Genomic DNA, 128523 nt, shown 5'->3' with positions numbered 1-128523 from the left:
AGCTCCGATTCTCAGACTCTGAGTAATTTGGGCCTCCACAGGTAATAGCATCTGGGCTTGTGATGCTGCACAAATAGTATCACAGAAAGTCAAAGAGTCTGGGGTCCTGAGGTTAGCCAGGCTTGAACTAGTATCCCAGCTCTAGAAACGATTCCCTAGGTGTCTTCACAAGAGTATGGCTCAATCATGTGATAGTCGTGGGGATTAAATGGCTGTAAAATTCCCAGCACATGCCTGGCGTATCATAAACTCTCTATAAATGGGAAATTATTACAGTTAGATGGTGTGCTTCCATAACTGACTAAAAATAATATTTTTGTTAGAAAGAAAGTGGAGCCTGTAGGGCAAAAGTATCTTGTTGATGGAAATGAACACATTCACTCCCTGTTCAAGGCGAGCTATCTCCAGACACATAGTTCAAGTTTGCCAACTTTATCATACACACATATAACTTATATACGTACTAACATAGGGAAATGCCAATGTCGCTTCTTTCCTGATCATAGGCTATTGGTTATTCATAATGTGTGAAATAGTTACTTTTCTGTTGTGGTGGTAAAACACCTTGACCAAGGCAACTTATAGAAAGAAGAGTTTATATTGGCTTATGCTCTCCAAGGGGTAAGAGTTGATCAAGGTGGGGAGGCATTGAGCAATCAGCAGGCATGGTGGAAGACATGACCTAAGAGACAGAGATTGTATCTTCATCTGCCAGCAGGAAGCAGAGAGCAAATAGGAAGTTCAAGAGATCATAAGCACTCAAAGCCCACCCTCAGTGACGTACTTCCTCCAGCCAGACTCCACCTCCTAAAGTTCCACAGCCTCCCTAAACAGTGCCACCAACTAGGGACCAAGTGTTCAAATATGTGAGTCTTACTCAAACACTACAATGTGTTCATTTTCAAATGTAGCCTTAGTCCCTCCATAAACACACATGAGCTTTGCAAATGGTCTTTTTGTTGTTCATGCGCAATTTAAATTGATTATGGTCATAGAAAATACTTCATATGCTTTCAATCCTTTTATTTATTGAGACCTAATGTGCAGCATGGTTGTAGTCTATAGAAATACTTCATGTGCTTTTAATGAGAACTGTGTTCTCTACCTAATCAGTGGGGTGTTCTATTTATGCTCAGTGGAGTGCCTTTCTGGATGGTCTGTTCAAATTTTGCTAACTTTATGACTAATAATTCTACTAACTATTTACACAAGGCCTTGAAACCTCCAACTACAGTTATTAAACTGTGTGTTTCTCCCTTTAACTGTCAATGTTGGTTGCATGACTATGAGGCTGTACTGTAAGGTGTATTTTAATTTATGGTTGCTACATCTTTCTGGTGTGTCGAACCTTTCCATCATTATGAAATTAACTATTTGGGCTCTAAAAGTAGTTTTGTAGTACAGTCTATTTTGTGTTATAATAACATAGATGTTAGATATCTTAGCAATAGCATAATAAATCAGAATAAATTGGATGACTTAAAACAAGAGAAATGGTCTCACAGTTCTGGCAGCTAGAAGCCTTAGAACAATGGTTTTTAACCTATGGGTTGTGACCACTTTGGGGGGTCAAATGACCTTTTCACAGAGTCCATCTAAGACCCTCAGAAAACACAGACATTTATACTTTGACTCATAACAGTAGCAAAATTGCAGTTATGAAGTAGCAATGAAGTAACTTTGTGGTTGGGGTCACCACAACCTGAGGAACTGTATTAAAGGGTCACAGCGTTAGGAAGGCTGAGAACACTGCCTTAGACTATGCCACCAGCCATTCTAAAGCTGTGCTTCCTCCCAAGCTGCTAGAAGAGAATCCTCTGCCTCTTCCAGCCCCTGGTGGCTCCCCTGGGGGTGAGCACATCACACTGACCTCTGCATCCATCATTTCTTCTGTGTCTCTGTGTCCAAATGTCCTTCTTCTTATGAGGTTATCAGTCACTGGACTGGGTTCACTCTGATAGGTCTGCCTCTTGACTTGCTTACATCATCAGAAATAGATAACCCAATTAATTGCTCATCTTCAAATAAGATTGTATGCTCAGGTTCCTAGTGGACAGGAGTTTGAGAGAAACATCATTCTGTCCAGTACAACACCCCACCATTATTACTTCTTGTGATGAATATCTTTTCTCATCACTTAACTTTCAGATATTACACCATGTGTCTGTGTTGTCTGTATGTGCTCACAGGAGGGATGCATGTGCATCATTCGAATATGGAGGGTAGAGGTCAGCATTGGGTGTTTTCAAACACTTGCCACCTAATTTTTTTGAGTCAGGGACTCTATTCAACCTAGAGCTCACTGATTTGGCTGGCCAGTGAACACCAAGAATCTGTCTAACTCCATCTTCCCAGTGCTAAGGTTACAAATGTACTACTGCATCCAGATTTTTCTATTTTTATTTTTTAGATTTATTTTATGTGTATGAGTGGTTTGTCTGCATGTGTGTGTAAGTGCACTACATGTATGCAGTGCCTATGGAGACCAGAAGAGGGCGTCAGATCCTCTAGAGCTAGAGTTAGGAAAGTTGGGAGCCATCATTTGGGTGCTGGGAACTTAGATCACCTACAAGAGCAACCAGTGCTCTTAACTACCGAGCTATCTGTCCAACCCCTGTATCTGACTTTTTATGAGTGTTGGGAATCCTAACCAGGGTCCCCTTGCTGGGACAGCAAGCACTTTACTAATTGGAGTTACAGGTGGTTGTGAGCTACCCTGTGGGTACTGGAAACTGAACTTAGGTCATCTACAAGAGCAACAGGTGTTCTTAACTGCTGAGCCAACTCTCCAGCCCCCTTATTGTATTTTTAGATCAAAGTCCTGTGTCTTAAAGACAAGAATGGAGGCCAGGTATGCATGCTTGTAATTCTAGTCCTGTGCCTAAGGACAACCTGGAACCCATAGTGAGACAGACAGAGAAAGAGATAGAGGGAGAGATTTAAAATCAGGAAATTGCTTTGTGAGGTGACGTATAGGACACACACATGCCTAACACACATTTCAATGTATTCTCTCTCCAATTTAAGCCTCCGCTTCTTTTTAGTTCTCAAGAACCAGCAGCCCGATGTCTGTTCACCAACCAAATTTATATGAAAATCTTCCTACAAAGGACTGGAAATAAGAAGCCACATAAAAACTGCTCAGCAATTCACTTTCTGACTTCCACAACTCTGGAGCATGATTTCTCTTCAGGTCCACACAACACTGTAGCTGAGCCCTATTCTGATTGGGTTGGTTCAGATAGCTGTCTTCTCAGGCTCTTATTATCAGTTCTTATGTCTGTGACAAAGCATTGGCCCCGCCACAAGGCCATGCATAAGTTATGTTGCTGCTGGTTCATGATACCGTCTGTGACGTCAGGGGTGGAGTCGGTTAACAGAGGCTGGAGAGCCTGTAGTTTGGAACTGTGCAAACCTAGGTGGGTTCCTGCGGCTGATAAAAACCACCTGTTTCTCAAGGGGGAGTGAAACGGATTGTCTTATTTGTGTAGAGTGGAGAGTCTTCCCACTAAGGTAAGGCCAAGTTCCTATTTTCTAGCCCCTGCTTGTTCTCCGTGGGTTGCTATGCTTGTGATGGCCAGTCAAAGATGGATTATAGGAATTTTTCAGTTTTTATGCAATAGTATCCCCCTTTTCTTGTCAAATTATTTGTTATCTGGGCTAGTTTATTTTATAGTACATTTTGATTTTTTTTTTTTTTTTTTTTTTTTTTTTTGGTTTTTCGAGACAGGGTTTCTCTGTGTAGCTTTGCGCCTTTCCTGGGACTCACTTGGTAGCCCAGGCTGGCCTTGAAACATTTTGATATTTTATTGTATTGTAGTATTTTATTGTAGTATTTCATTAATAGAGTTCATGCTGAAAATATAATGCGGGTTATCCAACACTTTAAAAATGAGGATGTCAGAGTTTCTAAAGTGAAAAAATTAAAAGCATAGTACTAGATACAGCCACCTCTCCTTTTGGGTCATTATGAGGGCATATCAAGATCCTGCGTGTCCTATCTCCATGTCTGTGAGTGGTCCATATTGTCCCTTGTAGCTGTTCAAAAGCAAGGCTCCCAGAGGGACAGGATACACAGATGTGCCTGCCAGTCCACCCTAACAAAATCAAAATGGTTTAAGACAAATAAACAAACAAAAATGTATGTGTACAGAATAAGGCTTTGCCTGAATCTTAGAGTTTAAGCAATGTCCTCAGGAGTTGGGCTCAGTCTTTAGACCCCATGGTGGCTACACTTTCAAAATGGCTTTGAACGCCTGCAGGCACATAGCATGACTTTGGGGTCAGGGACAAGCTGAATGACGTGCCCTCCCTGAACCATCCTGTGCAGTCTACAGGATCTCAGCAGCTGTAGTTTGAAGACGTGCGATGTTCTGCAGAGTACCCTTCAGGAAAGGCTGGTGGGGGAGGAAAGCCCATGGGAGAGGGATGGGGAAGGAGCCAGGCAGGATGTAGTGTTAGGTCTGTGCCAGGGTCTAATCTGGAAGATGTAGTCATGCAGCACAGACTGCATGGTAGATGTCTCCCAGAGACCAAGTGACTGGCCATTTGGATTCTTTCTCATGAAGTCACTGTCTTTTCCCCAAGGAAAGTAGCTCATTCATCAGGTCCATTCTCTGGAAAGCAGGGGATGTGTGAATTCAGCAACCAGTGTCATACAGCTAGGTCAGGAGCAAGTGCAGGGATCTGAATAGGAGCATGGCATCTTAGACTATGCTTCTGGGACCAGTCTCTCTGCCTCTTGGTGGATGTGTGTTTCTGTGGGACCCAGGGACTCTGCTTTATGTTTACTTATTTAATTATTTATTTATTTAATGGTCTTTAAATTATTGCATCCCTCACACACCCCTCCTACTTTCATATCATATGCATGTTTACACTTCGGTTTAAACCTGGATTCCAGTTATAGAAAATAGGCAACACTCCTTTGCACACTCTGAGTTTGACTTATTTGTCTTCATGTAGCGACCTCCAGTTCCTTCAATTTCCCTGCAGATGGCATTATTTCATGCTTCTGTATGGCTGAATAAAACTCTATTGTGCAGTGTCTGGACAGAGAGGGAGAGGGGAGAGGGGAGAGGGGAGGGGGAAGAGGGGAAAGGGGAGAGGGGAGGGGGGGAGGGGGAGAGGGGAGAGCACCTGTGCTCATGTGCTGTGCTGCATTGGAGACAGAACAACCTTTTGGATTTCAGCTCTCCACCTTGTACAAGGTCGCTCTTGTTATTTCTGCTTCCCTGCCTATTCCTGGCTTTCTGGTGATGCTCCTTCCTCTGCCTCACATCCCCCAGGAGTGCTGGTATTACAGATGCTGCTCCCGTCTGCCTTTTCTGTGGGTACCAGAGTTGGAACTCAGTGGTCAGGCTTGTGTGGCAAGAGCTTTTACCTTTGCTGGCCCTCCAATGCATATTTTTGACACATTTGTCAAAAGTTAGTGGCTGCAGCTCTGAGAGTTTTCCGTGTCTTTATTCTGTGGCATTGGCCTACGTGTCTGTTTTTGTGCTAGGGCCACGCTGTTTTCATTACCACGGCTCTATGGTATAATTTGAGATCGGGTCTTATGACAACTCCAGCATTGCTCTTTCTGCTTAGAATTGCTTTGGCTATTTGGGTGGTGCTTCCATATTGTCTTTCTGACCGCTTTTTTCTCATTCTGTGAAGAATGTCATTGGGATTTTGATGGTGGTTGTATTGAATTTTTAGGTTGCTTTTGGTAGGATAACCATTCTACAACATTAATTCTTCCAATCTAGGAACATGGAGGTCTTTTCTTCTTCCGGTGTATTCTTCAATTTCTTTCACCTCCCCCTCTGTCTCTCTCTCTCTGTCTCTCTGTGTATGTGCAGGTGTTTTCAGGTATGCATATGTGCAGGTGGTAGCCAAAGGATGATGTCTTCCTCAGTCATTCACCATCTTACTTTTTACAAAAGATTTCTGTATTTTCAAGACAGGGTTTCTCTGTGTAACAGCTTTAGCTGCCTAGAACTCACTTTGTAGACCAGCTGGCCTTGAACTCACTGAGATCCGCCTGGCTCTGCCTCCTGAGTGCTGGGATTAAAGGCGTGTGCCACCACCACCCCGCTAGATTTCTGTATTTTCATTTTATGTATGAGTGTTTACCCTGCATGTATGTAAGTGCAGAGCATGCATGGCTGCTGTCCACAGAGGCTAGAAGAGGGTGCCAGAGGTCCTGGAACTGGAGTTCCAGATGCTTGGAAGAACAGCCAGTGTGCTTAACCATTGAGCCATTTCTACAGACTCTGTCTTTTCCAGTCCAAACTGGCAGGCATAGATTCTTTTAATCATTATTTTACCACTGTGGGAGTTCTGCCTGCATGTATGTCTGTGTACCACGTTCATGCAGTGCCCACAGAGGCCCGAGCACGGGATCATGACAGGTGTGAGGCTCCATATGGGTTCTGGGATATGAACCCTGGTCCTCTGGGAGAGCAGCCAGTGCTCTTACCCACGGAGGCAGCTCTCCAGCTCCTTTTCTATTATTGTCTATTATCTCTATTACTTTCTCTCATTCCTGGGTAACAACGTTTTAGTTGCACATTCTTTCCTAGTGGTTCACCTAAGCGATTGTGTCCTTAACACAGATGTGTGAATTTTTTTCCCCTCTCAAATTTCTAATTGATGCTACAACCCTAAAACCTGTCAACGTTTCCTCCCTCCTGCCTCCTACGCTGTGGCCAACTGCGTTTTACTGCTGTACAAGATAAACTATTATTGGTGTTTTCCCACTCATTTTTTAAAATAAGCATCTGTCTTAGTTACTTTTCTAATGCTGTCACGAAACACCATGACCAAGGCAACTTACAAAAGAAAAACGTTTAATCTGGGGTCACAGTTATAGATGGACAGAGTCCATGACCATCATGGTGGGAAGCATGGCAGCAGACGGGCAGGCATGAAGCTTGAGCAGTAGTTGAAGCTTGTGTCCTTATCTACAAGAAAGATGCTGAGTCCAGCCCGACCTTCGGACAGTCCGTGGTATAGGGGAGTGTGGATTGAGAAATAACAGATAGGAAAAATAGAGAAGTGTGACGTAAAAGAAAAAGACAGAGACACAGAATAGCATCAGGAGGGCTCTGGGTTAATACCACAGTCGCCCGGAGTTTATTCCTCATGGGCTTTTTATACACCAGCAAGAGGAGAGGCAAAAGACCTCCCCTTCTCAAGGACACTATGGTTCAAGGTACAAAGTACAGACAAGCATAAACACTTCCTCAATTCTCAAAACATCTAGTAGCCACACTTTATGGCAAAATATCCTGTAATTAGGCCTTGAAGTATAAGAAACCTGGTAACCATGCCTTTGGCCAAAACATCTTGTTATGCAGCCTTGTGGGGTAAAACAGGCTCCAACTCTCTGACCTTGAGTCAAGATGGAATAAAGCCACACTATGGAGTCTCTGTGGGCCCCCACAGTAGGAGGCAGAGGGAGGCAGCTGTCTGGTAATGGCACAAACTTCTTAAATATCAAAGCCCACCCCCAGTGACACACCGCCTCCAACAAGACCACACCTTGTAATTCTTCCCAAACAGTTCCACCAACTGGAGACCAAGTATTCAAACATATGAGCCTATGGGTGTCATTCTTATTCAAACTGCCACAGCAACATTTTTTGTGTGTGTTTTACCTATGTATTATCCTAAGATTCTTTACATTTTTTATTTGTGTGTATGTGCTTGTATGTGCATGCCCACTTTTGCACACATGTGTGTACACATATGTATGTGCCTGCTGCTTGGAGAAGAGTGTGTCAGAACCCCTTAAACTAGAGTTATAAGTGATTGTGAGCTGCCTGATGTGGTTTCTGGGAGCTGAACTTAGGTCCTCTGTAAGAGCAAGTAGTGCTCTGAACCATTGAGCCATCTGGCTAACCTGAGTCTTCTCTTTTAATCATCATTTGGGGAAATATTTTGAACAAGAGAATAAGATTGAATAAGTTGTAGAATCCCCATAGCAAGCCTTTTCTTTTGGGCCACCAACCAGTTCCCAAATCATGACACGGAGACATTATTAGTTATGAATGCCTGGCCTTATCTTAGCTCTTATTTTAATCTGTTTCTCTTTATCTATGTTTTTGCCTCAGGCTTTTTAACCTCTCTTTCTGTATGTCCTGCTCTGTGTCTGCTGGCTGGTGGCTGCCTGGCTGACCCCAGGCATTTCCCTTGTTCTCTTCTCTCTTCTTCTTTTCTCATTCTTTCTTAGCCTAGATTTTTCTTCCTGTTTATTCTCTCTGCCTGCCAGCCCTGCCTATTCTCTCCTGCCTAGCTTTTGGCCATTCAGCTTTTTATTAGGCCAATCAGGTACCTTAGACAGGCAAAGAAAAACAAATGCAACACACCTTTACATAATTAAACAAATGCAGCATGACCAAATGTAACACATCTTTACATTATTAACAAAGACAGCAGAAACAAACATAACACACCTTCACATAGTTAAAGTAATATTCCACAGCAGAAACAAATGTAACACATTTTTGCCTGTAGCTAGAGTTATCTCCAGTCCCGCCCGGGAGGCCTGCAGCCACTCAGACCCAAATAAGCACACAGACACTTACATTATTTAAACTGTTTGGCCTACTGGCTCAGGCTTCTTGCTATCTAGTTCTTATATCTTAAATTAACCTATTTATATTAATCTGTAAGTTACCATGTGGCTCGTGGCTTACTAGTACTTTACATCTTGCTACTCATGGCAGCAGTGGCAGCATCTCCTGACTCAACCTTCCACTTCCCAGAATTCTCTTCTCTGCTTGTTCTGCCTATACTATACTTCCTGCCTGGCTACCAGCCAATCATTGTTTTATTTATCAATCAATCAGAGCAACACATTCACAGCATACAGAAAGACATCCCCAGCGTTTGCCTAGTTAAAACAATGTTCTACAACAAATCCCAGCATTGGATTGCCATTAACCACTTCTTAACTGTGTCTATTTTGTGGTTTGTGAGTCTACTTTTCATTCTGTTGCCTTCTTCAGGGCCTGACCTAATGTGTCTTTGCCCCACCCCACCCCCACCCCTTCTCATATGTTTCTGCTAAGCCACAACCTACTGTATATGTGTAAGGTCTTTAGTATAAATCTTAAGTATCCCTTTAATATTTTATAGATTTTTCCCTCTTATAGATATAGAATTAGGTGAACATTGAATCAAGAGAAATACTTTCATATTTCATATGTCAACAAGCCTGAGCTTATGGTGTCATCATTTCTGTTCACAGACTCATGAAGATGGAATCTTTCCTCTGGGATGACTTTAGTCCTATGATACAGAACAGGGCCATGGAGCAAATCATTACGCCAATGACTGTCCAGCTTTGTCATCTGCTCATCTCAGTGGAGAGGAAAGATGTACAGAATGAAGCACTTACCTCCTTGCAGAAGGTGGCAGAGGAACTGGCCAGTGCTAGTGAGGAGTTTGTGCATGTTGCCAGCAGGTAATATCTCCATGGAACTTAAGCCCATTACCCTGACAGATTGGCAGACAATAGAACATATAAGTACAATCTGATTATAGTCTTTAATGCTTTGGGAGCTGGTGGATGTAGCTCAGTCAATAGATGTCTTGCTAGCATAAAAGAAGCTCTGGGTGTCATCCCCAGCACTGCATAAACTGGATGTGGTGGTGTGTACCTATAATCCCAGAACTCAGGAGGTAGAGTGTGGAGGGCCAGAAGTTTAAGGTTTTCTTTGACTACTGTCTTAGCCACTATTCTATAGCTGTGAAAGAGACACCATGACCAAGATAACTCTTATAAAAGAATGCATTTAATTGTGGTCTTGCTTACAGTTTCAAAGGTTTAGTTCATTATCATTATGGTGAGAAGCATGGCAGCATGTAGGCAGACATGGTACTGGAGAAGTAGCTGAGAGTTCTGCATCCTGATCTATATGGAGAGAGAGAGAGAGAGAGAGAGAGAGAGAGAGAGAGAGAGAGAGAGAGAAAGTGGGCTTGCAATGGGCTGTTTGAAACCTCAGAGCCCACTCCTAGTGACACACTTTCTTCAACAAGCCCATTAACTCCTAATCCTTCTAATCCTTTCAAATAGTGCCACTCCCTGGTGACTAAACTTTCAAATGCATGAGCCTGTGGGGGCCATTTAAATTCAAACCACCACAGCTACGTGGCCAATTTGAACCCAGACTGAGCTACATGAGACCCTGACTCAAAAAAATAAATGCTTTCTGAAAAAAGATGTGTGAAAAATGAATTAGTATAAGAATGGATGTAGATGGTTTTGGTTTGCTTCTCTGTTGCTGTAGTAAAACACTAGCCAACAGCAACTTGGAGGAGGGAAGGGTTGACTTGGCTTAACAAATTGTAGTTCACCATCAAGGGAGAATCTCCAGGAAGGACCTTGGAGGCAGGAACTAGAGCAGAAACCGTGGAGTGACTGTTTATTGGGTTGCCCCCTTGGCTTGCTCAGCTATGTTCTTAGATAGCCCAGGCCCATCTGCCCATGAGTGGTACCACCTACAGTAGGCTGGGCCCAACTCTATCAATTATCAATAAAGAAATTGTTCCCATCGACATGTCTACAGGTCAGTCTGCTGGAGGCAATTCTTCAGTCCAGGTCCCTCTTCCCAGGTGTGTTAAGTTGACAACCCAGATTAGCCATCACAGCTATGGAGTTGGGGCAGGGCCTAAAGATCATGTGACTCTAGTTAGGTAAAAAGAAAAATTATAGTGAGAAATAATGTAAAATGTTTGTTATAAATTATGTATAGGAGCTGGAGAGATGCCATAGCACTTAAGAGTGCGTGGTGCTCAATCATGAACCTAAGTTCAGATCCCAGAACCTCTGTAAATAACACACACACATACATAAAATGAATTATATAGGAATTTGGTAACAGAGTGATTTTATATTGATTTAATACTTTCCTGTAGATTCTGAATTTATGACAATGCATTTTTTAATCACAAAAAGTACAGTAACTTTTGAGGGAGACTAAATGTTGTTTGTGTTCATAGCCGTAATAAATGCCTTTGCTGTATTGTCTGTTCCTGGCAAGATAAATTATTTATACAGAGAATTATCAGTGTTCATGGCCATGGGAAACAGTCCAGTCCTTGTTATCCTAGCAGAACCGTAATAATAAACACCTGGACTTGAGTTTGGCTCCACCATCCCTGAGTAGTCCCCAGGTTCCCAGAGAAGCCAAATGGAGGCAAGCAGCACACCGCACTAAGTGTTGTGCTGGCAAGTTCCTGCCTTCCTCTGCTGGGCAAGCTCTCAGGGAGCCGGAACCTGCCACATCAGCTGCTGTCTGTCAGCGTGTGCCAGTGAGAAGAGGCCAGCACAAGGATGTGTTTCCTCTTGCCACAAGCACATCTCATGATGAACATTTAGGAAATATGAATGAGCAAAAGAAAGAAAAAATATTACCCACAAACCTGCAACCTAGAGACAACCACACTCTGAGTATTCAAGTATATTCTTATTCCGAATATTTTCTTTCTTTTAATTTTTCCCTCCCATCACTCTACTTTCTGTTTTTTAAGAACGCATATAAAAATATCTCTGTAGAGTGCTGAAGAGATGGCTTCTGCTCTTGCAGAAGACTGAGTTTGGTTTCCAGCACCCATGGCAGGTGGCACACAACCGCTTAGTACTCAAGTTCCAAGGGATCCAACACCTTAGTCCCTAGAAGTACTATACTCACTCGCATGCAGATATACATACATACATACATACATACATACATACATATACACATACAATAAGTCTTTAAATAATATCTTATGATGAATGGGTGAAGGAAATATTATACATATGCATATGCATACAAGAAAATGTGATACATGTGGACAACAAAATTACATTTTATTCACCCATGGAGAAATTGTGGCATTTACATGACAATCAAAGATGCTAGTAATCATTATGTGAAAAGAAGTGAGACAGACTCAGAAAGATAAGCACCATGCTTTCCTTCACATGCAAACTTAGATCTAAAATTGTGTGTGTGTGTGTGTGTGTGTGTGTGTGTGTGTGCGCGCGTGCGCGTGCGTGTGCGCGCGCGCGCGCCTGTAAGTTGTGAAACTAGAAAGGGAATCATGAGAGGGGAGGAGGAGGAGAAAAAGAAGGAAGGTGGTGAAATCTGTCTGACATGAAAGCAGAATGGGGGAGTGTTTGGAGGGGTCAGAAGAAGAGGGAGGAGAAGGGAGCATGGTGGAGAGAAGAGATGAGTTAGAATCACACCAGTGTGTGGGGATGCCTTGATGAAATCCATTCCTTTGTACACTAGCTTCAATTAATGTAAGATTTAAAAAAAAACCTATGTGGATGTTCCTGTCCACATATATGGTATATGTGTGTAGACACACACATGTGTGTGCAGGTGGCTGTGTACAAAGCGGTCTACAGTGATGAGCCCCATTTACCCTGGGTCTCTGTGAACAGTACTCTGAGGCTGGACAGCACACAATGTCATATGCATCCTGGTAGCTTTATACATGTTTAACTCTTTAAGAAATTGCCAGGGGCGTGACTGGGGTGAATCTGGGAGGAGTAGGGTGAATATGACCCAAGCACATCATATGTATGTATGAAGTTCACAAAGAATTAATTAAAATACTATATATTTGAAATTGCCAGAATATGTCATACAGTGTACAGCAGTGTGAGAAACCCAGTTCTCACACACATTCCTCAGCACTTGAAATAATCAGAACTTTTTGTTTGTTTGTTTTTGTCTTTTGAGGCAGGATTTCTCTATGTAACCCTGGCTGCACTGGAACCTACTCTGTAGACCAGGCTGACCTTAAATTCACAGAGATCCACCTGCCTCTGCTGGAATTAAAGGTGTGTGCCACCCACCATCCAGCTAATAATCAGAATTTTTAATTTAGCTATTCTAGCAGATATTTTACTGTGATTTAAACTTTAATTCCCTTGAAATAATGCCATAAAACATTTTTAGTCATTCAAAGATTTTAATGTTTTTATTATTTTTAGTTATGTGTGAGGTTTGTGCATGTGAGTGCTAGTGTCCACAGAGGCCTGAAAAGGGTGTTGGATCCCCTGGAAATGGAGTTACAGTAGGTTGTGATCTTTTTGACATGTGTGCTGGAAACTGTAATTGAACTTGGGTTCTCTGCAAGCACAGTATATACAGCTAACCTGTTGAGAGATCTCTCCAACCCTTCAAGTTCTTTTTCTTCAATTATGTATATCTGTGTGTGGGTATGTGCATTTGAGGGTAGTTACCCTTAGAGCTCAGAAGAGGGTGTCAGAGACCCCATAGCTGGATTACAGATTGTCGTGAAATACCAGATGTGTGCTGGGAACCAAACTTGGGACCCATTCAAGAGCAGCTGAGCCATGGCTTTAGCCCCCTATCTGCTTATATATTCCAGCTATACAGCTTCCCATCTATGCTTGCTGATTTGTTAGGTTATTTGGTTTATCCAATATCTTCACAAATTTTCTCTTGGTCTGTACCTTGTCTCTTTACTAATTTAACAATGTCTTTCATACGACAGAAATTCTTGGTTTTGGTGAACCAACTTTACAATAACTTTTGTCTATGGAGTATGGTTTTTTTGGTATTGTATCTTTAAAAAAAAAGTTTGCCTAATTCACAACCATAAAACCTTTCTCTAGCCAGGCGTGGTGGTACATACCTTTGGTCCCAGCACTAGGGAGTCAGAGGCAGGGGCTCTCTGTGAGTTTGAGACCAGGCTGATCTACTTATCAAGTTCCAGGACAGTCAAAACAAAATAAAAAAACCAAAATTTCTCCCGTTTCCTCCCAGGAATTTTGTGGTTTCACACGCTTGCATTTTGATCTGGAATTTATTTTGAGTGCACATGCTACTGTGATGGAAGGTGCAGATGTTTTCACGTTTTAAGTGCGGATGCCCTGCATTCCAGAATCATCTTTTCTCCATTAAGTTGCCTCAGCGCCTTTGTCAAAATCAACAGACTATGTGCTCGGGTCTCTGTCTGAAGCTTTTTTGTTTGTTTTTGTTTTGAGACAGGATTTGTCTGTGTAGCCCTGGCTGTCCTGAAACTCGCTCTGTAGACCAGGCTGGCCTTGAACTCAGAGATCCACCTGCTTCTGCCTCCTGAGTGCTGGGATTGAAGGTGTGAGCCCCCACCACCTAGCTCTGTCTGGAGCATTTATTCCACACGTCTGTGTTAACATGAACAGCTGCTTCAACATGGTGGCTTTATGGTGAGTTCTTGAAATAACATCATGTACAACCTCCACATTTTTCCTCTTTTTTTTTTTTTTTTGGTTTTTCGAGACAGGGTTTCTCTGTGTAGCTTTGCGCCTTTCCTGGAACTCGCTTTGGAGACCAGGCTGGCCTCGAACTCACAGAGATCCGCCTGGCTCTGCCTCCCGAGTGCTGGGATTAAAGGCGTGCGCCACCACCGCCCGGCTTTTTTTTTTTTTTTTTTTTTTTTTGGTTTTCATTTTTCCTCTTTTTAAAAGATGTTTACTGTAGGGCCTTTGCATACACTTGTGAACTTGAGAATGTGCTTATAAATTTCCATTTGGAAAAAAAAAAAGCTTACTAGGATTTTAAATGGAATCATGTCAACTCATGGACCAAAACTGGGGTAAATATTGTTATTCTTCCAATCTAAGAACAGGGAATTTGTCTGGGGGGTGGTGGTGGTGGTGGGGTGCATGCCTTTAATCCCAGCACTTGGGAGGCAGAGCCAGGTGAATCTCTGTGAGTTTGAGGCCAGCCTGGGCTACAGAGTGAGTTCCAGGACAGGCTCCAAAGCTACACAGAGAAACCCTGTCTCGAAAAACAAAAAAAAAAAAAAGTAAATGTGGAACTGTATGAGAAGATCAATTCAAAATCCATCAAACGTCTAACTATAACTCTTAAGCTTGTAAATTATTTACAAAGAAACAGAGGGATCCAAGTCTTTGAGACTTCTCAGGTTAAGTATGGAGTTCCAGAAATAAAACTGGAAGCATGATTCAGGAAAGGACAAAACAAACTTCTCTTCAGAGGACTCTATTAAGTAGAGAAAGAGAAGAGCAGCCAGAGACTGGGAAATACTTTTTAATTGAGATGTGCTCACATCATCTCAAAAGCACATCAGAACTCACGGGAACTACAGAATCATAGCTCCTTTTGCATTTAACATCATGTGCCATATAAAATAAATACACTTCCACAAATGGACATTTACTGGAGCACACAGTATGGTACCCATTACAAAAATATACAGTTGGTTGTTTTATGAACATATCCACTGATACAGACATACTCTTATTGTTTGCTACTACTATTATTTGTCTTTTTGATTACTGGATTGTTATAAACATTTTATATTTTTTTGTACTTTGATGATCTCTACACATATTGCTACCATACAATTTTTTGCTCAGGCAGGTCAAAAGAGATGCTTTTGAGTCATTAAAATACAATCACCAACACCCATTTTTTCATCAATAAGAAATAGGGACTGGTCAGATGGCTTAGCAGGATGAAGTGCTTGTTGCTAAGCGTGACATCACAGTTAGTTCCCGTTGCTGTGGTAAAATGGTGAAACACCATAACCTAAAGCCACTTAGGGAGGGGAGGGTGTATTTGGCTCAAAGGATACAGCCTGCCATCAGGGAAAGCCAAGGCAGGGGCAGAGGCAGGACCCATGGAGAAGAGCTGCTTACATGCTTGCTTTCCATGGCTTGCTCAGCCTGTTTTCTTATACAGCCCCAGGACCATCTTCCCGGGGCTGGCACTGCCCACAGTGGGCTGTGTCCTCCCACAATCATTATTAATCCAGTCTTATGGGGCTTTTTCACAGCTCCAGATCCCTCTTCTTATTTGACTCTAGCTTGTGTCAAGTTGACATAAACTAGGCAGCACCCCCAATGGATGGCCTGAGTTCAATCCCCAGGGTGGGGGTGGGGTTCCCACACAGAAGGAGAGTTGACTTTCACACTTTTCACTTTCACTTGTCCTTTGACCTTCAAATGTGTGACATACAAAATAATTTAAAAGAAAATTAGCAGTTTTCATCTTTAAAATATCTTTCGTGCTATTGTTAATGTGTAAAATGGCAAAATAAATACAGCAATCTGCTCTGAATGAGACAAGTGTCATGGCAGAGAATCACAGCATCATGTTGCTTTGACTAACAATAAGCCAGTCTTAGTGTTCTATTCTGTGAAGAGACACCATGGCCAAGGCAACTCTTATAAAGGAAAGTATTTAATTGGGTCCTGGCTTACAGTTTCAGAGTTTAGTCCATTATCATCATGGCAGGGAGCATGGTAGCACACAGGCAGCATGGTGCTGGAGCAGTAACTGAGAGCTTTCCATCCTGATTCTCAGGCAGCAGGCAGAGAAAGAGCAAACAATGAACGCTCGGTCTGGCGTGGGCTTTAGAAACTTCAAAGCTCACACCCAGTGACACACTTTCTCCAACAATGCTGTATCTACTCCAAGAAGGCCACACCTCTTAATCTTTCCCATGCCCTGGTGATTAAGCATTCCAATATAGGAGAATGGCGGTCAATCTCATTCAAACCCCCCGCAAAACCTAAGAGAAGAAAACCCAAAATGTAAGTCATGTGTGAAACGCACACCTTGGACTCCTGTGAACACATCACATTAAGTAACACATCACATGGTCTTGCTTGCATTTCTCAATGGTGGTTCAGTCTTTACTGTAAGCCCACGCAGCAATTAGAGCTACACATTTTTATATTGTAATAAACAAACAAACAAACAAACAAACAAATAAATAAATGTTTTTCTGTTGTGAAATGCTTGTCCCCTGTCTTGCCAAGAGTCAGTTAAACTGAAAACTACACAGTGTGCTTTGTTTTCTAAGCAGTGTCCATCTCACATGGCCACGTGGTGGCTCTGATTTCTGAAACCTAAGTACTTTGGTGACAGTGAAAATAGTGTTTATATTTCTATATATAGTATAACTGAGTAGTAGCAACTTGCACTCTGTAAATTTTCTGGAAAATAATTCTTTTTAATTTTTTTAAACTTCTGAGACAGAGTGTTGCTATGTTGTCTGGTTAGCCTAGAACTCACTGTATAAACCAGGCTGGCCTGGAACTCTCAGAGGCCTGTCTGCCTTAGCCTCCCCAGTACAGGGATTAAAGATATGTGCCACCATGCTTGACCTGAAAATAATCTTTTTAAACATATGTAGATATAATCTTATAGAATAGGCGGGTTTTCCATTATTTTTAAAGGGTGTGACAATTTCTGAGCTCCTGTCATAGTCGTAAGTGTCCAGCCATTGACTGTCTGAATGGATTGCTAGTGAAGATTTGTCCAGAATTACACTGTTACGTCTCCACTGAGAACCATAATTCATATATTCCCACATAGGTAATAACAGATACACAGTGGACATTTTGTTTAAAGGACACAAAGTAGCAATAGTTGGGGAAGTGAATCCACATCAAAACCGTTTGCAACAACACAGAGTGAGTTAATGAGTGAAATCCTGTATTAGTTACTTTGTTGTAACTTAAGGGAGAAAGAGTTTATTTTGGCTGTGGTTCTAGAGGAAAAGCCCAAACGGCTGGACTGCGGAAGCATGACAGCAGGCAGCTGGAGCCGGAAGCTGAGTACTCACATCTTCAGCAACAAACACCAAGTAGAGATCAAACGGAGCTGGGATGAGACTATCTTCAGAGAATAATGAATTCTTTCTCTGGCTTCATGCTCTTGTATCTCATTATCAGCTGCAGGACAGCGTTCCTCAGGTGAAGAAGGATGCTAACCTGGATTGTTCTCCATCCACGATATCAATCATCCTCACACACAGGTTCATCCTCAAGGGAAAGGGATTGGTGTATGACACCAAGGATCGAAACTTGCATCCAAGCACTCTGCAGAAGACTCATTTGATGTTCAAGAGAAGTATGGAGTTGGTTTTTCCCATTCAATGATGACTACCAACCTTGGGGTGTTTAAAATGAAGCATCATTTCAAGTGCTGATGCGAAGATGTAGGATCTTGAGCTCTCTTATTGCTGATTAGAACACAGTATGTTGCAACTACTTCAGAAAACATTCTCTAAAAGTTAAACGTATACCTGTTGTTACTAGGCATTTATCCTAGAGGAATGGAATCCTGGGTCCAGTTGAATGTATACCTGTTGTTACTAGGCATTTACCCTAGAGGAATGGAATCCTGGGTCCAGTTGAATGTATACCTGTTGTTACTAGGCATTTATCCTAGAGGAATGGAATCCTGGGTCCAGTTGAATGTATACCTGTTGTTACTAGGCATTTATCCTAGAGGAATGGAATCCTGGGTCCAGTTGAATGTATACCTGTTGTTACTAGGCATTTACCCTAGAGGAATGGAATCCTGGGTCCAGTTGAATGTATACCTGTTGTTACTAGGCATTTATCCTAGAGGAATGGAATCCTGGGTCCAGTTGAATGTATACCTGTTGTTACTAGGTATTTATCCTAGAGGAATGGAATCCTGTGTCCACACAAAGAACAAGGCATGAATACTCACAGTAGCACTCTTTATCTTTAGTTTCATGCCCCCAGTACTGGGGATTGAACTGAGAACCTGGCACCTCTAGGCAAATGCTGCATTACTTACTGAGTTGTATCACCAGCCTTTTTTATTTCAACTTTGGAAACAAGTTCTCACTAAGTTGTCCACAAACTCACTATGTGGCCCACACATGCTGTGAATTTGTGATCCTCCTGCCTCTGCCTCCCAAATAGCTGGGATTATGGGTGTGCACCCCTATGCCAAGCACGGCGGCTTTATCTTATTTCCAGTAGCTAAGACAGTGGCCTCCGCCGATTTCTTACCTGAAGCTCTGAATGTGCTGGGATCAATTGTCTACAGGCTGCTGAGAGGAAAAGCCTGGGACTCAGAATTCTCTGCCTAGATGTCTGTCCTTAGCCTGTTTAACCTAACAGTGTGACATTTGTAAAGGCTGAGACATATATTGAGGGAACAACTCTAATTCACAAACTAAGACACTTGAAGAAAGGCTGAAGAGAGCTTTTTGTTTGTTTTTTAGCTCAGCGTTGTGTCTCTGGCCCCTAAGCACAGTCGTCAAGGTTCACTTTAATGGCCGCCTGGTGCTCTGTACCTTCTGTGTATCCTCGTTTCCATGTGGTTTTTTTGGTTCTGATGTGATAACATTATAAGTGCAATGTGTCTGTTCAGGCTGGCAGCTGACTCCGAGGAGGAGTGGTTTCAGGAGGAAATGCAGCCAGTGGCGGAGTCTCTAAGCCTCTCTGGGAGGAACATCCTGATGGTAACCGAGAAGCTCCCCCTGCAGCCCGAGAGTCAGCGTCACTGGGAGGAGCTAGTGGCCACCGCTCAGCAGATCCTGGTGGACACTACCAAGGTGAGGCTCTCTCAGAGCTCGCTGACTGGTCACTGCTGGAGAACACGCATGGCTATGCAGTTCCCACAGGAACTCCTGACTGTCCCTTGATTTGAAACCTGCCCAGGTGCTTGCCAAGATCCCCCTCCCCCACAGAATTCATTACCGATTTAATCAGAGCTAAATTGAAGCTGTAATGGGGCCGGTACAACCTCCCAGTTTCCAAATACTCCCAACTTTTCACCCTGACCCACATTCCTTGCTAAATACAACTTCAATTATTTTTTGGAGATTTTATTTATTTTTATTTTATGTGTATGAGTGTATGCCTGAATGTGTGTCTATGCACCACGTCTGTAAAATGCCTGAGGGAGGCAGAGGGGGACAGAGGAGTGCATAGGATACTCTAGAATTGGAGTCACAGAAAGTTGTGCGCCCCTTGTGGATGCTGGGGATCAAACCCAGGTCCGCTGGGAGAGCAGCCAGTATTCTTAACTGCTAAGCCGTCTCTCCAGCCCCAGTGCACAACTTTTAGATTGGAATATTGCTCCTGGTTCAAATACATATCCCTCAAAATATTTTGTTGTTGTGTGTTGTATAACTTGTGTAGTGTGGTTTATTGACAGGTGTTTGCACAGACCTTATTGGAGGGTAGTTGCAATGTGGTAGGAGAAGGTGAGGGGCAGAACCAGAGGGTTTGGGGCGCCTGCTGGTGGCGAATGAAAGAGAGAAAGGCTTTTGACTTGGGTACCAGCCCCAGGGGTAGGGAGTGGATGGAGCTGTCTGGGAGAGGTGGAGTCAGGCTAAAAAGCTGTCTCAGAGAAGAGCTCCAGCCCATCGTTTTTATCTAAATAATAATCCGTCTTTGAACAGTACAGGGAAGACCCCACAGTAAATATGGAGAGAAGGCAGCTACTTCAGACCTCTGGTTTACAAAGAAATGCGCACACACGCAAACCTTCAATTCTGGAGTGTGCATTCTCGGGTCCAGTCACCTAGGCGGTGCCTGTATTTGGTTACGCTCAGGTTAACTGACAATGTAGAGTCTCCTAGGCTTAAGCTACATGGCTCCAAGAATGTTCAGTCATCTTCCAGTCTCTTTCCTGTGACCGCCCCAGCAGATCTTGCTCCTCGAAGACGCAGCAATGTTGAGGAAGACTGTGCCAGCGGCTGGTTGGTGTCTGACATGCTTGGAGGCTCTGGAGGCGGCAGAGGACGCCACGTCGCTGCGCGCCTCGCTCGCTGACCTGGCGGCTGCGCTGCTGCAACTGGGCGGCCTGACCACGCGCTGGGCCCGGGACGAACGCCTGGGTCGAGTTCGCCACCAACTAGGGTGCTGCATCCCAGCGCTGCTCGCAGCCACCCGCGGCCACCTCCGGCACCCGTACGATCCACAGCTGGTGGCTTCACGGCGCCGTGTCTATGCTCTGACCAGGCAGAGCCTCAGAGAGCTTCTGGTTGTGCTGCAGCCCGGTGTCGCAGGACACGGTGCGCGCTCTCAGAATGGCGCATTGGCGCTTCGTCTGCAGAAGCTGCGGCAGGTCCTGGAGGAGCCCGGGCCGAGCCACCTGCGTGAAGGGCTGCTGGATGCGCCACTGGCCGCCGTGGTGTGGCACTGCCTGCGCCTAGCCGCCTGCTCCACTCCTCGGGAGAGGATGCACCTAGTGTCCCATTGCCACCAGCTGCTGCAGGTCCGCCCCGGGGTGCACCGACCTCACCAGCCCAGCTCAGGAGCAGAATGCGAAGCTCTGCGGGCCGCGACTGATGCGCTCTTTCAGGGAGTCCGAGCTGGGTTACTGCGCCAGATTCTGGACACGTTCACAGATACCTACAGTCCTCTAGAGAGGCTGGTCCAGGCCGCCTTGACGACCTCCACTATCAGGTCTCGGTGCAATAGCGAAGCCTTGGCAGAGACTCTCGGGCTTCTCCTTGATGCTTTCCACAACCAAGCGAAGCAGATGATCCGAGTGGCACACTTGGTTTGGGTCTGCTGCCCCCAGCAGCAAACTGGCAGAGACGTGGAGGCTGCCGTGGCAGGTCTTTGGGGGCTTGTGGTCAAAGCGAAGGAACTCTTTTCTCAAGGTCCCCAAACACGTGACCTGGACTGGAGCCCTGCCACCCTGCAGGCACTACTTGAGGCCTGGGCCAGGGAATCCGAACACCTCTTGGCATGCTTTGATGTCGTTCTCGATATTCCTGAATTCCTGAGTTTGTCCATCCAGGAAATGACTGAACACTTGAACCTGTACACAAGGGCTCTGAGGAGCGGAGCGTCCAGAGAGTTTTCCAGATCTGTGGCGTTCTTACGCGGAAGAGCCACACACATAGTTCAGGTGATGAGCAGGTATGTGGGTCAAGACCCAGACCCCATTTTCCGAAACGGGATGAGAGTCGTGGTTCAGCAGCTGGCACAGTCTTCCTTGACGCTGGCTGCAGCCACTGATGGCAGCACAGGTCGAGACAGCGCTCAGGACACAGGTGCCTTTTTAACGATGGCAAAACATCTCATCTATTCTGCTCAGCAAGTCCATGAGGGGCTGGATGGGACCAGCCACCCAGACATCCTCAGCCCGCTTCGATTCCAAGTCCAAAGGTTTGATATTGCCACGCGATGGCCTTATTTCATTCTCCCCAGCCTCCAGCATCCCACAGCTCCCGCAATGAAATACCAGCAGGTACCTGGGTTAGAGGAAAGTGGCACAAACAGCTCTTTCCTACCAGTAGAACAACTTTCCTACACAGTGGTCCCTGACCCCTGCAAACAGGGGTGGGGCTCCCCATTCCTTGCTGTCAACAAAGTCATCACTGCTATGGAGAACCAGGATCACCGGGTAGTGACCTCATCACGTACCAGCTTGCCAGAGCGGGAGTCATCTATGAATACAGCCCAAGAAATCCAGGCTGAGGAAGAACCCCTGGGGCCAGAAAGGACAGCAACAAAACTACACGAATTTTCTACAGTGGTACCTTTGGTTACTGACCTAGCCAAGGAGGAAGTCTATAGCACAAATACTAGAAGTGACAGGCTTCTGGGAGTGGCTTTTCAGCAATCTGGGAGGATCAGGGAAGCCAGGCAAGATCTGGTAGCCAGGGCTGGTGACTGGTACTGTCTGTGTCAACAACTATTTTTCCATAGCCTAGCGGCTGAATTACCAGGAAGCATGGCAGCGTTTATGGAGCTTCAGCAGAATTTGGCCTCAATGGTTCAACTAGCAGGCAAAAGTGGCCCGGTGAAGAGCCCTGACCCAATGGAGCACCCAGGAGTGCTTTTAGAGCTGCAAAGCAGATTGGAAAAAACAGAGATCCATGCTCAACAGCTGTTGGACCAAGTTCTGTCCTCTGATGGTCTCCAAGCCTCCAAGCTGAGGGAAGAGGACATTGACAGTGGGTGCCTTCTATGGGCAGCAGCTGTCCAGGACCTGATGCAGTGCATGGAGAGACTGAGCAGGAGACCAGGTCTGTTTCTACTGCCCCTGCAACAAGCCGTGAAGAACCAGAAAGGGTTGCAGGAAGGGTTAGATCAGGCAGCAGATGTTTCTCAAAGGTTACAGGAGGCTGCTGAGCTGTCTAGCATTCTGTGTGGGGATGAGCAGGTGAAGGGTGAGGTCTCCTTTCTGCGTGGGGAAGTTCATGTACTCACAGATGCATTGCTGGAGGTGGTACACATCTTGGTCTCCTCCCCCAAGCCATGTCCCAGTCTCTCCACACGCTTTGAGCTTCTCTGCTTGGAACTCAGCCTTCGAGTCAAGGCCCTGACTGACTACCTGAGTAGTATCAATGCTGTCTATGAGCATATGTTCCAAGATGCTGTCGGCAAGGGCTCCCAGACGAGGATGCTGTCTGTCATCCAAGCTGTGCAGGGAATCATAGCAGGAGGTCAAGAGTCTGGATCCTTCCAGGAAGATCTTCTTGTGTCTCTAGAGAGCATGCTCATGCTCACTAAGGAGGTAGCCAAGACGGTCCCTGTGCTCCAAGAACACCCGGAGGAGCTGGGGTTGCATATGCTGGACCGGCTTCGGTGGGAATGGGCAGCCAAGGCCCACCATGCAGTGACTCAGCTCCAGGCCTTGGAAGGCTGTCGCACTGAGGCCTGGAGACTCCTGGTCCAATGCTTGAAACCCAGGGAGGAGCCAGCAAAGGGCCTAGAAGAGGATCCCGTCCAGCTCCAGCAGCACTGTAAAGAGGGTGCACCAGGAACCACTGCAGGAGGCAGTGGGAATTCTCAGGATGCTGTTCCCAAAGGCACCCCAGAAAGTTCAATGGAGACCTGTGCAGAGGAGCTAGCCTCCGCCAGGACCACCACAGCGGACCTGAGCACGGTAGGTAGGCTATTTGGCATCTTTCATCTACCTCCACCTGGACCTGTTTCTAGTAACCAAAGACCCTAGCACGTCCCAGAAACTTGATGCCCACACCACATGTATAATTCACACAGGGCAGGCAGCATGAGCAGCCTCTAAAAACCTAGGCTTGGGGTTCAGATATCCTAGCCCGCAGCTACCTCTGCCATGCCTTTACCAAAATCACAGGGCAGTCTCAGCACCATTTAGACTCCAGCATTCTAGTCTCACAGAGGGCTAATGAATGAGTCCCTGCAAAAATAATTCCCTTCCATCAGCATCTAGTATGTGTTCTAGAACTAGTGCCTATGCTTTTCATTGGCTTTTGTGGAGTTTTTCCTTACCACTTTAACTGAACTTTTCTGACTGGCCGTACAGGCTGCTTCATCCACTTTGACCTCTACAGATGTCACCTCCCTGCTCCAAAGTGACAAAAATACAACTAGAATCACTGTAGTAGGGGGTGAGGGGGTTTATTAGAAAGATGGTAGCGCTGTTGAATACCTCTCCTACATATCTGCTTCCTTCTAGGGCAAGACAAGACACGTAGGCATTAAGGGTCTGAAAGATTTCATGTATTTCTACTGACCATAACCAAAGTCAGTGGGAGAGAGCAGAGCTTAGCAGGACTCTAGTAGTTTCTAAGTAGCTACACTTCATCCAGTGTTTTCCACTCTAGAGACGGTGGGACCTGGAGAGCAGAGCCTAAAAATGAGGCGTACTGGAGTCTCACACCATAGCCAACTTTATTCAGAGCATCAGACAGTTTATACTCTGAGGGTTAGGAAAGGTCACGTGAGTAAAGTTCTCATGAGTTCAAGCTGTATGCAATCACCAGGACAAGCTGCATGTGTCAAAAACATGTTTTTCCACAGAAATGTATAACCAACAACAACCAGTTGTAACACGTAATCTGAGGTAACTCACTCCTGTCTGCTACACCCAGGAGGAGCACAACAGGACATTCCAAAAACAAGTCTGTGTTTTTGAAGAAACTGAGGTCAGAAGACTCCTGTCTTGGAGTTTTCGCACGAGCACTCAGAATTCCCCTTGCAGGACTCCATTCTTGGGTCATGTTCTGACAATCCAGGATTTGGTAGTTCACTTGCCTCCTCGATCCCCATGATGACCTTGTGGATGGCTGAACAGAATCCCCCAAACCTCCAGAGGGCTTTTCCCAAGATAAAACCGACCACACCACACCACGCTTTTACCCCTGCCCTGATCAGCCTGACTTCTTTTTTCTCATCAAAACGTCACTTGCACAAAAGGGGACCCTGTGACCAAGGTACAACAGGGAGACTAACAGACACCATGCCCCTATGCTCTAGGCTCGCCTGCTTACCTCTCAGTCTTATAAATCCAGATAGCTTGCAGGCGCCCCCTCCTCCTTTCTGGATCTCCATAGTCGTTAGCGTGCCAGGCTCTCACTGACTTACCTTCTGTTTCTGTCAGCGCACCAGAAGCATCTCCCAGAGCTGCAAGGCAGGGTGGCAGGGCAGGGGGACGCTGGCCACCCAGGTCAGAAGGCTCTGATAACAAGACAACTACACAGTCTTTAAGTCCCACCCGCACTCTTGTCCGTGAAAGGACACCCTCGGGAGGTGCTTTACTCCAGTTCTGGAGGCTCTAACGTATAATCAATCCTAGGCCCACACTGAGAAGCTTGAAGTTATTCTAGGTTTGGATGCTTAAAGTGTCTGGTAGGTTTTTAAAAGGCCATTTCCTAAATTTCCTCACCACACTAGTTGGGGTTTCTATTGCTGTGATAAAACATCATGACCAAGTCAACTCAAAAAAGCAAGGGTTTGCCGGGCGGTGGTGGCGCACAACTTTAATCCCAGCACTTGGGAGGCAGAGCCAGGCAAATCTCTATGAGTTCGAGGCTAGCCTGGTCTACAGAGCAAGATCCAGGACAGGCACCAAAACTACACAGGGAGACCCTGTTCTCAGCACCTTGACCAGATATGAGTCTCTGCTGTAACTGCAGGGGGCGGCTTCCCTGGCCAAGACTGGGGGGAACACAGAGTCATTTCCCCCTGGGTTGTCAGCAACCGAACACTCTGTCCAAGTCCCCTTCAAGAGGCTACATGTTCTTTCTTCCCCCTTGTAAAGCCTGAACACTCACAGAAGGGAAACACACTCCTTTGCCCACATTGAGATTCCAGGATGCCATGTTTCAGTCTCTGCAAATTCCGGATAAATGGAGCACAAACTCATAGGGAATCATGTCTCTCCTTGTTGTTTCCCTACATTTGAAAGATTGCCAAGGGCTCTGAGGACTCAGGAAATCCACCTGATTCCCTTGTGCCTTCTTTTAAAATGATTTAAAGGCAGTTAAGGGGATGAGGGGAGTGCTCAGTGGATAGAGCACTTACTGCATGTGGTAGTGTGAAAGAAAATGGCCCCCAGAGGGAGTGGCACTATTATGAGGTGTGGCTTTGTTGGAGTAGGTATGGCCTTGTTGGAGGAAGTGTGTCACTGTGGAGGTGAGTTTTGAGGTCTCATATATGCTCAAGCCACACCCAATGTCTCAGACTACTTCCTGTTGCCTGCACAAGATGTAGAACTCTCAGCTACCTCTCCAGCACCATATCTGCCAGCATGCCACCACACTCTCAGCTGCCTTGCTCCCCACCATCATGATAATGGACTAGACCTCTGAAACCGTAAGCCACCCCATTAAATGTTGTCCTTTCTAAGAGCGGCCGTGGTCTTCACAGAAATTGAAACCCTAAGACACTGCAGAAGGGTGAGGATTTAAACTCTATTCCCAGATTAAAAACCTGGGTGTGCAGATGTGTTAAACACTTGTAATCCTAGCCCAGGGGAGGCAGAAATGGGCAAATCCTTGGTCAGCTAGCATAGCCTGACCAGGAGGCTCCAACCCAATGGTAGATTCCATCTGAAAGACCAAAGCAGACAGATCCTGAGGAACACTTGCCTCCATATGTGTATGAACACACACACACACACACACACACACACACACACACACACACACACACACACACAGGCAATTAACATCCTCACTGCAGTTTAGAGGCCTGAATGTCAGGAAGTCTTGTTCTAGACCTCTAACCAGATGTTTCCTTTCAGCGCCAGAGTGGCATCCCCTCTCTGCCTCCTGCTCAGATGGACCAGACTCTTCCAAACCACGGCAGTGCACACAGTGAGAACAGGATCACCCAGATCACACAAGAGATGGCCAAGGAGGTGCTCCTGATGGCTCAGAGCTTGAGGAAGAGAGGGCCAGGCCTGGTACTTGGTCTTCAGAGGGTCATGGTGGTGGGTGATTGGGAAAGTAGTGCCTTGGCCTCCCTAGACAGTGCCGGAAGGAAAGGTCTCACTGAAGGTCCAGTCAATGCCCCATCTCTGTAAAACTTACTTCCCTCTGCTCCTCTTGTTGGCATGGCTACTGTGGTTTTATCAATTATATCAGGGAAGATAATTTTGCCGAATCTGCACTATAGTAAAATTAGCAAAAATCAAGGAGTCATTCGTTCCCCAGAACAATGAGTCAAGAGTGTTATGTATACCTTTTGAATTTTACTTTAAATTTCAGTATTCCTCTATGTGCGTGTATAACCCATGGAGGGATGTGCGGTGGCATGCATATGGTGGTCAGAGGACATCTTTATGGCATCTGCTCCTTCTATTTTTGTGGGTTTCAAGCTCAGATTGCAAAGCATCTTTTCCCCCTGAGCCACCTCAGCACTCCATTATTTATATCTTTTAAAGTTGATTTTTGGGACACTGTCTCCATCCCCATCAGACCTTTAACTCAGGATCCTTCTACCTCAGTCTCTCAAGTGCTGGGATTACAGGTCCATGTGTTAACACACCTTGCTGCTTTTTAAATCCCTCCAAACAGAGTTAGTAGAAAGAGCTGAGACCTCTCGAAATTATGGCTGGTACAGTCTGGAGGAAGAAAGCCTCTTTTCCACTAGTTTCTAGAGGCTGGCTTCCACAGTGAGCCTATTCCCACTCTCAGTATCCCTCTTCTTGGTTAAACTGAGGCAGATGTTGTTTGCTATCAACACACCAATATGGAAAATAAAGAAATCCATTTACTTTGTGTATGGACCAAAAGGAAGACACAAAATGGCAGGTTAAAAAACTTCCAGTGTGGGCCTACTGGGTACAGATGACTCCAAAATCCAAGACTGGGCCACAAGGGACCTGACTTTCCTATCCTGGGGCAGGACAGAGGGTTCAGGAGAACAGGCAAGGGCAGCCCCTGGCAATATAACTACAAGATCAAACCCAGAGCCTCCATCACACCCAGACTCAAACCTTTCATTGTTGGGTCATTCTTCCCAGCTCCCCCAGCCCGTCAATATCTGGCTGAACCAGTGACACCCAAGGTCACCAAAACAGGTCTGGCTTCTCAATGTATTTCCAAATTGAATTAAATAGGACTCAGGTGTCTGCAGTGGTGTGTGGACTAAGGACCTAGGAATGTGCATCCTCTTGTGTTTCTGGAGAAATCTACATTTTTTTTTTTTTTTTGAGACAGGGTTTTGGTGCCTGTCCTGGATCTCGCTCTGTAGACCAGGCTGCCCTCGAACTCACAGAGATCCACCTGGCTCTGCCTCCTGAGTGCTGGGATTAAAGGTGTGCACAACCACTGCCCAGCTGAGATGTATGTTTGAAAGGAAAATCCAAGGACCATTTTAAGAGTGGGGCTTGTTTCTGGTAGGAAGTGGTATGCAGGATTCACCTCTGAGTTCCCCAATCTCACATCCCGATCGTAATGCCAATCATTAAAAAAAAAAAAAAGAAAAAAAGAACTGAAGTATTCTGCTCTTGAATGAAACAGAAAAAAAAAATCTAGTTAAGACTGGGGCTATTTGGTAGAGCTTATTTGGTAGAGCACTAACGTAGTATGCACAAGGCCCTGGATTTGACCCCAAGCACCACATAAGCCAAGCACAGTGGTACGTGCTTGTAATCCCAGCACTCTCAAGCTGGAGATACGACAGTCAGGAATTCAAAGCTATCCTCAGCTATGTAGTGAGTTTGAGGTCAGCCTAGGATACCTGAGCCTAGGAAGCTGTGTTTTCTTGCCTTCTGAAGCCCCCACACAAGAAAGGAGATTGTTCCTTGTTCAGTTAGGTTCTTTCTAACCCAAGAGAAAGCCCTTAGAGTTGGCTCAGGAGATGGTGGTTTAATCTAAAATATACTCATTTCCAAGGGCAGAAGTAAGCTGAGCCAAGAAAGCTAGGGCAAGCATTGCAATTTGTCCCTGATATCTCAGGGACACCTATGAAGACAGTGTTTGCCTACTTCTAATGTTTCCATCTCTGATATAGACCAAAGATCAGCTCATTGCCTCAGCCAGAAAAATCTCAGCTTCCGGAAAAAACATCACCAGACTCATTGGCATCATTGCTAAGAGCTGCATAGATCAGAGATGTTCCCACGAGCTTCTGTGTCTGGTGGAGCAGATTCAAACCATGTGCAGCCAGCTCCGCATCATCTCCAGGTAGGAAGCAGCCTGGGGGAGAATGGCTGAGCTTTTGAGACCCGGTAGGGATGGAGGGTGAGTTATTTGTATATGTTTAATGATTTACCCTCCTAGATTTTACACTGGTCCCTTCCCCATTCAGAACACAGGCCCTTTTACTCCATGATATTGTTGTGCTCACAACACTTCAGGGGTAGTTAGCCTTTGACACAAGCGACTGATACCCTTCCTTTGTAACCACTTGTACATTTTGACAATTAGCCCTCTGTTTTCATATTAATCCTATCTAATGATAAAGCCAATTATCTTTTCAAACATGGTGCACAGTGATGTGTTGGACAGTGAAAGACTGCACATCCGGTGGCGGTTCCAGGGATTAATCATGTAATGACAGCACAGCCATCTTAGTTTGTGAAAGTACACTCTATGATATTCACACCAAGAGCAAATCACCAATGACAAAGTGCTCAGATGGATGCCTGTCACTGAATCCCGACTGTACATCAATAGCAAGTGATTGGGCTGGGCATGGGGGCACATGCCTGTAATCTCAGCCTGTAATCTACTTGGAAGGTACAGGAGGACCAGGAGTTCAAGGCCTGCCTTGGCCTCATAGTGAGTTCAAGCCTAGTTCAGTCTACTCAAGACCCTGTCTCAACAAACAAAGATAGTGAGTGAAAACAGAAAACCTACCAGCAGGAAGCATGTGGTGAGGTTAACTCATTTATAAACCGAGAGTGGCAGTAGACACCTATAATCCTAGCATTCAGGAGGCAAAGGCAGAAGTTCAGGGCCATCCTTGGCTACATAGTGAGTTTGGGGTCAGCTTGGGCTACATGAGACTCTGTCTTACAACACCACCCCAAAAAAGAGCAAGTCATTTCATATGCCTCAATTCTGGAGCTGAGTCAGTTTCATTCATCACCTCCCCATAACAGCTTTCCTGTTGATGTAAATTACACAACATCGTGATAGAATTATAAAAGTTTTATTTTGACTCGAGTCTGTTAGAACCCGCAGCCACACACTGACTAATAAACTCGCAGTAGTAACAGTCTTCTATATGGAAAGGCTTGGCTGTTAAGACTACTGTCAGTTGTGAGTGAAAGGTCTCAGATATAGTGGAGGACACCAAGACAGACATGGACAGACAGGCAGACAGACAATAGTGTGGTGGGGGCTCTGAGGAATGTTCAGGTTCTGGCACCAGAGACAGACAACATGGCAGGGTTTCTGAAGAGAGGAATCGGAGTTCACATGGCCGGAAGTGGGAGTCTCTTCTTACACCTTTCTGAAGGGGAGGGAGGTTTCACAGCATAAGCCTGCAGCCGGGCTGATTCTCAGGCAGGGGCAGGGAAGGGAGTTCAGAGCAGGATGTGTGGTGCCAATACCTGCTTTGATGTAAACTCATGTCTTCAGTGAGTGATCCAGATCCTAGCACCAGGAATGGTATTAGCAAGGGACTCATGCAGCAGCTAGACTCTTACGTTACATTCTCATAGTGAGAAATAAAAATTCACATTTACTTATTTATTCATTTATTTAGTGTATACACACGCACGTCCATGCCAGAGAACACATGTGGAAGTCAGAGAACAAATTGTAGGATGGCTCAGTGGTTAAGAGCACTGGCTGCTCTTCCAGAGGACCGAGGTTTGATTCCCAGCACCCACATGGTGGCCCACAACTGTAACTCCAGTTCTGGGTGATCGGCACCTTCTTCTGACCTTCATGGACACCAGGCACACACATGGTAGGTGCAGGCAAAACGTGCATACATATAAAAATAAATCTTTAAAAATTAATAATAAAACTTGGCAATTGTTCTCCAGGAAAAACCATTTCAGATGCATGATCATCTCAAGCTTAGCTGCCAATATTTTTTCTATTTAATATACAGACATAAAATGACCACCACAAACAAATAAGTTTTATAATCAAAGTGAGACCCCCTAGACACAAGAGGTATGGTACCAAGCAGGGATGGCTACACAAAAAACTTCCCTGTGTCAGCTGGCAGAAGGAGCTAGGAGAAACAGGCTAGAGCATTCACTGTGGTTCTCAAGGGATGGGCCAGGCCAAATGTGGAGGCCGAGCATGTGCAGGAGTGATTATTTTGAATTAATCAAGGAAGGCGTGTTTGCAGGTAAGTCTTTTGCCCTTTCTGCGAACTGGTGAGCCCTAGAAGAGGCAGTCCCTCCAGCCTTAGCCGCATCCTGCGTATAGTTCTGTACAGAATTTGTTCTCTTTCATGTTTTGATGGCAGTTGGCATCTGTCCTGTGACCTCTCTTCAGCTATTTCCATTAACAATATATTCTTTTTTGTTTTCATTATAGATGCTATATGAATCACATTTCCTCAGCATTAAAATAACATTTTCATTTAAAGATAAGAAATTCAAGCCCTTAGAATAGTCTTCCCCTTGGGACTGTGGCAACAACTCAGTTGGGAAAGTGCTTGCCCGACACATGCATGAGGCGGACCTGAGTTTGGTTCCCATCTAAGAGCTGGGTGTGGTGGCGCATAGGTCTGATCCCACGGCTGAGGAGGCGAAGATGGGCTTCTCCAGGGCTTGCTGCTATAGTCAAACCCATAAGCTCCAGGCTCAGTGAGAGGCACTGTCTTAAAGGTGTGGGGGGGAACAATTGAGGAAAACACTTTACATTGCTTTCTGGCACACACACACACACACACACACACACACACACACACACACACACACACACCCTCCTCTGAATATTCCCACCAAAGTATCTCAGCTTTCTATATGGGGCTTACATTATAAATGCTGGTACTTACTGGTGACTGCTTCCTAACCTGGGATAAAGACTCCTTTCTTTTCCAACACCCCCAGTGTAAAGGCCTCCCTAGCAAGAAACAAGTCCTCTGAAGAGCTCCTTGTGGAAAATGCACAGAGGCTCCTCCAGGCCGTCTCCAAGACTGTGAGGGCTACAGAAGCTGCCTGTCTTCGGGTAAGTGCTGCAGGGGCCTGGTAAATGGCAGGCAGTCACAAGGATATCTTCTCTTAGCTACTCAACTCTGTTCCTTCCATTAAAACAGTGACCTCACTTCCTGTGCATTTTTATTTGCATGATTTCCATTAGCCTGGCTCCAATTTTATCGCTTCTTTAGCTGTACCCAATCTGCAAATGAGACAACTATGGTGGTATTTTACTTGTACTGAAATGTGATTTTAATTGTATGTTAATAAATAAAGTTGCCCGGGGGTCAGAGCTATTAGAGACACAGCAAGAGCATGGCGGTGGTGGCGCACGCCTTTAATCCCAGCACTTGGTAGACAGAGCTAGGTAGATCTCTGTGTGTAAAAGGATACAGCCAGCATTGGAGACACACGCCTTTAATCTCAATACCAACCATAGAAGACCTGGAAGTCTCTACAGACAGGCAATGACGAGGCAGTCATGTGTTTGGGTTTACAACCAATGAGAAGGCAGAACAGAAAGACTATTTAATGACATACACACAGGAAGTAGGCCCCTTTCGGAGAGCTCTCTTGGCTGAAGCAGGAGGGGTAAGGCTCTTAGTTCTGACCTCTTGGTTTTCTTCTCTGAATCGGCTCTGCGTTTCTTATTTAATAAGATGGTTGGTTACATCTACAGACAACCATAGTGTTCTGCACACCTTTTGCTGTGTTTTCTTCTGTTTCCAGAGTTTCCCTTTGTTTAGTTACCTGAATAAAATATTGTTTTTTGAGACAGGGTTTCTCTGTGTAGTTTTGGTACCTGTCTTGGATCTCGCTCTGTAGACCAGGCTGGCCTCGAACTCACAGAGATCCACCTGGCTCTGCCTCCCAAGTGCTGGGATTAAAGGCATGTGCCACCACCGCCCAGCAAAATTTTTGGTTTTTGAGATAAGAGCATAGATAGCCCATGCCGGCTTCAAACCCAGCATGTAGCTCCGTCTAATCTTTAACTCAGAATCTTTTTGACTCAACCTCCTGAGTACTGAGGTTTTAAATGTACACTACCACACCTAGATCTATTTCTTCTCTTTTGTAGGATTTATTATTTACCTGTGCATCTTTGCCCACATTTCAATTACAGTTGTGAAGATATTAATCGTAGGCATATTTACTTTCTTCACTGATCACATGGCTCAGATCTGACTCTAGCTGATTTGGGAGATTTGGTTTTTGCCTTGTTTATTGACGATGGGTTGGGAGTGTTTTGTTTGCATATCTCATAACTTTCCATTGGAAACTTGACATTATATGTAGATTTGTCTTCTAGGCACCTCGTGTGGGAGTGAGACAGATTGCCAGGCCTTGACCTGAGTCGGGGTTTTATTGCTGCGGTCACTGTGAGGGTATCAGACTTGCTGGCCTTAACTTGTGTTTAGTTTACTGTCCTTTCCTCAATGGCTGAAGGCTCTTGTTCAATAAAAAGGACAGATATTAGCAGTGATTCATGCCTGTGTGGTGGGGTGGCTCCCTTCCCCAAAGCCTGCATCTCAGAGAGGTGTTCTCAGTCCCCTGTTCTGACCTGAGCCTGTCTCGGGAGCACAGGTGAGGTCTTAAAAAACTCTAAGTACACATGGACCTTTCTTGTGGATGGGCGCTGTAGTCACACTAATCTAATTTGGACATTAGCTATTGGTTAATTTTATTTTTCAGTTCTGGAGGTCAATCCAGTGCCCTGAAGATACTAGGCAGATACTCTACTACTGGATGTAGATCCATAGCCCTGTTAAAACTTTCCCCCAAGCCTTATATTCAATTACATGGCTGCCCTGTCTCCCTCCAGGCTGAGTCTTGTACAAACCAGTCCCATTCCCATCTCTCCTCAGAGATGTCTATTTTCCAATACATCTGAGGCTGGAGAACTTCAAACTTAGCTTTCTAATAGATTCGAGAAAAGCACAGGTTTGTGCATTGACTGACTTTGTCTCACTGGGGTGAAAGCAACACTTTTCTGGCTTCCCATATCTTAAACAACAGCTTTAAATGGATGCTGTTGGAATGCCTGAAGGGACAACTCTCTGGGTGTGATGCTAGGACTCTGGAGGTGGATGCAGGAGGATTGGAAGTTCAAGATTATCTTCAGGTATACAGCAAACTGGAGGCCAGCCTGGGCTACTTGAGACCCCATCCCAAAGGAAAAAAAAACCCAAAGCAAAAACAGATCAAACAAATAAATAAGAGTTTGCTTAGGGTCTTTCTGTGGGAGACCTACCTCTGTCCGCATCGCTTCTTCCCGGGCCTGGCTGCTTCTCCTTCAGACCTGAACTTAACTCCTCTGAAGGGATGAGTCACAGCCACTGTATGGATGCCTCGTGACTCCTGATGGAGTTGTGCCCCTATAACCCCACCATCAATTGGAAATATGGTTAAATAGGGTCATAAATGCATTTCAGGTCAGACGTGGTAACTCACACCTATAATCCCAGCAGTCAGGAGGCAGAGGCAGGAGGACCGGAAGTTGCAGGCTAGACTGGGATACATAATGATGAGACCTTGTCTCAAAAAAAGGGAAAAGAAGGGGGAAAAAAGCTAAACAAACAAAAAATAGAAGACACATTAAAGCCAGGATATGGTGGTGCATGCCTTTAATCCCAGCACTTGGGAGGCAGAGCCAGGCGGATCTCTGTGAGTTCGAGGCCAGCCTGGTCTACACAGTGAGATCCAGGACAGGCACCAAACAACACAGAGAAACCCTGTCTCAAAAAAACAAAAACAACAACAAAAATTTGCCGGGAGGTGGTGGCACATGCCTTTAATCCCAGCACTCGGGAGGCAGAGGCAGGTGGATCTCTGTGAGTTCGAGGCCAGCCTGGCCTACAGAGCGAGATCCAGGAAAAGTGCAAAGCTACACAGAGAAACCCTGTCTTGGAAAGCCAAAAAAAAAAAAAAAAAAAAAAAAAAAAAAGACACATTAATAGTTTAACCTAATTTTTAAAATGACTTATTTTTTTATTTAATGTGTACGAATGCTTTGCCTGCATGTTTGTCTGTACACACGTGTGCAGGGCCCTCAGAGGGCAGAAGGAGGTGTGAGATCCTGCTGGAACTGGAGCTACAGATGACTGTGAGACAGCATATGCGTGCTGGGAATCTAACCCAGCTCCAGAAGGGTTCTAACTCTAGAAGACCAGCCTGTGCTCTTAACTGCTGGACCATGTCTCCAAGCCCTCACACCTAATAGTAATAGCTTAAGACATAATCCTATTTCAAAGCTGAAAGATTGTAAATTGGTAATCATAAGTCAGGGACCATCTGTAATGTAGACTAAATCAGATCCAGTTGCCCTTGGTTTAGTTCTGTGTGTGACAGATGCAAACAGAGGAAGAATTTTAATGTTGTCTGGGTATTGGGGCCTGCATATATGTCTGTGTACACATGTGTGCCTGGTGCCCGAGGAAGCTGGAAGAGAACACTGGATCCCCTGGAACAGGAGTTAGAAGTGGCTGTGAGCTGCCATACAGGTGCTGGGAATTGAACCTGGGTCCTCGGGAAGAGCAGCCAATGTTCTTAACTGCCGAGAGAATTGAAAAAAAAAATTTTGTCTACATTCTCAGAGCATTCCACAGGGATAAATACGCACTTTGTCTTACCTTTCATCTCCTTTCAGGGTGGATGGTCTCTACCCCACTTCACACATGATACTTTGATGCTGTATAATGAGAACCGAGACACCAGCAAGGCACCTCTAACCCTCTAGAAGGAAGCCCACCAGAGCAAGCTCCAAAGTGATGACCCTGAAAACATGTGGCCAGTGCTCCCAGTACTGAGCTTGATTGTCCTTCTGCTCCTGCAGGGTTTGAGATGGCCTTCTTCAGATCCAGAGGAGCTGGAGGTTGCCGCCTTCTGCTCACAGTGGAAGAGGAAACTCCTACAACACCGACTTCAAGAAGCCTCAAACAAAGACTGTGATGAGCTGGGCTTACGAAAAACAAGCACGAGGACCCTCCCCGCACTGGCAGCCCTGGTTCAAGAAGCATTATAAAAGCTGAGGCATATTCTCCAAGGCAGCCGGTGTGGACCAGTCCTTTGGCAGCTTAGCATGCCTCTTGGGTTGAATCCCAGACACAGGTATGTGTGGCCAGGACTTGTGCTTTCCAGAGCTTCTCTGACAGCATTCCTGGTTAAGAACACTGGGCACTGATGGAAATTTAACAGGGGATGCTCCTGTCTCTATGTGATACAATCAGGGATTTTTTTTTTCTTTTTTTTTTGGTTTTTCGAGACAGGGTTTCTCTGTGTAGCTTTGCGCCTTTCCTGGAACTCGCTTTGGAGACCAGGCTGGCCTCGAACTCACAGAGATCCGCCTGGCTCTGCCTCCCGAGTGCTGGGATTAAAGGCGTGCGCCACCACCGCCCGGCACAATCAGGGATTTTAAGAAGAGCAGCACAAACAGAAAATGAATGGCATGTGCTTTGAAGAGAATTAGGCCCTTTCCTGTCTGTTTGTCTTACCCATTCTTTCACTCTGTTCTCCTCACTCTGTTTTTTAAACCACTTTATTAATTCACATATCATAGCATTCATACATCTAAAGTTTATCTTTAATGGTTTTTAATGCTCACAGATTTATGCAAGCACCAACACAATTAGTTTAGAATATTTTAGGATTCCCTGAGAGAATCCCTTTAGTGGTCTTCTCCTTTTGCCCTAGCCTAGTAGCTAATTCGAGAAATCCACGGAGTTTGCTTAAAGGGCAAAGGGACTTACTAAGAAAGGAAGACTCACAAAACAGAACAGAGGAATTGTCTCAGGGTCCTGGAAAAGGTGAGGCACGGTCCACGCTGCTCTTCTGCACCTGAGACTGTCCCAGCATCCAAGTCCCAAGGGGGAGCAAAGAGAGTGTGCCTTTCAGGTCTAAAGGGTAGCCAAGAGGCCACGCCCCAGGGGCATGTACTTCATGGTCATAGGCAGGTAGTGCTATGTCTTTAGGGCTGGGTCATAGAACAGATATCCGCTAATGGGATTAATCCACGGAGTCTATTTAATGAGCAAAGGGATTTATTTGGGGGTTAACTCACAACCATGGGAGATTTATCGTAGGGTCTGGGAAAATTGAACTGTGCCCCACGCTGATCTGCCTGGTCCAAGATCTCAGCATCCAAAATGAGGTAGCCAAGAGAGAGTGCATTAGTGCATCCCAGGTCTTAAGGGTCCCCCAGCGGTCAGGCCCCAGGGGCATGTACCTCAAGGTCATAGGCAGGTGTAACAATTACCTGCTACCTCACTAGGGACAGTGCTTCAGGGCATGGCTCAAACAACCATCCAGTACAATCTGCTACAAGTAGCTGTTAATTACTTTCTGTATTTTGTATAGGCTTTCCTAAACTGGACACTTCCTATAAATAGACTAATATAAGTGGTTCTTTGTGACTGGCTTACATTGTTAGCATTGAAAGGCCATTTGTATTGGTACTTCATTTCTTCCTGCCAAATATTTCCCTTGTGTGGACATGGCACACCTTACTTACATGTTCACCAATGGCTGGATATTGGGGCTCTTTCCAGTTTTAGCTCTTCTGAAGAAAACTGGTATTGAGCGTATTGGAATGGTGTTGTGGGTACTACTTTTGTATTATATATCTTTGTCACATCTTTCAGTTTCTATACGGTTTGTTTGTGCACTGATTTCCCTCCCCCCATTATTATGGCTAATGGTTCATTGGTTTTATTAAACTTCTCAAACAACCATATTTTGGTTTTGTCGATTTTCTTGTATTGTTTTTATTTCCTACCTCACTCATAGCTGTTTAAGGCAGAAGGATAAACCTTGTAACTTCATTATAACCAGAGCAGAATTGGGTGGCTGGGTGTGTAGGCAGAGAGAGTGCAGAACTGAGACTAAACCCGACGGGGGAAAGTCCTCAGCCATCACGGCCGCCTGTAGATCCTGTGCGCTCCAGTACTGATCACCGGGCAAGAGGTGCCCACTGCTGCAGTAGTGACGCGAACGTTCTGGAAGTGACCGATTCTTTCCTGACTGGACTTCAGGACTGTTCCACGGGATGGACTATGTGCCTGGCATTGCAGGCCGGGGCAAAACTTCTATGTCTAGGTGGGACACAGGCCCTAGAAGGAATGTACTACTGATGGTTTGCCAACTTGTAGCTAAACTGCCTTACAAATACTTTTGTTATACCCATAGACTAGTGCAGTTCTTAGCCTTTGTCAGAGAAGCCTATTTCGGCAGTGGGCGATGGCCAAAGCGGGGACTCATAACTTGCTGACTCATAACAAACCAACTCAGAGTTAGGGACTCATAACTAGTGTTGGAAATAAGTGACTGTTGAGTGCTTGGCCCTAAGGGGACATCTGTGTCACCTTCTCTGAGGCCCAAGGACACCAAGCAAGATAGGGTAGAAGGACTATGGAAACCAAGCATGGGGAAAGTATGGTAGGGTACTGAATTCGTGTTCTGAATATGACACAGCCATTACATCAATTCAGCAAGACCAGTTGACCAGTGAGCTCCAGGGATCCTCCTGCCTCCTCCTCCCTGGTGCTAGGATTATAGGTGTGTGCCATCGTACCTTGTTTTCCATGGGTGCTGTGGATCTGAACTCAGGTTCCCATGCCTGTACAGCAAGTGTTGAGCAACTCCCCAGTCCCTCAATTGTTCTTGAGCAAATGACTTTTTACATCTTGTAGATGTGGCATGGGATACTCAGTTAAAGCCTGAATGATACTACTCCTCCAGAAGAGGCACCAGGACTAGACTATGCTGTCTCTCAATGAAGCAGTCTCTGATGATTAGATTAATTGCCCAACAATTAAATCCAGTAATCTTGTAGGCTCTGATAAGGCAATGAGCACTTGACCACTGAACAGACTAGGACAGAAACCAGAAAGCATCCTACGATGTTCCCTGACCTTGAAGGGTCGCTGAGCATCTGCTGCAATGAGATTCCATTCTGACCCTAATGAGTTCCTGCAGCTCATTTTCCAGCAACCTGTCAGATTCACATATTCTAGGCATAGTCAACCTACAGCCCCTGTGTTCTGCACATCCCAGGGTAGCTACGAATGCAGCCCAAACAAAAACCATCAGCTTAACCACGATGTCGTTTCTGGTTAAATAGTCCCCCGGTGCAAACTCTGTAGATGGCATGATGCCACAGTCTCAAAAGAACACATGTGCCTGAAAGCTAATGTGAGAGGCTTCCTAGAATGGAAACAGAGCCGGGAAACGGCCTTGCACACTGCTAGTCTGTACAGTTAGATAAGACATAATTTCTCTGAACAAAGGATTTGCTGAAGGGCAGTGTTCCTTTTTTAGGAAGCCTTGGGATGATCTCCATTTACAAACTCTTGTATGTGCACAAGGTTCCCCTGCCTTGAAATGCTGAAATAAGAGCAAAACAGCACACTTCCAGATGTACACCATTAGAAACACTTTTAATTTAAATTTAATAGAGATTACAGAAAAAATACAACAGAAACTTGCAACAGCACCACTGCTGAGAATGTCACTCAGAAAATTAATTAGTAAATTAAAAAAAAAAATCCAGCATAATTTGCCCTTTTCCAAGTGATTTGTTAGCTCTTAATGTTCCAGTTGACCAATTCAACAAAGTATACTCTTGGTTGTATTCTCCGAACAAATTAACTATTTAGTTAATCCAGTAAATTGGTGTATATAAACCTTCCAAGGTGAAATAGTGAGAATTTCCCAAAATTTTTGACAATTTGGGGAAATAAAATAACAACACTGGAAACGTCAAACCAAATACTTGATCCTGAGTAGGTATGACCTGGATTTCAGCCCGGAGAGATGGTGCTGGTGGATCCAAGTCTGGATACCTTGCTCCCTACAGCAGTCCTGGGGCACAGGGGCTACCAGATGCCCCAGCCTTATGCAAGCACTGCAGCCCTGTGTAATCCTGAACCTCGGATCTATGCTGAGCCCCTTTCTGAGTGAGGTGGCTGGGGCATCATGTGTAGCATGAGCGATATCAAAATGTTTTAAATTTGGGTAAGTCAATATACAAATGATTACTTCTTGACTGTCATTTTTATATGCGAGGAAGTATACTGTTTCTTGAAAAAAATTCTATTTTAACTTCCCTCCTAAGCACCTGGAGGAAAAACTGTAAAATGGAGGTATGAGACAAGCCCTTACCTGAAATGAATGGGTGATCACAGTCTCCTTTGTGTTGACTTAAGAAACATGTAAAGGGGGCTGGAGAGATGGCTCAGAGGTTAAGAGCACTGGCTGCTCTTCCAAGGTTCTGAGTTCAATTCCCGGTACCCACATGGTGGCTCACAACCATCTGTAATGAGATCTGGTGCCCTCTTCTGGCCTGCAGGCATACTGTATACATAATAAATAAATAAATTTTTTAAAAAAGCATGTAAAATGTGAAAGTGCATCACTGACAACCCCAAGACATGATGACAATGGAGGTCCAGGGAAAAACTGTTATTGTTTAAGAATTCAGTCTCTATCTTTCTTTCTAATAAATTATTATGGATCAAACCTCTTTGACAAGATACTGTCTTAGGGTTTTTATTGCAGTGAAGAGACACCATGACCTCGGCAACTCTTATAAGGAAAGCATTTAATTGGGAGGGCTTGCTTATAGTTTCAGAGGTTCAGTCAATTATCATCATGATGGGGAGCATGGCAGCACACAGGCAGACATGGTGCTGGAGATAGCTGAGAGTCCTACATCGTGCAGGCAACAGGAAATTGACTGACATACTGGGCAGTATCCTGAGCATAGGAAACCTCAAAGCCCACCCCCACAGTGACACACTTCCTCCAAGGCCACACCCACTCCAACAAAGCCACACCTCCTAATAGTGCCACTCCCTGTGAGATTATGAGGGCCAATTACATTTAAACGACCACACTAACAAAATGCAAATTTTATTACTCCTTTCAACCTTAATATCCTTCTGAAGATACTTAAACCACAGTGAAGGGCTGGGAAGGGCAGTTCAATGGTAGTTCTTGCCTGGTATGCTGAGGTGCAAGGTTCCATCTCTAGCACTGCAAGAAAACAAAAGTTGTTTGTATAAAATCACTAGAGTCAGAAGTATAAGGACTGATCACTGGAAGAGCTGTATATTTTCATTCCTTCTTACACATTTTACATTTAAAACATGAACAACTCATGAATAAACAGTGTGGTCACATGCCCACCTGAGCCAGTACCTCTGTTGTTTCTAAGAACCAATGGCTTTTATACCGAATAGATGTCCACTCCACCCTCACATGCTATTCCAGCAGACATACAACATGGCCCAGCGGCAAAGCAACTGGAGGCTTCTATCAACATCCATCCTGCATAAATCAGGCGGGTCAGATCCTTATGACTAACTACAAACCAAACACTTTTGTGGTTAAAAAAAGTTCTGTAATTCTTGCACACTAACATTTAAAAACTTGCTAACCTGGTGGGTTATTCTCTGAAACAACTTCTCCTCTTACGATTTCCATGCACATGTAAAGCTTTATAAAATTGGTAAACCACACGGGTCACTCCTGGTTGTTCTGGAACAACCATGAATAACTTAATAACCTGACAGGAATGTAGGAATTGTGTCTCTGATGTACAGTAAGCAATTTTGTATTTACAAATATGCTACAAAAACAATTCTCTCCCTACCTCAAGCTGATGAACAGTTGAAATGATTTATATATCACAGATAAGAAACTAGATGTTGAGATAAAGCTCAGAAGTCAATTCAGAACAAGAATGTGAATTCCTTTGTCCTTAAACTTTGAGATCTTCAAAAGTTCTCTGTCCTTCCAGCTCCGTAACTATTCAGGTTAAACAAGACTTAACTACTTAACTCTTCTCCCACTCTTAAAATAAACAGGACTAGCAGGAGCACTGAGGTCTGGAATACTAAGGCAAGTTAAAAGACAAACCCCAAGCACACATCATCGCATAATATGGTTCTTTTCATGCAGTCCAGTTCTGGGGTTTCCAGTACAGGGTGGAAAACATGGAGGTTCCATACAGAAATGGGGCCAAATACCTGAGTGAAACTATTTCAACATTGGTTCAGATACAGGAACACAGATGACAAATCTAGATTCTTAGGATATGCGATTCCAGGTTTGGTCGATTCGTACTCTACTCAACCAAAGTAAAGAGGTATGAATTCTGAGACCCAGCATGAAGGCTCAATCACAAGAGATGAGCCTATGCAGTCTTTTCAGACACCAATTGTTTCTGTTATCTGTAAATGTGAAGCTTATAAGAATAGGACCTAACTTACTTTCACTGTGATAGTATACACCAAGTTCCATGAATTTAAAAAATAACAATGATATTAGCTACTTTCCTGTTGTTGTGATAAAATCCCATAACCAAAGTAATATACAGAAAGAGTAGTTTATTTTTGCTTGTACAAGAGCCCATTGTGGCAGGGTGGCATTGAAGCAGGGAGACATGGTTGCAGAAGCCAGAAATTGAGAGCTCACATTTTCAAAGACAAGCAAAGAATGGGCAGACTGGAAGTACATTGAGTCTTTTTAACTCTCAAAGCCAGCCACAAGAGACACACTTCTTCCAACCAGGTCACATCGCCTAAACCTCCCCCAAACAATAGCTCCAACTGGGTCCAAGTATTCAAGTATCACTTTTTAAATCCCTATGCAACCCACTTTAAAAAAGGGCTTACTAGCCGGGCGGTGGTGGCGCACGCCTTTAGTCCCAGCACTTGGGAGGCAGAGCCAGGCGGATCTCTGTGAGTTCGAGGCCAGCCTGGACTACCAAGTGAGTTCCAGGAAAGGCGCAAAGCTACACAGAGAAACCCTGTCTCGAAAAACCAAAAAAAAAAAAAAAAAAAAAAAAAAAAAAAAAAAAAAGGGCTTACTCAATGAGAGAGAGAGAGAGGTATTTGTTACATTTTTTGTGTGTTTGAGAAAATAAGAAATGGGGATTAAACAATTCTATACTGACAGGCTCTATATACCCTAAGTGAGTATCTCAATCCCAAAGAACTGCGTAAGTTAAAAGCACTATTTTAAACATAAAATACTTTCATGTAAACTGTACAGTCAAACTTGAAACTAAGGTCAAATTTGCTTGTAAAATAACCTTTAGGGCACTAGCTAATAATATAATAGACATCCAAGGATGAGTGTGAAGGTTTTAATAGTAATGGCCCCACAGGCTCATATAGAATGCTTAGTCATCAGGGAGTGGCACTACTTGAGAAGGATTAGGAGGTGTGGCCTTGTTGGAAGAAGTGTGTCACCAGGACTAGGCTTGGGGTTTCAAAAGCCAGTGCCAAGCCCACTTTCTCTCTCCTGGCCAGCAGATCAGGATGTACCTCTCAGCTACTGATCCACCACCCTTCCTGCTGTGCTGACACTGGTTCTGGACTAAACCTCTGAAACTGCAAGCAAGCCTCCTGTTAAATGTTTTCTTTTGTAAAAGAAGTCTTGGGCATGGTGTCTCTTTACAACAATGGAACAGTGACTAAGAAAATAAAATGAGTAAACAAATATTCCATTGTTGGAATTAATAACTTTTATATTCTTTTAAATTATTCATCTAATTTCCTTTTCAGTAATTTAAAAAAGAGCTTTCATTAAGTTTCATGTTTAACAAGCCAAATTATCTTTTGTATATTCAGAATTATTACTAATTCAACAATAAGGATAAATGTATGAGTGGAATTAACATTTGTTACAATTTTTGATTCACTAAAATTTAGGTATTTTATTGATTTTTTTAAAAAAAATTTCGCCGGGCGGTGGTGGCACACGCCTTTAATCCCAGCATTCAGGAGGCAGAGCCAGGCGGATCTCTGTGAGTTCGAGGCCAGCCTGGGCTACCAAGTGAGTTCCAGGAAAGGCGCAAAGCTACACAGAGAAACCCTGTCTTGAAAAACCAAAAAAAAAAAAAAAATTTTCAATAAAAGAGGAAATTGTACTACTCTGGGATACATTTTTTTGTCAGTTTTATCTATTTTATTGACTTTTCAATTAACAGTAGAGTTCATTTGAACAGTAGTCAGAAAATGGTTTCTATGGTGGCTTTAAACAGTATCTTTAATCCTACCCTGTTATCCAGAGCCATTTTAGGCAACAAATAGAAACAAAAACATTTGTTGTAAACTGTGAAAATTACTTCTGTAGGAGCTCTCTTTGACTAAGGACTGGAGTTATTACATGATTTATTGTGGCCATCCCAGCAAACACTGCCATACACCAGCAGTTCAAGAGACCATGCTAGTGTAACACTGTGAGTTATGACTTATATCAGAAAACACGGGGGCCATTGCCTATACATGTCAATGATTACAATGGATGAATACAAGTTACTTTTCATAAAATACAATTTCTAATCAATTTAGAGTTTTTTTTTTTTTTTTGGTTTTTCAAGACAGGGTTTCTCCATGTAGCTTTGGTGCCTGTCCTGGATCTCGATCTGTAGCCCAGGCTGGCCTTGAACTCACAGAGATCCGCCTGGCTCTGCCTCCCGAGTGCTGGGATTAAAGGTGTGTGCCACCACTGCCCCGCCCAATTTAGAGTTCTAAGCTATGAGGACATTAAATAATTAAAACACAGGTGATCTCTGTTACAGAACCAGTCATGTGAGATCTTAAGACTGTTTATTGGTACCATATACAGTGGAATATACCTGCCATCTCAGTGGGAGTTTTTGCTATGCAAGAAAAAAATACAGAATCTAGACATTAAAAACATTATCAGCTTAATATTTACTAGTCTCACTTTGAAAATTCTGTTAAAAATTGCCACAGTCATGAGCACAATTATTGCAGTTATATCATTTGAAAGACATAAAAATTATGCTGCTAAAGACAAAACACTGAAATACATAATTATCACAATGTGACACAGCAATAAACTCATAACTATTTAATATGAAAAATTAAATTTTAAAAGTTCTGTTAGAGAACTTGGAATTTTTTTACTGTAGCAAACATTTTATTTATATTCCTTCAGCTTCTATGATACAATGTACAATAAAATACTTTTAAAAGATACAACATTCAAGTGCTTCGTGTACACAAACAGTGTTGCCAGTGCTAATAAAGTGATGCCCTTAAACATGAGCTGAGCTAATTATGGTTTTCAATGTTTTCACCTTGCATTTTACTTAGCAGTTGGCGCTACACACTAATCAGTTTTGTGCTGACAGAGAGGATTCTAATTAAAATACTGATTCTCAAAATTAATGTATATCATATTGCTTGAAACTAAACAACCATATAAAAGTGGTAATTGTTAACCTAAACAATGATTACGAAATACAACTGGCATATACTTGGGCTGAGTGTTGAGTTCATGATGGTTCACTTACAATAAAAGTACTTTTACTAACGCTATCATGATATGTATTTCTATACTATCTCTTGAAGTTATAAAAATATTATATAAAATACCACAGACTTTAGAGGATATAAGTTCATGTGGTTCTGATACTAGCAGCTGAAAAATGTTTATAATTTAAAAAATAAATAAACTATCGAAGTAAACCAGTTACAAAACAGCAGAGAACTGTGATAGCATGAGAACAGCTTAATTATACAACAGCTAACAAAATGGTGATGCGGTTGGATCAAATGTCTTAAAAACCTCTTTCAGAGATTTGTCATCTGTTTCTCTGCTTGGATCATCATCTGGGCTTGGGCTTGCCTGCCCTGGCTCTCTTGCCTGCCTTGGATCACTGTATGGAGGTCTCATTAAGCCTGTTAAGGCTGGAACAGGAAGACTGTGCACGGCGGGGACCTGAACCGTATCATCACTCCTGAGAGGATCTGCCTGCATGTCCACTGGCCCCTCAGCAGGGACTTCCATGTCCGCAGGAGTTTTCTGTAGCATCACTTCTCCAGGGGAAGGCTCATTTTTATCACTATTTTTTAAACTAGTTTTTTCCTGGTTCTCAGCATTTTCTTCTGAAGAAATGCTTGCTAGCTCTGATGAAGACAATGAATGCTTCTCCCTAGGATCATACAAACTAATGCCACTAAGAACTGAACTTGAAGTTCCCAGTGGGAGGCCAGCTGAAGAAGAGAGTTTGGGGGCATATGGAGGAAGAGCCACAGGACCAGCGTTGGTAGGTGATGCTGTTGAGGGTTGTGACAAAGCAGGGTTTGATCTGGCTAAGTTTGGGGCATTCTTTGATACATGCGAGTCCTTTATAGTCACTTGATGTGACTCTGCACTGGGCAGTCTGTGAAGCCTAGGGTCAAAATTCTTTTGCAGCCTAGGGTCCCCTAATTTACTTCCTGAACTATGTAAGTCTCCACATTGTTCTACGTAGCCCTCTCTCTGTGTTAGATTCATTTTGGCTTTGGCTGTGGATTTTGGATCAAGGGACAGGGCACTCTGATGATCACCTTTTGTATTCCATAACCTACTAAGCCTCTGGTCAGCGATAAGTGGAGGCAGAGGTAAGTTGATTGAAGATACTGGGTCGGGTTTTGGTAAAGGGACCGGAAGTAAGTCTTCTGGAGCCCACACGATGTGTTTTGCGAAGTTGGGTTTGGATAGGATAATGTCCATTTTAATGTGACTGAACTGTCTTAACTGTGACCTTGGGTCCTGGAGTACCACTCCAGGTAAAGAATCCAAAGGTATCAAGAATGCTTTTTCTCTCAGTTCTCTTTCTGTATCTTCATCATCATCGTCCCTTCTCTGGAGTTTGCGATTTGCCCCAGTGTTTGCATGGTGTAAATCAAACTTTGCTCCACTAGCAGCAGAGCCTCCGGAAACACTTCCATTCCCTCTTACTTTCCTGGGATCCCACGCAAGTCTAAGATCCACTGGGACAGACTCATGCGGCTTCCTAACGTCTTGCCTTGGGGCAGTGCGAAGCCTTGGGTCAACCACTTGACTTCCTTTCCTCTTGTCTCTGGCAAGTCTTGGGTCAGTAGGAACGCCAAGCTCTGTGGGAGGGTGTTGCTGACTTCTTAGAGGTCCTGTCTGTTTCTGTAATGTTCTCAGAATTGACCTGACAGCACTTCCCTCTTCCTCTTCACTACTGGAGTACCAGTTAACTGGATCATCTACAGACAGACAGAAGCTGTGGTTAAAAATAAAGCATTCATAGTTGACCTTAAGTAAGACTAAAAGCAATACTATTTCTGAACTTAGTATAATACCTAAAAGGGATCGCCACCTACTTGGCTACATGTACTCTTGCCTCTGAACAAGAGTGCTGATTCCTCCACTCCTAGTAACGATCAAATTTAGACAGTTTCTATCCAAGTGTATTCTCAATGTTTAGTATGGAAAATAGAAGGGCTGGTCCTACATCATCTGGTTTTAGGTACATGCACAGTAAGGCAAACTGTGACTTCAGGTAAACTTTTAGGAAGGATACTCTATCCGCCATCCTTTTTTATGCTTGTGTAGAAATATAACCTTGCAACTGTTAGTTAAAGCCTGTCACAGAAGCCAGAAGCAGTCCTAAGATGAGGGCTACAAGGTAAACTGGAGGGGACGGTGCAGAGGCACTCATTTTCACATCTTAACCTATTTTAAAAGGGAAGGAGCTATCCAACCTTCTTCCTTGCTGGATGCTCTCTGAGGCTGGCTGCCAGCTGGTTCCTCATCCTCTTGGTACCTCTGAGTCAGGCGGATGAAAAGTGCTCTCTGCACTGCAGGAGGGAGCCCCGAAGCAGGCAGAGGGCAGTGACCTGGCACACTGCTGCTGGGCTCAGGCCCACTCCCAGTCTTAGGGGAGTCATGAGCCATGGGAGGCTGCTGCTGCTGCTGCTGCTGCTGTGCAAACTCTTCCTGCCACATCTCATCTACAGACACAACAGAAGAGACACCGTGAGCTCAAACTCCACCGAAGTGTGAGAGACTGAGTCTCTCCTAATCACCACACTGGATTCCTAAGTTGCTATATAATTAAATATTTTTTAAAAATTTAAATTCTATTGTTTTAAATTTTGTGTTTTTAAATATTATTAAAAATCTATTGCATCAAAGGTTAGCTAAAGTTTTGTTTCTATAGTTTTGAAGAAATCGAAAACATTTCAAAGTTTCAATTTCATCAATTTTACTTAACTTAAAAATGCATGGTTTTAATGAAAAGCAAGTCTTAATATTTTAAATTAGAAATTAGTTGCTTCCAACTTACCAGCACAGTTATCAGGTGGTTGAAAATTCTGTGCAGCCTGCTGCGAGTAGTAATCATCGTAAAACTCAGCTGGGACTTGCATGGACTCAGAGTCGGTGTTAAGTTGCATCTCTCCAGGCATTTGCTGGTACAGTGAAGCTGGAGAGCAGTGATTCTCTCTAGGGACTTTCATCACGTGTCCTGGAAAGCTTGGGGAATGATAAGCTCCACCCACAGCTGGTAGTGTGTCCAGCTGAATAAGCCCTCCAGCTTGACTATGAGGGCCTACAATTTCAGATGGACCATGTGGCAAAGGTGGGCTCTCTTGCATTGGTGGACCAGGAGGTCCCACACATGGATGATGGCCAGGGGAGCCTGGGTGCCTCACAGGACTATCACATCCTTGAGGGACATTAGGTCCTGGGCCTGGACTTGACTCAGAACTGTACATATGCTGTGGACAGGGACTGTTTTCCTGAAACTGTGGTCCTGGTGGCGAGGCACTGTTGTAATATGCTGGTGGTCTGTATAAAAACAAAACAAAATAAAAACAAAAAACAGCACTTCAGTTCAATGCAAAGAGACAAAGAAAAATGTTATACTCTCAAATAGACACTAGCTAAAAATGATCTTTTACGTTCAATTAGAATCCCGTGTATTTAAGGGATTATTTATTCCATATCATTGGCAGGTTAAAAACACATGTCTCTTGCTTTCGTTTCAGATATGGTTTTCTTTCTTTTGAGACAAGGTTTCTCCGTGTAGTTTTGGTGCCTTTCCTGGATCTCGCTCTGTAGACCAAGCTGGCCTCGAACTCACAGAGATCTGCCTGGCTCTGCCTCCCGAGTGTTGGGATTAAAGGCATGTGCCACCACCACCCGGCTGCAGATATGGTTTTCTTAATTGCTGCTCACTACCAGCTGTTTGGAAAATACAGAAAACTACAAAGATATATAAAAGTCACCTTGAAACCCAGCACTAGGTTTCTCTTTTGTTTTTCTACAACCAAATTACAATCCTACTATCTAAACATATAGCTGTGATAGTGATTTCCAATGGAAGCTTATTATGTTGATGGCATACAAAAGACTTCATTTTTAATGCTGACTTTATTTATCATTTCTAATAGTTTTGTCAGTTCTTTTTTTTTTTTTTTTTGAGAGAAACTGTCCAGTGACGAGTCTCCCATACACTTCTAATCTTGGCGTATTTGTATCTTTCCTTCACGTCACTGCTTATGATATATAATACTGGCAAAATGGTAGGTGTTCCTACCCTTTTTAAACTTGAGGCAAAGACTCACTATATGGCCCTTAACAGCGACTTTAAACTCAGAACCCACCTTCTTCATTCTCCTACCCTAGTTCACTTTCCATCTCTGTGATGAACCTGGGGAAGAAAGGGTTCACTTCATCTTATAGCTCAGTCCATCATGAAGGGAAGCTGGAGCAGGAACTCAAGACAGGAACTGAATCAGACCACGGAGAACATCACCAACTACTGATTTGCTCCTATAGCTTCCTCAGCCTGCTTTCTTGTACAACCCAGGTCCACCTGCCCAAGAGGGCTATCACCCTCAGTGGGCTGTATTATCCCACATAATCAAGAAAATGTCCCTTCAGTCTTGCCTATAGGCCACTGTAACAAAGGCATCTTCTCTAAGGTTTCCTGTTCCAGATGATTCCAGCTTGTGTCAACCTGGCCAAAAACAACATACTTCACAACTCCCAAGTTCTGACATTACTAGCACATTTACCACCATGCTGGTTTTCTTAACTTTAAATGAAATACTCTTACTGGCTCACATTAGTTGTGATGTTTATTCTAGTTTCTTATTCATCTGCTGAGATGTCATTGCCTCCCTGGGTATTCAGGATTAAAGAGTAATAAAAGCAGGGGCCTGGGTATACATTCACTAAAGGTTGGGAATCAGGACTGTAATGGCCTTGCTAGAAAATGAAAACTGGATGTGGCTTATCCCAGGTCTTTCCTCTAATACCCTAAGGAAATACTTTCGGAAAGAATCAAATGTACTGGAGACATAGCATCAACCATTTGAAAATGCAAGCTCATCCCCAGGTAGAAGGAATGTCAAATCCATCCTGGCAGTGCCCCTCAGGGGATACTATTCAGCAAAGCTTCTCAAGTCATGCAGGAATTCTGCAGAGAGAATCACTGAGGACAGGAAAGAAGGGTAAGGGCAAAGAGAAAAGGGAAACAGCAACTCCCAACCAGGTCAGGTAACTGCTTCTCTGCCAAGTCCAACCACGTGAGTGACCTGGAATATTCCTTGGTATCTTAATGATACCAAGGAATGTTGAGCTTTAGGGGGAAATGCTGCCTTATTGATGGTTTTAACTTACTTCTTCCCAATTTTATGTGCTAAATCCACAGTGGGTTTTACAACTATTTCAAAAAGAGATGGAATTTTCTTCAAATCATCAGGAAGATCTGTCTCAAAATCATCTTCAGGATCAGAAAAGGGAAAGTGCTCGGATGGGGTTGGCAGAAGTCCGACTCCTGGGGGTGGTTTGGGGAGAGGAGTTATACCACGCTTCCTAAGTTCTTCTAATTCTCTTTTGTCTTCGTTTATAAGTTCTTCATCAGCATTCAACACCTGGACAATTATAAAGGTTAGTACATCAGAACAAGCTTTCTTCTTCACATTTAAAACTAAAGACCTTAGTAAGCTATTTTTGTTAAAAGAAAAAAAATCAAGATTAACATTAAAGTTTAAATGGATCAGAGATTTTCTATATAACTATTTTCAATATGCAGAATGAGATTCAAAATGGTTTAAAGTAGTCAAACATAGAAGGTAATTTAGTCTGGAAACCTCTTTGGTTTTTGGACACATCACAGACACAGACACACAGACAGACAGACACATAGTCTACACACCTCTTGTATACAATGCCCTTGGAAGCGTAGCTGCTTTACCTCCATGTACGATACATACACAACCCCTCTCCAACTAATGCACCTAGCAACCTCAGAACCCCCTAGTATGCCCACGTGCTTGGCTACATATACTCTCATCTCTGAACAACAGTACAGATTTCTCCACTCCAATTAACAAATTCAGACATCTTTTATTCAAGTATATTCTCAATGTTCAATATGAAAAATAGAAGTGCTGATCCTGCGTCAGCTGGTTTTAGGTAGACATAGACAAACTATGTCTTTCAAGTAAACTTTAGGGATAACTATTTACCATCTATTTATGCTTATGCATAATTGAGTATGTATATGATTAAAATCAAGTGTATTATAGGAAGAGACATGAACAATAAAAAAAATTATTATATGACTAAACTATTAACCAAAATAGAGAACTAGGGGCTGGAGCAATGGCCTAGTGGTTAAGAGCACTGGCTGCTCTTCCCAAGAATCCAGGTTCAGCTCCCTGCATCCACAGGGCAGCTCACAACTGTCTGTAACTGTACTTACAGGGGATCTGACATAATTTTCTGGCCTCCAATGACACCAAGCACACCTACTGTGCATGTATGCAAGACACTCATACAATAAGAAGATAATGACAACAATTTAAACACCAGAGAACTACCATGTGCTAAATCCTCCTCCTGAGCCCTATGCATGTGACTCACTGTCAGTCCTGACAAGTGCCCTCTCCAATTCAACTCTGCTCCAAGCAACAAAGTCATCTTGCTACTTTGGCAACTTTGTATGTGCCCTTATTTCCTTTTTCTCTTTTTAATTAATTAATTAATTTATTCTTCTCTCATATATTATACCCCAACCACTGTTTCCCCTTCCTTCTCCTCTAGCCTCGCCTCCTTCCCCTCCAGATCCACTTCTCTGTTTCCCTTCAGAAAAGAGCAGTCTTAGCAGGGATATTAACCAAACATGATATAACAAATTACAGTAAGACTAGACCCTTATTTTCAATCTTTAGACAAAAGGCCAAGAATCTAGAAAAACCTGATCCCTAGCAACAGTTTGGAGTACTGCTCAAAGTAAATTATTTCTTAGTGTCAGAATAGGGATCAGATTAAAAAATTCTCAAATTTCTAACAAATGATATTAATAGAACAAAACCTACAAGAGTTCCTCAATTTCTTAGCAACTTTATAAAATATTCCTTATAAGATATGATTCAAATAAAATCTGAGGAAAGATAGCAATCAATCAACAGTGCAAAAGCACTACTCACTTTGTCCAGAAGTTTCTTTGTCTCTTTGGTCAGATCATCATGGGAAAACTTACAGTTGTCTCCTTGGTAGCACTTTGCTCCACTATGATAGAACTTGCAAGGAAATTCACGTAAACAAAAATATTAAGGAACAGACAAAGTAAAAGCAAGGATAATTGTGTGTGTGCTGATCTGTTTGTGCACATGTGCACACACACGTGCCTGTATACAAACATACATACATATATACATATATATGTGTGTATATATATACATGGCAGAGGTCAACATTGAGTGTCTTCCTCTATCATTCTCAACCTTCACTTCTGAGACAGTTTGTCACAGAACCTGGAGCTCACCATTCAGCTACACTGACCCCTGGGGATTTGTCTGTCTCATCCACCCTCCAGCACTACATACACATGCCACTGCTGGAGATCCAAACTCAGCTCCTCATACTTGAATAGTAAGCACTTTACTGAGCCATCATCCCAGGCTCAAAGTCTAGTCTTTTTCATTTGAAAAAGTAACTAGTATAAAGATGATTCATTTCCAGATACCTGCTGTATAACATTGTACTTACAATCAACATTTATGTGAGACTCTACCTTATATTAAGTCTTCTTACTACAATAAAAAATGCTAAATCAATACAAACTTGCTAGTATTTGCTATACTGAAAAACTTGTAATCACATCTAATAATATATTTTAGATCAATATTTTAATAATGTAAACATTAAAAATTAAATTCTTATTCTACAACTACAAATGTACTTTTTTTCATTTTTTAAAAATATTTTTATTTTATAATTAATTTAATTTTACATATCAGCCACGGATTCCCCTGTCCTCCCTCCTTCCACCCCCCATTCCCACCTCCTCCAAGGCAAGGTCTCCCCTGGGGAGTCAGCCCAGCCTGGTAGATTCAGTTGGGGCAGGTCCACCAAGGCTGAGCAAAGTGTCTCAGCATAAGCCCTAGGTTCCAAAAAGCCAGCTCATGCACCAAGGACAGGTCCCAATTCCACTGCCTGAGGGCCTCCTGAATAGTTCAAGCTAATCAACTGTCTCGCTTATCCAGAGGGCCTGGTCCAGTTCCATGGGGTCTCCTCAGCTATTGGTCCACAGTTCATGTGTTTCCACTAGTTTGGCTATTTGTCCCTGTGCTTTTTCCAATCATGGTCTTGATATCTCTTGCTCATATAATTCTTCCTCTCTCGCCGGTTGGACTCCTGGAGCTCCACCTGGGACTCGGCCGTGGATCTCTGTATCCACTTCTATCAGACACTAGATGAGCAATCTATCGTGACAGGGTGTTCGGCCATCCAATCACCAGAGTAGGTCAGCTCAGGCACTCTCTCGATCATTGCCAGTAGTCTATAGTGGAGGTATCTTTGTGGATTTCTAGGGACCTCTAGTACTCTGTTTCTTCCTATTCCCATGGGGTCTTCATTTATCATGGTATCTCTTTCCTTGTTCTCCCACTCTGCTCCTGATCCAGCTTGCCGCTCCCCTAAGCTCTCTTTCCCCCAACCCTTGCCCTCCATTACTCCCCCACCCCACCCCCAGTTTGCTCATGTAGATCTCATCCATTTCTCTGTTGCTGGGCGATCCCTGTGTCTTTCTTAGGGTCCTCTTTACTAGGTAGCCTCGCTGGAGTTGTGAGTAGCAGTCTGGTTATCCTTTGCTTTACATCTAGTAGCCACTTATGAGTGAACACGTATCATGTTTGTCCTTCTGAGTCTGGGTTACCTCATTCAGGATGATATTTTCTAGTTCCATCCATTTGCCTGCAAACCTCATGATGTCATTGTTTTTCTCTGCTGAGAAATACGCCACATTTTATTTATCCATTCTTCAGTTGACGGGCATCTAGGTTCTGGCTATAACAAATAATGCTGCGGGGGGCTGGAGAGATGGCTCAGAGGTTAAAAGTACTGGCTGCTCTTCCAGAGATCCTGAGTTCAATTCCCAGCAACCACATGGTGGATCATAACCATCTGTAATGAGATCTGGCACCCTCTTCTATATACATAATAAATAAATAAATCTTTAAAAAAAAACAAATAATGCTGCTATGAACATAGTTGAGCATGTGTCCTTGTGGTATGACTAAGCATTCCTTGGGTATATGCCCAAGAGTGGTATAGCTGGGTCTTGAGGGAGGTTAATTCCCAATTTTCTAAGAAAGCACCATATTGATTTCCAAAGTAGCTGTACAAGTTTACATTCCCACCAACAGTGGAGGAGTGCTTTGAAAACTCCATTCAGAATGTTTTGATAATATTCATCCCTCAACTCCCCTCAGATACATTCCTCTCTCTATCCATCCTACTTTGTGCCCCGCCTCCACTCCAAACCATAAACATCCAGTCTAATTTGTGCTGTCCATATATTCTTCGGAGTGTGACCTCTACAGGAGCATAGTCAGTCTACCCAAACAAACACTTTTAAAGGAAACTGACCCTTCCTCTCTCAGCTGCTATCAACCACCCATAGATCCTAAGCTAGGAGTGGGCTTCCTGTCTACCTCCCCTCTCCAACATAAGCTAGGAGTGGGCTTCCTGTCTACCTCCCCTCTCCAACATAAGCTAGGAGTGGGCTTCCTGTCTACCTCCCCTCTCCAACATAAGCTAGGAGTGGGCTTCCTGTCTACCTCCACTCTCCAACATAAGCTAGGAGTGGGCTTCCTGACTACCTCCCCTCTCCATGCTGGGATTCTGTCTCACTGCCCTGAGGTCATATATGCAACAGTCCTGCTATATCTGGAAGACACATTTCCTCGCAATCATCTACTGCCTTTAGCTCGTACTATTATTCTGTGTTGTGGGATAATCTTTTTGTACAATGTGAAGATGTGTCTTTGCCAAGGCACCTTCTGATTGGTTTAATAAAAAGCTAAATGGCCGGCGGTGGTAGGGAACGGCTTTAATCCCACTACTCGGGAGGCAAAACTAGGCGGATCTCTGTGAGTTCAAGGCCAGCCTCATCTACAGAGCGAGATCCAGGACAGGCACCAAAGCTACCCAGAGAAACCCTGTCTCAAAAAAACCAAAAAAAAAAAAAGGTAAATGGCCATTAGCTAGGCAGGAGGTGTAGGCAGGACAGCCAGACACAGGATGCTAGGAAGAAAAAGGGCGGCCAAGTGAGATGCAAAATGAGCAGCATGAGCGCTACGGAGAGGAGGTAATAAAGCCATGAGGCAGAAAGTAAATTAATAGAAATGGGTTAATTTATAAGAGCTAGTTTGAAACAAGTCTAAGCTATCAGCCAATCTTGGGAGCTGGCAGGAGGAACAGAAAGATCTGCCTACAGTTCTGCCCATTCTGGGGAGGTGACATATATGTTCCATTCAGGCCTAGCATGTCAGTCTCTTATTCTCTCCACCTGGACTGGTTGTGGGTCTCTGTGCTAACCACCATCTACTGCAAATAGAAGCTTCCTTGATAAGGGTTAAGAGATGTACTAATACAAATGAACTTTTAAAAAGAAAACATTTGTAACAGTTATAGAAAATAGTGTCGTATTTTAATATATAGGTACCATCTCTTTCCAATAATTAAATATTACAGAGAACAAAAAATTGTGTAAGAAATTTTTTTATCTGTGAAGGAAATAAAGGGATTTTGATATATCATATTAAAAATAAAAATCCCGGGGTTGGGGATTTAGCTCAATGGTAAAGCACTGCCTAGCAAGCACAAGGCCCTGGGTTCGGTCCTCAGCTCCGAGGAGGGGAAAATCCCAACAATTAAAGCCACAGACTAGTTTTACTTGAATTTTTAGAGACTAATTTCTAAAGAAAATTATACAAAATTTAGATGTATAGGAAATGTACTGTTTGGGAGGCATGCATTTGGGGAGTACCTGTGTGGCTTTAAAGCCATCTGACATGTTTGGCATGGTGGTGCACACCTTTCGTCCTAGTCCTTGGGTGGCAGAGATAGGTGGGTCTTTGTGAGTTCAAGGCTGGAATAGTCTACATCCTCTTGAGCTCTAGGGCAACACAATGTCTCAAAAACAACAACAACAAAACCCAAAACAAAACATAACGATAAACTCAAGGGATAAAAATCATATGACTAATTCTGGCTAATGCAAAGAACATTGCTAAAATTCAAAACCTTTTTTAATATTAATAAAAATCTTAGTAAAATATACTTATTTTGATTTAAAAAAATATATATATGTGTTAACACAAATATTATGTCTGCCCCATCACTATTTGTTTTTAATTTATTTATTTATTACATACACAGAAGAGGGTGCCAGATCTCATTAGAGATGGTTATGAGCCACCATGTGGGTGCCTGGAATTGAACTCAGGACCTCTGGAAGAACAGTCAGTGATCTTAACCTCTGAGCCATCTCTCCAGGCCCCCAATCACTATTAACATTACTGTAAATGTATACTGAGTATAATTAAAATTATAAAAGTCATGGTGGCAAACATTTGCAATCGCACAAGGCCAAGAGAATTCAACACCACCTTGGGCAATATAGTGAGTGTAAAGCCACTGTCTCTGTCTCAAAAACAGAAAACAAACAAACAAAAATCCCCAGAACAACCACAAAGTATAATGAAATATAATGAAAGTGAATGAAATAAAATATCATTTATTTACAAGTGAAATGAAACCCTAAGAACAGAGTAGAAACTTTTAAAAACAAAATTTGATATCTGGTTTCTAAAGAATGCTAACGAATTTGAAAACAATATACTTGTATTTTCTTGAATAAAACAAATTATATTTTAACAAAAAAATGAGGTGTATTTGCCAGATTAAATATCAAATACACTCTTTTGTGGGGGAGGGGGTTTGAGACAGGGTTTCTCCATGTATCCTGACTGTCCTTGAACTCACTCTGTAGCCCAGGCTGGTCTCAAACTCACAGAGCTCTGCCTGCCTCTGCCTCCCGAGTGCTGGGATTAAAGACGTGCGTGTGCTGCCCAAACAGTTCAAATACACTCTTCTGGAGGACAAACAGCACAACAGATAAAGGTGTGCCACTGTGACCTCGTCACAAAATTCGGGTCTCTCCGTCCTAGCCTTGCTAATAACAAACGCGGTGTTGTATATCTGATGGCTGCTATCTTGGTATGGCTTTAATTATATTCCTCTTACAATGACCAAGATAAAACATCCTTCCATTTGATTTTTCACCATTTATGTTTTCTTTCTGTGAATTATCTTTCTCTCCTGCTCCCAATCTTCTCAATTTCTAGGAAACTCTTATAGAAAAGTTACAGAACTCTGCTGTGGGATGGTCTGTATGTCAAGTGTGTTGCTGATTGGTCAATAAATAAATCACTAATTGGCCAGTGGCCAGGCAGGAAGTATAGGCGTGACAAGGAGGAGAATAAAGCTGGGAAGTGGAAGGCTGAGTCAGAGAGACACTGCCAGCCGCCACGATGACAAACAGCATGTGAAGATGCCGGTAAGCAATGAGCCATGTGGCAAGGTATAGATTTATAGAAATGGATTAATTTAACCTGTAAGAAAAGTTAGCAAGAAGCCTGCCACGGCCATACAGTTTGTAAGCAATATAAGTCTCTGTGATTACTTGGTCGGGTCTGAGCGGCTGTGGGACTGGCGGGTGACAGAGATTTGTCCTGACCGTGGGCCAAGCAGGAAAACTCTAGCTACAGAACTCTTATATATTTATTTATATAAGTTATATAAATAATTACCATGTTTTAATGTGTTTACTTAGCTTGTAGGTTTTGTTGTCAAATTTTTAGTCTTTTCCCTTACTGATTCTGGATTTGAGTCACAATAAGGTTGTCCATTCTCCTGGGTTATAAAGAAATGCATTCCTGAGCACTTTGTTTGCCTAAAATATCAGTATGTTGGTTGATAGACAGTTTCTATAAAGGATATCATGCATATAAATGCAATTCTCTCCTTTGGTACAATATCCCTGTAAATAGTATTTGCAGATCTCCTTTTTCTTCTCCAATTCTGCATCATGATCAAATTTACAGTGGTCTCCCTGTTTAAACAGAAGGAAGCAAAAGAAGAATTCAGGTACTCTCTCCATGTGTCCGTCGGGCTCCAGTCATTATCCTTAGTGTTGGATACTGAACTACTAACAATGCAGACAATCCCTCTGAAGTCCTGCCCAAGCAGTGCATGTGGCCTCAGGATTCTGCCAGTGTTCCGCCAGCACCCACCATTTCTAGATGCAGCGTGGGAACTTATTTAACCTCTTGGTGTCATGTCTAAATCAGAGCTAATAGCAACAAGGAAGCAGAGCATCTGTAAGATGAAACCACCGTGCACCAGTTAGACCACAAATGCTTTCCGTTGCACTGTCAGAGAGCACAATTGTATCTGTTACAATCGTTAACACATCTGCAAGTGGAATCTGTTTCCTACCCATTGTTGCTGTCCCAGAATGTAATTAAATAAGTTTCAATATACAGTAATTTCATGCAAGGTACATTTTAAAAAAATTTAGCGTTATTGCAACTATATGAGTAATGAAAGAAAATAACCACTCCCCAAAGGACTAAATTCTAAAGATTACTTTTAAAGTTAGAATGATCTATCATACCCTTCACGGGAACATTTACCTTAATACACCTCCCCTCCAGGAAGTATTTACAGATCTGTTTTCCTTTGTGCTCCACTGTGTGCTGGTTAATAAACTCCTGAGTCATAACTTTCCACTTTTTCCCTGGTTTACTGTACTGCAAGAAAAAATTGACTTGAATGTAAGATATGAAAGATCACTACATGTTAAGACATACTCACATGGACCTGGAAAGCAGTATAAATTGACTATTGATAGTAATGAAGATTAGACATCCTGAGTCTATTCCCTTACTGGAGAGAAATGTTTCTGGTGGTCTTGTTTATTGCTACTACTGGCTGCAAGGAAGCCTTTTGTCTTTTAAAGATATAATTTACAAATAAAATCATAAAAGGCTTGAAATTTTCGGCTGGGTGGTGGTGGTGCATGCCTTTAATCCCAGCACTCAGGAGGCAGAGGCAGGAGGATCTCTGTGAGTTCGAGGCCAGTCTGGTCTACAGAATGAGTTCCAGGAAAGGCACCAAAAATACACAGAGAAACCCTGTCTCGAAAAACCAAAACAAACAAACAAACAAACAAAACAACAACAACAAAAAGCTTGAAATTTCATAATACTCCTCAGGTTGGGTAAAGGTGCTATAAAATATAAACTCTTGTGTATTGCTGACAGATACATGATAAACAACTTTAAAACATCCACCCTGATGCCAAGGCTGCAGCTCAGCATGTCAGTATCTGCCTAGCATTGCACAAGGTCCAGTTCAATCCCCAGCACCACAAAAATAAACAAATACTTAAGTGTTAAATACAGAATTTTGACTTTTCAGAACTAGTGTAAGAACAGGGAAGCACACACAAAAATTTATTGACAGTAATTACTGCAAAACCACTTAAAACTGGAAACAGTGGACACACACAAAACGAGGACACTATCAACTACGGGATGCTGCACTCAAGTGACAGAATATTATGCAGTCATAATGAAATCAAGTTACAGAAAAACAACTTTAGGAAAAAGAAATGCTCACAATCCTTATGGGACGAAACCTGACCTAGTTTACGATAAGAAAGGCAAAGGTAATGGCGAAAGCGATCTCTCTCCCATTGGTGCATGTTTCCAGATGGTGTGGTGACAGGCTCTGTACAGTGTGGTTCCTGCACTTTCTCAGAGAAGAAAGAACAGAAGTCACAAGTCACCTTCAAACTTAAGGTGAGAGAAAGAAGTACATTAGTGAAGCAGAAACTTCACTGCCCCACTTCTTTCCGTAGTTCCCACTTCCTAATCAACTTTGGCCCTAAGTTTAAGAAAGAATAAGGAGGCAGGATACATCACTGAAGCAGGCTAACTGTAATGACTTATAATCACAAGTTTTATATGATAATCCTTTTCAAGCAGGAACATAATATGAATCCAGTAACTATTTATTCTTTCTAATTTGATTAGTTTGCCTTTGCCTTGGGTGTTATGTGATATTTTGATTGTGTTCTGACAAATAAAGCTTGCTTGGAGTCAGAGGGCAGAGCTAGCCACTAGCTGACCATAGAAGTTTGGAGGACTGTAGAGAGAGGAGACAGGAAGTGGTAAGGCCAGGCTTTTGGATTGAGTAATTGAAGAGGTAGGAAGCAACTGGCAGCTGCTCCTGGTTCTCTGATCCTTTCAGGTTCTTACCCCGATAATTGACTCCTGATTTTTTTATTGGTAAGATTAATTAGATTTATGCTTTCACTTGGGCTCTTGCATGCTCATAGAATCCTAAGTATCTCTGGGCTTGGGAGATGCTCAGTCAGCAAAAAGAATGGGGCACAGGCCCCAGAACCTGTGTAAAAAAGTCAGATGTGGTGGCTTGTGCCTGTAATCCCAGGGTTGGGAAGGTAGACAAAGACAGATTCTTGGGGTCCCTGGACAGCCTGCCAGCCTAATCAAGGAGCTCCTGGCCAAATGAGAAACCCTGTCTCAAAGAAGGTGCCCAGCTCCTGAAGAACACATATAAGGTGATGTCTGGTCTTCACATGCATACACATGTGCACCATACATAAACACATACTAACACATGCTTGCCTTGCATACATACAAAGTTTCTCTCATTACAGCCAATTAACTGACACATTTGATAATATATTTTAATCTTGATTGTCCTACTCAGTAATAACGAAACTGAGTTATTGCCTGTATCTAGAGGCATTTAAATGTTAGTGTTTGTAGGCATCCTCAAGAGTTAACACTATATACCTTCATTTTACAGACTCAAGTATAAACAGACAGTAAGCTGATTGAAGGCACTTTGTTGAGAACTAATTATTTTTAGGCCTATTGTATAAGCATCTGGAATGGAGCAAACTTACTTAAAAAGTTTACCTTACTTAAAAGCAAGGCATTCTAAAAATCTATTATTTCTAGGAAAATGAACAGATATAATAACAGTGAAAACTATAAGAAGAAAGCTCTTATCCATGGAACAGGAGAAGCTCAGTAAACGTTAGGTGAGGAAAGGAGGAAGTTGAGAATGATGGAGGAACAAAGTAAAAGAGGCCTCTTTATGCCTAATCTGCTCACCACTTTTCATACATGAAATGCTGGCTGATAGCCCCTAAAGCAGGATGACATTACTGCATCTTATAAACAAATCTTGGCATGAACTGTAAAATTTTCACATTGATTTATTTTTATGTATGACTGTTTTGCCTGTATGTCTGTCTGTATACCATGTGAATGTCTGATGCCCAAGGTCAGATGAGGTGGTCAGAGCCCCTGGAACTGGATTTTTGAACGGTTGTGAGCCACTGTGTGGGTGCTAGGAACCAAACCAAGGTCATATGCAAAAACAAGTGCTCTCAACCGCTGAGCCATCTCTTCAGCCTGAACTTTTAATTTTTTTAAACTTTATATAAAAAACTTGCAAATAGGGCCGGAGAGATGGCTCAGCAGTTAAGACCACTGGCTGCTCTTACAGAGGACCTGAGTTCAATTCCCAGCAACCACATTGTGGCTCAAAACTGTCTATAATGAGATTTGGTGCCCTCTTATGGTGTACAGGCACAACACTGTATACAAAATAAATAAGTCTTTAAAAACAAAAACAAAAAAAACCTTGCAAATAAAATGACACACTGAAATTAACCAGACCCAGTCTTCACTACAGTGAATAAAGTAGCAATAAATATGGGGGTGCAAATATCTCTATGGTATATTTTATTTTTAGATCAAACTTGTGAATATATCCTTAAACAGTATTCTAAGTAGTACACATTAAGAAACCTCTGAGCCGGGCAGTAGTGGCACATGCCTTTAATGCCAGTATTCGGGAGGCAGAGCCAGGCAGATCTCTGTGAGTTCGAGACCAGCCTGGGCTACAGAGTGAGTTCCAGGAAAGGCGCAAAGCTACACAGAGAAACCCTGTCTCAAAAAATAAAAACAAAAACAAAACAAAACAGAACAAAACTCTGCCCATTATCTAAATACCCACCAGAAAATCAAGTGTGTTCATTTCTTTTTAAAGATGTATTTATTTTACGTGTATGAGTGTCTTGCCTACAGTATGTATGTACATCATGTGTGTGCCTGGTGCCTGAAGAGGCCAGTAGAAGATGTCAGGTACCCTAGAACTGGAGTTATAGGTGGCTGTGAGCTGCCATGTGGATGTTGGGAATTGAATCTGTGTCCTCTGAAAAACAGTAAGTGCTCTTAACTGCTAAGGCTTCTCTCTAGCCCCAAACTAAGCATTTTCAAACTACAGCCATGTAATTTACTCAAGGTTGCTGTTTTTAAAGTCAACTCGAGGGCCTAGGAGATAGCCTGCTGGTAAACACCTGCACCAAACCCCAGGACCTATAGGATCCACCTGGTTGTCCTCTGACCTCCATGTGAGATGTCCCTACATAATCACACATGAGCCTAAAATACATGAAATGTAATGAGAATATTTAAAAGTCCACTCTTGCCTCTGTCTAACCGAATCAAAGCTAGAAATACCATAGAATACTCTGAATTGGATAACTCCAAGTCAGAGCTGCTGAAATGTACATGTTCAGAATTCAGCTCAACTGAACGTGCATTTGCTGAATAACTTACATAAAAAGTATTTAAGTTCATCTTTCTGGCCATTTATATGCCCTTGCCCCGTTTCAGTGCTTTCGGCTCTGATAAACAAACTTACCAGCACCTTCCTTCGTGGCCCACTGAGCCATATCACCCTGTTATTGCTGTGTGCACTGGGGAGAAAGGCCTCTAGGAGAGGAGGGCACAATGGAGGAGGAACAGGGGATATGGTTTTGCTTAGAAACACATCAATTTTATTTTGAGGCTTTTCACATACACTTATTTTATTTCTAGGTCTCTTAAATGTGTAGCTATATACTAATACCATGACTAATTTAAAATTTTCTTTGGAGAGGATTTTATTTATATTCATTGGATCTTAGTGGTAAATTTTTCACTTATTCAGACAGTAACATTACAATCACAATGCATTCTTTGCAACCAAATGATTTCAAAATGAAAAAAGGCCTTCCCCTCCTTACACATAAGTTCTCAGTACCTCTTGAAAGTCATCCATTCCTGAAAAGACACTAGGCCCTTTAGTGACTCTTGTCCCACGGTGTTCTTTTCTTTTGATTTTCTTCGGCAAAACACGTCCATGACTAGTATTAAAATTTTTAATCCGGTATTCAGAACCTAAAAAGTTAAAATGTACTTCAAATATTACAGAAAAGCAATGTAACTGACATCAATTAGCTTACAAACACCAATATATTTTAACAGTCTACAGTGAATCATCCTTCTTTCCCCTAAGAGCCAGTGAGAAAGTTAACCCATCTCCACCTTTTGAGTACTGCTTCTTTCTCAGAAGATGGTGGTGTTAGCTACAAAGGACACAAGGCTTAAGAGTCTAGAGAAGCCACTTGTCTCCCCAATCCTCATCTTGGGATAAGATGATTAACAAGCCTCTGTTTTTAAGACAACTAATCATTATAGTCATATTTTAAGAAAGATACAGATAACAGATACAGTAAAGATACAGTAGTTTATCTGTAGCAAGCCAGATTTCTCATGGTAATGTTGTTTCCATATATCCGCATATATCTTTACTGGTTGTTTATGAAACACTGGTATTTTAAAGTGTCTCCCTAGCACTGCAGAGGCTGAGGTAGGAGGAACACATGTTTGAGACTACACTGGGCTACATGGTAAGATTCTGTACCCAACAAAAGTATCTAAAAGGGTGCTCCAGGGATACAGCTCAGTAGTAGAGTGCTTGCCTGGCATACATGAGACCCTGGGTTCAATCTCCAGCACCGCAAAAAAAAAAAAAAAAAAAAAAAAAAAAAAAAGCATCTGAAAAGATATCCAATTTGAAAAATTGTATGTTGGTACTTGGGAGGCACAGACAAGAGGACTACCATGAGTTCCAGGACAGGTAGGGTTACATACTGAGACTATCTCAAAATAAACAACACAAACAGGATACTAAGTTACAATACAATGCAATTGTTACATTTTATCTAAGTTATACAGAACTAATAAGCTTTTTTAATGACCTACGAAACAACTAATGAACACGTGAAGAGTTTCCCTTCACTACAGGAAATCAAGAGGGCTAGAGGAATGGCTCAGAAGTTGAGACCACACACTGCTCTAACAGAAGACCTGAATTCAGTTCCCGGCACCCATGTTAGGCAACTAACTTACAACCAGCTTTAACTCCAACTCCAAAGGATCTGATGCCCTCTCCTGGACTCTTTAGCACCTGAATTCCTGTGCACATACCCACATGCAGATACACACACACACATACACACACACACACACACACACACACACACTTAAAAATAACAAATCTAAAAATAAAGAAATTAAATAGCAAAAAGAGAACACACTAATACTGATCTCAAAAAAATATAAGAATTGGTGCCGATTGGAATTTAGAGGATGTTACACTTTTATATGCTGAGGAAGTACAGTTATAAATACTGGTATATCATCTTTTCAGATGTCAACTTGGCATACAGATAAAAACATATGTGTGTGGCTATGTCTTTAAATTGTGGAAGTTTGTTTTTCATAATTAATTATTTTCATTTATCTTTGTTTTGAGGCAGGATCTCACCCTGTAGCCCAGGCTGGCCTAGAACTCCCAGTGATCTTCCCATCTCAGTTTCTCAAGAAACTGGGACTACAAGTATGAGCCACAACATCTGGTTCATAATTCATTCTTTTCGTTTTGCTTTATTTTGAGACTGGATCTCTATGTGATCCTGGCTGATCTAGAGCTCACTATGTAGACCAAGCTGGCATTGAATTCACATATATTCTCCTGCCTCTACCTCCCTGGTGCTGGGGTTAAAGGCATGCACAACCACACCCCTTTTAAAAGCTACACCTTTTTTTTTTAAATTAGATTTATTCTAATTTAAAGGAACTGAGAAATTTGTTATTGTAAACCGATATGGTTCTCATATTCTAAGATAGACTAACTTTAAACTCACCTGGCGGGCTTCCTTTAGTTCTCTGTTTTTTCCCTAAGGATTCCTGAGATTGTCTGTAATATTTCAGCTGACTGGAAAAGTCGTCTTCTTCCTCGTGGTTATAATTACCAAAGTTGTCGTCATCACTGTAGAAACTAGACTCAGCATATTCTTTACTGTGGAATTTTTTGTTATGTTGACTCTTCTTTGATGTCATGTAACTTCCTGATATATGTCCATGCTAGGTAAAAATGGACAATCATTATCAGAAATGTTCAACTAATAATAGCAACAGATAGTAACACAGAGTATCTTTTCCCCCAAAAGTTGAGAGGACAAAAGATAAAAGACAGTTATTAGTTCTGACTACATTAGTATTTCTTTATGACCATATTTAACACTAAATTCAGTACACTAAATGCCACTTACATTATTAAACACTGTACTTTTTTCTTAGCTTTTATTTTCCATGTTCTGTGTCTCAATAGTCACAGGCATACAAATATTTTAAAATTCATGCCATCATATGTAAATTCCTTTTCCAAAGAAAAAGGTGTAAGGCCTTGAGGCATGCAAGTGACCAGGACCCACCCCTGAGGATCTCCAACTGTCAGGCTCCACCCATAGAACCAGCCCCTCCAGACACAGGCAGCTAAGCTCTTCCCTTTTTATACAAAGTAAAAAAGCCTGAGCTCAATTCTGGGGCTTGAAATCCCACCAATCCCTGAGCTCAAAAACCCACCAATGAGCTTGCCCCAAGATCAAGAAGAGAAATCCCATCAATCCCTATCCTGGAAATCACCTCTCTGGAAAGCTCTACTCCAGAGATTCTACATAAAGCCTGCGTCCAGCTCAGTTCTTTGCTGTTTCTCACCCAGACAGAAGCAACCATCCTCATTATGTCTTTCCCAACAAATCTCTTGTGTAAGGGTTACTGTGCTGTGTGACTTTGGTATTCCTTGGCTCCAGACTGCCAGGAACATTATTATAATGTTATATACGTCAAAAAATATTAGAATTACCTTTCTAGTTGAAATATTAAGATATCATACAGATTGAAACAGCTGTAGCACTTGCATTGGGGAAACCCTTCCCCTCATAGTTCTAACACTTACAAAAGGTCTTTCTAAAAGTAAAGAAAATAGTAAAGCAGCTTGGGATAATATATAAAATATGCATATATCAAACACTGAAAGATTAAATAGAATAGGAGTGGACTTCAGGTGGTTGGGGATGGAATGGGAGGACCAGGTGGGGAGGGGGAGAGGAGATAGGGTTGAGGTAGGGATTGCAGGAAGAGACAATTGGAATTGAGGGACATTTGAGGTATGATATGGAAACCTAGTGCAGTGGAAATTTCCTAAAATATATGAAGATGATCCTAATGAGGTATCCTAATAATGGGCGAGACAGAGTCCCAACTAGCCATCTCTTGTCACCAAACGAGGCTGTCAGTATTGGGACTGAGTTGCATTCAATTGAGTTGCTGGCCAAGAAGGTCCAGTGGAAATCCCCAAACAACCCAGACTATTGCTAAGACAATGGGGTACTCTTTGCAAACTGACAGCAGGGCCCATTGCCAAGGACAACACCCACATAACTCACTGAACATGAAGAAGGTTGAGCTGGTGTTAACATGGAGCCTTCACCTCTATGTTTTAGTGTGTGGTGCAGGAAGGTACTCTGTAGGCTACCAAAAGAGAAACATATAAAACAACCTAGCTACAAAACCTTTGACCTATGATCTGTCCTACCTGCAAGATATGCTAGGACAACAGTGGCACTGAACTGGTGGAAATAGTCAACCAATGTCTGATTTGACTTAAGGCCCACATCCAACAATGCTTGAGTGACCAAAAACTAGAGACTAGATATCCCAGAGACTTAGGGTAAAACCAAACACTACTAGACTAAAAACAAAACAAAACAAAACAAAAAACCTATCAATAAAATGACTCCTAATGACATTCTGCTATACTCATAGATCAGTGCTTTATTTAGTTATCAGAGAAACTTCCTTCTGTAGCAGACAGGAACAGATACAGAGACTCACAGCCAGACATTACATGGAGAGAGAGTCCTTGGAACACAAAACTTTAAATGGGATGTCTTCATCAAATCCCTCCCTTCAGTATGGTGATATTTTATTTGTGCTGAAATGTGATTTTATTTGTATGTTAATAAATAAAGTTGCCTGGGGGTGAGAGCTAATAGCAAGCCATAGCAGAAGTCTGGCAGTGGTAGCACACACCCTTAATCCCGATCACATGACAGGCAGATCTCTTGTGTGTTCAAGGACACCATCAGCATGGAGACACACACCTTTAATCTCAATACCAACCATAGAAGACCTGGAGGTCTGTATAGACAGGCAGTGACAAGGAGGTCATGTGGCTGGGTTTACAACCAATGAGAAGGCAGAACATAAAGTCAATAAAAAGACAGACACACAGGAAGTAGGTCTCTTTCTTAGGGGAAGTATGGCAGCGGCAGCGAAGGGTAAGATGAAAGGTTTTAAGTCTCAGCTCTTAGTTACTGCTCTGACCTCTTGGGCTTTTAACTCTGCATTTGGCTCTGTGTTTCTTATTTAATAAGACCGTTACATCTACACTTCAGATATCAGGGGACCCCATGAAAGAGGAGGTATAGTGAGTCTAAGAGCCAGAGGTGGGGGCTGGAGAGATGGCTCAGTGGTTAAGAGCACTGGCTGCTCTTCCAGAGAACCTGGGCTCAATTCTCAGCACCCACATCACAGTTTCACAACTGTCTGTAACTCCAGTTCCAGGGAATCTGGCACCCTCACACAGACATACATGCAGGTAAAATATCAATGCATATAAAAATAAATAAATCTTTAAAAATAAGAGCCAGAGGGGATGGAAGACAGCAGGAGAATAAGGCCCTCTGAATCAACTGAGCAAGGCTCATATGAACTCAGAGAGACTGAAACAGCACACACAGGGCCTGCACAGGTCTGTACCAGATCCTCTCTCTCTCTCTCTCTCTCTCTCTCTCTCTCTCTCTATATATATATATATATATATATATATATATATATATATATATATATATATATATGACAGCTTTCAGCACAGTATTTTCATAGGACGCCTGAGTGTGTGAACAAGTGGGTCTCTCATTCTTGTACCTTCTCTTGAGGCTCTTTTCCTTCTGTTGGGTTGCATTGTCCAGACTCAGTGTGATGGTTTTTGTTTTATTTTGTCATGTTTGGTTGCTATCTCCTAGAAACGTATCATTTTCTTTCTTTCTTTCTTCTTCTTTTTTTTTTTGGTTTTTTGAGACAGGGTTTCTCTGTGTAGCTTTGCGCCTTTCCTGGAACTCACTCTGTAGCCCAGGTTGGCCTTGAACTCACAGGAGATCCGCCTGGCTCTGCCTCCCAGAGTGCTGGGATTAAAGGTGTGTGCCACCACCAACCGGCAGGCTATTATTTTCTAATGAGAGATAGAAAGGGAGTGGATCAGAAAGGGAGGAGAGGTGGGAAGGAACTAGAAGGAGTAGAGGGAGGGGAAATGGTAATCAGGATACATTGTATAAGAAAAGAATATTTTCTTTTTTGTTTTTTTGAGACAGGGTTTTCTGTGTAAGAGCCTTGGCTGTCCTGGAACTCGCTTTGTAGAGCAGGCTGGCCTCGAACTCACAGAGATCTGCCAGTCTCTGTCTCCCACGTGCTGGAATTAAAATCATGTGCCACCATATCCAGCCCAAAAATCTATTTTCAATAAAAAGGCAAAAATCAGAACAAACAAACAAACAAAAACAAACAAACAAAAAAAAGTGTAAAAGTTTTGTAAAAAAAAGTCAGACATATACAATCTCTTTTTGTTTTGTTTTGGTTTTGTTTTTTCGAGACAGGGTTTCTCTGTGTAGTTTTGGTGCCTGTCCTGGATCTCGCTCTGTAGACCAGGTTGGCTTCAAACTCACAGAGATCCGCCTGGCTCTGCCTCTCGAGTGCTGGGATTAAAGGTGTGCGCCACCACCACCCGGCCGACATACACAATCTTTGAGTAAAAGGACTAAAAAGGTTTCCCAAGAAAATAGAAATAGGAAATGTGCAGGTAACACTGTTCTAATATCTGATCAAATAGACATCACACAAAAATAAGAAGAGACAGAAAGGGCCATTTCTTAATGATTAAGGGACAAGCCATCAAGAGGCTATTATAACTCTAAAGGCATACACACCAGACAGAGGTGAACCTAATGTCATAAAACAAATGCTACTAGATGTAAAGATAGAAGATTAACCTCAACACAGTAATCGTGGGTGACTTCAATACCATACTCTCACCAGTAGACAAGTCATTGTAACAAGAAAAAAGAAAAACATTTGGGTTAAATTACATCATAAATCAAATGGACCTAAAAGACAACTACAGTACACTCCATCCAAATATTGCAAAATACACATTCTTTTCAGCAGTCCACCGATTTTTTTCTAAAATAAACCATGTAAAAGAACATAAGCCAAATCTTTTTATTAATTTATTTATTTTCCATCCTGACCACAGCTTCCCCTCCTCTCATCTCACTCCCTCTCCTCTCCTTCCCTCTGCCCTCCTCAATCCACCCCTCCTGCATCATCACTCAGAAAGGGACAGGCCTCCCATGGGCTTCAGCAAAGCATGGCCCTCAAGCTGCCATAAGATCAAGCATCCTCCCCTGTATTCAGGTTGCACATCAATCTAGCATGAGGAATAGGTTCCTAAGAGCCAGCCAAAGCACCGGGGATAGCCTTGCTCCCATTGCCAGGAGTTCCACGTATAGACTAAGCTACACAACTGCCACATATATACAGAGGGCCTAAATCAGTCCCATGCAGGTACCCTGGTTGATGGTTCAGATTCTGTGAGTTTCCATGAGTCAAGTTAGTGCATAAACCAAATCTTAACAAATATAGGAAAATTGAAATAATTCCTGTACTCTAATTGAACACAATGGAATAAAACTAGAAATCAGCAAGAGAAACTAGAACATACACAAATTCATGGATTTTGAACACCATACTCCTGAATGATGAATGAGTCATCCAGAAATTTTAAAATTCCTAAACTTGAACTAAATTATACCATAATATATCAAAATATATGTGTCCTAATTTTGTTCCCTATTACTATGATAAAAACACCCTGACAAAAAGCAATTTAGGGTTTATTTTAGCTCAAGGTTCCAGATTAGAGTCCATCATAGCAGGAAGTTCACAAGAGTTTCAGGGAACTGGTCATACCACCTCCATAATCAGGACCAGAGAGCTTAAGAATAACTGACTGACTGACTGACTGACTGACTGACTGACTGAATAAATGCATACATACGTACATGCTTCTAGCTTCAGCTTGCTCTTTCCTTTTCATTCCAAGGTCCTGTCCATGAAATGATGCTGCCCATATTTAGGGTGGGTCTTCCCAACATCAATTCACTCAACTAAGAAAATTCCCTAAAGGCTAACCTAGTCCAGATAATCACTCACTAAGACTCTCTAGATTGTGTCAAGTTGACAATTAAAACCATCATATGCTGGGTGTGGAGGCATACATCTTTAATCCTCTGCAGAGTCAGAGGCAGGCAGGTCAAGAATGTTCAGTCTCTCCACTCCAATTCAATATAATACATGAAGTCTTAGCCAGATCAGTAAGACAAAGAGGAAAATAAAAGAAACAAATAGGACAGAAAGAAGTAAAAGTATTTTTCTTCACAGGTGATAGGATTCTATACATTAGAGACCCTGAAAACTCCACCAGCAAGCCTCAGATCTGCTAAACAGTTTCAGAAAAGTAGCACAGCAAGTTAGGAAATTAACACACAAAACTCATTAGTCACCCTATATACCAATATCGAACATGCTGAAGATGAGACCAGAGGAGCAATCATTCATAATTATTTTCTTAGAAGCCAAAATTTGGAATAAATCTAGCTAAGAAAGGGTATTTGTACACTATGTGAAGATGTGCTGCTGTGATTGTTGTAATAAAAAGCTGAACAGCCAATAGCTAGGCAGGAGGGTAGAGGTCAGACTTCCAGGCAGAGAGAGAACTCTGGGAAGAAGAAAGATGGAGTCGTCAGCCAGATGCAGAGGGAGCAGGATGGGCAGTAGAGATGAGGTAACGAGCCTCGTGGAAGAACATAGATTAAAAAATATGGTTAATATAAGCTATAAGAACTAGTTAGGATCAAGCCTAAACTAAGGCCAAGCTTTTACAATTAATAATAAGTCTAGGTGTTGTTATTTGTGAGCTGACAGTCTGAAAAGAAAAATCCAACTACAGTACTCCACAATGAAAATTGAAATGCTGGATAGAGAAACTGAAGACGACACTAGAAGATGTGGATACTTCCTGTGTTCTCGGATTAGAAGACCTCATATGAAAAGGCTATCTTATCAAAAGCAATCTGCAAATTCAAGGCAATCTCCTTCAAAATGTCAATACCTAATTCTCCACAGAAACTAAAAAAAAATCTTAAGATTCATACAGAAACACAAAAAACTCTGAAGGATTATGTTGATGATAGCAACAACAATGACTACTTAGCCAAAGGAGTCTGAATCAGTAGATCACAGAGAGATTCACACATCCGTGTCTACTGCAGCACTGTGCACATTAGCTAAGTTACAAAACAAACCTAGGTGGCCATTAACAGAGGGATGGACAGTGTTTTTCAGGCATTAAAAACAAAGTTTTGTCATTTGTAGAAAATGTATGCAACTGGTATTATCATATTAAGCTAATTAAGCCAATTTCAGAAATATAAATACTGTGGGCTTTTGTGTGTCTTAGACTTTGTACAGACACATAAACTCATGTGTCTACATATCATGAGAGTAGAAATAAACCCGTTTAGGGACAAAGTGGACTAAGCAGGGACAGTGAGGAAGGAGAAGGTGGGGGTCTCGAAGGGAATATGTTAAGTATACAAGGGACACTTGTGTGAAAATGTCCTTATAAAAGATATATACAATAAAATTGTAAATTTTTTTGCAAAAAAAATCATTTATAGCTGAGGTCTATCACAAATAGAGAAGCTTTCTTTAATGGTGAAGTAACACTGAGTGAAAAAATTGCTTATAAAAAAAAACTGTTTACAATAGACATTAATTTCATCACATCCTTACTAAAGCATGAAAAACAAATATATAATTTAGTCCTAGAAGTTTATTTAATGATAGTATTCATTTAAATCTTTCACTCAAGTACTTTACAATTAATTCTATCATATCTTCAGTCAATTTTTAATAAAACAAGAAAAATTCCACATAATTCTGACTTGAAGGCCAAGAAAAAACAAAGATCATACCTTGTTATTAGCTTATTATATTTTAAATTTGGTGTAGTGTGAATTCTTTTTTTTTCTTTTTTAGAGATAAAGTTTCTCTGTGTAATCACCCTGACTGTCGTAAAACTCTCTCTGTAGACCAGTCTGGTTTCAAACTCACGGAGATCCACCTGTCTCTACCTCCCGAGTGCTGGGATTAAAGGCGTGCACCCAGCCATGTGGTATTAATTCTAATATTTGCCCAGTTAGATAAAATTATTAACTATGATTTAAAATTTTTTTTTTTTTTTGGTTTTTCGAGACAGGGTTTCTCTGTGTAGCTTTGCGCCTCTCCTGGAACTCACTTGGTAGCCCAGGCTGGCCTCGAACTCACAGAGATCCGCCTGGCTCTGCCTCCCGAGTGCTGGGATTAAAGGCGTGCGCCACCACCGCCCGGCTGCTATGATTTAAAATTTTTAAAAGAAGGCAACTTAAACATTTATTGATAGTCATTTAGCAACACCAACTATAAAAAAGGCAACAGGGCCTGGGGTACTAGCTCATCTGGTAAAGCATGGAGAACAGAGTTCAATCCCCCAAAACTGATGTAAACTGCTGGGCAGGGTAATCCCAGTGCTGGAAAGGCAGAGACAGGGAGATTCTCAGGACTCATTAGCTAGCTAACCCAGTCTATTTGACAAGAGGCCAATGCAAGACATTTTCTTAAAAACCAAGGTGAGTTGGAGCTGGAGAGATGGCTCAATGGTTAAGACTGCATTCTGCCCTTCCAGAGTTTGAGTCTGATTCCTAGAACTCATGTTAAGCAGCTCACAACCACCAAGAACTCCAGTTCCAGGAGCTCTAACACTTCTAGCCTCCATGGGCACCTGCACATGTGCACATACCATCCCCACCCCACATACACATCATTAAAAACAAAACAAATCTTCAAACAAACAAACAAACAAACAAAAAGCAAGGTGAGAGTGACTGTCTTTTGGCTTCCACATGTATACACACAGGTGCCAATGCAGCTACAACACTTATACATTTGTGCACAAACACAAAAGAATCTGGGGCTGGAGAGCTGGCTCAGCGGATAATATCACTGGCTGCTTTTCTAAAGGACCAGTGTTATAGCTCCAGCTGTTCTAGCTCCAGCACCCACATAGATTCTAATCTGTAACTCCAGTCCCTGGGGTTCCAGTGCCCTCTTCTGGCCCCTGGGGGCACTGCATGAACACAAAATAATAAAATCAAAAATTAAAAAAAAAAAAAGACAACAGAGCGATAAACCACATAATCAAACAGACTAAATTCACAAAAGATTAGTACTATCAAATTAAGAAAAAGAGTAACGTTCCTGTAGAAAAGAATATTGCTTTCCTAGTATAAGATTAATACTTATATAAGGACTTTGATCATACAGTGCACATATTTAAAAAAGAAGTATAATGTTGCCTTATGGCTGTTTTCTTTTCTAGTGCTGGGGATGGAACCCAGAGCATACTAGGCAAGTGTTCTACCACTCTTGCATTTTTAAAACATTGCAAATGATTTTTGCGTTTAAAGAAGCCAATGTTGCCTGGCGGTGGTGGCACACGCCTTTAATCCCAGCACTCTGGGAGGCAGAGCCAGGCAGATCTCTGTGATTTCAAGGCCAGCCTGGTCTACAGAGTGAGATCCAGGACAGGCACCAAAACTACACAGAGAAACCCTGTCTTGAAAAACAAAACCAAACAACAAAAAGCCAACCAAACAAAAAAAGCCAATGTCACATATATTCACAAGTCACTGAAATCATGCTGAATAAAGTGCCTTTGGTGCACTACAGGTTTAGGTAATCTCTAAAACTCCTGTGCAGAGAGCCCTAACCCCAGTAGCTCAGAATGTGACTTCATCCTGTGGCAGGCCTCAGAAATAACCTCTAATATAATTTGATGTTCTTTTGTTGTTGTTATTTTTCAAGACACAGTTTCTCTGTGTAGCCCTGGCTGTCCTAGAACTCACTCTGTAAACCAGGCTGACCTTGAACTCAGAGATCTGCCTACCTCTGCCTCCCAAGTGCTGTGATTAAAAGCACGTGACACCACCGCCCAGCTTGACGGGTATTCTTATAAAGAGGAGTAATCTGTGCATTCAGAGACACCAGGGGTTGCTATACACAGAAGCATGGCCATGTGAGGACAAAGCTGTGGGAAGGTACCCACACATCTATAAACCAGAGAGGGGGGCCTAAACAGACACTTCCACATAGCTGCCATTGGAAACCAACCCTGATAGCATCCTGAATAAGGACTTCTAGCCTTGAGACTCAGAGAAAACATCTAATATGTGATCCAGACAAATACCAGTGCCAGTAAACTTGATATATATTGCATTCTTTATCTCAAAGACTTGGGAATTCATAGCATGTATCTGACAAACATATGCTAGCATGACAAACAGATTTTCAGGTATTTCCAAAAAAAAAAAAAAACGCAACTTAAACTTGTATTTGACACCTTTAAAAGGCAATACGAAAAAGCCAAACATGAATGCCACTTGAACACCCCTTTTCTACTTCCCATGGCCAATGAAAACAGAAAAGAACAAGCCCTAGTAAGGACACTGAGAAGATGCCTCAAGAATTCCTGATGGGAAGGTAAAACAGGACAGTCTGTAAAAACGGCTTGCTGGTTCCTCAGAAAGTTAAAAAGAACCACCAATAATTTCACTATTAGACATATGCTCCAAGGAAATGAATGAAAGGTTTTGAAGACAATTTTACACCCATTTTAATAAATTGGATTATTCACAACAGCCAAAAAAATGCAAACAACCCAAAAGTCCCTCAACAGATAAATGGATAAGCAAAAATGTAGCATATACAACAATGGAGTGTTATTCAGTCTTAAAAAGAATGAAATTTTAATATATGCTCAACATGAATGAATCCTGAAAACATGTTGAGTAATGCAGGTCAGATCCTAAAGGATAAAAGCATGATAGAGGGCCCTAGAAGAGGCAAATTCATAGACAAAGTGAGGGCAGCAGTTAGAGGGGGGAGGAGCAGGGCTGATCCCTAGGTACAGGATATCTGTTTCAAATGAATAAGAAGTTCTGGAGATGGATGGCAGTGATGATAAATACTGCAGATCTATTTAATGCCACTAAATCATACTCTGAAAGGCAGTTACATGGTATATTTTATGTTGCACATGTTTTATCGTAATAAAAAAGACAATACCTGAGAAAACGGAATGTCATAATCCCTGTAGAAGCTCGCTCTTTTCTTATAGGAACTTTCCATATGTTCAACATCTGAATCCAGGCTGTAGTCAGAACTGTCATCACCAGATGGAGAGTTATGCTGAAAGGAAACAAAGAAACGTGTGACATTCACAAGAAGGAAACTAGTTCAGAGCCACAGAAGCTTGTTTCAGCCAGTGGTGGTAACCAGTAGGGTATGTTATTCCTTAGACCCTTGAGTGATACTGACAAATTCTTGCTCCAGGCTGAAGAGATGGCTCAGCTATCGAATGACTTACAGCTGGGTCACATGAGATACTGTCTCAAACAAGTGAGCAAGCAAACAGCAAAAAGGAATGGAAAGTTGATGTTATCTTAACTAACCTTATGTTTCTCATGTTTTCTCCTTTTGGATTTTTTCTTTTCTCTTTCTTTCTTGTGTTTTTTTCTTGATTTCCTGTAGGCTTTCTCATCTTTCTGCTTTTCATTCTCTTTTGCTTCCTGATCTTGTGTTTCTTCAAATCCTGCATCTTCTATCTCACCATCCTCTAATTCACCATCTTCTCTGTAAAAAATAAAAATGTTACACTTCAAATGTCAGTTCTAAAACAAATTTTAAAAAGAAAAAGAAAAAAAGAACGCATGTATCAAGAACTTAAATTACATTTATATAGGTAAGAGACTAGAAGATTTTTCAATAAGGGGCCAGTAAGTAAGTATTTTACTTTTTAAAGAATATTTTTGGTTTCTGTTACAAATTCTTCCCTTAGAAAAATAAAAATATGGACTGGAGAGATGGTTCAGAGGTAAAGAGCACTGGCTGCTCTTCCAGAGGACCTGAGTTCAGTTCCTAGCAACCACAACCATCTGGAACGAGATCTGGTGCCCTCTTCTGGCCTGCAGGCATACATGCAGGCAGAACACTGTATACATAATAAATAAATCTTAAAAAAAAAATGTAACCATCATTCTCAGCAACCAAAGTTTGTCAATCTCTAATTTAGATTTAGATCACTGGTTCTTCCAATGTATGAATGAATATAATGTTATCACAAACTATTATAATTATTAGTGACTACACTACTTAGCAAGGAAAACTAGATTATTTAAGAAAATTCTCTAATTACAAGAAAGTCTTTTAAATTTGTGGCCTGTAGGTAGCTTTAATTGGCTTTAAAATAAAGGCAATCTATAGTATTTTTTTTTACCATCAGAGTAAACTTCAGTAAGTAGATGGATTTAATAAAAAGATGATAAAATCCAAGCCACAAAAGATTTATAAATTCCTCAACTTTCATTTATAAAATATGTAAAATTATACATCTAATCCACTTTCCAGTGACTAGTGTCTTTGCTATTATCAAAGCTAAATCCTAGAAACTAACTTTTAATTCTGTCACATTTTTATAGAAGTCAAAGTTTTAATTCTATTTTAAAATTCAAACCAAATGAGAAAACACAAAATTATGATGTGAGCATCTTAAAGACAAGCTGGAATTACTATGAATGTTTAATGTATAAAATATAAATTGTTCACGTCATTCTGTTAAAAATCTTCAATAATAATACAGTAACTCAAAGTTTATCTCCTTTTGAGAGAGGACTGTGAATTGGTAGTTAATGAAACTGGTTTTTATATATTCAAAGTCGTCTTTAATAAACAGTCTTCAGTGGCTCCCTTCTGGCCTGAGGCTGATATCAAATCTCCTTGATATTTATTATTCAAAGGCTTTTAAAAATTGAGCCCCCACTTGGCCAGCTAATTTTAGTATCTGAAAATGTCATCTAAAATTTCTCATTAACTTACTCACCTCAATAACAATTCCCACTCTGTCACAGAGCTAATCTCAATATATTTAGAATACAAATTAGATGCCATTTCCTCCAAGATGCCTCCTCTTCCTCACTCTAGTTTAGAGATACTTCAAGTACTGCCCTGTTTGTCCTATTATTTATTGCATTCTTAACATTGTGTTCTGATCCCTTGTTCATTGCTTGGTGAGTAAAGGGTTTGACTTTTTTTTTTTTTTTTTTTTTTTTTTTTGGTTTTTCAAGACAGGGTTTCTCTGTTTAGCTTTGCACCTTTCCTGGAACTCACTCTGTAGCCCAGGCTGGCCTTGAACTCACAGAGAGTGCTGAGATCCGCCTGGCTCATATATGTATCTTTAGCATCTAGTATAGTACCTACTATTACTCAACCAGTGAACATGTAATAACCATATAGAATTAGTATAGGGCACCATCCTAAATGGTCATTGTTATTTTCCCCCCAGCTCAATTATAAAAAACTGAAATGGTGCAGTATTTGAATGAGAATGCCCCCCCCCCCCCGCCCCGGCTCATATGTTTGAATGCTTATTCACCCAATGACCCAGGCTCGTGTATTTGAATGCTTGTTCAACAGTTGGTAGAACTGTTTGGGAAAGATTATGAGGTGTGGCCCTGTTGGAGGAAATATGTCACTGGGGATAGGCTTTGAGTTTTAAAGGCCCATGCCATTCCCAGTGAGCTCCTGTGTCTTTCCGTACCTTTGTACCCCTAGCTCCTTTCCTCCCTCCCTTCCTTCCTCTCTCCCTCTCTCATTTTGCCATACACCTCACTGTAATAGCCATGGATTCACCATCTGAAACTGTAAGCAAGCTCCCAATTAAATGCTTTCTTTTATAAGTTACCTTGGTCATGGTGTCTACTCACAGCAATAGAAAAGTAACTAAGATAATGTGTATTTGCACTTACATGAACTTAAAATTTTTTGTGAGACAGGCTTGGCATTCTGCTATCTTAATGATGAAGATGGCAATGATAATGTATTTATTATTGTTGCTATGTGTGTGCATGATGCAAGGGGGAGAACATTATGCTGCAGCACATATGTAGAGATCAGAGGACCACTTTGTAGACTCAATTCTGTCCTTCCACTTTTGAGTGGGTTCCAGTATCAAGCTCATGTTACAGGCTTCACAGCAACCACCTTCACATACTGAGCCATATCACTGGCCCCATTCTGTTCAAATTAATTTTTTCTGCACTTGAAAACAACTATAGAATTCTTTGGCCCAAGAAAATTAGTGAATATATTAACTAAAAGGCAAGTATAAAAATGTTTTAAATAACTTTAGTCATAAAAAATAAAAACCTGTAAACACACAAATCTCTACATGTGAACCAATATATAAATTGGTTTATGTAATACAATAAAGAAAAACTTGCTGACAGAAAAACAACAATATGGCTGAATCTTATAGACATAATGATTAATCAAAAAAGCCTGACACAACACTACTGTGTCATTCCATTTATATGTACTTCAAGAACTGACAAAATCTGTAGTGACAGAAGCCAGAATAGTTCTTTTGAAGGAGTACACATGACAAAGGGGCTACTTCAGGGTACTGAAATAGTCAGAACACTGATCTGTTCTGTGATCACTACATGGAAGTGTAAATATATGTGTGTGTACGTATGTAGCATGTATGTATGTATATGTATATATAAATTTACCACATTGTACACTTGACAATTGTGTACTTTATTTTAAAATAATCTCCCAACTCTATGGGTATGTGTCCCTTTTTTGCTATCTTTCTATTCCAATTTGAGCTCTTTAAAGCATTAAAATTTGTATATGTGGAATTCAGTAACTCGTATTTGGCATTTTGACTACAGCTACTTAAAAACATAAAGTAAACAAGCTGAAAATGCTATATGAGTCTGTTCCCTTTTTATACAAATTCTATACCTGTGAAACATGGGATATTTGCTGTGGGATATCTTTCTGTATGCTGTGAATGTTTTATTACCATTTGTTAATAAAGAAGCTGCTTTGGCCTACAGCAAGGCAGGATAGAGCCAGGTGGGATATCCAAGCAGAGACACAGGGAGAAGGGCAAAGTTGGGGCAGATGCCAGCCAGCCGCCAGAGGAGCAAGATGTATTAGAACACAGGTAAAGCCATAAGACATGTGAAAAAATATAGATTAATAGAAATGGGTTGAATTAAGTTGTAAGAGCTAGTTAGTGATAAGCCTGAGCAACAGGCCAAACAGTTTGCAATTAGTATTAAGCCTCTGAGTGATTATTTGGAAACAGCTGCAGGACAGGGCAGGACAGAAAAAAGTCTCTGTTTACAGATATTGAAGTCACTGAAAGTTTTTTTTTCCCCTCTCTGCTCCTTTTAGCCTATTTATGACTTCAGCTTTCACATAAAAACAGATAAAAATTTGGACAATTCTGTTTGGTTATAAAAATGAGAGAAAGGGGAAATAATTCACATTCCTATGAACTGCTTCCAAATACTTTAAGTCATCATTGGATACATATGAAAAATGTGTGGCATAATGTGAAGAGGAGAAGCTTAATTGGAGGAAAGCTAGATTCCTCCTCTGTGACAGAAATAAAGCTTTCCTTACTAAGCACCAAATAATATATCAGACACTATCTTGTTCCCATGGTCTTGAGAAAACCAACAGTTGAAAACAGAAGTAATTAAGAATGTGTGACATTCTCCAGATCTCGAACTATGTCAACACTTGTATTAGAGCTGGCTTGTTTACTAAATTCAACATAGTTTTTAAATCTTGAATTAGCATAATAACCCTAAGGAGCAGTAGTGGCGCACATCCCTTAGTGGTGACAACCAACACCTCTCAACGTAAGACCCGCTCAGTAAGAGGGAAAGCATGCCCAGTCCTAGAACCTAGCCAACTACTCAGTGCTGGTGAAGTCATGGATCTTAGAAAAGACCAACACTAGCATTTCACTAAACCAGCATAATCCCTAAATACATCTAAATATTTGTTCTTATACTCAAAGATAAGTGTAGTCCTCACCCCTCATCAAGAAAACTTCTCTGCAACAGATGGAGACCATTACAGAAAACCACAACCAATCCAAGTGCAGAGTTGTGGAGCCCCACTCAAATGGATACATCTACAAAACACCTTGGGGATACTGCCAAAGAGGGGAGGAAAGATTATTATAAGCGCTAGAGAATCTGGGAGTTTGCTGTGAGACTGTGTCTCCTACTAATGTCAGAAGCTACATCATAATGTCTCACCAACATGACTGCCTAAACATGAGCTGAACAAGGGCAACAAGAGACCTGCCGAAGTGGACAGAGGAAAGCCCATGAGGCCTCAGTCCTGCACAAAGAACTACAGCAACTACAAAATGCTGAGAGTATGAGCCAGTTTTCCTCAGGAAAGAGCACACCAACTGGTTATCCAATACCAAATTGTCAGTCCTGGAAACATATATATGAGTAACATTATACAGACAGAGCAGGTTACATTTAGAAACATATATGTATATACACATACATACATGCATATAACAATTAATGAGATAAAGATGTAAATTTGACAGAGGGAAAATGGGAAGAGTTGGAGTGAGGAAAGGGAAGGGAAAATGCAAATAAATTATAATCTCAAGAATAAAAGAAAAAATATTTTTAAAAATTAATAAATATATAGTGATTTATTAATATGGAAGCATTAGCATGATAAATGTTATTTTCAGCCAAATGGCATATTTATGTACAAAAGCTTGGTAAATAGCTGTCCAATCTTTAAGAATTTATCTTTGAGGCAAATCTACAAGGACAAAAATAAGAATAGGTGTTGCCAGGTAGATTAGAGGGGAAAATAAAAAGTAATTATCAGAAGGCCTCAAGTTTCTCTGTGGAATAATGAAAATGTTCTGAAATTACATAGTGGTGCTGGTTATACAGCCCTGAATACACTTAAAATCAATATGTATACTTAAGACACTGAACTGTATCTCAACAAAGTTATCTTTAGATGACTAAGTACTTTGTAGATCTGGTTTGCCATACACCTTTCCTGGTTAAGTGTAGCTGCTACCCTGCATCAAAGAAACTTCTCTTTAGAGCTGCTAGAGACCATCAGAGAAAGCGACATCTGGACATACACAGAGATCATAGGAGCCCTGTCCCAACAGACACATCTGCAGCTCCTGAATTTATGGCTCAGAGAATATTCCAGAAGAGCAGATGGAAAGGGGATAAAAGTTTGTAAAAGCCAGAGTCTGGGTGTGAAAAAGTCTCTTCTAGAAATGGCTTCATAAACATTTGTGCATACATATATATACATGTTGTGGGGTAATGTAGATGTAACCAACCGTCTTATTAAATAAGAACCACAGAACCAATGCAAAGAAGAAAGCCAAGAGATCAGAGCTAAGAGCCTTACCCTGCAGCTAGCCTCTTGAGCCAAGAGACCTCTCCGAAAGAGAGCTACTTCCTGTGTGTTTGTCTTTATATAGTCTTTCTGTTCTGCCTTCTCAATGGTTGTAAACCCAAACACATGACTGCCTCGTTATTGCCTGTCTGTAGAGACTTCCAGGTCTTCTATGGTTGAGAATGAGATTAAAGGCGTGTTTCTCCAATGCTGGCTGTATCCTTGAACACACAGAGATCTACCTAGCTCTGTCTACCAAGTGCTGGGATTAAAGGTGTGCGCCACCACCCCCACACTCTTGCTATGGCTCTAATAGTTCTGACCCCTGGGCAACTTTATTTATTAACATACAATTAAAATCACATTTCAGTACAAATAAAATACCACCATAGGATAATCTTTTTGTACACTGTAAAGCTGTGTCTCTGCCTAAGGCACCTTCTGATTGGCTTAATAAAGAGCTAAATGTTCAACAGATAGGCAGGAGAGAACAGGCAGAGAGAGAAGAGCTCTGGGAGGAGGAGAGGCAGGCGATGCCAGGGAGACATGGAACAAATCCGATGTACAGAATGGGAGAGAGGTACAAGCCACGTGGCAGAATGTAGATCAATAGCAACAGGTTAATTTAAGTTATAAGAGCCAAGCTTTTATAATTAGTAAGTCTCTATGTCATTATTTGTGAGTTGGCGGCCCAAAGGAAAGTCCAACTACATATACTTCTGTGTTTATGTAACGATAATAATCAAAGAAAAAGAGGCTAACAATTTGAGAGTGAGGGGCGTGAAAGAGCACTGAGGGAATACCTGAGAGGAACTGGAGAGAGGAAATGCAAGAGGGGAAGTGATGGAATTCTCTCTTAACTAAGACTGCATTAAAACTCAAACATTTTTTCTTTAGATTTAGATGTCTAAGATCTGGGAACATATCTGTAAAAGAGAACTTTCCCAGCATGTGCAACATTTTGGGATCAATTCCTAATACCACCAAGGTGGGAATGTTTAAATATCTAAACTGTAAACAAGTGGAGAAAAATCATAATAAACCATTGAGTAAATTAAAGACTTAGGTATTCTATGTTCTCATTCTGAAGGTAACTGTTCAGGAACTGGATATGGTGATGCATGCCAATAACCCTGACACTTGGGCAGCTAAGGCAAATGAGTCACATATTTAAGGCCAGCCTGCATTATACATCTATATCTTACTTCAAAAAAAAAAAAAAAAAAAAAGATCTGGCCAGGCGGTGGTGGCACACGCCTCTAATCCCAGCACCTGGGAGGCAGAGGCAGATGGATCTCTTAAGTTCAAGGCCAGACTGGTCTACAGAACTAGTTCCAGGACAGTCAAGACTACACAAAGAAACCCTATCTCAAAAATTAGATATGTCTCATGCCTCAATAATTTTACTTTCTTCCATTCTGACATTTTTACTACTAGGATAAAGTAACCTGAATCATTCAGCTTTAACTCCACAGACAGTTTCTGTCTTTATGATGTTTAAAGGCTCGTTCATTACAAGTAAGATCAGAAATTGAGTCTTCTGAAAGAAACAAAATCCTCAATAAAACACTAGCTAAGCATTCCTAACAGACATTACCAACATTACTAATGACTACACACATTTGCTGATATAAATACCACAAAACATTTTTTAAATGCACTAAGTGCCTGCCAGGATGTCTTCACATTGCACAAGCTGAGACAGAGGCTTGATCCCCCCCACACCCACACCCACATACAATGGGAATCTTCTCAAGACTTGACACTTCCACTTAACCAACATTTACCTTTCCCGCTTTGTATTAATTCATGCTGTCATTTCTCCCTACCCTAAATGAGAAAGTAGGACACTGCTCTGTGCTGGTATCTTTGACCTTCCATGTCTTCAGAGACCATGACATAAGAAAGGCTGAACTACAGGCAGCCTGAACCTCAACAGCATGTCCTGTGATCCCCTAAAATATGGAAAGACAGGCAGTGCTGGGAGATGATGCCAGAGAGCTTTTTCTCATCCACCTCCAGATTTTGAGGGAGGTTCCTATGAGGCAGTTTCTTGTCCACCTTCCAAGGTCTAATCAGGTCTAATTTACTACCTTTCCTGCTCCTTAGATTGTAGCTTCAGGTTAAAGAAAAATTGCTTGGCACGATATTCAAACAGGTCCTCAGCTATAACATGCCTGCCCCACCCCAGTGCTGTTTCCCATCAGTCCTTCTGTCTCAGTGCTATCCTGGGGACAAGGGCATAAGCAGAATCAACTGATTCTACCAACATGGAATCTGTCAGTAGGCTTGGCAGATTTGTTTGGGTCTGAAAGCTTTTCTCAGGCCTACTCTCACCTTCTGTCTCAACCTAGACAAACTGTGGATCAAGCTGTGGATTAGCCCCCTGAATTATACACCTAGACCAGTTATTCCCACTCAAGCAAAACCACTTGACTGGTCATCCTGAGGCTGGTGTTACCAGGCCTTATATTGTATAATCCTAGATTTGGACCTTAGAAGTTTATATCCTGGATAGTTCATCTTTTAAGTTACTTTTTAAAAGGCAGATTTAATTATTTACTTATTTATTTAACAGAGAATCTTACTATGTAACTTTGGCTGTCCTGGAACTCACTCTGTAGAACATGCTGGCCTTGAACTCCACAGAGATCTGCCTACCTCTGCCTCCCGAGTGTTGGGATTAAAGGAGTGTGCTACCATGCCTAGCTTTTTTGAAAATTATGTGTGTTTGTATGGGAGTAAATGCATATTTTAAGTGCAGGTGCTGTGAATCCAAAAGAGGATGTCAGGCCAAACTTGTGTCCTCTACAACAGCAGTATGTACTCTGAACTACTGAGCTATCTTTCCAGCTCTTATTTTCTTAAAAACAATAAAAAACAACAGTTAAAAAAACAATTTTGTGGCCGGGCGTTGGTGGCGCACGCCTTTAATCCCAGCACTCGGGAGGCAGAGCCAGGCGGATCTCTGTGAGTTCAAGGCCAGCCTGGGCTACCAGTGAGTTCCAGGAGAGGCGCAAAGCTACACAGAGAAACCCTGTCTCGAAAAACCAAAAAAAAAAAAAAAAAAAAAAAATTTTGTGTATGTATGTGTGCTAGCGCAAGAAGGTTAGAAGACACTTTTCAGGAGTTGGCCAGTTCCTTCCTTCCACCAACTGGGTTGCAAGTAGCAAATTTCTTCTCTTTACAAATTAGCAGAGGTAAAATCTGATGAACACCTACAACCTGTCCATCCTTGTCCTTTATCCAATATATTCCTACACCTTTTCAAAGTCATTTAGTTTTCAGGAACTCCCTTTACCACCTTTTGTTTGTTTTTGTTTTTTGAGACAGGATTTCTCTGGGTAGCCCTGGCTATCCTGGAACTCATTTTGTAGGTCAAGCTGGACTTGAACACAGAGATCTGCCCGCCTCTGTCCCCGGAGTACTGAGTGAGGTTAAAGGCATGTGCCACAAACGCCTGTTTTTTGTTGTTGTATTTAATTTTTTATGTATGAGTGCGCTATCTGCATGTACACCTGCTGGCAGAAGAGGGCATCCAATGCCATGATAGATGGTTGTGAGCCACCATGTGGTTTCTGGGAATTGAACTCAGGACTTCTGGAAGAACAGACAGTACTCTTAACCACTGAGCCATCTCACCAGGCCCCCTTTACCACATTTAAAACTATGTCTATGGGGTTTTTATTTAAATGTTTTTTATTTAAGATTTAATTTTATTTTATGTGTATCGGTGTTTTGCCTGCATGTATCTATCTGCACATGCAGGGTCTGGTGCCCACGGAGAGCAGAGGAGGGTATTCGATCCTACAGAACTAGAGTTGTGAGCTGTTGTATGGGTGCTGCCATCTCGGTAGTCCCCTGGGGCAATTTTTATGTTTTTCTTTTTTTTTACTTTGTTTATTTTACTCCTCAAGCTAATCTCAGAATCTGTTAAAGCCTAAATCAACCCAAATAAAGCTTACTTTATGAGTGGAACTTAGTACAAACACATGGACCACAAAATGCATTTTCATTAATCCTAATCTCCATAGTCCTAGGACCACCTTTGAAAACTTCACTTAAGTCTATGTAAAAGTATTTCTATACCACAGATAACTGAGAATTCCTTTGTGTTACAAATAGTAACTTTTACTTGCTCAGTCAGTAACATACTTACTCAATGCCTAACTTGCACAGTAATTGTTAAATAAAAACACTATGTAACAATTCAATAATTGTTATCTGCCCATGGTTCCCAACCCCTTTGAGGGTCATATATCAGCTATCCTACATATCAGATATTCATATTACAATTCCTAACAGTAGCAAATGTATAGTTATGAAGTAGCAATGAAATAATTTTATGGTTGGGGGGTTCACTAAAACATGAAACTCTATTTTTTTTTTGTTTTGTTTTTGTTTTTTGTTTTTCAAGACAGGGTTTCTCTGTGAAGCTTTGTGCCTTTCCTGGAACTTACTTGGTAGCCCAGGCTGGCCTCGAACTCACAAAGATCCGCCTGGCTCTGCCTCCCGAGTGCTGGGATTAAAGGCGTGCGCCACCACCGCCTGGCTTCATGAAACTCTATTAAAGGGTCATAGCATTAGGATGGTGGAGAACCACTAAATTCGACCATTTTAAATTATTTCCCTCTCAACTCAGAAAACCATGTTTTCTGGGAGTATCTGAAAGGACATTTATCTTTTTGGATGGACCATATAACTTGAAAAACTTTATTAACTAAAACTTTATTGACTAAAAGTATAAATAGAAACTGTGTAGCACTAGAAACACAACAAACCAATCTGAAATAACTGATCTAACACTTACAGAAAACAGTGCAGCCCTAGGGCTCTTGCTGCCAGCAAGGGAGAAATCTGCAATGCAGCTAGTACTTTCTGCTGTGTAGGTTAACAACACAGGGAAGGTTACCAGTCAATGGTCAAACCAAAAGAAAAGACAGCATGCCTATCAAAAGCAGAGAGAATTCTGACACCTGACCTGTACTCAAGATGGGAAATCTTCCTTTGATCACCCATCTAAATGCCTTCCAGTGTCTACATGATAGTTGTAGCTATTTTTAATGTTTATTAATTTTTATTATCTCTGTATGTGTGTAACTCTGTAAAAGTATGTGGGGATGCCTGTGGAGATCAGAAGAAGGTGTCAGACCCCAGCTGCGACCCAAACCCTAGTTCCCTGCAAGAGCAGCAAGTACTCTTAACTGCTGAGCCAGCTCTCCAAGCCCCACTCATGGTTATTTTTGTCTTATAGTTTGGCAATACCTGCTCTCCAGAGTCACATATGCTACTGTAAGCTGTTATTTAATTTATGATACTAAAAAAAAAGGTTTTGCAGAATATATGGTTCATCAGTTAACAGCACTGACTGCTCTTCCAGAGGAATGGGGTTCAATTCCCAGCACTCACATGGCAGCTGACAACTGTCTGTAACTCCAGTTCCAAGGTGATCAGGCACCTTCTTTTGGATTGAGAATACTGCACACATATGGTATACAGACACTCATGCTAACAACACACACACAAAATGAAAGTGATAAGTAACACTCAGAAAGTTGCTTCCTAATATAAGGAAACAAAGGGGCTGGGGCTCCCCAGTCAGGGCTCTAAAAGCAAGGCTTGCAAGTCAGAATTCCGACAAAGGTTCTAAGTCATAAAACAGTGGGTGTGTAACTTTCTCTTCTTTATCTGTATGGTTGAGGATCAAAGGGGTTGAAACTATTCAAACCAAGTTCTAATGTATATACCTCAGATCTCTTTGTTAAGCCAATCCTGTGATTTTTCAAAATAAACTGAAAAAAAGGGACAATTTTGTAATCCCTAAGTAAACCAATTTGAATTTTAAAACCTAGACTCCTTTTTGGTATGAAATACATTTTATTTTTCTATTTCTGACTTCAATGTGGAGAGACACACTGAATTTGTTTTACTATTTTATCTTTTATTAAAGCTCTAGTGACATTTGTATTATTGCCAGAAACGTATTTATAAAATTAGAGTTAAAATTCCAAAGTTTAAGGTAAGGCTAAACAAGCTTACTGTACACTGAGGCTAAGAAGTAAGATTAATTATCTGAGCCTGGTAGTGCAGACCTGTAACCCCAAGTACTTGTGCAGCTGAGGCAGTTTTGCAAATTTAGTGCCTGCCAGAACTGGAGTTAATTCAAGAATGGTTGGGTCAAAGCTGGGCAGTGGGGGCACACACCTTTAATCCTAGCACTCGGGAGGCGATACAGGTGGATCTCCGTGAGCTCAAGACCAGCCTGGTCCACAGAGTGAGTTCCTGGACAGGCTCTAAAGCTACACAGAGAAACTCTGTCTCAAAAACAGAAAATAAAAAGGATGGCTTGGTCAAGGTAACAAAACCGTGACCATTTTTTTTTCCCCTGAGATATGGTTTTTCTGTGTAACCTTCCTGTTTGTCCTCGGATTCGCTTTGTAGACCAGGCTACCCTCAAACTCACAGAGATTTGCCTACCTCTGATTTCTGAGTGCTGGGATTAAAGGTGTGTGCCACTATGCCTAGGCAATTTTTTAAATTATGTTGAACAGTTTTCTTTTTAGAGTAATTTTTTAAAGATTTACTGTTATTTCTGAGAAACAGAGCGAGTGAGAGAGAGACAGAGACAGAGAGAATGAATGAATGAATATATCTATGCACATGAGTGTAGGTACCCAAAGAGCCAGAGATATCAGATCCCCTAGAGCTGGAATTACATGCTGTTGTGAGTTGCCATGTAAGTGCTGGGAATCAAACCTGGGTCTTCTGGAAGAGCAGGCAATCCTTTTAGCCGCTGAATTGTCTAGCTAGTCCAGCGGTTCACAACCTGTGTGTCATGACCCCTTTGTGGGTAGAATAATCCTTTCACAGGGGTCACCTAAGACCATTGGAAAACACAGATACTTACATTACAACTCATAACAGTAGCAAACTTGTATTATGAAGTAGCAACAAAAATAATTGTATGGTTTGGGGTCACCACAACATGAGGAACTATATTAAAGGGTTGCAGCATTAGGAAGGTTGAGAAGCACTGCTCTAGCCCATTTTAGAACTTTTTTTTTTTTTTTTTTTTTTAATGGTTGGAGACATAGCTCAGTAGTAGAACACTTGCCTAGCATTACAGGTTCAATCACCAGTACCACAGGAGAGAAATTTACAAGTATATGAGAAAAAAACTAAGTTTTAGCTGCAAATTCACCCTGAGCTTCAGAAAACAAGATCAATGCTTGCAGGACCAAAAAAAACCCAAAAAAACCCAAAAAACAAAAAACAAACAAAAAAAAAAAAAAAAACAAGGATCCAGGATCAACTTCTTTCTTTTTCTGAGAATAAGATCAAAGAGAAATTTTACCTGAGATAATGGACAATACCCAATACAATGGACACTGTCTTCAAAGGTATTCATAAAACCAATATGACAGCTTATTGCTTACAGCATCATATTCCAATCTGAACAAGAACAAGATGCCAAAATTCAATTAAGTAAAAGCAATTACATTAGGAAACAAAGTAAACTGTCAAAGTATACAACTGTCTAATATTCTGACTTAATCCAAGGATGAAATGCACATCTGGAGGAACAATTCTTAAAAACTGTGTAACATTTTTTTCCTCTCCAGCTTAAAAAACAAACAAACAAACAAAAAACTTCCAATCATTTAACGTGTATTTATTTAGCACCTTCCAGTAGAACTACAACAGAAAGCAGATGCAGGTTTTTTTCCCTTCTGGAAGGGGTGTGTGTGTGTGTGTGTGTGTGTGTGTGTGTGTGTGTGTGTGTGTGTGTGTGTATGTGGAGATCAAAGACTGGCATCAGGTGTCTTCTTCCATGACTTTTTTCCTTAAATATTGAGGCAAGTTCTGACTTAAATCCAGATTCAGCTGGCCAAAATCTCTGAGGATCTCATCTCTGCCTCTCAAGTGTAGATGTTACATGTAGGTGGCTAGGCCTGCTGGGCATTTTCTTGGATGCTGGGGAGCCCAAGTATGGTCCTCATACTTACATGGCAAGCATTTTACCCAGTCCTCCTTACAACGTTTTTAATCTAGTGATGAGTGAGACAGGCAATTAAAAAAAAAATCACACAATAGATAAAACTATCCAAGTATATGGAGGAGGCAAACAATGCTGTAAGAGTGTGCTCTTACAGGGTAAAGTCATCTGTCAGGGCAGTCTGGATGGCATTGTAGGAAGTTGTGAAAAGTGCTAGCCTGAGAGATGGGCATAGTAAGGGATCTCTGCAGACAGAGAACAAGTAAAATTTCTGTGTAGAGAGAACATATAATGAAACTGAAGCCAGCTTAGTGTCATTGGGCCACACATATCCATTCCTCAAATGTTTGGATATTTTACTGTTTGTCAGGAAATGCCTCTGAGGCAGACCACTTGGGCTGATAATAAAAGACTGAGTTATAAGAATCTATGGAATTTTCTTTTTATTTATTTTCATTTATTGTGATTTCTCTGAAATATACAAATCTGAATAGAAAATATTATGTTAGACTATATGTATTTTCACAAGAAGAAATTAAGAGAAGTTATAAATCAAGCAGCAAGGATTCTAACAAGAAATTTCCCTTATTTTCCTTCTGAAAATAATGAAAAGTTATCTGAAACAGCTAAAGCAGCAATGAAGCTGGGACACACCAAGCTCAGAGTCTTCGCCTGAAGATATTTCTATGTGATTTTATACAACCTCAGTCTGTCTGAATGACTATCTTCCCAGAGTCTCCCCAAAGTAACCAAACAGAAGATGAAGTGTTCATCAGAATTACCAGGATGTTTACAAAGACCCAAAGAAACTAAAGAGGTAAAAGTAACTTCAGTAAAACAGGAAGGAAGGCAGACATTTCATTCAGAGTTCTTTCTATGTGTCCAAAAATTGGCTTCTGGACCACGAAGTATCTGTTAATGCCAAATTCTCTGACCCATTTCATTTTGTAAGAAAATATAGGGAAATACTGCTGTGCCTTTATTCTAGGAAACTTTATTTTTATTTACTTTGGGATTTTCTGTGTGTTCATGTCAGGGTAGGGTGTACATAGGCATGTGTCACATGAGTGTGGAGGCCAGAGGCCAGAGTGTTATTCCTCAGGCACCATTTACCTTTTCTTTTGGAGACAGGGTGTCACTGGTCTAGAACTCACCAAGTAGGCAGGTTGGTTAGCAAGCCACCCCCATCTCTGTCTCCACAGCACTAGGATTACAAACTTGTTATCACGTCCATTATGTCCCTGGCCCCCATCTTCTGTGTTTTTTTATTGTTATTTTGATTTTTTGTTTGTTTGTTTGTTAAAGCCTATGTAACCCTAGCTGGCCTGAAATTTGCTATGTTGCTCAGATGAGCCTCAAACATATAGTAATCCTCTTGCCTCAGCTGGGTGCTGTGATTACAGTTTTGTGCCACCATACCTAGAAAGCCTTTAAATATATACTTAAGCTCAAATCTTTAACGTCATGAAAGAATACAGTTATATTCCTCAAATATTCTTTGAAATAAGCAGAAACAGGGCAGTATGTGAATAAATCAAAATTTTTAATTACCTTGCTAAGTTCTTTGAGACTTAATAGTTATATATATAAAACATAAAATATCTATAATACATGTTTATATTTTTATATTTAACTAGATATACAATTAATTAAACTAGATTTATTTTCATTCTTCTTCATTTTATCTTTTCATTTAGACTTGATTAAAAATGCAGAAATCCACAGAAAATATTCATCAAACAATATTCCCAATTTTCACACAGCAATTCTTCAGAAATCTTTTTTGGATGGCTTTAACAATGAACCAGGGTGAACTACCTATCATCTGGTAATATACCCAAAGGGCATTAGTTCTGTAAGTATCCAATACCCCAATCCACCATCTGCTATTAGACTGTAAATTTGAGCTGCTGAGACTATAGGATTTGAAGGTGTGATAGGAATGCTTTTTTTGTTGTTTGTTTGTTTAAGGAAATGTTCTACTTTATACATTGGCCTAAGTTTTCAACTAAAATGTTCTTTTTTCTAACTCTGCTTTGGTCAAGTCATTTCTTATATTCCTGGTGAATATATATAAGCCACATGATCAGAAACTGCCTGGTCATTTTACTAGTTTAACTAATCAGTATAGTAAGGTAAATCTATACATGTGCATGACATTTAGATTTGCTGTACACATGTGAATATTCCAAATTAAGAAGGTGTTTTAGGTATAAATTGGAAGGAAAATCTGTCTTATTTATTGAAATTTTACCAATTATATGAAGTATAAATGTGTATTAATGAATGTGGAAAATGTTACAAGTAATATTTACGGAAGCTATTTTGTGTAAAAAGAAACTAACCACTAGATAATGATCTTGCCCCCTCAAAATTTCATAAGGAAACTTCTAAAGTTTTGTTTAACCCAATAGTTTCTGTTCTGTGTCTGGGGATATATACACATAGATGACTAGGTACAGAAACAAGTTCTTCCAACCATCTGGTGTCCTACCTACCTCGAGTGAAAGTAACCTTAGTGTATGAATGAAAGCAACAACTAGACTAATCTAGCAATGAGCAGTGCTGAAAAAATATCATTACTGTACTGTAATGACTTACTTTTAAATGAGACCACTAAAACTTGTAACAAGGACTTCAAGTGTATGTTCCTACTTTTTTACATAAGCTGGAGGTTTGTTCAGATGATGATGACATTGGCTTTGGCTCCTGCTTTGGTTGGCTGTTGTTTTTCAGACTTGGCCATTTGACATTCAGAAAAAAAGTAAAGAGGCATTTGGTACAACATATGCACAACCAAACCATGAAAGTGTTTCTTATGACAGTGGAGTATGCATTTACACTTGATTTGCTTATACAAAAATACAAATTTAAGATAGAATTATATATCTTAAGGTCATAGCAATCAAGTCACAACCTAGAACTCAATGCCCCACAGAAGTGCAAGTGTTCCAAGATATTTCTCAACTGTCTGTAGAGATTAAAAACTCAAGCAAAAGGAGAATCAGGGATCTTTGTGCATCAATTAATTCCCTTAAGAAACTGAAATGCATATGGAAGAGCAGAATTTCTATTCTCTATAGCTAAAAATGCAGTTTAGTCGGCTGACTTTCTTTAAAATGTAATATGAACATAATCAGTCCAAGTAACTGGAGGATTTGATACTTCAAGATTTAGAAGAAGGTGTACTTTGGGATGTAGACAAAGGTATGATAAAGGATGAATTCCTAACTAACTAACTAACTAACACACTAATTTCTACACACGATACAGAGTGATCCCCATTCTAAAGCAATGGACACAGCAGTGACTCTGAAGGCACACCACAGATGGAGTCCTTCTCCCTCAGCCATCCAGTCTGCTCCTCAACCAGGACAGGGAGTGAAATACAGACTATAAACTGTAATCCAGGGACAACTTTGAGGAGCATTACAATTCCAAAACGAGGTTGTTTTCTATCAACTTTTTTTTTTGGGGGGGGGGAGCTGTGCTCCAGTTTTATGTTATACTTTTAATGATAATTAACTTAATACTCTTTAAAAGCTACTTGGGACTGGCTTTAATCATTTATTTTCCACTCAAAAATATATGTACGGTGAATGAAAGTATTAAGACAGTATCAGTATCTGAAGTATTAATGTTAAGCCAGAAAATTAAAAACAAAGCACATACAAAATCAGTTATAATAGAAAAAGTCTACTTTGCCAAGAGTAAATAACCTGCTAAAACTGTCTTTGTTGAAGTCATGTAATTATTATTTTCTTGGTTGGTATGTGTTCACACTAGTCAAGTGACACCTCCCAGAACCCAACCATCCTTCACTATACGTGTGTGTGTGTGTGTGTGTGTGTGTGTGTGTGTGTGTGTGTGTTTAGAATAAGAATGTTCTTTAAAAAAAAAAAAAGAAAAAAGAAACCAACCATAAAACCAAAAGATTAAACCATACCAGATTAAGGAGGACCAAATGGAAAAAACAAACAAACAGAACTAAATTTAAGAACTGATTTACTTAGTGCCTTTGAGAACTTTTAAGTCTTCATTTTTGTTTTCTCACCTCTAAAAGGGAAGACCAACAATAAGACCTTCTACCTGGATTGTTGTGAGAATTAAATGATTCATATGAAGGAATGAAGACACTAGCTTTCACACAGAAAGTGATCTATGTTACTAGTTTTGAGCCTAAGTTAGTATGTCTGAATCTAAACAGCTCTGAGGTGAGTCTACTTCTGAACCTGAAAAACTGATAATGCAGGGTCACTCTGGAAAATGACTCTGGAAAAATCACAAAGCAATTGGCAGCCCTGGCATGAAGGCTTGATCTGGTGAATTCAAGATCAGCCATCCCTGTGAGATAGGCATCCCATCTGTCCAGGAGGAAACCTTGTTTAATACACAGCAAAGGGTTACAAACTTCAACTGTCAGCCCACGCTTTTTACCCCAACACTAAGGAAGCAGATCTCTACGAGTTCCAGGCCAGCCTGGTCTACATAGTGAGTTCCAGGTCAGACAGGGCTATATAATGAAACCTTGTCTCAAAAAAAATCAAAACAAATAAATAAAAAAGCAAAAAACAAACTCTAGTTGTAACCAGATCACCTACATGATGTGGTGAGTCTGTAGATGCAGAAGTGATAAAAGACTGTACAAGGTAGAAAACATTAAGTCAAATCTTAAATGCATTCAAGGAAGCCTATTTTCAAACAAGCTAACTCTGTGGTAGAGAGCATATGTAGCATGTGAATGACTGTTGGTTCAATCTCCAACAAAGAAGAAAAAAATCATCTAATCAAATGTGTGTGTAAACTTTCAGGCTGAAGGCCATCAGTTTACAGCACCTTTTAATTCAGCACTAAAATGTTCTAATTTAGAATGTATATCAAAGGACTTTTAAAACAAAAAACAAACAAACAAAAAAACCTCTTTCTTTCCTTCAGTGCTTTGATCTTCACATCCTCCTTTGGTTTTTAAAACACTGTGTTCTTTTCTTTGTGGCCTATTACAACACATATCTCAGTTAATCTCAATCATTTCAACTAACATCTCAGACACTCCTAATTCATCAAGAATTAACTGAAAAGTAACTCATGAATCTTGCTTTGTGTCTGCATCATTGCCAATATCCAGTCTTCACTGAACAATTACTAGATGTCTATCCTAGTTCTGGCTCATTCTTTCTCCCACTCCATTTTCAACCACAGCCATCCATCACAGCTATCATCAACTAGTACCTAGATTACTGCAGGAATTGCTTTTCCTCTATCCAATGCTTCCCACATCACTCAAGCGTCCTTATAATGACTTGAGGGCTCAGACAGCACCCAGGTACCCTCTAATTCTACTTCTACTACTATCCCTTGCTCACTTTTCCTGCTTGCATGCTGCTTCCACTTCCCTGCTTTTCCCTTCATCCCACCAAGCTCATTCCTGAGTCCTGGCCTTTTTCATCTCCCATTCCCCCTCTGGAATGCTTTGCTCCCAAATGTCTTGGGTGTGGACTGCTCTCCTATTCCAGTTTTGAGAAATGCTACTCTTTTAGTAAGTGGTTACCTACTGAAAACAGAAACATCCCACAGGACTCTCTCACTTTCTGCTCTAACATGTAAGTTGTTTAAGTTATGTCTCTCCCAAGAAAGTATTAGTCATGTTTTATTGCTGTATACTCCATGTCCAGAACAATAAATATTAAATATTACATGATTAATGTTTACCAAGAACGACTCAACCACCTTCTGACTTTCCTATAGCCTGTTTTTTTTTTGACCTGAGGTAGCACACCAACAATATGCAGCTGATTATTGTCCTGCTTATAAATTTTGATGTGATTCCCCATATCCCATTCAGGATGGGTCTGGCCCCAAGTTTATTTAAGCCTCTTCCTCACTTTTCAAAATAATTCCCCAGTGTCTACACATTAACACCTTAATCACGTCTGAACCTACTGTTTCACTTCATTTCTCTGTGCTTTCTACATATACCTGTCTGTACTTGGCCAAACTCTGGTGCAGTCTCTTGGCCAAGTTTTCAATCCACTGGGAGACTCTAAGAAGTGCTTAAAGCACGACTACACGTCTGACTAGCTGGAGTTCTGCTGGCGGTGCTTTAGAGGAATAAAGCAGAAGAGGAGGGAGATAAAAGGTGAAACCGTTCATAAAGAACAAATAAACCCCAACTCCAGGAAAACAGCCATATCTCCTATTAACTAAAACATAAATGAATAAATAAATTAACTTTAGGGATCACAAGGTCTTATACTAGGATCATGTTAAAATCATCTTTTCCTCCATTGTAGGCCCTGAGTAACTTTTTACCATTAGCATATTTCAGAAAACTCTGTGATAGTTATTAGGGTTCTGTTTATCTTTTTCTATTCTGCTGTGGAAGTGTCCAAGGCAGAACTGACATTTAACCTTTAGAAGCTGCTTGTGGGGTTGGGAGTTGCTCAATGGTAGAGCTCTTACCTAGCATGCATGAGGCCACAGGTTTGATACCAAGCATCATACAAAGTTGTTTTAATTGGGTTAATAGTCAGCTGAAGGCTGAAGTTAGAAGGGTAAAGCTGTGCCTGAAAGAACTGAGTGGAAGAACGGAGTGGAAGGGGAATATACCTTTCTTTAACTTCCTCAATTCCTTCCTCTTTGTCTCTAATTTATGTCTAGAACTAGGCTCCAGACTTATGCACAAGAATGCATAAGAACATTCTACGTATCTACAAGTTTATTAGTATTATTATATTAACAAATCCTTATAAAAATACTTTTTGCTCCAGGCATGACAATATTAAAGAAAAGTACACCAACTGGATAGTTTTATTTCTTTGTTATAGGAGGATTGTTTGTTGTTTTGAGACAAGGTATCACTATATAGCTCAGATTGGTATTAAATTCATGTCAATGTTCCTGCTTCAGTGTCCAGAGTGCTGGAATTATAGGTGTGCACCTATAACACCTAACTCCCAAATGGATATTCTCAAAAGGTGATTTTTCAAACATGTTTTTTTCAAAATATAGCAAACAAATTTACACAAAGCACTCACCATATAAAACATACATAAGAAAATAATTTTAAAGCAGAAAGTTATACATTTTATGAATTTCACTTACATTTAAAATTTCCTTCTCCTGAAAATTATATTTTAATTTATATAAAGTCAAAGCAGTTATAAATGAGTTTTCACTATTTTCCTGAATGTATATTAGTTTTCAAAAGTGACATAAAATAATCTTTGTGAAAACAACTAGTTCCATGCCAAATTTTACATATTCTCCACATAATTCATATAAACTTGGATTACAGTGTAAAATAGTTAGAATGTAGAAGCAGAGAACAGTTGAGGAATCCATAGATTATTTCCTCCCAGGTTTCTTTAGAATCAACTAGAAACCTATAAAAATACAGAGAAGCACAAACCTACCTAGAGATTTCTATGAAAGTTATTCTGGGCAGTACACAGATCTTCATTTTGTATCAAAGCAGGTCAGATTAGACAGGACTGAGAAACATTCACCTAACGGTTTGTAATTACATGAGGCGCTTCTAAAACTTAAACTTGGGCCCAGGGCACGTCAGTGGAAATACCATGCACTAAGAAGCTCTCCAAGGCAGACTGAAAAAAATGCTTTGCTAAGGTTTAAGAATTTCTGAGGATTCTGTTGTTAACTAAGAAATTCAGTTGTTCAAGTTCACAAGCTAGATGGCTGCAGTGCTGGAGCAAGGGACATTTCGTTAGGTGTCCTGCTCTGTTGGTTTTCTTCCTTCTTTCCTTTAGCCCAGGCTGCCCTTGAATGGCAACCCTCCTTGGCATCCAGAATGTTAGAATCACAAGAATAACCCACACATACTGATAGTGCCCTTTCTTGATGTAGTTATTTTCACATAAGTAGTTTAAAAAAAAAAAGGCATCTGTTTCATAGCACCACTTAACACTGGAAATACTTATACTTTTGGGTCCTAATTTAAAACAAAACTATTGCTATTAATCATCCATTCCTATTACTAAGTTCTTAATCTATATCCTTCAAACTGAAGTTTCATTTTAACTTCTAAATCAGTATTTTAAAACTTCAAATTTTACTTTTTTAAAAAACAGGGTCCTGTTGTTTAGGGTAGACTGACATGAACACATCATCTTCCTGTCTCAGACTGAGTGTTGGGATTACATGTGTGCACTCCCACACAGGGTCCCAAATTCTTCTAAAAGTCTGAAAGCAAACATGGTAATGCACATCTTTAATCCAGCTTTCTGGAGGCACAGACAGGCAGATCTCTTTGAGTTCAGGACAACCTAGGCTACATATCAAGTTCCAAGCCAGCTACGGCTAGTAGATCGTGTCTAAAAAAAAAAAAGAGAGAAAGAGACGGGGAGAGAGAGAGAGAGAAGAAAGCCCTGATATCTTCATTCTTTAGTAGAGCATTATTTTGATTTCTAAATTTGGTGATTTTTTTTCATTATATAAAATGAGTTACTCTGTCCACTAACAAATGAAAACAAATTTCCTTTCATATTAATGAATTTTAAGTCCATTAACAAAATCTTATCATTGGCTTATCAACAGACTTTTCAACATTATTAGTTAATTCTAGGAACTTGCTTTTTAACTTTTTTTTTTTTAAAAAAAAGGTAATATTAGCATATGGATTATGGATGTAGCTGTGTTAAAGAATATTTGCCTATCATACCAGAGTCCCTAGGTCCATTTGCCAGCATAAAAACCACAGAGGTATTAATTTTAAAAATTATGAAAAATGTGTCAAGTACAAGCTTCTGCACGTATAATTTTAAGGGTGCATTTTATTATCTAAAAATTGGCACATGCTTGATTGATGTCTTTCTGGAGAATTTTTATTACATTACTGAGGTTCGACTTTTTTAATCCCTTTGAAGGTCATCATATATTTTGATATTTCAAATTTCAATGAAATTTTTTGTTTTGCTTTTGTATTACTCAGCAATTCTTAAGTCTTATGGGCCACACTAGAACACAATGTATCCTTCTGCCTACTTCTATACACAAAGCAATGTGAGCATGTGGATTTTCAAGATAATATTCTAAGTAGGAATCAGATGCATAAGATTTGCACCAGGAATTTTAATAAAAGCCTTCCTCTGCCCCCCTTTAAAAATGATTTGGCTATGAGTGTAAATCTGAAGTCTAACTAAAATTTAGGTCTGCTAGAGTATACTCCATAAATGCCACCAAATCATTGCATGGCACCAAGATCCTGCCTCTCGGAGCACAGCAAAGTTTATAAAAATAGAAACTCTCAGCTAAATGATCCAATGGTATTTAGCACCTAGGAAGCCAGGTTAAGTTAAAATCTGTAGTCTGTGTTAACATATTCTATTTGAAAATTGCCATTTCACATTCCTCGGGGGGGGGGGGGGGGTAGACGACTGCAGCAGACACATGGCCTGGGGGTGGGGGATGGGAAGGGAAGAGGCTGATTTTTTTTTTTTTTTTTTTTCCTCCTAAAAACTAAATATGTGTCTTTTCAGAGGTGGACTCGGGTAGGAGGCAAACATCCAAAAGGCCTACTACTTGAGCCTTCGGGGCCGGTCCCCCCCGACGGGGCTGCCGAGGCCGGTTACTGGCCCGGCGGGCAGACGCCGCGGCCGCCCGCGCGGCGCCGCCGCCGCCGCCGCCGCCGCCGGAGCCGGAGCCGGAGCCGGAGCCGGGCCGGGGGCGGGGGGCTCGCACGTGCCCGGCGGGGGCGGGGCGGCGAGCGGCGACCCCGGCTCCGGGAGGCGGGCGCGGCCGGGTCGGCCTCCCCCGCGGCGGCCGGCAGCCAGCTGCGGTGGACGAAGGTTGCGCGTCACGGAACCGAGGGAGCCACACAGAGACGTCTAAGTCATGCAGGAGGCGCCCGGCCCCGGCCCGCTCCCGCCGCCCCGACCCCTCCTCTCATCCGACAGAAAGACAGACAAGAAGGGTTCCCGACCTGTCGTGCCCTGCATGTTCAGAGTCTGTCATGTTTGGTCAAGAACGGGGCGGGGCTGGAGGGCAGGTCTGGAGGCCGCCGGCGGCGGCGGCGGCGGCGGCGGCGGGGCGCGGGGAGGCCCCCTGCGCCGCCTGCGGGCACCTGTTCCCGGCCGCCGCCGACAGGTGACGGAAGTGGTAAAAACTCACGGTTACTAGTGAGCGACACAGACACAGACTTTCCAGTCTATTAACAACCACGCCAGAGAGATGGGGCTCTAACTGCAAAGACTGGGCAACGGCCCCGCGCTGCCGGCGCTGCCGCTCTCTAGTCTGTATTCGCCGCCGGAGGCTGAGGCGTGGGAGCCGGCGGGTGGCGTGCAGCGACGCGGGGATTTGGACAGTGGCCGTAACGGTGATTTCTCCTCACCAACATGGCGGCACCCGAGACAAGGCGGCCCAGAAAATGGCGCCGGCCGCAACACCTTGCCCGGGACTAAAGGGCAAGTGAGATTCCTCCGCCAGCCGCAGCCCTCTCCCTGCCCGCCGGGGCTGAGCGCATCGGCCATTGGTGGGAACTGTCCGTCAATCACCTCCAGGGGCGGGCCTTTAAGATCCTTGCCGCAGCCGCGGAGGCAGCAAGCTGGATGGCTGGGCAGGGTGGTGGCGCCTGGAGTCACATCGGGAGGGGCAGGCTACCCCGCAGTGCTTGCTGTGTTCACCAGGTCTTCTGTGGCCCGTTTCTCGGTGTTCCTGCGAGACTCGCCGCGTTCAAGGGCTTCGGGGTTCCGGACGCCTCACACAATCCCCTCTCCTCCGCAGCCGTTAGCTGCGCGAGATAAAAAAGGAACTGTCAGTGATCTTTGTGAAAAGAAAACCTTTGTTGCCCAAATAACTTGGAATCATCCTTAGGCCCTCAAAGTTGCTGCTGTTATCTCCGTAATGTTTAGCGCGCATTGGCATTGTAAAGACGATTAGTTGGCATGCAACTTTTTCTGATGATACTAAATTCACTCAATCATTACTTGACAGAATTAAAAATAGCTGTTGAGGTCATGGAAATGTGATCTTAGTGTTTTATATATGGAATACATACGAATATTTCATAAAGCAAGAACAAGACAGTGCAACTTTTCATACATACGTGGCCTTCAGAAATAATCTTGAAATTATGAGTAGTGTGCACTTAGTTCTGAAGGAAAGTTAATTGCTTTTTGTTAAAATGAAATTAATGGGCTTGTAGTTGATACCCTTTGTCATGTTCCCATTACCCTGAGTGGGTCTTGTTTCCTTGGCTGGTAGGTAGCCCCTTGGAGCACAAGTATTGTTGCTTGTGGTAGTGGTCATTTCTGTTTAGTCGTAGAACACAAGGTGGTTTATCCCCTACCTTGCCTAAGAAAGAAATTGTCCTTTCTTGACCTCATGGTGTGGCTGGGATGACTGAGCAAGTATACATCATCGCACCAATGTGAGTCGTTCCTTTCTCCCTATTGATTAATGGGCCTGATGAGCCCGACGTGGACAAATGGTAGTCTCAACCTGAAGCTGTGGGAAACTGTCATACCTTCCTGCTTTGGGAATTGATCAGTCTAGAACCAGTGCCTTTGGACTAGGGATGACTCTCCTCCGACCCCTCTCCATATTTGTCACGGAGAAATTTCTGCTTGATACACCTTTTATGTTGGTATTTGTTTAATGTCTAGACCTGTAAATGGGTATGTTTCATTAATTCTAGCAAAGTGTTAGGCTTTTCCTCAATCTTCTCTCATCAGCCTGTCATTTTTGATGTCAGGAACAAGTACTACTGACCTCTAGTGGTAGAAACAGCTTACTCTCCTTCAATGCACAACTGTCCTCCATAGCGAATAATGTCCAACCCCCCAAATGACAGTTGTGCTGAGGTTGAAAGACCGCTTTAAAATCTGCAGCTATGGGAAGGAAAGTAAACTGTTTCCTGAGGGATTACAAGGAGCCATGCAGAGCATCAACCCCCGTTTGTACCCTGGATTCCCAGGATGGTGAGGAATGCAGCAGCCTTTGTTGATTACATACACCCTCAAGACAGTGTACCTAGCAAATGCTAGAACAAAGTCTTCAAGGGGTCGTTACACCCCACTCATCATGCCAGATACTTCCTCTCATCTTGTAAAATGTCATAAAACTTGCCCTTCCATCCATTTTGAAGCACATAATGCAGAGCTATTGGTCTCACTCACTATTGAGCACCAATCACCATTGCCTGTTTCCAGACTTTTCCATCACCTTAAACAGAAACTGTAACTACTCTTCAGCATCTAGTGTCCCCATTTTACTATAAAGTAGAATATTCTATAAGTACTCAATCTAGATATTTGTCCCCTTGAGATTTGTTTATTTTATTTAGCATACTGGTTTATTTGGGTGTGTGTGAAGGTTTGAGACAGGGTCTCATGTAGCTCAGACTGGCCTCAAACTTTCTAGAGTCAGCTGACCTTCAATGCTCTCTCTCTCTCTCTTTTAGATATATTTATGTGTATGGATTTTTGCTTGAATGTATGTTCTGCGCACCACTGAATGTATGCAAACCCAGTGCCCTCGAAAGTCAGAAAAGGGCATCAGATCCCTCAGAACTCAAGAGTACAGAAGCTTGTAAACTGCCATGTGGTACTGGGAATTGAACCTAGGTCCTCTGGGAGAGCAGCCAGTGATCTTAACCACGGAGCCAATGGGATCAATCTACTGCATACATATGTAAACTTTTATAATCTTTATTTGAGAACACTAACATCTGATGCTTTTGCATGTCAATTTTTATGCCCTCCCCCATTTGACTTCCTTTGTGTCTGATTATCTTTCATTCTTAAAAGTTTTTTGAAACAAGGTCTCTCTACATAACCCTGGCTGTCCTGAAACTCACTAAGACCAGGGCATTTCATTTTTTAAAATCACATTGATTTTATTTATGGCAAGTGTGTGGTGGTGAGATGACAACTTTTTAGGAGTTGGTTCTGTCTTTCAATCTTGTGGGTTCCAGAGATCAAACTCAGGCCATCAGGTAGGCTTGGCAGTAAGTGCCTTTACTCACTGAGCCTTCTTACCAGCCTAAATTCTGGACATTTTTTATACATGAAAAAGTATGTATAGAAATAATGATTGTATGAGTTAGTATTTTCCTCTAAAGAAGGGGTATTATTAGTTTTTACTTCCTTAATTTTCTCTCATAATTTTTAGTAACCATTCAAGTGCAAAAAAAGGGGAGGCAGAATTGTCCTCTGGAAGAGGTCTGACCTAAATTCATTTTCTTCATTTGTCTGTGGAGTGGCCCACACACAATTCATGCTAGGAATCAAATAATCCCTTCAGTTACAGCTGAGTCAGGTTTTCTGTCCTAGCCCAGAACATAGTTTGAGTTTTTCTTTCTATTTACTTCCATTAATTTCCTGTTTTCCAAACATGATCTATTTTCCGACCTTTACAGTTCTCCTTGGGGAACCAATTTAACTCCAGCTTCATCCCTTATCTCGAGACTGAGCTCACCCTCTTTCAAGCTTTCCCAACCAGCTTGGGGCCCCTCCCTCTTCCGAATAGTCTTAACACTTAGTACTTTCTAATGAAATTGCCTGATTGAAACACATTTATGTGTTTACTATTGTAAAGTAACTGTGTAAGTTCCTTTGCGTGCATTTAATTTTATTTACCTGCTAAATGTGCATTTGAAAAGTACCTACAAGAAACACTGTGATTGCAGCCAGGGGGTTTTCACCACCTGAAAGATAAATAAAAAAAGGACTGGAGAGATAGATGGCTCAGGAGTTAAGAGAACTGAACTGCTCTTGCTGAGGATCTACATTCGGTTCCCAGCACTCAGGTCAGGTGGGTCACAATAATGTCATAATCACTGGCCTCCACGGGCACCTGCATTCATGTACACATACACATAAAAATAGTACCTCTTTTTTTTAAAAAGAATCCAGAAGATTATTTTTTTAAATGCTACTAGATTGCTGCACTAAGAGGTATGCAAACCGACAAGGCCACCAGAGAGCTGCGCGTGCGCACTGAAAGCGCCCTAGTGAGGACCGTGCATGCGTAGTACGGGTGGGAGCTGGTGGCCGGGGATTGCGCGGAGTAGCGCGTGCGCGTGCGCGGGGCGGAGCCTGGGGCCCTTGGCACGACTCTAGGTTCCTGGGCTCCGGCTCTGGTGGTTGCTCAGTCGCTGCTCGACGTGGAGAGGGACGGTTTCCGTCTGAGTTATGGATTTTGAAAATCTTTTCTCAAAACCCCCCAATCCGGCCCTCGGCAAAAAACCGGCCGCCGACTCTGAAAAAAGGTGATCCACATGTTTTCGTCCTTTGCAGGGGCAGCGCCCGGGCCCCGCCCCCGAGCCTGGGCGAGCGCGTGGGCCGAGGCCGGAGCGGAGAGGTCACGAGGGGAAGTGGGATGGAAGTCGGAGTGGGGACCGGGGGCGAGGGCAGTGGCCAGGCGGCGGGAGGAGGCTCCGGCCTCTGCAAATCTGCCCCCCCGGGGGCCGGCTACTCCCCTCGCACGTGCGCTTAACCTGTTTCCTGTCACTCCCTCAGCTCAGGCGGCTTTGCCCTGACTCCTGGTTCTTGAGAGTTTGAAGGATACAGAAACACTGCCCTGCCAGTGATCCTGAACCCCAAATCCCAGAATAAAGCAGCAAACAGCATTTCGGCTTAGTATTTCTGTTAAATTGGAAACGCATGTTGTTAATCTTGTGCAGAGTGCAGAATTTCTGTACAGTTACCCATTCACTTTTTCGTCTTTTGAGTTGAAAGTGCCCCCACAACCCATCTTCTCCTAAACCCTTGACCTCTATGTTCCCATCTTGCCTCAGTGGAAACCTAGACACATCCTTCACGAAGGTTTTTTCCATCCTCATTACAGATATATGTCCAGCTGGGCCGGGCCTGGTGGCATACCTTTAATCCCAGCACTTGAGAGGCTGAGGCAGGTGGATCTTGTGAGTCTGAGACCAGTCTGGTCTACATTGCAAGTTCCAAGCCAGCCTCGGCTACACAGTGAAACCCTGTCTCAAGGGGGAAGAGAATGTATGTTCACAGCTCTGTTTCAAATACCTTAGTGGAAACTATTATCCTAATTGGACTACCAATTAGGGTGATCAGAGCTTTACTGTGTGCTCCGTGTGAAATTTAGCCCGCACATCAGCCGTAAGGAGAAAGTGATGTTCTTGTTTTACAGATGAGAATATTGAGGCATAGAGAATGTAAGTCGCCTGTCCAAGATTGTCCAGTGGGAGTGGCAGATCTAGAGGTGCCCGGGTAGTGAGACTTCAGCACATATGATTTCATCACTCAGCTGCTAAAGCAGAATTACTCCTGTAAATTAAGTCCTATAGATACTGCAGAGACGTGGACTCTGATTACTTGCAGGTGGTAACGTTTAAGAACAACAGAAACGAACTGATAATTTTAACATGTTTGCGAATTGAGCAAGTTTTAAAAAATAGCTAATAGTTTGAAAATACATTAGACAAAATACCCGTGTACTAAACTTTGGCTGAAATATGAGAGAGACACTTGGATTTGCCAAAAGATAGTTGAGGAATGGAAGTAAGCTGTCTATTCATATGCCTGCTTTTTACTTTGGCTTTAGGTCTTTTTCAAGATTGTAGATTTCTGTATTTTTCTCTCAGTGTATCTTTTGATTTTTGCCTGTAGATTTTTTTCAGTGCATCGAAACTTTGTTTTAATTTATTTTATGTGTATGGATGTTTTGCCTGCATGTATGTCTCTGCACCACATGTGTGCCTTGCTCTTGGAGGCGAGAAGAGAGCATTGGATCCCATGAAACAGGAGTTATTGATATTTGTTAACCACCACATAGGTCCTCTGGAAGAGCAGCTAGTGCTCTTAACTACTAAGCCATTTCTCCAGCCTGATGAGTGTGTGTGTGAGTGTGTGTGCGTGTGTGTACACACGATCTGGAAAGTGAGTCAATCTTCAGGTTTCTGACTGTTTGCTTATGATGGGAATACTCATACATTTAAAACAATTTTTTTGAGTTCCTGCTACATAAGACACATCATTCTAGGCCATGGTGATAGAATAATAATAAATAATAATAAATGAATAAAATGCAGAAAAATACAAATGTTCATGAATTGTATATTATTGAGGTGGACAACAGGTACATGGTATTTTAGATGATAATGAAATCCATGGAGTAAATGAAAACTGAGGGAGGAGTTAAGTATTTGTGGGATAATGAGGATAGTGTAGATAACAGAAAGAAGACAGTTAAGGAAAAACCTTAATGAGCGTTGACTGTTCGGTTGTTAAGGGCAGGAAGTTGGAGACTAGGATGTTCAAATCAGCTATATACAGGTGATATTAGAAGCCAGGAGATTGAAAGACATCACAGAGAAAGAAAGGTGAGGACTGGCTTTGTTAAGAGTTGCAAAGATGATCCAACCGAGGAGATAAAGAGGTAGCAGCTGGGCATGGTGCCACACCTTATTCCCAGTACTACAGAGGCAGAAGCAGATAGATTGGGCCAGCCTGGTCTACAGAGTGAGATTGGTAGTTTGAATGTAATTTGCCCCCATAAGCTCAGAGAGAGTGGTGCTATTATTAGGAGGTGTGTCTTTGTTGGAGTAGGTGTGGCCTTGTTGGAGGAAAGTGTGTCACTATGGGGGTGGGCTTTGAGGTTTCCTTTGCTCAAGCTACACCCAGTGACATAGTTCACTTTTTGTTGCCTGCGGATCAAGATGTAGAACTCGCAGCTCCTTCTCCAGTACCATGTCTGCCTGCACACCGCCATATCCTGCCGTGATGATAATGGACTAAACCTCTGAAACTGTAAGCCATCCCAATTAAATGTTTTCCTTTATAAGAGTTGTCATGATCATGGAGTCGCTTCACTAAGACGGAGACCCTATCTTTAAAAAAGAAAAAAAAAAAAAAAGAAGTAGCAGCAGCAATAGGGGAAAAAACCAGGCACAGCTTTCGCTGGAGCTGGCTCACTAGCTTATGTGTGGGTCAGGAAATAGGACGGAGAATCATGCTCCCTAATGGAGTGGGGAAGTGGAGAGGCAGTGTGGAGTGACAGGGTGTGGTGTAAGACATACAGTTCCCCAGTCTCTGATATTTTCCATCCCTTCATCTTGGGTTCATTTTAGTTCTGTTGGAGCAGTGGTTCTCAACCTAACGCTGCGACCCTCTAATACAGTTCCTCATGTTGTGCTGACCCCCAACCATAACATTACTTTTGTTGCTACTTCATAACTAATTTTGCTATGAATCATAATGTAAATAAATGATACACAGGATATCTGATATGTGACCCTGTGAAGGGTTCTAGACACACACACACACACACACACATATATACACTCTGGTTGAGAACTGATGTGCTAGAATGTGCTCGGTAATTACCTCACACAATGTCTATGCAGGGTCAATTTCTCATGCCTCAGTCTGAGAAGAGTTTTTCATCTTCATGTTTGGGTATTTGTCTCCAAACTTCCAAAGGCATCCTGCATTGTACCTGACAGATCCTTCTCTTCTACATTCCTCTTTGATAATTCTTCCATATTTTTTCTATTTAGAAAACCCCAAGTCTAACTTAATGTTCCTTGTATATGTACCTGTATTATTTTTCTCCCAAGCAGATAGAAAGCTCTCAGGAGGCAGGGTCAACTTGTCTTTTTCATTGAGGCCACAGCCTAACATGTGGTGAATACTTAATATATGCTGAATGACTGGAATGATGAGTGAGTAGTGATTTATATATATGTTAATTCTTAAGCATTAAGATTATATAATATGGGCTGGAGAGATGGCTCAGCAATTAAGAGCACTAGCTGCTCTTCCAGAGGACCCGGGTTCAATTCCCAGAGCCCACATGGCAGCTCACAACTGTCTGTAACTCCAATTCTAGGGAATCTGACACTCTCACCAATGCACATAAAATAAAGTTAAATAAATGATTATTTTTAAAAAAGATTAATACAAAGTTTCAGTTCTACGGTTGTTTATATACATATTAACATTTACTGGTAGTCATCATCGTTGTTATTTTGAGACAGAGTCTCACTGTATAGCCCTGGCTGGCCTAGAACTTGCTGTATAGACCGTATCGGCCTCGAACTCAGAGATCCACCCACCCACCTCTGCCTCCTGAGTGCTGGGATTAAAGGATTGCACCACCATACCTGGCCTGCATTATTGTTTTTATTAATGTTATTATGGAGTATTTGCAGTAGACGTTGAATTTGGAATTTATCTTAAGACCCAAGCAATGAGTTTTAATGCTGTGCAGTAAACTCTTTTGTGTTCTTTGCTCTTTTTGCTACAGAGTTGATGGTGAGGTCGAGGGTGCTGGAGTTGAAGAAACACAGACAGAGAAAGTAAAATGGAAGGCAAGGCCGGATTGTGAACAAGTTCCCAAGAAAGTAAGGTTCAGCCGGCATGTTGGGCAGACAGCTCTGGAGGGATGTGAGAACATGAGGGGTCCTGTTGGTCTCGTTGTATTCAGCATTTGGGGCCCAGTTACTTAGGTCAAGGAAGCTCAGTATCATCAGTGACTTTCTTGCCTTTTGGCATGAACCCCTTCCACCATCAGATGGAGAATGTGCCTGTGTTGTAACAAGATGGATTTCCCATTTCTGAGATGGATTGTAAACTGTTTTTGAAAAGCTTCTTTGATATCAAATTGGATGGAAAATCTACAGGTCTGACTCACTACTTAACCAGCCTTAGTAATTACTAACTTAAAACCCAGATTAGTGTGTAACAGATACAAAGGTGGCAGCTTGAACAACACAAATGCATTATCCTGTAGTTCTTGGACTGGAATGGAGTCTGAGAACAGGGTGTCGGCAGGGTTGTTCCTTCCTTCCAGGGTGTGTGAGGAAAGATCTGGTCCAGAACCCTCTGATACTTTTTGGTTTTCCATGACTCTAGGAAGCATCCTGACCTCCTCTGCCATGGCCTGATTTCCAAATAGGCCCCATTCTGAAGTACTGAAAATCAAGACTTATACATAAAGAATTTAGAGTCAGGGGAGACTCAGGTTCAGTCCATCACAAAGTCAGTATCTGCTTTCTTTTTTATTTTTTCTTTTGTTTTGAGGAAGGAAGTAAATGTTAACATATTACATAAGAATATATTCATATTGGCAATGTAAGGCACAGATGGGCTTTATAAAAATCCAGGAGAGATGATACAGGTGGCATAGCACCTTCTTCTCCTGGGGAAGGCTCTGAGCTACCACATAAATACTGTCCTTACATGTGTAGCTGCCATGGATAAGAACCGAGGCTGGGGGCTGGAGAGATGGCTCAGTGGTTAAGAGCAGGGACGCTCTTCCAGAGGACCCGGGTTCAATTCCCAGCACCCACATGACAGCTCACAACTGTCTGTAGTTCCAGTTCCAAGGGACCTGAGACCGGTGGCAAAACACCAATGCACATGAAATAAAAATAAATAAATTAAAAAAAAAAAAAAGGACTGAGGCTGATATCCAGAAACTGCAGTTTTATTATTCCCACAGGGGTAGTCACACAGGCCTCACTCCATGCCGACAGTCTGTGTATTGCCTCTCTAGTAGATAGGCAGATAGCATATTGTATCTTAACTAATTTTTAAGAAAGTTACAGGAAAAGATGGACACCCAGGTTATCCCCAAGCAGAGTTCTTTCAGCCCAGGCTTTTCAGTCACTAATACAAATATATGTAGGGCTAGGGCTAACTTAGTAGTGTACCCAGGTAAGCACTGCAGGTCCAGAAAAAGTAATGCTGCCTCCTTCCTCCATGTTATCCCCTGAGATAGCAGTTCTAACTTGTATACTGAGCGCTTCCTTGTTCTTCACTGCTTATGTGGTCAGCCCTAAGGATACAGTTTAAAATTCATAAATCTAGTGTGTGCTCATTCATCTTTATTGCAGCACAGTAGTCCAGCGTTTGAACCTAGGACACCCTATTGTAGGTAGGCACTGGGCTTGCTTTCATTAGCCGTGCCATGCCATTCTTTCACTTTGTGTCACGCACGTGCGCTCTGCATTGTCCTGGGAGAGATGCTTCTGGATCCTCACATGAGCGGCATTGCCCTTGTATCGATACTTCACTGTGTTAGAAAGGGGTTGTACCAGTTTTTATTCCGGCACCATGGGTGAGAGAGACTCTGGCTCAGTCTTGTTCTGTTTGCAGCTGCATTTCCGGAGCATTATTGACTCTTGCCCTGCAGGAATTTTTTGTTTACTCATACTTGTTCTAGTCTTTCTGTCCTCCTTACTGTCGTTGAGATTACCTATTTGTTGTTGTTGTTGTTGTTATTGTTGTTTTCTTGACTTAGTTATTTAGGAGTAGTTTTTGGTCATCATTCTTGTGTGTTAATGTTGCAGATACCTGCTCACTTTAGTTTTCTATCCATCTAGTGATAGTTTTTATAAATGTCACAATTTTAAGGTAGTTGATTTTAAGCATATGTTCTTGTATATTAAGTCCTTTGTGCACTGATGAACATATTTTCTTCTTTTGTTTGTTTGTTTGGTTTGGTTGTTTGTTTGTTTTGGTTTTTTCAAGACAGAGTTTCTCTGTGTAGTTTTGGTGCCTGTCCTGGAACTCACTCTATAGACCAGGCTGGCCTCGAACTCACAGAGATCCGCCTGGCTCTGCCTCCTGAGTGCTGGGATTAAAGGCGTGCACCACCACCGCCCGGCTGAACATATTTTCTTACATTACCTTCTAAAGCTTTACTTTTCACATTGAAATTTATAATCACTATGGGGTACAGGCAGCCCATTTCTTTATTTTGTTATTATCATTACCTAATTGTCCCAGGACCATTCATTTATCAGTAAGGGCTTTCTTGTCCCTGTGGTTTTACATTGTCACTTTTGTTAAAATCTTTTCAAGTGTCTGTACTTGTCCTCTGAATTATCTGTTCCTTCCCCAGTACTTAGAGTTAATTAGTACAGTTTTAAAATGATTTGCTGTTATATAAGCAAGTCCTGGCACTTTTGTATTTTTTTTCCTTTTTGAAGTGTCTTGACTATCTTTTTTGTTATTTGTTTGTTTGTTTTTCAAGACAGGGTTTCTCTGTATAGTCCTGGCTGTCCTTGAACTCCCTCTGTAGACCAGGCTGGCCTCAGATTCAGAGATCTAATCTGCCTGCCTCTACTCAAATTCTGGGACTGAAGGTGTACACCAAACCACACCTGGCTTGTCTTGGCTATTCTTAGACATAGGCCTACCTATATAAAATTAGAATCAGTTTGTTAGGTACCACAGAAAGTCTTGGTAGAATTTTCATTGGTTATTTAGAGGGGAATTGGAATCTTTAGAATATTGTACAGTCTTTGTCTAGAATTTTTCTAAGCATTTTGTGTGTGTGTATGTGTGTGTGTGTGACACACACACATATGTGAATACATGTAGAGGCCAGAGGCTGATGTTGGATGTCTTCTTCAGTTGTTCTCTCTTCTTGAGATGGGTCTCTTTCTGAACCTTGAGTTCATTGATGCAGTTGGGTTGACTGTCCAGTAAACTCCAGGGATCTGTCTCCATTCACCTAGAGCTGCCTTCTAGAGTTACATATGAGGCCACCAGACCAGCTTTTACATGGGTGCTAGGGGTCTGAACTTGCGTTCTCATGCCTGCATAGCAGGAACTTTACTGACCTAGGCATCTCCCTAGTCCTCCTTGTGGTGGTGGTTTGGCTCACTGTGCATGCACCTGATGCTGGTGCCCTTCAAGGCTGGAAGCTGGAGTTACAGGTGTAAGAGCTGGACATGGTGCTGGGAACCAACTTGGGTCCTCTGGAAGAGTGCTATGTGCTCCTAACCAATGAGCCATTTCTACAGCCCTTTTTTTTTTTTTTTTTTTTTTTTGGTTTTTCGAGACAGGGTTTCTCTGTGTAGCTTTGCGCCTTTCCTGGTACTCGCTTTGGAGACCAGGCTGGCCTCGAACTCACAGAGATCCGCCTGGCTCTGCCTCCCGAGTGCTGGGATTAAAGGCGTGCGCCACCACCGCCCGGCCTTCTACAGCCCATTTTTAACTCCACAAAAATTTCAGGTGTTTAAAAGAGTGTAGAGAATGCTATACGAAACCTATGTACCCATCATAGAAATATAACAATAGTTAATTAGTGGCCAGTATTGCAATATATATTATATATATAGCTTACTTTGAATCTTAAGTTCTGAAAATTTCAGTTTTTGTTGTGTGATATTTTGATTGCAGTCTGGTGCTCCCTAGACTAACAGTAAAGTTTGTTTGAATCAGAGGGCAGAGCTACCACTAGCTGAGCAAATTAACCATAGAGGTTTTGGAGGACTGAGGACAGATAGACACAGGAAGCAGTAGGGCAGACTTTAGAGGGGGTCTTGGCCCTTTTGGATAGAGGAGTAAGAGACAAGAGGTCACTGATAGCTTTGCTGCTACTTCTCTGATTATTCAGGTTCTTACCCCATGTCTGACTCCAGAGTTTTTATTGATAAAGAATAATTAGGTAAATGCATCATCTTTTCGTCTTTACTTAGTTTAAGCACCTCAGAAACCTTACAACGTCACCAAAGAGTTTGCTGCGTAGAAAATCAAGAAGTAAAGACTATGACCCATACAGTGATGATGAGACCTACAGTCAGGAATCAGAAGATAATTTTGACAAAGAGCTTCAACAGTACATACAAGCCAAAGAAATGGCAAACGCTGCTCAACCCTCACTACTTCCTGAAGAGTCTGTGGAAAAAGAGGGAGCAGCAGGCACCCAGCAGAGTAAGCGCTGAACTTTTTTTTATCACTTAGAGTTCCTGTGCAGAAGTTGTCATGGTTGTCTGTGTTTGGACAAGTGTCTTTTCACTTGACCTTTATCTCGTGAAGAGAAGGTAACTTTTATTGCTCTTTAGCCAGATATGAGCTTGTTAGATGTAAGACGTAACCTGAGACTTGGTTGCTTGATATGTAAGCTCTCAGTTTGTAGATGACACTGGCATGGGGTTATCAAAGGCTCTGTCTATATCAGGAGAAGTCGGAATCCTGGCTTCTGCATGTATGAAGGTTAGGCTATACCTGCTTGTCTGACCCTTGTTTAAAGAACTGACTGACTGGATGATTGTGTATGTCTGTGTCCATGTATTTTTAAGTGCTGGGGATTGATCACCAGGACTCATGCCTATTATGGGGACATTCTACTACAGAACCATATCCCCAGCATAGACATGTGTTTTCTTTTTAAAGTTTTTCATTTTTATTTTTAAAATTGAAATGTATTATTTTAAATGACTAAAATGGGATTTGGCCATAGATATGAGGGCAAATGACAATTTGTAAATGAATTTTTTTTTCTTTTTTTGAGACAGGGTTTCTCTGTGTAGCCCTGGCTATTGGCTGTCCTTGAACTTGCTCTGTAAGATCAGGCTAGGTTCAAACTCAGAGATCTTCCTGCCTCTGCCTCCCAAGTACTGGGATCAAAGGCGTGTGCCACCACTGCCCAGCATAATTGAAATTCTTAATGCTTTCCATTTTCTCTGTTTTCTTCCAAGTGTTCCTTCTATTCAAGACACATCTGTGGGTAAATTTTGTGTATATGGAATGTTTTCTTTTTTGGCGCCTGTGTGTGTGTGTGTGTGTTGTACGCGCGCGCGCGCATACGTGCCTGTGTGTGTGTGTCTGTGTGTGTGTGTGTGTGTGTCTGTGTGTGTGTGTCTGTGTGTGTATGTATGTGTGTGTGCGTGTGTGTATGTGTGCATGTGTGTATGTGTGTGTGCGCGTGTGCATGCGTGTACGTGTGTGTGTGTGTAAAAAGTTTTGAGATGGAATCTCATGTAGCCCAAGTAGTCTGAAACTGAAAGACCCTAGCCCTTCAGGCTTACACCCCCAAGCCTCAGGAAGAGAGAAACTTCAAGCACTAGGAAATGAGAAACTAAAAATCTAGTTCCAAGGGCCACCCGACTCAGCCACTACTCAATCACCCCTGTAACAATATAACATTGTAAAAAGATTTCTGTTAAGAGATGTGCTCAACTGTGACTGGGATAGTTGCAGGTGTTCCAGGAAGGACCACCATGACCTGTACGTAAACTCCACTCCCGCCCTGATACCCCCCTTGAGGTTTCAGGAAGAATGTGCACACTGATGTAACTGTACTCCCTCTGTGATCACTCTGTGATCAGACCATGATCTTGTGAAACAAAATTGTATGGGAATTGTAATCTTGTGGGTTTTGTGGGTTATTCCTTTAAAAGCCCTTATGGGGCTGCAGTAAGATGCGACTCTTGCTCTTGGGAGCAGAGGAGCCCTTCTATATAGAAGCTTAATAAATTCCTCATACTGTTGCATCAACTGGACTGGAGTCTGGGTTCTTGGGGCGCCCACTTGAGACCCTAAACTTTGGGGTCCAACAAAACTTGCTATGTAGCTGCAGATAGCCTTGAACTCCTGATCCTCCAATCCCAGTGACCTCAGTGCTGGGCTTACAGTTGTCCTCGTTTGCTGTATATCACTATGATAAAACACTGACAGCACCTTGAGGAGGAAAGGGTTTATTTCATGTTATACTTCAGGTAACAAACAGTTCGTTACTGAAAGAAGCCACAGCAGGGACCTAGAGGCAGGAAATGAAGCAGAGGCTGTGGAGGAGTGCTGTTTACTGCCTTATTCCCCATGGCTTGCTCAGCCCACTTTCTTATACCATCCAGGTCCACCTGTCCAGGGTGGCACCACCCACAGTGAGCTGGGCCCTCCCACATCAGTTATTAATCAAGAACATGTCCTATAGACTTGTCTGCAGGCCATCGGATGGAGTCATCATTAGAGGTGTTTCTTCCCAGATAATTCTAGCTTGTGAAAAGTTGACAGAAAACTAGCCAGCACACAAGTATGTACCGCCATCCTCAGCTTTATGACATTTTCAAGGGAAAATCTGTAATATATGAGATCATTCTAGACCTCTAGTTTTTTTCTACAGATGCTGGAGCAGTTCTGATTAGATCAGTCAATTGCTGATGTCTTCAAAATGTTCTGCCTATGGTGTGCAAGATTGAATTAATTATCTTGCTTCCCCCTCCCATCCAGCACTTCTTTTTGGAAATAATGTATTTGAAGTTAGGACGTTAGAATTCTCTTAGGATGTTGGCTTTGTAATAGTAAAGCTTCTAGAAAGTCAGGTCACTATCCTACCTATTTTCCTTCCTACAAACTTCTACTGAGGTGTAGAGTTTCTCTGAATTATTGCAAAATATATTTCTGAAGGTTAAACTGATGTCTTACCTTTATGCTATTTTAAAAAATGCACTTCCTTATTTTTAGCTGCCAAACAAAAAAATAAAAAATCTAAAGCTGGTCACAAGAAAGTTAAACAGAAGAAAATGAAGCGAAAGTGGCCTGGCACTGGAAACAAAGGGTCAAGTGTCTTGTTGAAGAACAGTGGCCCCCAAGAAAAGGTACGAGAGTTGTGTGTGGAGGAGGATGTCTACATGCTTCTGGGTTTTTCACTTTTTATTTTTCACTTCAGTTTCAAGAGGTATTCAGTGATGTGGGGAGGCAGAGCATTCCACAAATCAGGTTATATGGAGACCTCTGTCTGCTGTTGGCTCTGTCGTCTTCTTCTTAACCACTGCTCCCTTCCCTCAGCAATGGCTGCCAGCACCCGCTTTAGCCTCAGTGATTTCCCTGTTGGTCCAGAATACAGGTGCTCCAGCCCTTTGGTCTCTGAGTGTTGAACCATCACTAACTGTAGAAAACGGGGAGGCAGAAGGAAATAGCCTTGGAGACAATTGAAAGGCCATGGAGTCCTGCACGGTTGACATACTGCAGTCCCTCAGCCTTCGGATTGAATCCTTCTGGAAATTAAAAACAGCTATTTCTGAGCATCTTCCAGTCCTGCTCCTGGCACTTTGATTTTGCTTTGTAAATGTTCTTCCTTGATATATGCATATGTACTCAGCATAGGATAATAGATGACTTCTCCAGACCCTGCTCTTCTGAAGATGTTTAAACTGAGCAGCAAGCTTTTTATTCAGCTTAGTCACAGGGTCAAGAGTTTGGGGAGTTAAAATATTAGAAATACCATGTATTTATTAGCTAAGCATGGTTGTAGATGCCTTGTTGGCCCAACTGCTTAGGAGTGCTAGCAGGAGTTCAAGACTGTCCTGGGTAACAAACAGTGAAATCCCATATCAAAAAAAGGGAGGGGGATACCAAATATTAAAGATTGAAGTAAACTTATGTAAAAGCTGAATCTTTTTCCATATTTTGCAAATGGAATCTGAACTCACAGTTCAGATCAGGGCCAGTCCAGGGCTGAACACAATGTCTTCTGTGTCTTGACATTGACTCGGGTGATTCTTCACCCAGAGCGGACAGCCCTTCTACATGAATGAGCAAATTCTAAACATGTTAGACTCTCATAGCACAATTATCTAAAACCAAAGATTTGAACTGCGATACAGATATGATTTTTATGATCTTAATAAATCAATAGCGATATTTTTGCAAAGCAGGTCACTTAGGACACGGGTTAGCTCCATACTTACACACATCATGTTCCTAAAACTGTATATACTACTTAGGCTTACAGAAGCAATAAGCTCTGTCACAAGTTAACACATTAAAAATAGTTTTTGTTTCTAAAGAGCTAAAATAGATTTTAAGGTTCTCGTTTCTTTTTTAAATATTAAGCTGTAAAACTATCATTGGAGCTGGAGATTTTTCACTGCTTCTTGCTAATCATGAGTCACAGCTTTATTTCCATAATCCTAAAGCTTTCTGTTTTAGACTTCTTTTTATTACAAATAATATACTTAGCTTTTTTAGTTTTTTTCCCACTCATTTTTATAAAATAAGGACAAAGTACAATAAGATATTTAATTTTCACAAATACTGCTACTCAGTGGTTGAATGGCTCTGCCTCCCGAGTGCTGGGATTAAAGGCATGCGCTACCACTGCCCGACTAGTAGAGACAATTTTTTGAGCCAGGATATGGCTGTATAACCCAGGCTGGCCTTGAACTTGTAACCCTGCTTCAGCCTTGGAATGCTGAGATGACACATTGTGTCACCATGCCCAGCTAGAAGAGACACATTCTAATGTCTTAAAAGTAGTTTAAAACAATTTTGTAAAACAGAATGAAATACTTAATTTTATTTTTCTCCTAGTCGTTTATTTATTTATTTATTTTTATATTAAAGGCTGATGAACCTGAAAATAAGCAGCCACGTGTGAGGATGAGTCAAGGCTTTATCAATCAGCACACAGTGGAACGTAAGGGGAAGCAAGTTTGCAAATACTTTCTTGAAAGGAAATGTATTAAGGTATGAGAGTGTGTGAGTGGAAATACACTACAGTGTGTCTATGGCAGAAGTCTGTGGGAACTGCTGTCTGTTTGAGTCTTAAAAACACCTGTGAAGTTGTAAAAACTCTGTGTTCTTCAAAAGCATGTAATTAGAAAATTAGTGATGTGTCACTTTATGTTTTTAAAGGTAATTTATTAAACATGCTTTCATTAAAAATGTTTCAGAACTTTTAAAAGTTCAGTGAGCTAAGTCATGCGCTTGGACACTAGCCCGTTAGGATTCTTTCTGGGCTCAGCTTGCTCACTTGAAGTTCAGTAAGAGTTACGTTGCAGAGGTCTAACCATGAGACATAACTTGTGCTCATTCTTACACCCAGGGAGACCAGTGTAAGTTTGATCATGATGCAGAGATAGAGAAGAAAAAGGAGATGTGTAAGTACTATGTACAAGGGTATTGCAACAAAGGCGAGAACTGCCTGTATTTACATAATATCCTTTCCCGCAAGGTTCCCTCCCTCTCCGTGTAACACGAACATTTAAAGATGGAGACTTTTTAGTAAACCACAGCTGTTGCTATAACCAAGTGTTCTAAGCCCAAGTTGATATCAAAGTGATTTCATTGTATACACTTTTATATAAGACAGAAAGGGACCCTTCAGAAAATCTCCTAAATGTAGGTCCCTTCTGCTCAGCTTGGGTGGTGGAAGGTTCATGAGACCTAGTCATGAACTAGGTCTTTTGCTTTTGAAACTGATGAGCACTCATTTTATAAACTGATATCCTAAAGTCCAACTCTGAAAGCTCTTTTAGTAGAGACAATTTTTTTTTCCCCGAGGCAGGGTTTCTCCATGTAGTTTTGGTTTTGGTACCTGTCCTGGATCTCACTCTATAGAAACTGACATCTCCTGGATGTCTCCTGGATGACATCTCAGATGTCAGTTTCTCTTGTGATCGTGTTTAATTGAGTCTGTATTCATATAGAGAAAGAGATATTTATGAAGGTTCCCTTAACTTGAAAGGTAGCCTTAGCTCTAATGGCACAGATTCAGACTTGTTAAAACAAACAAACAAACATAAAAAAGCACTTAGGGTAATAGCACCATTGGTCACACAGAAGTTGTTTCTTTATAGGCATACACCATAGAAGAGTCAGATTCTGACGGAACTTTCTAGATGATAATAATGTTAATATAAATTGATTCTACTTTAATAAACCTACTACATAAAAGATCCAGAGTTGTAGAACATACTGACTGTTGTCATTGCCTTTAACTTACCCCACCCTCAAAGAACATTACCTGTCTCTCAAGGTAATTAAACACATTTCTTTCATCTGTGAATGAAACTTACCTGTGGCTCATTATGAGAATGTATATGAGGGAGAAAAAGTTGTCTTCCTAAAATGAAGCCTTTTATTTTCATATTTTAAATAGAAAACTCAGTGATTTTATTGATAGGAAAGATTTTAGAGGGAAAATAGTTATTAAATTAATAGTGAATTTTTTCAGTTGGATTCAAATGATTCTTTTCCTTAACACTGTGCTACATGAATATCCTTGCAAGTTTTATCACACAGGAACAAAATGTTACCAGGGCGATCACTGTAATTTTTCTCATGCCCCGCTGACCGCGGAAACACAAGAACTGTTGGCTAGAGTAAGTATGGTGATAATCTTGTTTTTCTTTTTAAAAAGAATGTGTTTGAACTAAGGATGACATTTGAAAAGAGAGAGAGCTTCATGGGTTAGTATATGATAATCTAAGTTTGCTTAAGTTTGGAAAATTATTTTTATCTTATCATTGTCACTGAAACGAAGATTAATATTCATTGATAGTATGAATTAAAATGTTCTTAAACTCAATATAATTAGCAATTTACAATTTTTATGTACTTACTGTGTGTGTGTGCAGACTGTGGCAGTCGGAAAAAACTCTCTTCATCATGTGGGTCCCTAGGCTCCAACTCGTGTGGTTGAGCTTGGTAGCAACTGCTTTTACTCACTGAGCTGTCTCTTTGTCCTAGTTAGCAACTTTTTTGTTTTGTTTTTCGAGACTGAGTTTCTCTGTGTAGCTTTGGAGCCTGTCCTGGAACTCACTTTGTAGACCAGGCTGGCCTTGAACTCACAGAGATCCACCTGCTTCTGCCTTCCAAGTGCTGGGATTAAAGGTGTGCGCCATCACCGCCCGGCCTGTTAGCAACTTCTAATAGCTGTTTTAGATCAATACAAGCAAAGGAAATAGGCATAGTATAGTCCTCTTGTTAGAAACTCAGAAGAAAATTGAGAGTCATTGCTGACAAACATTTTAGTTACATCAAAAACTGGTCAGGTAGTTTGTCTTCAGATATTCTTAGTCTATGAGGAAAGGTTATTGTGAAGTTAGTCATTGACATTCTTTTCCCATAGATTAGTTGAGGATAGTCTCTCCAAAATTAAATTTAAATAAATTTGAAAATTTAAAAATCCTCCTAAAACCACCTGTGGCAAAAGCTCCTTGGGCATAGGCAGATATGAGAAAGTCAGAAGTGCTTATTGGTAGACACATCTATGTCTAAAATCGGGAAGGTTTCTGTGGAACTAGAAATCATACCAAACACTTATTTTTGTGCAATTAATTTTTTATTTCTTTCTATAGTACCACATGCTCTTAGGTTGAATGTTATTAGAACCATTTGAGAAGTATAAGATTGGACAGTGTACCTAGTAGGTATTAGTGAATAAAAAATCATATTTTCTCTTTTGTATTAGGTTTTGGATACTGAAAAGAAGTCATGTAAATAGATTAAAAAGGTAAAAGTGACTCTGCTAATTTTCTTTCTTATTCTTTGAATCAGCTCTTGAAATTGGGATAACAGCCTTAAATTCTCCTCTTGAGTTCTGTCTGTCTGTGTCTGATTTTTGAGATAGGGTCTCTCCATTTAGCCCTGGCTGTCCTAGAACTTGCTGGCCTCAAACTCACAGAGATCCACCTGCCTCTCTGCCTTCTGAGTGCCAGGGTTAAAGATGTGGGCTATTACACGTGGCCCTATATAACATTTTGTTCTATGTCTGTGTAATGATTAGGTATCATTGACAGGGATTTAGACTATTTTCAGTTTTTTGAATACACATTGTTAATATAACTATGAATATCTCTTGCTATAAATTTGCAGCAGTTACTCAGGGTCTATACACCAAAGAGTAGAATTAATGGATTGGTTTAAAGTAACACAATTTTCTAAAGTTTTTTATAATAGTTTACACTCCTATAAGCTGTAGAATTTCTCTTCCACACTTATTAATATTTTGTATTTTAATTTTCTCCTAATTTAGTGGATGTAAAAATGGTGTCCCATAGCATATTTCCTTGGCCTACAGTATCTTTGGCCTACTGGCCCAAGGTTTCTGTTTGTCCTTCTGCATCGCTTTTATATGTTTGGTCCTCATCGTCCTTTGTGAAGAGTGTCAGGTTGTTTCCATTTTGTAGGCTTTTGTTTTGGTTTTGGTTTTCCAAGGCAGGGTTTCTCTGTGTAACAGCCTTTTTTGTCCTGGAAGTAGCTCTGTAGACCAGGCTGGCCTCGAACTTACAGAGATCCACCTGCTTATGCCTCCAGCGTGCTGGGATTAAAGACGTGCACCACAAAGCCCAGCTCTTTTTGAGGTAGGGTCTTGCCATGTGTTATTCCTTTTTGATGTTTTGGTTATTCAGGGTCTTTTAGATTTAGATTCTATATATGAATTTTTAAGAAACTCTTTCACTGGGTGGTGATGACTCACGCCTTTAATCTCAGCACTAGAGAGGCAGAGACAGGCAGATCTCTGAGTTCGAGGCCAGCCTGGTCTACAGAGTGAGTTCCAGGACAGCGGGGGCTACAAAGAGGAAACCCTGTCTCAAAAAACCAAAAAAGAAATTTCTTTCTTCCTCCCCACCCCCCTTTTTAAAAAATATCCAATTGTAACTTGATTGTGTTGAACATGAGGATTGCTTTGGGTAATAGTAACAACTGAACAGTATTGTCTTCATATTTGTGAGCTATTTGCTGTTGTTTTTAATGGGTGTGAGTGTTTTGTTTGAATGTGTGTCTGTGTACCACACTCATGCCTGGTGCCCACAGAGGTCAGAAGAGGATGTTGGATCCTCTGGAACTGGAGTTACATGTGGTTGTGAGCTGCCTTGTGGGTGGTGGGAATCAAACCTGGGTCCTCTGTCAAGAACAAGTGTTCACCACTGAGCCAATCCTCCAGCCTCCACATTGTGAAATTTTTGATGTAATCATTAATGAGTTCTTACATCTCTATTTAATTCTATTGTTTGTAATATAGGGTTTTTTTAATTATTATTTTTTTTTTTTTATGGTTGAGACAGGGTCTTTCTTTGTAGTCCTGGCTGTCCTAGAGCTTGCTGTCCAGACTGGTCTAGAACTCAGAGATCCCCATGCCTCTCCCTCCTGAGGGCTGGGATTAGAAGTTCAATATTGCTTTTTTTTTATGTGATTCTGTTTTTTCTTTTTCCATGTTTTCTGGATTTTGGTTCAGTTCTAGCCTTAGATTTTGGATTAAATTCAGGGTGTTCCTTCCATTTTCCCCAAGAAGAATATCTAACTCATTTTGGATTTTATATTTTCTTTTGCTGCATGGATGGTTGTTTGGGGGAGGTGGGTAAGTTGGGCAGTGATTAAGTTGGTAATTTTCACAAGCTGATGTGTTTATTCTCTTGTGCAGCTGGACTAGAGGACAAAGCTATTCCTGTTCAGGACTTCTGAAGCCTGGGATTCGGAATAGTTCGCGAAGGTTCCTCAGCAAACACACCTTCCTGTGTGGTTGTGATCATGTGCCGACCCCAGATCTCGTGCTCGAGTGAAGGGGGTTCTGCACTGGGAAGCTCAGCCTTGGGATGGAGAGGAGCATGTGCATGCTGGCTGGTGGTGAATGCCGCGCTGTGCTAGGTTGCAGAAGTCTCTTCCAATCGAGATTTCCCAGTACAGTTTTGTACAAGATCAAAGGAGGCAGGGAGAGGTTAAGTGAGGATGGGAGGAGTACAGGAAGGGTGGTGAAGAACTGCCAGGGACGGGGTGACAAAGAGGTTACATCTCTACGTGTCATTAAATACTTGCACAAAGTTTTTAACAATAATTCATTCAAAGTTCCACTTCATGGTTTAACATAGAATGTGGTACTGTGGTCTTTTTAAACAATTTTCTGCTGGATGTTTGTTTCTAATTATTCCTGTTTTAAATAAAGTGGGTAATACCTCTTGCTAATGTGTTTTCAGACTTGATGCTCTCAGCCTCTGTGCTGTTAAAATGCAAGAGTTTCCCGCTGGCGGTGAGTGCGTGGAGGGGAGAGGTGCTTGCTGCGCAGTTTGACCCCCAAGTCCATGTAGGAAGAGGGACCAGCTTCAGAAAGCTGTCCTCTGACCTCCATGTGTGTGTCATGGCACATATATGGCCGTACTCACATTATCATGCGTGTGTGCGAGCAACACACAAATAGTTCTTTTAAAAGAACCTTTCTCGTTGGCTCATAAACAGTGATCCAATTATATACTCGTATAAAATATAAATGTTGTGAGGTTTAGGAGTTTTTGAACACAGCATACAACAACATTTTCCAAGTATAGATGTGATTCTAAATACATACTTTATACAGTGGAATGCATACTGTTGGACAAATACCACGAGACTTACTGTTTAGCACCCCTCTGACACACACAGTTCTTCCCTCTATCCACTCTACTTAGAATCCTGTTGAAAATACCAGCTGAGGTTATTTTGGTTGTAATTGGAGTCTACCAAATCAAGGAAGTAATTGCTCATGCTGCAAGGATCAGATAGGCTTAGGAAGGGAGGATACCGGAGTAGGTCCCGTCCCTGGGAGCTCAGGTTACCTGAGAGTGAGGCTCTGCTCATGGCGTGTCGCTGCCTGCCGTGCTGATTGTCCCCTCCCCAGCCGTGCCTGAAGAGCAGGACAGGACCGTGTACTAGAAGATGTTAGATAAAAATTACAAAGGAGGCCTTGAGGTGGTGGCGCACACCTTTAATCCCAGCACTCAGGAGGCAGAGGCAGGGGAGGGGGTCTCTGAGTTCGAGGCCAGCCTGGTCTACAGAGCGAGTTCTAGCACAGCCAGAGCTATTACACAGAGAAACCCTGTCTCCAAAAAAACAAAGATTACAGCAGAAACCTGGCACTTTGAAAGGTCTGTTACAATCCCTTAGGTAATAAAACTGTGGGAAAGGGTGCTGTCACTGCACACAGGATAGATGCTTTTTACCTTTCCTGAAGACCGTTTTTAACTTTAAGGAATTCAAGATGATCCAGTTGTTTAGTGAAGACTAAGAAGAGCTTTGAGGGGTTTTACAGTCGTGAGCATCTCACTTTTCAATGAAGTGTTTTGAAGAGTTAAGCATACCTGTCAATGAAGTCTGTTAACTTGGTTTCGGTCAGTTTGGCAACTGACTGTTGCCAAATCCGCCCTGTACATCCACACTAGGCTTTGTGTCTCTTAACTGAGTTATTGCAGCTCCTGCCAGATTACTGTCTCTTCTGCTTGCCTTGCCTACAGTTAACCATGGTTCCCGAGAGTGGGTTCCTAATGATGATTTCACTGTGTAGCACCCACCCTGGATGAAGATGCACCTGTCTGCCTGGTTTTTAGTTCTACGAGAATTCGACTATCACAGCCATAATCATCAAGAACTGGTTCATTAAGAATTGTAGTCGCCGGGCGGTGGTGGCGCACGCCTTTAATCCCAGCACTCGGGAGGCAGAGCCAGGCGGATCTCTGTGAGTTCGAGACCGGCCTGGGCTACCAAGTGAGTTCCAGGAAAGGCGCAAAGCTACACAGAGAAACCCTGTCTCGAAAAACAAAACAAAACAAAACAAAACAAAAGAATTGTAGTCTAGCCGGGCGGTGGTGGTGCATGCCTTTAATCCCAGCACTCAGGAGGCAGAGGGAATTTGAGACTGGGCCTGGTCTGTAGTCCAGAACAACTAGAACTACACAGAAATCCTGTCTCCAAAAACAAAACAAAACAAAAGAAAAAATTGTATCCCAAGGCTAGAGAGATGGCTCAGTAGTACATGGTGACTCAATTATCTGGACCCCCAGTTCCAAGATACTCAATGCCCTCTTCTGGCCTCTATAATAGGTACCAGATACATATATGGTGCACAGATATACATGCAGGCAAAACACCCATATACATAAAAAATTATGAAACTTTTTTTTGGTTTTTTGAGGAACAATATTTTTTTAATTGCAGTCTAAAATGTGTATTCATCTTCATTGGCATCTTGGATGTAATAAAGCCTGAGGCTGTGTACTTTATCAGTTCACAGTGTTGGTGACTGTGGTGGTTTGAATAAAAAATGGCCCCCACAGACTCATAGGGAGTAGTAGTATTGGAGATGTGGCCTTGTAGGAAGTGTGTCCTAGGGGATGAGCTTTGAAGTCCCAGAAGATCAAGCCAGGCTTGTTCTTGCTGCCTGCTGATTCCAGATGTAGAACAAGAGTTCTACATCTCCAGCCACTTCTCCAGCACCGTGTGAACCTGCATGCTGCCATGTCCCACCATGATGATGATGGACTGAACCTCTGAACTAAAATCCAGCCCCAATTAAATGTTTTCCGTTATCAGAGTTGCCATGGTCATAGTGTCTCTTTGCAGTAATAAAAACCTTAACTAAGACTGGCTGAAAGCCCATTTGTTTGGCCTCTGATGAGGGTGTTATCATGTCTCCCCTGTACCCCAAATTCCCAGCTGTGTCTCAATGTGGCAGAAAGGCGTTAAGGAAATAGTGTATAGGAAAATGTATAGGAATAGCCAAGTGTGTAAAGAGATCTCGCTTATTTTATGTGTGTGTGTAGCTGAGTTGAATATATGTACACCATGTGCATACAGGAGCCCATGGAGGTCAGAAGAGGTATCGATCTAGAGTTGAGATGGCTGTCAGCCATGTGGGTGCTGGGAACTGAACCTCTGCAAGAGCACCAAGTGCTCCTCACTGCTGAGCCACTGCTGCAGCTCCATCCAACAGCCTACTCTTGTAAGAGCTGACTAAAGAATAGCAGTATGTCACACGCCTTCAATCTAAGCACTTGGGAAGCACAGGCAAGCCGGTCCCTGTGAGTGCCTGGCCAGCCAGGGCTATGTAATGAAATTGTCTCAAACAACTCACTCCCGACTCCCAAAACCCAGGCTCTGGTATGGTTACCAGGTGCTCTTATCCAGATTTGCAGTGAGGCATTTAATTTCTTTAAAGCAAAACAGAAGGTGGTAAGAAGTCTGCCATTTGATGAAGAAAGGGTTTTAAACTCACCGGAGGTTTTAGACAAGGCGACTGTAATTGTGCACTTTATATTACAGAGACAACAGAAAAGGTGCCTTAAGGGGGGACTCTTCCATTGATGGCTCCAGAATGTAAGAATGCAGATGCATTTGAAATACCTTCAATTAAAAAAGCCGAGAGCACCTGGCAGTGGTTGTGTGTGCCTTTAATCCCAGCACTCGGGAAGCAGAGACAGGAGGGTCTCTCTGAGTTCGAGGCCAGCCTGGTCTACAGAGCGAGTTCCAGGACAAGCTCCAAAGCTGCAGAGAAACCCTGTCTTGAAAAAACGAAACAAAACAAAAGCCCTTAAACACTGCTGCAGTCATGGTCCGAGAGGGACAGACTGGGTACATGTAGAGCTGGCAGTAGACCGTGGTATCATGCATAGGATGCTGATGTAGATGGCCAGAGTACGAGAGTTACAAGAGTTACGAGGCTGTGGAGGTGTGCACCTCCATAGAACAGCCTGTGAAGTCAGCGAATGTGTACAGGGTCAGATTCCCTGCAGAGTCCTTGTTAGGGGAATGTGAGTTGGAGTGGAGATACCAAGATGTTGGGAATCCTAGAAACACAGGGCACATGTTGAGGAAAGCTGCAGGCGCTAAAGGAGCTGGCTGCAAAGAGGCCACATTTGCTGCAAGTGTTACAGATAAAAGAGGCAGAACTGCTGAAGCCTGCTGATGCCACCGTGTGTTTCGGATGCCAGGTATGGACCTGTGGGTTTCGACATTCCCCCGCTGTGTTGTGGTTTTGTTTTAGTCTACTCTCTTCTTGTTGTGCCCCATTCCTTTTGTGATGGGAATATTTACTCCGTGCCATTGTGTATTGGAAATCTGTAACTTACTTTTTTGGCGTTATGTCTAAGTGGCTACCTTGAATCTCAGCGGAGACTTTGGACACTTGAAGAGTGTTGTGACTCTTTAGACTTTGGACTCCAATTGGAATGAATGCATTTTTACATTTATCAGATAGCCACGAGTCTTTGGAGGACAGAGGCCAAACGTAATGGTTGGGATCTGGAATATTCCCCATGGACTCAGAGTGCTCAGTTCCCAGCTTGCGGTGGTCGTTTGAAGACTGTGGAGCCTGGCAGAAGTAGATCACTAGGTCAGGCCTTTGACTGTTATACTGGTCTCTGGTTTCTGCCTGCATCCATTACTTCCTATCTGCTGCCGTATGAATGAGTCTCTGCTACGTACTCGTATCATTGTGGATGGAACTGCTTAGTGACATGCCTTATCATAACGGACTGAGACCCTCTGAAGTTGTGAGCCAAAAAGAGCCTGCCTCCCTTCAATTGTTTCGGTAGGATGTTTTGTTACACCAATGAGAAAATAATTAATATATTCTCCCAATTCCTCTAAAAGCACTAATGAGTATAATTCATAAATAAACATGGTGGTTAATGCCCTTTGAGATCAAGATGCTGAGGCAGGAGTATAACAAATTCAAAACCAGCCTGGCCTACATCTGAGTCTTGTCTCAGAAAAGGGGGTGCATAGGGAGGGAAGAGGTGAGAACAGAAGGTGTGGGGTGGGCTGTAGCTGCCCCTCAGGGACGACAAGGCACTCGCCTGGTATTCACAAAGCCTTTGTGAATTAGTTCTCATAGCTACAGAAGTCATTAGGTTGGTACTTTAAAAGATCCCATAAATGTCTCCGTGTTTATGTATGGTTACCAAATCTGAAGGATCAACTCCTGTGCTAGCTACAATCTCAACCCTGGAGCTGCTGTTTTGCTCCAGATTTATCTGGACTTAACCCTACTCCAATAGAAATCCCAATAGAATTCTTCGTAGATGGAGAGAAGCTTATTCTAAAATTCTGTGGAAGACCAGCTCCCACCTTTTAAAGGGTTCCTATGAGGAGTAGAGAAGAATAAGAAACTTTTAGATAGATAGTGGAGAGGAGACAGACAGAAACACAGGATAGCTTCAGGAGGACCTGGGTCAAAATCCACCAACCCCTTCTGTCTCTTCAAAAGGGCTTTTTATAACAATGCCAAGGGGAGGGGCAAAAGGCCTCCCCCTTGCTAGATCAAAGCAAAGCACACCGCACAGCCAAGTGCAGACCCTTCCAAACACCTGGTAACCACACCCATGGTCCAATCATTCTCCTATGCAGTTCTGCTGGGTAAAGCAAGTTCAGATCTCACTAGGAAACTTACGGGTCTCCACAAAATCCATATGAAAGGACAGTGGAAATAGAATAACCAAAACAACCTAAAAACAATACATTTGGCCGTGCGGTGGTTGCACATGCCTTTGATCCCAGCACTTGGGAGGCAGAGGCAGGCGGATCTCTGTGAGTTCGAGGCCAGCCTGGCCTCCAGGACAGGTACCAAAACCCAAAACTACACAGAGAAACCCTGTCTCAAACAAAAACAAAAAACAGTACATTTGGGGTTGAGGGTATGGTGCAGTGGTAGAGTGCCTGGGTAGCATGCATGAGGCCCTGGGTTTCATCCCCACTACACACATTTACGAAAACTGCAAAAAGACACACTACCCAAATACAAGAATGAACTGTCGGTTACAGTAATCAAAACTGATAGGCAGGTGTGGTGATGCATGCATACTAGGGAGGCCTTAATTGTCAACTTGATACAGACTAGAGTCATCAGAGAGGAAATTCTCAATTGAGGAATTACCTGAATCAGACTAGGGTGAGGACACGTCTCAGGGGGAATTGTCCCGACTGTTGATAATGCAGGAGGGCGCCATCTCTACGCAGGTAATGGTGGGCTCTATAAGAAAGCTAGCCAGAGGTGAGCCTGTGAGTGAGCCAGCAAGCAGCATTCCTTCATGTTTTCTGCTTCAAGTTCCTTTCTGAGTTTCTACCTGACTCTCCTCAGCTGTGGGCCACGACCCACTAAACCATTTCCTCCCCACGTTGCTTTTGACCTGTGTTTATCACAACAACAGAATGAACCTAGAACACTGGGGTCCTTTTTCTTCTTTGGAGTTCACTGCACTAGCAAGTCCTTTTGTATATGCTTGAAGGGCTCCCGTTAACCTTTCTTACAGGGTAGA

At 41.9% G+C, this 128523-nt stretch overlaps 3 protein-coding genes across 6 annotated transcripts; 2 read left to right on the top strand and 1 right to left on the bottom strand.

Annotated features, from left to right (window-relative positions):
- The first annotated feature begins 20399 nt into the window (after positions 1-20399).
- LOC128101879 (uncharacterized) lies at positions 20400-37803 on the top strand. 3 transcript variants are annotated; one of them, XM_052725330.1, is made up of 5 exons: positions 20401-23642; positions 26763-26924; positions 28979-29151; positions 31989-32106; positions 35908-37803. In XM_052725330.1, the coding sequence occupies exons 1-5, from the start codon at positions 20469-20471 to the stop codon at positions 36094-36096; spliced, it is 3816 nt and encodes a 1271-aa protein (XP_052581290.1). In that variant the 5' UTR covers positions 20401-20468; the 3' UTR covers positions 36097-37803. The 3 variants fall into 3 exon arrangements, with proteins under 3 accessions (XP_052581292.1, XP_052581290.1, XP_052581291.1); XM_052725331.1 differs by having other exon boundaries at positions 35722-36025; XM_052725332.1 differs by lacking the exon at positions 26763-26924 and having other exon boundaries at positions 20400-23642.
- A 6866-nt stretch (positions 37804-44669) lies between these two features.
- Positions 44670-100957, bottom strand: Zc3h6 (zinc finger CCCH-type containing 6). 2 transcript variants are annotated; one of them, XM_052723138.1, is made up of 12 exons: positions 99952-100957; positions 76207-76387; positions 75821-75943; positions 65344-65563; positions 63396-63532; positions 58901-59017; positions 58206-58317; positions 52346-52455; positions 50532-50785; positions 48190-48692; positions 47606-47854; positions 44670-47107 (listed from the first exon to the last, which is right to left on the bottom strand). In XM_052723138.1, exons 1-12 carry the CDS (start codon positions 99981-99983, stop codon positions 45633-45635), a joined length of 3513 nt encoding a protein of 1170 aa, XP_052579098.1. In that variant the 5' UTR covers positions 99984-100957; the 3' UTR covers positions 44670-45632. The 2 variants fall into 2 exon arrangements, with proteins under 2 accessions (XP_052579098.1, XP_052579099.1); XM_052723139.1 differs by having other exon boundaries at positions 76207-76382.
- Positions 100958-104049: 3092 nt separating this feature from the next.
- Positions 104050-122420, top strand: Zc3h8 (zinc finger CCCH-type containing 8). The gene is made up of 9 exons (XM_052724344.1): positions 104050-104238; positions 108249-108345; positions 112435-112669; positions 115202-115335; positions 117083-117205; positions 117564-117677; positions 118735-118842; positions 119934-119975; positions 121887-122420. Exons 1-8 carry the CDS (start codon positions 104162-104164, stop codon positions 119964-119966), a joined length of 921 nt encoding a protein of 306 aa, XP_052580304.1. The 5' UTR covers positions 104050-104161; the 3' UTR covers positions 119967-119975; positions 121887-122420.
- Positions 122421-128523: the final 6103 nt, after the last annotated feature.

Source organism: Peromyscus californicus, unplaced genomic scaffold (assembly GCF_007827085.1).
Source record: "Peromyscus californicus insignis strain IS unplaced genomic scaffold, ASM782708v3 Scaffold_7__1_contigs__length_154581171, whole genome shotgun sequence".
Lineage (NCBI taxonomy): Eukaryota > Metazoa > Chordata > Mammalia > Rodentia > Cricetidae > Peromyscus > Peromyscus californicus.
The sequence above is the reverse complement of the archived record's forward strand: the minus strand, read 5'-3'. Positions and strand labels throughout refer to the sequence as shown.

Coding starts and splice junctions, on each gene's coding strand:
- Zc3h8 (XM_052724344.1), top strand. CDS start 104,162: ATGGATTTTGAAAATCTTTTCTCAAAACCCCCCAATCCGGCCCTCGGC. Junction 117,678..118,734: donor ACTGCCTGTATTTACATAAT/ATCCTTTCCCGC, acceptor ACTGTGCTACAT/GAATATCCTTGCAAGTTTTA. Junction 118,843..119,933: donor CACAAGAACTGTTGGCTAGA/GTAAGTATGGTG, acceptor CTTTTGTATTAG/GTTTTGGATACTGAAAAGAA.
- LOC128101879 (XM_052725330.1), top strand. CDS start 20,469: ATGTTGAGGAAGACTGTGCCAGCGGCTGGTTGGTGTCTGACATGCTTG. Junction 26,925..28,978: donor GGAAGAGAGGGCCAGGCCTG/GTACTTGGTCTT, acceptor TCTCTGATATAG/ACCAAAGATCAGCTCATTGC. Junction 29,152..31,988: donor CAGCTCCGCATCATCTCCAG/GTAGGAAGCAGC, acceptor CAACACCCCCAG/TGTAAAGGCCTCCCTAGCAA.
- Zc3h6 (XM_052723138.1), bottom strand. CDS start 99,983: ATGACAGACTCTGAACATGCAGGGCACGACAG. Junction 65,564..75,820: donor ATGACATTCCGTTTTCTCAG/GTATTGTCTTTT, acceptor ATTTTTACCTAG/CATGGACATATATCAGGAAG. Junction 59,018..63,395: donor GAATGGATGACTTTCAAGAG/GTACTGAGAACT, acceptor TTTTTCTTGCAG/TACAGTAAACCAGGGAAAAA.